We start from the raw sequence: 144,179 nt of genomic DNA on the forward strand, positions 1-144,179 counted from the left end.
GTGATAAAGCCTTGGTTGGTGAAACATGTTGTGGAGTTTATTTTAACTATATTTTTAATAATAAAGTATTTTTGGCCACCGTTTATCTTTTGTAGCAATATACTTTTATTATTTTATTGTTTTAACTTGTATTTCTAACTGGCATCCTGACTGCTAACTGCAGAGATTGGACAAAGAATCCTAGGTTAGGATTATACCACCCACACTGTACATTGTGAGTATTTTTTTTATCTTTTTACTTATACCTATACTTACCTACAGAGAGCACTGTTGTGTTTCTTTTCTCTTTCGGATGATCTACACGGGTAATATTCTGCAGCAGATGGGCAAGTGCGATACATCTGCATAACCTGCAAGCAGGGTTTCATTCCACTGTGTGTTGTTTATACTACAGCTGGTCCTAGCTCTAAGAAATGTGAGTTGGCAATCACTTCTGGGCTGTCTGTGTTCCATTTAAGTTGGCATACCACACTATTGGAAATTTCCTGTGTCTCTTTTTTATTTAACATGTTTATATGACTTCATACTCTGATAAGAAGCATTACCTGTTATTACTAACAAGAAAAGAACACACTCTGTGTGCTTATTGCCACCCTTGTTATATTTCTCTACCATATTTCATTACTGTTCAGTTTTACTCCATCTCTACAATAACCTTTGTGGTCACTTATACTGTTTGGTTGCTACCTGTCATTTGTTTGTTACGTCACTTTTTAAGGGTTTGAAGGAACCCCCTACTCTCAGGTTAGCTGCATACTTTTGATCTTGGTTTAGTAACTCCCCTTGAAGAGCCCAGTGGTGTGGCGAAACGCGCATCGCGATATCTTAAATCTGTCTATATGTGGGCAGTAATCACTACGGAGATATCCCGGGATAATTTATATTACATGTTGACTCAGAGATTCCATCACACACAGAAACATATCTACTTATTAACTTTCAATTTATTATTACTTATCCTTTGGATTGCTGACAGCATCTATTACAGCTTTAGGGTATAGTCAGTTAAGGGGAAGACGGATACAGGTGCCCTCGAAAGCACAGAACAGGGACAAGTGTTCCCTCCTATCTTCTTTTCCTCTCCCTTTCCCTCTCAACTTCCAATTTCTTTCCACAATTGTATTCTCTATCTGTCTTTAAACCTAAATCTCTCAAATGTACCTGTTTATTTGAATTATCTTTAAATATGAGCGATATGTATAAAGTGGAAGCAATATGTCTTTCCCTAAAACTTTGAAATTGGTTTAATTGACAGAACGTGATCTACACACTAGATTATATCAGAGTAACTGATTATATTTTCTGATATCCTTACCCTATAGCTGTTTTTATTTAATCTATATAAATTGTTCTATTATTTGCTTGCACTTTACATAAGTGTCCTTTTATTGAATTTATATTAAAGGTTACGTTTTAAACAGAATCGTGGGCTAGATTTTCTGTGCTTTTTTGAAGTTCTTGTATTAAATAATCTGGGTTCATGCCCACTTTTTCTCTAGCCCTATATGTATTTGACTCCTCAAAATTATATCTTAAAACGTATCCATCTCTACCTTTAGTTTGTGTTTCCTTCATGACCACAGTTCTTATAGGAGCTGTGAGCCTTTTTCAGGTCTGTTAAGCCCCTTAACATTCTAAGATAAGTTGTGCAGAGTGGGTGTATGCATGGCATTCCATTAAGAAACCATTTTTGGCTAACAAGACTACCATGGTAGGACAATCAGGAGAGAGGAAAGGAAGTAAAGAATGAGAGGACATGAAAGAGAGAAAAAAATATATATATTTTTATCTACTAGCAACAGAAGAGAAGAGTGGAGGTAGAACTGGGAGTGGGTGGATAGAATAGAGAGAAGAGGAAGGGTGGGCAAAGAAAGGTGAGGTACGTTCAGGAAATCAGGTGAGGCTCAGTGGGATATTGAGCCCTTTGGGTACTCCCACAACGAAAACCCGAGTAGTCTACAGCACCCAAGCCCTGGGGCAAGTATTGACCAGTCAATCATAACCAGTGCAGCAATGACAACGAACAGTAAATCAACAATAGGTAATAAACCATAAACAATATACAATGAGAGCACTCATAGAACTTTTCCCCATGGCCAGACCCCACGGAAAACGGAGTACCCAGAGATGGCGACACAGGTTTTTTTTGCTCCTGTACGGAGCTATTGAAATGAAAGGTCCAGTAAACCTACCCTTAGTGAGAATCAGCCCCCAGAAACTTGATACTGTTTGTGACCCGTATAAAATGGAGGTTCTGTGTGTAGTTCCCACATCCACAGGCAAGCTAAACAAAAGCACTGCTTTCTGATGCTAAGTAGGTAAACTCTATTTTAGGGTAGGATTGGGGAGAAGGAAAGAAACCAAAAAAATAAACAAAAATCTCTCCCCACTATCCCCTCCACTGCATACCTTCTCCCCTCACACACACCCTCCCCTCATTCAAAATGAGACATACGGTAAGTTGAATCTTATCACAATAATGGAGTAGTCTTGATACAGAAAAATGATATAGCATTATAAACATTAGTGGAAAGATCGAGAGCTGCAGTGGATCATGTGGTCCGAGGTCCCTGCAGGGGAGCTCCAGAACCACACATACATGAATGCCTGTGTATCTGTCTGTGTGTCAGTGTGGCTATTTGTGTGTTTATCTGTGTGTGTAACAATACGTCATTGTGTGTGTCTGTGTGTGTAACATGTGTCCTTGTGTCTGGGTGTCTGTGTATCTGCACCTCTGTATGTGTATTGGTGTGTCAATGTGTGTATATGTGCGCCAGCGTGTGTAACTATGTGTATATCTGTGTGTGGAAGTGTATACATATTTATTTATTTATTTATTTATTTATACAATATACATACACTGCTTCCACTATGCACATGCACATATCCACTTTACACACACAATGCATCTACTTTTCACACACTGCATCCAATACACAAACACATATACTGCCTCCACAATGCACGCACCCGGTATCCATGCTACCCACACGGTATCCTTGAAGATGGACTTGAATTGGGGCCCTGAGAACTGACTAGGAGGTGGGCCCCTTGGGGACCCAGACCTTTAAGAGGCCCCACAAGTTTGATTGCAGCCCTGTCTGGATTATTTGCTGTAGAAGCAGAAATATTGGATCCTCTCACAAGGAATTCAAGAGTTAAGCAACCATGTTGCTCAGTGGCCAAACCACGTCCCTGTCACAGCTCACGGCATCTCTGCCGGCATGGCTGCACTCAAACTAAGCAGCCACGCCATCAGAATTGCTTCAAACTTACCTTGGACTCAGCGGGCAGCTACCTCTCCCTCCGTTCAAGTCCCCAGTGGGTGTGACATTCTTAGGAATGCCGGCCACTGCAGATTGGGCTTTTATAAGGAACTTACCTTCGCCCACATCAAAGATGGCGCCGACGCGCGTGTGGCATCACGTAATAGACGCGCACGCACGTTTTGGGTTCAGAGGTCAGGGACAGTCAATTACAGTCTAAATAACTCCAATTAACTTTTTTCAGTGCCCTGTTGTGGTTTCCACTAGCTGGTTATCTGAGAGTGTGTTTCTGATTGCGTTTTTCTGTTTTTCCCATCATTCCTGGGTGGCAGCAATGACTACAAGCTTCTGGCAAAGATATCTCAAAATTATTGGGGCTGATGTGTATTGTAGTTGTTGCTGCCACCCAGGAATGATGGGAGTGAGCGCAGGACTCATCTTTCTGTATTTGTATTCACTTTTTGTATCACACAGCTTTGTTACAATGCTGCCGCCCATCCCATGTGTTCCCTATTAAGGGTTAATAAATATATAGGGGTGTATATAAAAAAATACCCCTCTCTGTCTCATTAGAGATATCTTTGCCAGAAGCTCAAGGAAGCAAGCTGAAGGATCAGGACCCACTTAGGTGGGTCTGCCTTGACGTTGGCAGGTGGGCATTCCCTCCAATGGCCATTGGAGTAACTAAATGACCTCCATTTGTTTAAATATACATAGGGATTAAGGAGAGAGCCCAGGTAACTTGTTTTTCTTCAGTTATCTTAACTTTCTAATAAAGTTAAACAATGCCCAGGAGTTCTCATCTTCTGCCCGTGGACATAGGCTTCTGTGACGAAAGCACCTTCATCACAGGGATTTGTAGAGGCCTTCTTGCCAGCCTCTTATCCTGTGACTATGGCCCTTGGGATGTATGGCCCTTTAAAACACTATTTGGGCATATTGGGTTTTTAAGGCACTGGTTCTGCCTCTTTAAATTATATAGGAACAGTTCTAGACCTTTGAAGTGGCACTTCGGATACAGCCGAAGTGCCAAAGTAATCAAAATGGCCACCATTCGACATTTGAACATGTGGCGGCGGCCATTTTAATTCAGTCGAACGAGTTCAGCTGTGTTTTGTCATCGAGTTCATGTAACTCAAATTGGACACGCAACGGCTCGAACACCGCTGGAACTTTACCTTCTCTGGACTTCAACTCTTCGACTGGAGTCGAACACTGTTCGACAATTCGAACGGCACTTTAAAATTGACTATTTGCGTGAGCGGTTCCCATGCGTCTATTTCAACTGAACTTAGCATTGGAAATAGACCGGCCGCACAGCCAAATTCTCTGGAACTGTTTTGGGCATGATATCATGCGTGCTGTTGGCCAAAAGAGACCTCCATAAAACTTTTTAACCCCTGCTCTGATCTGGGTTATTTTTGGATATGTTGCTCACTCAGATCAGGGCTATCCAGTGATTTAATATTTAGGAATTGTATAATTGTGAGTGCTGGCTTGCATTAAAGAGACTTGTTCTACCCTTCATGAAGTTTCGGCTCATGTTTGGGGAATTGGAGAACTACCTACACTCTGGGGATTGCTATAATCACTATACTCCCCAGAGTATAATCACTAAGCTCTTGTAAGAGCTTGCTCCCGTTTCTTCTCTCTGGATTAAGAGAGGTCTACCTACTGGAAGCTGGATCCTGGTCTTGGGTCCAGAGTAAGTGGAAGATGGCGAGACCTCAACCAAGCTGCGGTGGATTGTGGGGTCTGCGGTGGTTATGGTGTCTAGTGGAGTGCTTGGAGCCCTCGGAAAGCACTAGGAGCATCCGTCAACAGCTTCCATAAATTAAACGTGTTTATATCAGTAACAGTCCCTCAGAGCAACACATTTCTAAAGCCATAATTTTAACTCTCATGACAGATTTTTCGTTAACGCGCATATTTGAGTTTAATGTATAGTCTACTTTTTCAGGAAACAAACTGTTAATAACATTTTTTTAGGAACTTCACATACATTGGATATTTTATAGAACACTGTACATTTCAAAGACAAACTGAAAGAACACACTGTATTCTTTTTTCTTTTGTTACCAAGGCTGAATTTCCAGATCAGCATATAATGTTGGCTGTAAGATCTCCGAGGTTGAAAAGAAAATATCTCAACTGACTCTGTCAGTGACCTTGGTATGCCCTTGTATATATATATTTTTTTTTTTTGCTCCTGCAGGTTCTATCAATCGTTAAAAGATCCACTGGCAGAATGAAAAAAGGCTGCTGCTGGGAGGCTGCACCATTCCTCTTTTTAGAGAACTTTGTAACTTCAAAGAGCAACATTTTAAACATTGAAAAAATAGCCCTTTATTCAGCTCTAGATAATGATGAATGTATGTATTTTGCTATCATAAAAATGTTATTTCTGTATGTTGAAAGCATTGCGTTATGGATAGGTCTCATTTTGAGTCCTGTTTCTTTTTTGAAGCAATAAATGTAATTTTTTCAAGCAAAAATTAAGTGGTTATTAAGAGTTTCTATGAGAGTCTATAAGAACAGTTACTGCATTGCAGTGATTTAAAAAAAAAAAAAAAAAGTGTATGAGAATCACTTTAGGTTTCATCTAACAGATTCTAGCTTTCAACTAATCCTCTGATTTAAATTGAATTTTTTTCCAGAAAAATCTGGCTTTCAAGAAGCAGCGGATCAGTATCAAGCATGCTATGAAAAAATAAAATTGCAAAAAAAAAAAATTTAAAAAAAATTCTTACGGGTAACATAGAACAGCCAACAAGCAGCCTTATATTCTTATAAATAATTAATTCAGTAAAAAAGCAAAATAAAAAGAAGTGAGCTTAAGTCCCATGGTAAACTGGAAACTGATGATTGGCGGCGTGCTAGGAAAAACTGTTTGGAGATCAACCACATTTTAAAAAGTGAGAAATTGATGTGCAGTGAAATATGAATAAAACATAGGAGAGGCACCTTGGTTCCCCACTCCCCTGTCCCCATTCATGAGAAGGGGCAGTACAAGGACCAGTCTCCCTGATCCTCTATTAGCCAAGACGGAGACTGTCAGGATAGTCTGATACCCAACACGGAGAACATAGTAACCTAAATACAAGAAATTCTAAAACATATTATCCAACCTTAGAGTGGCTGGATTTAATGTAAAATCTAGAATAAAAAGGACAAGCCAAGGTCAGGAGAGCAGAGAAGCGGTAAACAGAAAGACAAGCCGAAAGGTCAAAGAGAATAGAAGTCAGAATAGTCAAAAGCAACGTAGAATCAATAGAACAAACACACTCTGGGATTACAGGAATGGAAACCAAGACAGGACACTGAACAAATGCCAAACTGAGTTTAAATAGCCCTAAAAGGACTGTGATTTGCCAGTAGAGGTGATGTGACGTTGAAACGTGCGTGTGCGATGTATGTGCGATGACGCATGCATGTCCGCACCACTCTCATAGGTGGAGCCTTTAAATGGCTCTGATGCGCAGCAGCCGGCATCAATTAACACACTGGATGCGAGTGCCAATGCCTGAGATGGAGTCTGCTGTGGCATTGCCAGGACCTCAACCAGCCAATGGTTAGCGTGACCCATGGCTGCTGTGAAAAAATTACAGTATTTCAAATTTGTGTTGGCGCTTGAAATGCCTCTTTACATGAACACTCCAAACACTACAACTACTACAGCACACTGTAGTGGTTATAGTGCCAGCAGTGCCTGGTCGCCCCCTCAGCATAAGTAGCCAGGCCAATTTAGAATGGATTGACTTCTTACCCTGCTCTGCCAGATGCAACTTCCTGCTCCTACTCTATCTCTCCTGAAGAGCTCCTGCTAGGAGCTCCCGTCAGCTCTCTTGAGCTGAGCCCTGTAATAGGCTTGGCTCAGGCAGAGATCTTCCAGCTCTTAATAGTGTTGAAAGCTGCGCCCAGCCGACCCCGTGAAGAACGTCACACCATTCTAGTGCTGTATTTTAATGTTGTAGCTGTCATGGTGCTTGGAATGTGCCTTTAAGTATCTGGGCTAAAATATTGTTTACAGTCTCTATGCAAGGGTGATGGGGATCTGCTGAGCTTCTTTTCTGATTTTGAACCCATGAAAATATTATTGTAGAATGATAGGAACCAGAAGTTAAATGACAATGCTGAAGGTATGTGAATGGCAGTGGTTTCCTTCCCGGCCAACACCATGATTCGCATCGTCACAGGTGGTCATGCATTGTTAAAAAATCTTTGTGAATTATAGCAAGATAAGTGGTCTTTATACAAACATGGTAAAACGTGATCAATTAATGGAGTTGTTTTTTTTTATTTATGTATCTATTTATTGTTAACTAAAGGCTATTCTTGTTTCGTATAGTTGTATATTTCGAAAGGATAATGTGCAAATTGATATTCCAGGAGGATTCCTGTTTTTGACCTCCCTGTGAACATTGATGATATTGAGAGGTTGCTTTCAGAACCTTTTTAAAGATACAGGCACATTTTGGCATTCAAGCCCAGTGAAATGCATCTTCCATCACGCGGTATCCCTTCATTCTGGTACACGGCATGCAGTGTACCAGAATGAATTTATCTGTGACAAAAACTGTGAAGCCATTCGAGAATTTTTTTTTTATGTTTTTCACCTATATTTTATGTATAGTTTGTATACTGCATATGTCACATATACACACACCATGCCTATTTTGTCCACATATAATGTATATTCAAGATTGCACATGATGTTTTACGCCCTTGTGGGATTTACATGCAGTGTTCCCTCACAGCATTTACGTGAATTGACGCATGATGAAATAAGAAAGAATCTTTGTTATAATCTACGACTGTGGTTAATATTCATTATCTCATTTTAGATATTGGCTTCATGTCTTAATAATTTCACTAATGGGCCCTTCACAAATCATTCTTAGATGGAACACTGCTTATAGAATTAGCAGATATCCTCAACCCCGTCACCTTGTTCAATTATTTATGAAGACCCTCAGAAGACATCCTGTCATTTCAGACCATGACATAACAAGGCTTTGCTAAAGGCCAAAAACATTATATATCCAGAAAATCAGATCCCCCCCATCAAATGATGAACATGGCGCTGAACCATTTGTGTGCCAAAATCTAAAATTCAAATCTAATCTATTTTAGATTCTGAAAATAACCTGGGACATCCTGGAGGCATTCACAACATGTATCAATCAACAAATCAATTGTAAATAGACAGCTTCCAATAGATCAAATCACCACATTGCAGCCCTCTGTATACTAATGGATAGTTGAAATTCACAACTGGTTTAAATCCAGTTGTTCAAATTGTGCTGGGGTCAGATTTGAATTAGGTCCAACAGAAGCTATTATAAACCTAAAATGATCACCTGGGTCAATTAATATCTATAAGATTTATTTAGCCAATGTGCAGCTGTAATTTGGCAATTTTCATAGATAATTGCTGAGGGACTAAAAAGGACAATCCGACTTACCCAAATAGTAAAAAAAAAATTAAGAAAACCTTCATGCCACTAGCTATATTGTGAAGGAATATGAGGGACCATGCTTCCTGGTTAAATGGGGCTTTGAGGACAACAGTTTGTTGTATTAGATTAATTTGATTTTATTTAACTATTTGGCAGCTGGTTCTTGTAAAATTAGGTGAATTTATGTAATGGAATTTCCTTCTACTTGAAAAGCTCAGAGTGAGTCCAGCAGTTTGTATGGGATACACATCTGTGAATAACCAATTTTACATGGTATATTGTACTGAATCACTAACAAGGCGGTTCACTACAGTGAGAATTGTCAGAAATTTTAAGTAAATTCAAACTAAATTTGAAATGTAAGACCAAAATAGCCAAACTGGAAGCGTGGCGAATTTATTCAGTGGACTTAAATTAGAAATTCACTTTAAAGTCACTTTGAATTCATGACCTTCCTCACTAAAATAAGTAACTGTAACGGACCGTTTTGCACACAAGAGGTTAAAAACCGTTTAGGTGATATTCCCCTTTCAGATGCACAGGCAGCTACTGCAATCACCAATCTCCCAAACTGCAAACACACAAATTCTCCAACTCCCGAATTGGAACCATACGAATCCTCAAATTCCCGAACAGGAAACACACAAATGCTGTTAAACAGTCGAACAGGAAAAACCATACGAACAGCTTACACTCCTGGCAGTCGCACTACAATCCAATTCCCCCCAAGAACGAGACGACACTTCATTTGAGGATCAAGGAGAACTGATTTACTGGGGCTACCTGCCTGGCTTTTATGCAGGTCTCCCACCTGGTGGACACTCCCCTAGGGGACCAGATGGGAAACTGGGACACAAAGGGTAAAAGGACCAATCACAAAAGGACAGATCCCACAATGCATTGCAATCCCTCCTTTCTGTTCTGGAGATAATTGGGAAGTAATCCAATTATCTCCAAGGACAGAGGCAAAACTCCATTAGCCACATGTTAGTAAAAATACATAAAATTACACAGTGTTACAATTACTACATAAAACATATACATTCAACATATCCCCAGATAGCTTAGATCTGAGCGCACATTATTACCGAATGGTGCTCAGATCACATACAGTTCAATCGCCATGGAGCCAAAGCGGCAAGAGGTGGGCAACCAGGCTCCTCCAGTGGCCAATGGCGAGGTTGGTTCCGCCACAGTAATCCTATAAATTTTCACAAGTTTTGTCTTCAGTAAATATCCAAATAGAAAATTCTGTGGAAATACAGTGATTTTCAAAGAATTTTGACAACCCAGGCTTTATTTAGACTTTAGAGAGTAACCTTGGGTGTTGCCTTCTTCTGGTCTAGTATTTTGCATGGGAAAGGAATTTAACAAAAATATCATCTATGCCCCTCACCTTATACTGCCCATTGATGCCAGTAACTAAACATTCATGCGTGCCCAAATTTTAAACCAAAATTGAAGCATTAGAAAAAAAAATGGTCCAACGTGCATGTATTGACCTTTGTTTTGTAATTTGTATTTCTTTATACTACAATTTGGTATTTAATAAATACACCCCACAGGGAATTTACAAGTAAATTATAAATTTAAAGGGACAAATAGTAATAAAATATAATTTCACTGTTTAGTAGATATACCCCCAATGAAAACATACATGCGTTTAATTGTGCTTTTTTTTTCCCATTGCAATTATATCTAAAAACAGCTTGCAAAGTGACAAATCTCTTGTCTGTAACCTTTGCAAGCCCTCCCATTTTTCCCAGCCTAGACTTTCTGTGGCTGTCCAATCACAGATTTCCCAGTGCAGCTCAGTGAGAAGTCTTTGCACGGCAGGAGCTTTTGGCAATTGCTGCCTTTTGAGTTTAGCTCAACTGAGCTAACCAAACCAGGATAACAAATCCTGATGCCCAATTGACGGGGTGTAAGAAGGTTAATTTATAAAAGTGACCGTTTCTATTGAAATTTACACTTTTTGTAAAATGAAATAGAGAGGACACACTTCACACATAAAACATTTCAGCAAGCTAAAGTACTTTAGGGTAAAAACCAAAGAAAAAAGTTACCTGCGCTCTCTCCTTAATCCCTATGTATGGGGGTCATTTAGTTACTCCAATGGCCGACGATACATAAAAAATACCCCTCTCTGTCTCATTAGAGATATCTTTGCCAGAAGCTCAAGGAAGCAGGATGAAGGGTCAGTGTAGGACCCATTTAGACTCTAAGACTCTAAATGGGTCCTACACTGACCCTTCATCCTGCTTCCTTGAGCTTCTGGCAAAGATATCTCTAATGAGACAGAGAGGGGTATTTTTTATACACCCCTACATACTTATTAACCCTTAATAGGGAATAGTGATGTACCTTACTGTTCGCTGGCGTATAGTTCCCAGTGAACATAGCGTGTTCGCGTTCGCCACGGCGGGCGAACACATGCACGGTTCGATCCGCCCCCTATTCGTCATCATTGAGTAAACTTTGACCCTGTGCCTCACGGTCAGCAGACACATTCCAGAAAATTAGCAGCAGACCCTCCCTTCCAGACCCTCCCACCTCCTGTACAGCATCCATTTTAGATTCATTCTGAAGCTGCATTCTTAGATAGAGGAGGAAAAGTGTAGCTGCTGCTCATTTGATAGGGAAATTGATAGCTAGGCTATGGTATTCAGTGTCCACTAAAGTCCTGAAGGACTCATCTGATCTATGCTGTAAGGACAGCACCCCAAAAAGCCCTTTTTAGGGCTAGAACATCAGTCTGCTTTTTTTTTCTGTGTAATGTAATTGCAGTTGCCTGCCTGCCAGCTTCTGTGTCAGGCTCACAGTGGATACTGTGCCCACTTGCCCAGTGCCACCACTCATATCCGGTGTCACAATAGCTTGCATTTAAAAACCCAAAAAATATTTTCACTGTAATAGATTGAATAGCAGTTAGTTGTCTGCAAGCGTCTGGGTGTCAGGCCTTCAGCGTGTACTCTGCCACCTTCTGCCAGTCCACTTTGCCACTCATATCTGGTGTCACAATAGCGTGCCTTTAAAAAGAAAAAAAGTTTTTCACTGTAAGCTAATAGCAGTCAGTGCCCTTCAAGCGGGTGTCAGGCCTTCAGCCTGTACTCTGCCAACTTCTGCCAGTCCACTTTGCCACTCATATCTGGTGTCACAATAGCGTGCCTTTAAAAAGAAAAAAAGTTTTTCACTCTAAGCTAATAGCAGTCAGTGTCCTTCAAGCGGGTGTGTCAGGCCTTCAGCGTGTACTCTGCCAACCTCTGCCAGTGTACTTTGTCACTCATATCTTTTGTCACAATAGCGTGCCTTTAAAAAGAAAAAAAGTTTTTCACTGTAAGCTAATAGCAGTCAGTGTCCTTCAAGCGGGTGTCAGGCCTTCAGCGTGTACTCTGCCAACCTCTGCCAGTGTACTTTGCCACTCATATCTGGTGTCACAATAGCGTGCCTTTAAAAAGAAAAACAGTTTTTCACTGTAAGCTAATAGCAGTCAGTGTCCTTCAAGCGGGTGTCAGGCCTTCAGCCTGTACTCTGCCAACTTCTGCCAGTCCACTTTGCCACTCATATCTGGTGTCACAATAGCGTGCCTTTAAAAAGAAAAAAAAAGTTTTTCACTGTAAGCTAATAGCAGTCAGTGTCCTTCAAGCGGGTGTGTCAGGCCTTCAGCGTGTACTCTGCCAACCTCTGCCAGTGTACTTTGCCACTCATATCTGGTGTCACAATAGCGTGCCTTTAAAAAGAAAAAAAGTTTTTCACTGTAAGTTAATAGCAGTCAGTGTCGTTCAAGCGGGTGTAAGGCCTACAGCGTGTACTCTGCCAACCTCTGCCAGTGCACATTGCCACTCATATCTGGTCTCACAGTAGCTTGCACGCATAGTACCACTAATCCAAAAAAAAATGACAGGCAGAGGCAGGCCACCCCGCAGGGGCCGTCGTGGTCGTGGTGCTGTGATTCCCTTTTGCCCTAGAATAATGCCCAATTTTCAGAGGCCACGTACCCTGAACTTGAAAAGTTCTGAGGACATAGTTGACTGGCTAACACAGGACACCCAATCTTCAACAGCTTCCGTTCGGAACCTTGACGCACCATCCTCTGCCAGCTTAGCTTCGGGCACCTCTCAAGATACCACTCACCTGCCTGCTGCCACCACCAACACTAGAACCACAGCCGCTTCACTTTATCTGTCAGAGGAGTTACTTACACAACCGTTTGAAGAAATTAGTGATGCGCAACCATTATTGCCAGAGGATGTAGATAACAGGGATATGTCTCAGTCAGGCAGCATTACACACATGGACGTACGGTGTGATGATGATGATGTTGTACCCGCTGCTGCTTCCTTTGCTGAGTTGTCAGATACAAGTGAAGCGGTTGATGATGACGATGCGTGCATGGCACGTGGGTGCCCGCTCGGCAAGAAGAAGAACAGGGCGAAAGTTCAGATGGGGAGACAGAGAGGAGGAGGAGACAAGTTGGAAGCAGGGGGAGGTCGTCGCAAGGAGCTAGTGGCACAGTCAGACAGCATACATCGGCATCCGGGGTCAGCCCGACAGCACGCCAATCAACGCATGCTGTGTCCACCACCAGAATGCCGTAATTGCAGAGCTAAGCAGTGTGGCATTTTTTTTGTGTGTCTGCCTCTGACAACAGCGATGCCAATTGCAACCTGTGCCAAAAGAAACTGAGTCATGGGAAGTCCAACACCTACCTAGGTACAACTGCTTTGCGTAGGCACATGATCGCACATCACAAGCGCCTATGGGATCAACACATGAGTACAAGCAGCACACAAACGCAAAGCCGCCATCCTCCTCCTGGTCCAGCATCTTCAGCCACGTCAACCACTGCTGTCCTCCTTGCCCCCTCTCAACCATCCGCCACTCCGTCTCTCGCCTTGAGCAGTTCCCGCTCATCTGCCCACAGTCAGGTGTCTGTCAAGGACATGTTTGAGCGTAAGAAGCAAATATCAGAAAGTCACCCCCTTGCCCAGCGTCTGATAGCTGGCTTGTCTGAACTATTAGCCCGCCAGCTTTTACCATACAAGCTGGTGGAGTCTGAGGCGTTCAAAAAATTTGTGGCTATCGGGACACCGCAGTGGAAGGTACCCGGACAAAATTTGTTTTCACAAAAGGCAATCCCCAACCTGTACTCGATTGTGCAAAAGGAAGTAATGGCATGTCTGGCACACAGTGTTGGGGCAAGGGTCCATCTGACCACTGATACCTGGTCTGCAAAGCATGGTCAGGGCAGGTATATCACCTACACTGCGCATTGGGTAAACCTGCTGACGGCTGCCAAGCATGGAATGCGTGGCTCTGCAGAGGAGTTGGTGACACCGCCACGACTTGCAGGCAGGCCTGCTGCCACCTCCTCTACTCCTCCTACTCCATCCTCTTCCATAACCTCCTCGGCTGAGTCCTCTTCTGCTGCTGCATCTTGCTCCACATCAACGGCACCCCCCCAGCTCCCCAGGTATTATTCCACATCCCGGATATGGCAGTGTCACGCCATCTTGGGTTTGACTTGCTTGAAAGCAGAGAGTCACACCGGACAAGCACTCCTGTCCGCCCTGAACGCACAGGTGGAAAAGTGGCTGACTCCGCAGCAACTGGATATCGGCAAAGGGGTTTGTGACAACGGAACAAATTTGTTGGCGGCATTGAAGTTGGGCAAGTTGACACATGTGCCGTGCATGGCACATGTGTGTAATCTGATCGTACAACGCTTTGTGCATAAGTACACAGGCTTACAGGACGTTCTGAAGCAGGCCAGGAAGGTGTGTGGCCATTTCAGGCGTTCCTACATGGCCATGGCGCACTTTGCAGATATCCAGCGGCGAAACAACAGGCCAGTGAGGTGCTTGATTTGCGACAGCCCGACACGTTGGAATTCAACACTCCTAATGTTCGACCGCCTGCTCCAACAAGAAAAAGCCGTTAATGAATATTTGTATGACCGGGGTGCTAAGACAGCCTCTGGGGAGCTGGGAATTTTTTTGCCACGTTACTGGACGCTCATGTGCAATGCCTGTAGGCTCTTGCGTCCTTTTGAGGAGGTGACAAACCTAGTCAGTCGCACCGAAGGCACCATCAGCAACATCATACCATTTGTTTTCTTCCTGGAGTGTGCCCTGCAAAGAGTGCTGGATCAGGACGTAGATGAGCGTGAAGAAGAAGAGGAAGAGTTGTGCTCACCATCACCACCAGAAACAGCCTTATCAGCATCGCTTGCTGGACTTGCGGCAATGCTGGAAGAGGATTGTGAGGAAGAGGAGTCAGAGGAGGAATGTAGCTTTGAGGAGGAGGAGGAAGACCAAACACAACAGGCATCCCAGGGTGCTCATTGTCACCTGCCTGGTACCCGTGGTGTTGTACGTGGCTGGGAGGAAGAACATACCTTCCTTGAGATCACTGAGGAGAAGGAACGGGAAATGAGTAGCTCGGCATCCAACCTTGTGCAAATGGGGTGTTTCATGCTGTCGTGCCTGTTGAGGGACCCTCGTATAAAAAGGCTGAAGGAGAATGACCTGTACTGGGTGTCCACGCTACTAGACCCCCTGTATAAGCAGAAAGTGGCTGAAATGTTACCAAATTACAACAAGTCGGAAAGGATTCAGCATTTGCTAAATAAATTAAAAAGTATACTTTACACAGCGTATAAGGGTGATGTCACAGCACAACGGGAATCTAACAGGGGAAGAGGTGAAAGTTATCCTCCCATGACCACGCAAGGACAGGACGCTTTAAAGACGTGTTGTTGATGGAGGACATGCGGAGCTTTTTAAGTCCTACGCATCGCCACAGCCCTTTGTGATCCACCCTCAGAGAACGACTCGACTGACAGGTAGCAGACTACCTCGCCTTGACTGCAGATATCGACACTCTGAGGAGCGATGAACCCCTTGACTACTGGGTGTGCAGGCTTGACCTGTGGCCTGAGCTATCCCAATTTGCGATAGAACTTCTGGCCTGCCCCGCTTCAAGTGTCCTGTCAGAAAGGACCTTCAGTGCAGCAGGAGGTATTGTCACTGAGAAGAGAAGTCGCCTAGGTCAAAAAAGTCTAGATTACCTCACCTTTATTAAGATGAATGAGGGATGGATCCCGAAGGGACTGACAGTGGGCGATACATTCGACTGAAAAAGGCCTGATGAGATGAGCCGCCTTGGGCTAAAAATGGTCCACACGCTGCTGTATTTTAGCTCTGAATGCCGGTTGACTTGCGTGACTTATCCGCCACCAACTAGGGTTCAAGCCGCAATGTTTTAGGGCACTTTCTGCCTGGGAAACAAACATCAATTTTTATGGCCGCTGCTACAGCAGCGGCTGCAACAATACCTAATTTTTCAGGCATATGTACATGCCTAATTTTTTAGGCCTCTGGTGCTGCACTGTGGCTTCAAAAACCAAACCAAAAAAAAGGCACATAACAGGGATTAAACTGATAGGAATAGTACTACTTAACACACCACTCCTATCTAGTGGCACATTAGATTGCACGCGCAGTGCCCCAAATTTGAAGTAGGAGGACCAAGCATCTTTTTCCATCTCCCGGTTCCTAAAATCGATGCCATATACACGTCCCCTGATAGGGCGACAGCTCGTTATTCTCTTGGGCACCAGCTCGTTATTCTCTTTTTCACTTCACTAGGGACACTTTACTGCACTATGGGCACTTAGACCCACTCTTTGTCTTGCACAGTGTTATTCCTAGCCAGCATCTGTGATGGGAAATCAGGCAGTCATTTAAACGTTTAGATTGAGCTTTAGCTTAGAACACCCTTGAAGGTTTTTAAAGAGATAAGGGCTAGTTTAGAGTATTCTTCTTAGACCTCTCTGAGTCTTTATAGCCCTTCTACCTATCCAGCATTTCTGGAAACTAGCTAAGAGAAAGGGTGGCTGTGTGTCTGTGATACATTTAACTTTATATCACCTTATTGACACTTTATCACTCCGGTCTCCATACTCTCTGCCTATACCCATCTATTTAGAGGGAATTTCCTTGCCCCTGCCAATATTATATAATAGGTAATAGTAGTACCATTATTACACAATTAGCCACTATAGGGCAATGAGTATAGTATCCCTTTGTTATTTATAAATGATACAATAAAGACTTTTGTCCATTACTCAATTTACTTTAACAAAGGTACTAACCACGGTATTAGGAAGCATTACTCTGCTTTCCCTTTCTCCCTCTATTATACACCTATGCTCACTAGGATTTGTAGGTATCACTTTATTATAGTTGTCTAACCTTTTCCTATGCCAGTTTTAGATCTCCTTCTTGGGAGATTTTTTCTTTTTTCAGTTTATTAGCATACTTTCAGGGACCCTTGGTGTTGTACGTGGCTGGGTGGAGGAAGAGACCTTCAATGACATCAGTGAGGACAAGGAACGGACATGGCTAGCTTGGTATCCAACCTTGTGCAAATGGGGAGTTTGCGGTTGTGCAAATGGACTGTTTGCGGTTGTTTGCGGTGCGTTAAATGGGGAGTTTGGTCTGTCACTGTGAAGCGGGTGTAACCCTTACACTACCTGATCGATACAACATCATACAGTAGGTCCCCCCTCATTATTTTTATGGCCCCCACTGACCGTTCACGTGTGGGGGCGGGCGGGAGGACAGTAGGTTCCCCCCATTGTGATTTATGGCCCCCACCCACCGCGCAGGGGTGGGGGCCAGGGGGGAGGACAGTAGGTCCCCCCCTTATCCTTATTTACTGAATATTCCCCTGTATAACAATTTTGGCATTTAATGAATATTCCCTATTCTGCTCTGTGTCAGTGTGTATCGGGGTCTCTGAGGACAGGTGTCAATACATATCTGCCAAGTAACCCTATGTAGGGGGAACAGTCCCTATTCTGCTCTGTGTCAGTGTGTATCAGAGTCCCTGAGGACAGGTGTCAATCCATATCTGTCAAGGGACCCTATGTAGGGGTAACAGTCCCTATTCTGCTCTGTGTCAGTGTGTATCAGGGTCCCTGAGGACAGGTGTCAATCCATATCTGTCAAGGGACCCTATGTAGGGGTAACAGTCCCTATTCTGCTCTGTGTCAGTGTGTATCAGGGTCCCTGAGGACAGGTGTCAATCCATTTCTGCCAAGTGACCCTATGTAGGGGGAACAGTCCCTATTCTGCTCTGTGTCAGTGTGTATCAGGGTCTCTGAGGACAGGTGTCAATCCATATCTGCCAAGTGACCCTATGTAGGGGGAACAGTCCCTATTCTGCTCTGTGTCAGTGTGTATCAGGGTTCCTTAGGATAGGTGTCAATCCATATCTGCCAAGTGACCCTATGTAGGGGGAACAGTCCCTATTCTGCTCTGTGTCAGTGTGTATCAGGGATCCTTAGGATAGGTGTCAATCCATATCTGCCAAGTGACCCTATGTAGGGGGAACAGTCCCTATTCTGCTCTGTGTCAGTGTGTATCAGGGATCCTTAGGATAGGTGTCAATCCATACCTGCCAAGTGACCCTATGTAGGGGGAACAGTCCCTATTCTGCTCTGTGTCAGTGTGTATCAGGGTCTCTGAGGACAGGTGTCAATCCATATGTCAATGTGTCAATATGTCATATGTCAGGTGTCAATCCATATCCATTGTGATTTAGGAATGTTAGGTGATTTATGCCCTTTATGGATTAAAACCAGACTCTGTGGGTTTTAAAATTCGCCTGCACATTGAAGTCAATGGCGGTTAGCCCGGTTCGCCGGTTCGCGAAGGTTTGCGGAAGTTTGCGTCCGCCGTTCGCGAACCGAAAATTTTGTGTTCGCGACATCACAAATAGGGAACACATGGGATGGACGGCATCATTGTAACAAAGCTGTGTGATACAAAAAGTGAATACTAATTTGGAAAGTACTTTAGGGGTCTGGAGTTTAAAGCTGCAAATTAATGTATTCATGCTAGAAGAATACCTGAACTTGAAATGGTTTTAAGTTTGTCTATTTTGCCTACGTTTTAGAACTCCTTAAATTCCTGATAGTTCACAATTTAGCAAATATTCCAGCATGTCAATAAATCCCAGTATGCTGTGATCATTGGAGCAAAATACATTTTCCTTAAAGTTCTTTGAAAAAAAAAAATAATTTATTTTCTTTATTTGATTTGTTCTTTTAACACTTTACATACTTCATATCTGATAATAATATTGTTGAATTAAAATACAGGATCTAAAAAAAAGGTATCAAAAAATGTGTTAAACTGATCAATATTACCCTGTAACCAATAAATCCACGCGTTGCCCTGTCCCTGTGACCCACATCAATATCATGGTCTTACCTTATTAATGTGACAAATTATAGGGGGCACAGTGCAAACATTGTATCAATCATGTACAAGACTATTCCTTTTAGAACGCATTTGTATTAACACTTTGGATCCCAGAGTTTGTTTTAACATTTTATGCAGTATTTTGTTAAAAAAAAAACAAACAAAAAAAACCTTTTAAGATGAGGAACTGCCAGGGTCTTCTCTCATATACATATGTTCATACAACAACTGTGCTAATCCCACTTAAAGGGTTAAATACAAATAGGTTAAGAGGAAGTAAGTTGTGGTATTTTCCAGTCACACTCATTTAATGCCCAAAGAGAGCCACATTGTACACCAAGAATAACCTTTGTGCATCCCAGTTGTAAATTTAATCAGCCAATTGTGTGTCAGACACTGCTGTCTTCATTAAGCAATCTGTGCTGCTTCATAAAATGTCCTGTATTGGACTGACAATAAATCACGGCTACACAAATTAGTTACACACAGTTTGTTACACTAATTGAATGTTTTCCAATGTAAAACACCAGTAGATAGATGATAGATAGATAGATAGATAGATAGATAGATAGATAGATAGATAGATAGATAGATAGATAGATAGATAGATAGATAGATAGATATTATATTATAATAAAGATGCAAACAGAAAAATTGACAGAGAGAGAGATAGATGGATAGATAGATAGATAGATAGATAGATAGATAGATAGATAGACAGACAGACAGATAGATAGATAGATAGATAGATAGATAGATAGATAGATAGATAGATAGATAGATAGATAGATAGATCGACATATAAATAGATAGATAGAGAGAGAGAGAGAGAGAGAGAGAGAGATAGAGATAGCTAGATAGATAGATATATAAATAGATAGAGAGAGAGAGAGAGAGAGAGAGAGAGATAGATAGAGAGAGAGATAGATAGATAGATAGATAGATAGATAGATAGATAGATAGATAGATAGACATATAAATAGAGAGAGATAGATAGATAGATAGATAGATAGATAGATAGATAGATAGATAGACAGATAGAGATAGATAGAGATATATATATATAGAGAGAGAGAGAGAGAGAGAGATAGATAGATAGATAGATAGATAGATAGATAGATAGATAGATAGATAGATAGACAGATAGATAGAGATAGAGAGAGAGAGAGAGAGATAGATATAGATAGATAGATAGATAGATAGATAGATAGATAGATAGATAGATAGATAGATAAATAGATAGATAGATGAATGGATGTTGGCCATAGATTTGCAGCCATTTTGTAGCATCTGTGTGTAGTAAATGTCCCTGATCCTCACATTAATTAACCATCACAATCACCAAATATAGTTACCATCCCCAATTAAAAATTATTGGTGAAATGCCAGCCCCCCACCCTCCCCAACCTTTTACTGTGATCGGGCTGAATTACAATAACATGAAGTTGACAAATCTCATTAAATAATGCTGGCAGAGCTAACACAATCTGGGAAACCTTGGACCAGGAGTGTCTGAGAGGGAGTTGATGTGTAATGGCTGATAATTTGGGAGGGGGGGAGGGGGGGTAGTGTATCCCTGTTTATAATGATGTGATAACATTATGAAAATCCCACAGTGGGGTTTATCCCCTTAATATCAAATTGTAGTGAATTAAAACCCCAATGCCAAAATAGGCATTAACTGAATTTATCCAACAAAAATCTCAATTTTGTCTATAATCACAGTTTGGATATTTTAAGCCTTAATTTTGCAATGCAGTTTTCAATTCATTCCAGTTCGGTGTTTGATAAATAAACCATGCAGATCTCTAAGAAGACGTTGAAGTAATCCCGAGATGTAATCGAGGAACTACAGGCCAAACCGATTTATTGTATAGGTAATAGTGGGTGGTGAGCCAGGTGTAACACCTATTGCACAAGCAGCTATATCACTCTATGGAATGCTGAAAGGGTCAGGTATAAAGAGGAATTGTCAGTCAAGTTCTAAAAGTGACGCAGTTACTATGCCAATTGAATGTTACTGTTGACTGCAGCATATTTAGCACTTTATTCCAATAGTTCTTTGTACATTTACATGTTTTAAATGCTTTCTAAGATATTGGGTCATGATCCCCATTAAACAGTTTAGGTTTGCTGTTGGTTAATACATTTACACAAATAAACCTCAGAGTAATTGTTGACATGGATGTATTTTGGATTAAATGTGGTGCATATCTATTAATTATCTATTATTATTATTATTATGACTATCATGCATCCATTATTCATTCTATATCTCTCTCTATCATTCTATCAATGTACCATCTATCTATTATTTTATTATTGTACTATATATATCTATTATTCTATATTTTATGTATGTGTGTCTGTGTGTGTGTATCTCTATTCTATGTATGTATTATCTATCTATCTATCTATCTATCTATCTATCTATCCATCCATCATCTATCTATCTATCAATTATCTATTATTCTTTCTTTCTTTCTCTGTCTAAGAGTGTTGGATCTATTTGCTATCTCTTCTCAGTGGCATATTAGACATCACATGCAGCAGAACAATCCTCTACCGATGTGATAATTGGATTGAACAGTGCTCACGTGTCTTATGAACTAATCTGTTTTCAGAAGGGTTAACACATCATTCATACTTGTAATATAGATCTTAGTTTCCTGGAGTGCACGAGCATCCCCCCCCCCCCCCCCCCCCGCCCCCTCACCATCACCTATATCTCCCCAAACACCACCTTGCACCACTCCCCTTCTTCTTCACATCTCGCTAAGTACCTTTTGCAGATTATTCTAAGCATTGTCTCTCATAAATCTGCCCCCCCCCCCCCCCTTCCTCACACTTTTTCTCTCCAGCCCTCCCTCCCTCAGTGAAAATCAGCTGGGACCTGCAGGAAATGTCGTCTAATCCACATCCAAATATAGTAATTTGAGTGGATCTGTCCATGGTGCTGAAGGTTGGACAGCAGACGGTAGGGGAGATGGACAGAAGATAGCTCATCACAGATCACAGGCTCCTAGCTTTACCCACACTTTACTCATTATGGGAGATCTATAGGTGATTAAACGGTGAAGACAGATTTTGGAATAAACACCTTGAAATTGAGAGCAGATGACCTGGACTGATGTTTTAGAAGCTGAAACGGATGGAACCTTCAGATGGAATGTTGACAAATCACTGAGTTTGTAATAACCTCAGATTGTCCTAGACTGATAATCAAAACCTATCATCTCCAGCCTACTGGTATATGCTGATCTTCCACATAGCAGTGACTGGAGAGATTTTTTTCTCCTCTCTCTTTTTTCTATGGCCATCCCACGCAAGAAGGAGGGATAATATCCTTTAGTGCAAAGTCCTATCTCCCCCATTATCAATCCTATGGCTTCCCCCATTACTACTTAAGCTGATGTGTAGTGATACCTGCCTCTCACAAGGCCAGACCTCAGCAACCGTATTTTTATTTATTTTTTCTTTTAGTTAAAAAAAAAGACTTTATATAATCCAACATTCCTATTGCTTCCTTAGTTAGACAGCACTTTCAAATCTAGCACAAAAGTCGTAATGAGAACTTTTTCATTCCAAGCACAAATCTGATCTTTGGAAATTTTCAAAGGAAGAACATAAAAAAATGGAGTTTAAAAAAGAAGAATTCAAGAAATTTGCGGGGAGTACCCTGGGCCACTTACACAGGTATTTTATTCGTTGATGTCAATCCTTATTCCATCATGTATTAAATAAATCTTGTCTATTTCTTTATTATATTATTGTAGGAATATTTGTGTTTGTTATATTTGTATACCTATCGTATTAATTACTAAATAAATATAGCAGATATCTGATAACAATATTCTTACTAAAAAATCTTCTTCCTTATTTGAGTTTTAACCTGTGAGTGCCAGTAAGGGGTGGGGTTAAAAATGACTGGCACTCAATGGGTTAAAACCTATAGCTGTTTTGTGTCCAGTCGAATGTTAAAAAGAATGTTTGCAATATATCTTCAAATCATTTCTCAGCGTGATTGTGAAAATATATATATACTGCAAAACCAAGGCATCTTTCGATTTATGGATATTGTAGCCAATTTTTTATTTAGGCAATAAACGTGCTGATTTTAAATGTGTTGCTGTGTATACTATGCACACATTTGTATGCAATATGTTACATATATGATGTATTATTTATATTAGAATAATTCAAGTAGACCCAATTGCTTCTGGCAAAGATCTAATGGGATTTACACATTCTAGAACCTCTGATTTATGTCGGTTACACAGAATTTAATTAAAATCTCATTCACTCATTCATCTTTGCATTTTTTTTTTTTTAAATTCATTGGCACGTGCTTTATTGTAAGCTCTATGGGGTACAGGCAACAGAAGCAGTCAGTAATATTCACAGATATCCATTCATTCATTTCCTTCAAAAAATAGTAATCCAGAGAAAATAAAAGCCGATTTTCCATTGACAAGGCCATACATTTTAATCTCTCGTTGATTAATTTATGTCCACTGCTTGTCCTGGGAGTGGGTACAGAGTATCTTAATGTGCTTATAGGTTTATGAGGGTGAAATAGTAAAATTGATTACGGTGATGGCCTGCAAAGTATATTATCCTATAATCCCACTGTGAGGTTAGGGATAATTTGATGGAAGGGGACTTTTAAATCCTTAATTCAAGACCTCACTTCAGAATGGGCACATAGATGATCGGATCTGTTATTTAAGGAGAGGGGAAACAAAGAATTCATATTAATTTCTACTAAAATGTATCCAACACGCCTTGACAGTTTCTTTTAGTTATATTGTAAAAATGTAAGTGTTAGAAGGACATTTTAATGTAATCCCCCCCCCCACACCTGTAGTGAAGGGGTTAATGCCCCTATGTGACTGCCCCCTTGCAGTGTGAAGTGGCATAGCCTTGACGTCATAACACTAGGTCAGTAAAGAACACACTGCAGCAATTTTACCTCCCAAAGTCACCTTGTACTAACCCCCCCCCTCCCCCCCCTTCCTCCCCCCACCCTTACCGTCCCCATTGATGATAACACCATGGGGTGGGCTCTATAAACAACTTCAAATAAACACCTTGTAGGCAGGTAACTAATTTTACCATTTTAATCGGTTTATAGATTTTTTGTTTTTTGCAGTGTGGCCAACTTCTGTAAAATTTACTAATAGATAATGCCAGGGACTAATGAAAGTATTCTATATATATATTTAAATCGAATTATTCCCTATAATATGGGAACAACATAGATATACATATGGGGGTCACACAAATTAAAACATAAAAGAATGGAGTATATCCATGCAATAAATAAATTAAAAAAAAATACAAAATACAAAAACTGAGCCAAAACGTTGACTTTATTACTTTATCTTGAACACTTCTGCAAAACCAAAAAGGTATATAATAATAATTGCAAGATACACAGATCTATCTATCTATCTATCTATCTATCTATCTATCTATCTATCTACCTATCTATCCTCTATCTATCTCTCTCTCTCTCTCTCTCTCTATCTATCTATCTATCTATCCTCTATCTATCTACCTATCTATCTATTTCTATAGATATATATGTATGTATGAATTAGGAAATAGTCACGTTTTATTGTCATTTGAGTACCAGTTGTGAATGCAAAAAAGAATGATTAATTCAGTAGATGACATTAAGTGACTTCTTGCAGAGAACACGTTTAATAATTAATATGTTTGGCAAATAAATGCAGGGCTATCAGCTATAGTTTATGCAATTAAATATTGAGTACGCCTTTAATTGGAATTCGCTGCAAATCAGTGACATAAAATCGTTTTTTTTTTTCTAGTTTTATCGGTTTGTAAAAATAAAAAAAATAAAAAAAATGTTGATGACACAAGGTCTATCCCGTTAATATTTCAGATTGGTGCAGTATGAACTCATTTTAACATTCCATAGCCTTTTTAATTCACGAGCTGGCGCCTCGTGAATGGCAATGAACTGGTGAAATTCATAGTGAAAAATATAGTATTAAAAAAAGATGTGGCTCAGAAAAAAAATATATAGCATATTTTCAATGGAAAACATAATGCTAAAATGAAAAAAATATATATTTTTATGCGCTAGCTTTTATTAATATAAAAGATGTTTATCAACATTTTTAATTTTTTATTAGCGAGTTTTCTTAAATGCCCATTTGATGGTTTTTATTGGCATCCCAGGTGGCAATAGGCTGGGCGACCTTAGTGCCAATATTAGCCATTAATGGGTTAAAACATAACTGCAAAAAAAAAAAAAAAAAAAACAACGAAGCAAGGATTTTATCTAATATTTGTAACAATGAAAATGTTTTGATATATTTTTTATTTGACACTTTTTTTATTTGTGAATTACAACTTTTCGATCTTCTGGTAATTCTATGTCTGACATTAGCAGAACGATATATCCTTATTCAATGTATCTTTGTATATGGTACAGACAGAGATACAACAGAAGTAGCCCCGTTTTATTATTTTGGTACAAAAAATGCAAATAATGGCTATACTAATAAGGTGTTTAACTCCTTACATAATGGAAGAAATGAGCGCAATTGTTGAGAAAATAATGTTACAAGATAACCTTCCCTTGTGTCTGTGCTTGTTATTAAAGTCACTAGGATTTCATCATTTTTTTTAAAATAGTGGCTATCACAGTGTCGGTATTTAACCCCCTCCCCCCCAAAATAAAATAATATATATATATATATATATTAAATTACTTATAAACACACACATAGAAATATATGTGTGTGTGTATATGTATACACAGAAACACACACATTATACGATATACAATTTTTAAAGATGTTACAAATGTAGACTACAGTATAATTTTTCCAAGACCATTTTTTCGTGATTGTGTATATATACGAAAAAATTGTATTGGAAAAATTATACTGTAGTCTACATTTGTAACATCTTTAAAAATTGTATATCGTATAATGTGTGTTTCTGTGTGTGTTTCTGTGTATACATATGCATGCACACACACACACATATGCGTGTGTGTTTAAGTATTTTAATATATATATATATATATATGTATATAAAAATTTATATATATGTTTTTTTTTTCCCAAGACATTTTTTCTGAAGCTCTGTTTATTAACATCTTGTTTTTTTCATCAGCTTTCAGTTAGCTTTACGTTGTGTAAATCATTTGACATTTTGTTAGGGAGATGGTGAAATTAAATATTGGATTTAAGGAGATTACATACACAATCTCAAACTGTTTTTTAAATGCCAGTGAAAAAAAAATTAATAATAATAAACAAAATAAGATATATAAGGATCTATGGGAAAACAGTTGCTTAGGTATACAACAGCACTGCATACATACAGTAAATCAGATGAAATTCTCAATTTAACATTTTGAATGCAGTTATTTAAATGTAACTTAATGGTCAGGTGCTCTAGATATTTAGTAAGGTAAGAACGACATAATGAATACCGGAAATACACACAAACACATATATTCGCAAACAAATACATACACTCACATACATAATTCATGCACACATACACACAAACTATGTATCTATGTAGGGATGTACACAGGTATAGATAGGTAGGTAGACAGACAGATCGATTGAGACAGAGACAGAGAGACAGAGAGAGAGAGAGAGAGAGAGAGAGAGAGAGAGACGAACCCAAAATATGATTTATGTCTAAATACCAAACACAGATAAGCTAAATGGCAGAATAGATGCAGAATTTATTTTCTGTTTTATAACCACTGTTTGCTCAATACTCGCTGCAATGTTTTGTTTTGTGTGTGTTTTTTTTTTGTTGTTGTTGTTTTATTTTTTTTCATTTGGAAATATAACACATTTAAAAAATAAAATGATATCGGTGAATCAGGTGTGACCCATCTGTCTAAGTGCCCCAAATCCTATTAGCAGTAACCTTTCCCTGCATGCAGTGTATTCTCTAGAAACTCAGAGCTCAGCCTTGAATCTGTCAGAATTCTTTAGTCCTATCCCCCCTCCCTCCCACCAGCAGGGTGTAGGTAAAACACTGAAGGTGAGGGTGAGAGGGCACTTCCAGACTCAGTATTCTTTCATTTACATGTAATAATTAAGACAGAAGAAAGGGATGTATTGTTTGATGTATCACTGGCATTAGCCAATCCTCTCCACATAGCCTTGAGCTACAGTCCTTAGTGTAAAGGCTTGATCGACGATTCAAATGATTAATGCTGCAAAATATTTCAAGGCAACTGCATGCATTGTACCAAGCAAACATAAAATAGAGACTTGTTTTTCACAGCTCTTTCATTAACCCATGCACATCCATAGCCCACATAAAAAAATTAAATCTTATGGAAAAATGTATCATAAGATTGCAATCTAATACACATTTGTTGCAACCCATTTTTAAAGAAATAATATCCCCATGAAAATATTTTGTTTGTCATTGTTTGTGTGTATGCATTGTTTGTGTGTGTGTCTTTCTGTGTGTAGTCATACATATGCATATATAATGGCATAATTTTATTTTATTGCACCTATAAATGCCTAAAAAAAAGGTGATAATTCAATTTTGATTTATTTTCTGCTATGTTCTACCCATGCATTATGTATGAGCCAAATATTTCTTCATGTGGTGGTATGAATTCTATGAATTATAATATTTCACATGTCAGAAAAAATTGATCTCCCTTACCCAGACATAGAAAGGGGTTAATATATTCCCCCCTCTCCCTCCCCCCCTTACTTTCCTTGCAGTGTACATAGAAACGTTTCAAGGTAGTCTTTTCTATAGAGACATCACAACTGATTGCTATTCTGAGCCATGGGCTCAGCCTGGGCAGAGCATGCTGGGAATTATAATTAAAATCGTATTTCTCTGGGTTCCCCCAGGATTCTTGTATAAAGCAAACTACAACAGGGGCCTCACACTTTGCTTACATGTCTGTGGTGAGAGCAAGGTGTAGGAACACATTGCATTTTCTTAAGCCAATGTTAACCATTTCAATGCTGAGGGGTTAATGGAACTCTCTGAAGGTATATCTGCTAAACTCCGAATTGAAGAGAACTGGTATAGGATTGGGAAGATGAAGGCTAAACTAACCAAACTGTATGGTTTAATCATTAACAACTGACAGGGTTAATCACTAAAGTGAGAATTCAAAGTGATTTTCAAATTTAAGGTCAAAATAGTTGAACATTTCTATGAAAAAAAGTCACTTAAGCCTTTATTTCCTTTACTCAGGCCTTACATTTGAAATCCACATTTAATTCTTACTTTGGTAAAAAAAAAAAAAAAAAAAAACTGAATTACAGCAAAGATTGGAAAATTGCTTGATAAAATTGTTTGAAATAAAATATCCGTCTTGCTAAAGGCAAATCCCAGCTATTTAAGCCTGTTTTGCCATTTGGATTTAATTCCATGCGATTTAAATTTTGCTGAATATCCCTGTCTGCTTATAGATGGGCCAGGAGATTTTTACAGATCAGTTGCGCCATTTGGTTTTTAGTTTGCTACAATTCAGAGTTTAGAGAATAAATAAAAAAAAGGTTTGTTAGAGCAAATGTTTAGTCTTTGAATCAATACTTAGAACCTACTCTGCAGTACTGAAGGAAAAAAATGGCTCCACACAATCATCTGACATTGAGAAGGTTAATAACTGATATAGTAGTGTGAATCTTTGAATATCAGAATGGAAGAATGATATATATATATATATATTTTCATATTTAATCTTTTTTCTTTTATTATTTTAAGAACATAACATATTACATGACATCGGACATACACACATAAAATATTACAATATTGTTATTTTATTCAACTTTATTAGTTACCTATTTTACATAACCATTTCAGTGACAGGACACACATATATACACAGAGATTTGCTCTCTCACGTTTGCGTTTTCTGTCTCAAAAAACCTTTAATTTTATAATTCTCATTCATAACATATCAAGAATTCTAAGACCAATTTATTCTGAATAGATACGTGATTAAAATACTACTTGTGGTTAATTAGCATTTTTAGAAACTCAGCAATATCCATTGGAAGCATGTCTGTAATTTTTTTTCTTTTTGGTAGAGATATTTATAGTACTCATTGTGTATTAGAAAAAAGAAAAAAATATGATCGCTTTCAGAAAATGAAATATTTTCATAATTTCTGTCACATGCACAGATATTGTGTGCAAATAAAAAAAAACACATTATAATTTGTATATAACAGTATACGAAATGTAATCTCTTCTGTGGTTTATGTGATAAACAAAATAATAACTTCATTTATTTTAAATGTTTATATAAAAAAAAAGGCACATCGCGTAGGTCATTCTGGTTTGATTTATTTATTTATTGATTGATTACTGGGTAATACCATAAATAATGCATTTCAAACATCTAAATTTGATTTCCCTGTGACCTATAAAATGGATAGGTTTTGGGAATTGTAATTCAAACAGAGCCCTATGCATCGCTGTTTACATTCAATTGTTTGTAATGCAATTTTGTATTTGATACCCCTATTGTAAAATTGTACAGCACTTTGGTATATATTGGTGCTGTTTGAAGAAGGAATGTTGTTTTCAAGGATTTATAATAACATTTTTACATATACACTATGATTAAAAACATGGATTCTCAGTATAGTCTAGTTGTACCTATAGCCTGGAACTGATAAATTCAAAATAAATTAGAAGTGAATTTCAAATTTGAACTGGAAAAATTCTCCTGGTCAGCTAGGTGTTACGTTTGGCTACTCTGATCTTCTCTATTTAGTGTAGGGATGTAGATCCTCATGTTTTAGAACTACTCCCATGATGCATTGCATGCAGTTAGAATGCCTTTACAGTGATAAAGCATCATGGGAGCTGTAGTTTTAAAACATTTGGGGATCTACCTATTGGGCACTACTGCTTTGTGAATAACCTTGTAATTGTCTCCATTTTGTTACCCTGTAAATTTTTGTACAATCTTTGCCCTTTTTGTCATTGAGCATACTAAGTGAAGGGAGAGTTTCCCTCCTCCAATGTATGCCCCGCATGTGCAAGAACTAAGCTGCAATGTGATGTCACATGCTATCTCTCTTCCCCTCTCTTTCCCCCCAACCGTCTCACCTTAAGATATTCTGGAAAGGCACGGGGAAACATTTGAATTATTCTTTCAGGTGGATCCATTCATTGACTTTCTTAGGTTAGTATAGAGACACAAATTATGGCTCGACTAATAATAAAAATAATATTAATACTGGTAAATTATAAAGGGTGCATGTGAATCATCAATCACTCGTTTCCCCTGGTGTGGCTTGCTTCAGGGGGTTTAATTAAACATGTTGGAGTTTTCCCATACCATTTAGAACCAGTAAGTAACCTCATACTCCTGTCGGTATTCTCTGTAATCATAATGATTAGTGATGTCGCAAACATAAAATTTTCGGTTCGCGAACTGGGCGAACTGGGCAAACCGCCATAGACTTCAATAGGCAGGCACATTTTAAAACCCACAGGGACTCTTTCTTGCCACAATAGTGATTGAAGGGGGGAGGACCTACTCTCCTTCCCCCCCGGCCCCCACCCCTGGGCGGCGGGTGGGGGCCATAAAGATAATGAGGGGGGACCTACTGTCTTCCCCCCGGCCCCCACCCCTGGGCGGTGGGTGGGGCCATAAAGATAATGAGGGGGGTACCTACTGTCCTCCCCCTCTCCGGCCCCCACCCCTGGGCGGCGGGTGGGGGCCATAAAGATAATGAGGGGGGGGACCTACTGTCCTCCCCCTCTCCGTCCCCACCACTGGGTGGCAGGTGGGGGCCATAATAATAATGAGGGGGGGACCTACTGTCTTCCCCCCCAGCCCCCACCCCTGGGCGGTGGGTGGGGGCCATAAAGATAATGAGGGGGGACCTACTGTCCTCCCCCTCTCCGGCCCCCACACCTGTGCGGCGGGTGGGGGCCCTAAAAAAAACAATAAGGGGAACCTACTGTCCCCCCCCGGCCCCCACCCCTGACAGGTTCTTAGTTAAAGGTCTTCTTCCCCTCATTATTTTTAGGGTGAGGGGGGTAGGTAAGGGGATAATTTTTTTTTTGGGGGGGGAGGGGGTGACTAGGGTCCCCCCATTTGTATTTAGGGCCCCCACCCGCCGCTCAGGGGTGGGGGCTAGGGAGGAGGACATTAGGTCCCCCCCTTATTAGTATTTAGGGCCCCCACCCACCGCTCAGGGGTGGGGGCCGGGGGGGACAATAGGTTCCCCCTAATTGTTTTTTAGGGCCCCCACCCACCGCTCAGGGGTGGGGGCCGGGGGGGACAGTAGGTCCCCCCCTTATTGTTTTTTTTAGGGCCCCCACCCACCGCTCAGGGGTGGGGGCCGGGGGGGACAATAGGTTCCCCCTAATTGTTTTTTAGGGCCCCCACCCACCGCTCAGGGGTGGGGGCCGGGGGGGACAGTAGGTCCCCCCCTTATTGTTTTTTTTAGGGCCCCCACCCACCGCTCAGGGGTGGGGGCCGGGGGGGACAGTAGGTCCCCCCATTGTGATTTATGGCCCCCACCCACCGCGCAGGGGTGGGGACCAGGGGGGGACAGTAGGTCCCCCGCCATTGTGATTTATGGCCCCCACCCACCGCGCAGGGGTGGGGGTCTGGGGGGACAGTAGGTCTCTCCCATTATTGTTTTTTCTAGGGCCCCCACCCACTGCTCAGAGGTGAGGGCCGGGGGGGACAGTAGGTCCGCACCCATTTGATTTATGGCCCCCACCCACCACGCAGGGGTGGGACCAGGGGGGGACAGTAGGTCCACCCCTCATTAATTTTTATGACTCCCACCCACCGTGCAGGGGTGGGGGCGGGGGGGGGGAGGACAGTAGGTTCCCCCCTCATTATTTTATGGCCCCCACCCAACGCTCACGGTTGGGGCGGGGGGAGGACAGTAGGTCCAACCCCATTGTGATTTATGGCCCCCACCCACCGCGCAGGGGTGGGGGCCGGGAGGGAGGACAGTAGGTCCCCCCCTTATTGTTTTTTGATGATGAATAGGGGGCGGATCGAACATTGCATGTGTTCCCCCGAGGTGGCAAACGCGAACATGCTATGTTCGCCAGGAACTATTCGCCAGCGAATAGTTAGGGACATCACTAATAATGATGCTTTTCTTAAAGGAGAATTGTGACTTCCCATGATTTTTAATACTGTGCTTATCCCCTATACTAAGTAAATATATATTTGTGAGTTTTTAAATGTAGAAATACACACTTCTTTGTCTTGCAGTTGGGTGCCTCCATCTTGACAGCTCCTTGTCAATCATTGTTCTAAGTTCTGTCCTTTGCACCAGCCAGTTATAGCATTGTAGGAACATATTAATGAAGGTTGAAAAAGAGTCTCAAGTCAATATCAGGTTCCACAATCCACACTTCTGTTGATCCTAGGCAAAAATACATGTTTAAAACCATTTCCAATTGTGCCAGAAGCAAAATGTCAAAAGTATACAGAGAAGAGGATGTTTCTATTACTCCACCTCATTTGCATTGTGTGCCCTGCCTGTGCCTGGAATGAACTGGATTTCGAGGCCATTTGCTACATCTTTAATATAAATTAAATAAATCAAAAGAATACAGAGCATCAGATGAATGGAAGGTTTAACTCAACTTATAGGTGATTTGCAATGGACTAGTTGTGTCAATTCTGCCCTCCTAGCATACAGTACCTAGGTGGTCCACAGTAACTTCTCTTCAATTGTGATACTAACTATGACTTATATTATATATTGAGACCTATGTGTTATGGAGAAACTTCCCTTTTCCTTTTTTCTGAAAAATAAAAAGATATTTTTTTTTAATATTAATCCAGCATTATGAGCCAAATTTACATAATTCTTACTTACTCTCTATTGAAATTGGTGTCCTTTGATATAAAAAATCATCTTCTCAGCTCCTGCAACTTGTAAATCAATCACCCAATAACTGTCTGCAAATATAACATAGACCTGTATGTGTAGCCAATCAATAGAAAATTCTTTTTTGGCTTCGATCTCCATCAATAGAGATTTGCATTTTTCTTTAATACCATTTTCTTTTTTATATGACCAAGATACGTTTGTAATTAAAGGATGCCTTTACAGGATGAGGGGGGTTGTATGGCATTGATGGACCAGGCGATTAGGCATGTGCTATGTGCTGGGGTAACTGTGGACAATGTTAGTGACAATGGTTCAGATTAATTGTGATATTGTATGTAGGAGGGCAGCATGGGGAGTTTAATGTGATTCTTGGCCAAAAACAAGGCTTCTGCCTAACTCAAGACTACACTGTCATCTCCCAGGACATATTGCATGTAGAAGCAAGGCAAGCAATTGTAAAATTGCTGCATAAATATAAATCTTGCTGCACTAGGTTGAAAGGCACGTTGATAGCATGTGGGATACATGTGAATAGAATGTAGGAAAAGGTGAGACTATTTCCCACAGGCCCACTTGGTTATTAGGGGTTCTGTGGACTCCATTGTATAATTTTCCTGAGCCTTTCCTTCCTGTATATGATTTGGCAGATTAAAAAGCGGCTACTAGGCTGCTTTCTAATTTAGCAGGTGTTATGAAGATCATCACTCATTTTGTTTAGTTATTATCTTATTGCTATCAGCAGGCCTTTTGTTCTGTACAACACCTTTGGTGCAGTTTAGCAGCTCTCAGATAGACTTGACGAGAAAGAAAAGCCCCAAATCCAATCTGCATAAAGAAAACTGTTTAAAGGATTGTTATTTTTAAAATATCTTTATGTTGCATTACAATTTAATCTTTATATAATTTAATCTATTTGTTATATACAATTTAGTCTGCATTGATCAGTTATTTTTCCATCATGCTATTTCGAAAAGCTGGTAGTTTTTGAGTTTCCCCCTCGAACCATCTTGGATGGTTTTTTTACAACTACTTTTCTAACAGCAATTTTTTTTTTTTTTAAATGAATAAAAAGAAGTCTGCCTTGCATAAAACAGTTAAATAGGTCTTTGGGACTCTGTTACACTCTCCTTCCATCTTCCACACCGTGCATGGTTGTTGACAGGTGGGATTGCTTAATTCCAGAAACACCTGGGGCTTGGGCCCAATGGAAAATTCAATGACCCCTACACCAACAGACAGTTGGGGATGTGTCATGACATATCGGTACCATTCTGTGTTATGTCCCCTTCTCTACCCACTGGCCACTGCCAGAATGAAGTAGGGTGCATAAAGTGCTCCCTGTGGTAATTTCGAACTTAGTATATTTCCGAATTGGCAATACATATAATAAATACCAGTTCTGAATGGGGGGTACCGCGTCTGGCTTGAGCATCCCGTTGACAGGCAGAACTCCATGGGATGGGTCACAATGGTGATCTTTGTGATCATGTTATATCTGCCACTCTCTCTCCCCATTAAAAGCATGTTGATCTCTGGGATCTCAAGGAAAACATAGCCAGAAACAAGCACATGCTGCACAGCCACGTATTCAATGCAATCCCACCACAGTATCTAACTGATAGTGGGTGTGCAGCAAAGATAATTTCCTCAGCACTTCCTGCCAACAGTTACCTGGGGCACCAACCTCCTCCTCTTAAGTAGCCTGGAAGAGGACTATGCCTCTAATTTGTATAACAGGTGGCTGCCATGTCCCTATGGGACATAAACAGCCCCTGTAGTCTCACTACATGTTAAATTCAGTTAATTGAGTGACAAGTATGTTTAGCCAGTGGTAATTGCAGTGGTATGATTGCTACAAAATTACTCTATTTTTATATGTAAATAATTTTTGTTTCTTGTATGCAGCCCTAGTCACACCTCCCCTGGCTGTGACTGACACAACCTGCTTGAAAACAAAATGGTTTAATTGTCTCAGATTTTACCTTACTTTAAAGTCAATTTTCTCTGCTCTGAACTTTAATCACAAATAGGAGGCCCCTGCAACATCTAGCAAGCTGTTACAGGAGCAGGAGATGATAAATTCTAAATTGAACAGAAATTGCATTTAAGGAAGTGTAAGCATTAGATGACTCATTACAGGAAGTGTTTAGGAAGGCTGGGTAAGTCACATGCAGGGAGGTGTGACTAGTGGTGGATAAACAAAATGATATAACTCCTAAATAGTAGAGAGATTGCATGGGGTATGATCTATAAACCAAAACTGCTTCATGAAACTAAAGTTGTTTTGGTTTCCTTTTAATTGTTTATTACAACAGTTGCTAAGGTTCTTTTTATTATTATTTTACATGATGTATATTTTGATGGGTAGAAGAAGGGCTCTGTAGCTTTTGTTAATAATGGAAGATTAATAAAAGCTATCTTACAGAGAGAAGGTAGGATAGTCACACACACCTGATCAATATTGGTTGACAATAACTCTAAGGCAGTGACGGCTAACCTTGACACCATAATTTTTTTATGGACAACATTTCTCATGATGCTCAGCTAGCTTTTAGACTCTGGCTGAGCTAGCTGAGCATCATGGGAAATGTAGTCCAGAAAAAAATTATGGTGCCAAGTTTAGCCGTCACTGCCTTAGAGTTATTGTCAACCAATATTGATAAGGGATGCACTGGGCACCAATACAATGTTAATGCATTTGATGTGTTTTGGCCTCATTAGTATGCTGTATTTTATTGCGTGCTCATATATATATATATAGTTTTTGCACAAAAAAAAACCCAAAATGTTTTGCTGAATGCTGCACCATAGGCTTGTCTCTTTAGCCACACACCCTTACTCCTGAAAAGCACTTCCTTATTACATGTATGTACACAGCTCAGCCACTGACAGTACTGAATGATCTGAACTACAAAGCAACTTGCATTAGAACATGGGTCCTCAACTCCGGCCCCCCAGATGTTGCTGAACTACAGCTCCCATGATTCTCTGGCTATCTATGTAATTCAAAGAATCATGTGAGTTGTAGTTCAGCAACATCTGGGGGACCGGAGTTTGAGGACCCATGCATTAGAAGGAGAGGACGTTCAGGTAGACATATAGTAAGGCTATCGCTACCTGTTTCTCTGATGTTCTGCAGCCAAGTTGTGAATTATAATAAACTCTCTCAGTGTTTTTGCTGTACATACACTGATAAGGAAGCCATTCTGGTGTGAGGGGATATGGCAAAGGAGAAAGGTGCTGCATTCTTCAAAACATAATTTTTCGTGCAAAAACTATGACGATTTCAACAAGCAAACAAATACAGCATATTACTGAGACTAAAACCTATCAAATGCATCAAAGTTGTATTGGTAACCGGAGAGTCCCTTTTAGTGACTTTTTACAGGTTGGCTTAAGTAAGACTTTTTTTTTTGTCATGATTTTATATTAGAAAAAAAGGTTGAGTATTGGTTGGCTTCAAGCAGCCATTTTGAACTTTCAAGAAAAAAGTATTTTCAACCGATTTTTCGTCAATGCCAGGTGAACAGTCAGACTTGAGCGGGTATATCACTTTGTATTGTGCTGTACCTGTATATTAATTAAAGAAAGATGATACAACTTTCCTTAATTAATTAAAATGCAGAGGTGCAACTGAAACAAATGTTGTTTTTTCACGCAAACAGTCAAATTGATAAAATAACACATTTATAATAGGGAGCAAGCAGTGAACAATATATGCAATTAGCCTCTTGTCACTTGAATGGTTTGGCTGTACACAGTATGCTAGGGGTTAATAGTTATTATTATTCTGTTGTCCTCTTGTAGGGATTACCATCTGATTCATGTAATCCACAGAGGAAAGCACATCTCATTGTTGGAGAATTACTCAGTGAAGCTGGAATAGCAGGAAAAGATTACGAAGGAAACACAGAGTCTATAATTCGGGGTCATTTTGGTTTTACATTGTAACATTTGTTAAAAAAAAAAGCTAAGAGGAATATTGTTTAACTTCAAAACAGGGGCTATTCTGCATAGATGTGCTAAGAAAAGGGCAGTCACCGTAGAAACCAATAGAATCTCTTGAAACATTCGGCAGGTATTCCCGAAGTAGCACCTGTTGTGCCTTGACAATTTTTTTTCCATAGGTGATCTACTATGCACTTTTCCAGGTACCCACCATTGCTACTACTTACATATTAAATATTGTACAGTTTTATTATGGATTGAATGCTATGTTGTTTCCCAGTTAGACTGCACAGTATACAATTTGAGCAGCTCTGGCAAAATGTAAAACAGGGAGCAATCAGCAGAAAAAAAAATCTATTGGTTTCCACAGTGATTGAATTTTATTTATAATTTTGCACAATCATTTATATATTTATTTATTCTCTAAAATATCCTCTAATAGTATATTATAAAGTATACACACTTATCAATCAGTCCCACCCTGTCAATAAAACAGGAAGCCAGCTGCCACGTTCACTTGTGGTATGTTCTGAATTCCAGCCACAAAATGGTGGAAATTGCAATCCGAGCTAATCCCTCTGTCTGAGACCAGCATTTTGACTTTCATTATCCTACACACTAAATCGATTCCGAAGTCTGTGCTCAGAATACCTCTCCTACAAAGCGTACGCCATATATTATCAGCCTATTATTATTTATAAGGTCTTTAAATATTTAATACCAGTGGCAGCACAGAGTACATCACTATGTAAAAGCAGCTAGCTAATTTTCACATTGACTGGTAGGCTAGAACAGCAGCTACAGAAATTGTTTTGGTCTATCTATCTATCTATCTATCTATCTATCTATCTATCTATCTATCTATCTATCTATCTGTCTATCTGTCTATCTGTCTATCTATCTATCTATCTATCTATCTATCTATCTTCTATCTGTCTATCTATCTATCTGTCTGTCTGTCTGTCTGTCTGTCTGTCTATCTTTCTTTCTTTTCTTTTTTCCTTCGTCAGAACCTCTCTCTTTTTAACACACACGCACATGCAGACACGTAAAACACTATAGAACATTCTTCCACCTATCTTTGGAATTACTCACCTCTTTATTTCCCAATCCCAATACCCCTTCATGAAAATACCTTTCATTATGAAATAACCAAATGATGTGCTAGTAACAAAGAATATAGCATGAGGACAAAGTGATTTCACATAAATATACTTTATATTGATTAATTCATCAAAACGTTTGCAGTGAAATTTCAGATAAGGATTTATTAAATATCAACACATTGTTCTACATTTATTTATTTGTCATTGCCCTCCTCCAGTGATTTCATAATTTAAAGGAACGTGCATCACTTCGACACAGCTGTCTCATAGCTTTTTTAATTTTAGATTTGAATGAGACAGTTAGCTCACTCTACAGGCTGAAAAAGCAAGTAAATATGTTTTTTTTTTTTTTTTTCATATTTACATGCTTCTTCATTTTTATGCTTTCCACACTCACTCCTGGAGTTACACTGATGTAACCAATCAGGGCCCTATCCCTAGGAATGCAGAAAAATGTAATTGGACATTCATGATTGCAGTTGGAAGATCTCTGTCAGGTTTCTCTCTCATGCTGCTGCACAATGATACCCCATTTCTGTCATTAATGGCCTGATCTGAAGCTGAGATGGGTGGTAGTTGGGAGGGAGATGAAAGGCATGCCCAACAATGCAATCTGACCAAGTTTATAGAACGTTTATAAATGCTTAGTACATACTTACACGTTTTCCTGGCTTTATTTTTGTCTGTATATTGGTATAAAAGTGTTTGATTGCTGTTTTTTTTTCTCATTCATAGTTTTTATTGAATTTTTAGAAAACAAAAAGAGGGGGATGCGGGATACAGAAACAAAAAAGGGGGGGGCAAAGGGTAACATCATAATACCATTTAACATTTCATACAGTAGCTTGACATCTTTCAAAATTTCTTATACATCTTTCAAAATTTCTTATACATAGTGTGTAACAGTACATATCGACAGCGGGGTCTCATGAGGGAGTAACTGGGTGGTCCCTCACTCCCCAATTAGGGAGTCCGGCATTAGAGGTTATATGTGTACCCGGGGGGAGGGGGATAGGGAGGGGTAACTAGGGGGGTTAGCAATATATCCCGTTAAACTATAACGTCATAAATGTAACAGTTTATGTGTGTCATCCTACATGATGTCTCCTAGTCCTCATGTATGTGCTGTATGGCCTGTATGTGGTATCTTATTTTTCTTCCTTCCTGAATATGCAAATACGCGTGTATGTGATTTGAAGTGATGGGCACTACTAGGGTTTCCCGTGTGTTCTTGTCCGACCTTCTCTAAGAGGCGTATATATCGGCCCACGTCTTCCATGCCTCTTGAAATTTGCGAGACTGTATAATGGAAGTGGTGGACAGTCGTTCATAGATATGATATTGGTGGATTTTGTCCATCAATTGTTGTTTGGTGGGGCAGGTGGTGAGTTTCCATCCGCTCACTATGAGGTTTCTAGCCGCCAGGATGATTAACATTGCCACTTGTTTAAGGGGTTTGGTCATGGCGTTGGGGAAGAAATAGACAGGTTGAGGGATCTAGAGTGACATTATCAATGTTCATTAACTTGAGGACGTCCCTAACATGTCCCCAGAGAGGCGTTAAGATGGGGCAGTCCCACCAGATGTGAAACATTGTGCCTTTTGCTTCCCTACATCTCCAGAACTCTGCGGGGACTGTTGGATATATCTTGTGTAATTTACTTGGTGTTAGGTACCATCTGTAGACCAGTTTCTTATGAGCTTCTATGTGAGAGTAGCAGTTGGTGATGCCTTTGAGCGCATTGAGAGATTGTAACCAGGTGTTGCCAGATGGCGAGGATGTGTATTCTGTCTGCCATTGTTGTTCATAAGTAGGTGCTCTTGTGTCAGTGTTATTCATCAACAGGTTATAGCATAGAGACAGTGACTTGGGTTTTGCGGGTGTGAGCCAGCAGCGGTCATATAAGAAGTCCAGGGGTTGTGGGCTGGAGGGTGACATATCATATTTAGTGAGTATTTTATAGATGGTAATGCTTTTAAGTTGGAGATATTGAAAGACGGAGGAGTTAGGTAGGTCGTATTTTCACTGGAGGTCTGGAAAAGACAAGAGCTGTTGGTTTTGGTACGTATGGGCTATGTGTTGAATGCCATGTTTTACCCAGGAGTTCAACGATAAACGTGAGGCTGGGGAGTTCAGGGCCGTTATTGGGGCTCGCGGGTGAAACTTGTTGAGTTTGTATTGTGCACGGTGTAATGAGTCCCATTGCTTAATAGTTCGAATCGAAGTGTTAAACAGGTGAGGTGCCTTAGCTTGTTCCATGTCTACCCATTGGAAGGTCCCCCTGGGGGCGTGAAGTTTAATCGCTGCCTCCACGCTTTATGATATCTAGATACATCGGGGAAACCCAATCCTCCCTGCTCTGAGCGCTTCTGGAGGAGAGACATAGATAGTCGTGGCTTGCGTGATTCCCAGATGAATGAGGAGAGAATGGCCTGAAGATGCTTGAAAAACGTTGGTTTGACGTAAATTTCTATAGAAGTTTTGGGAGGAGCATCATCTTTACCGAGTTTATTCCTCCCAGCCAGGAGAGCTTTACTGCTTTCCATTGTTGGGTATGCGTTGTGTATAGTGGTATAAGTGGTTTGAAGTTAAGTTTGAATGCATCTGTGGGGGAGGGGCCAAGTTTCACTCCTAGGTAGGTGATATCGGTTGTTCTCCAGTCAAAGGAGTGGGATTGCTTAAGCTGTGTTTTTAATGGATTTGGTAAGTTTATTGGAAGAGCTTGTGTCTTGCCTTGATTAAGCTTGTAGTAGCATAGTTGCCCATATTGGTGGAGTAAGTGTATTAGCGCCGGGACAGATTATTCGGGCTCTTTAACCGTGAGCAGAATGTCATCTGCGAACATAGAGAGGCAAAATGTGCGGTTCCCTATATCTACGCCTTTGATCTTGTCATGTTGCCTTATTAAAGCTGCTAAAGGTTCTAGGCATAGGATATACAGCAATGGTGACAGGGGGCACCCTTGTCTGGTGCTATTGGTTATATGAAAAGGTGTAGAGAGAAAGCCCGAATTGGATACTCTCACTTGTGGGTCATTATAAAGGGCCATGATGCCCGAGAAAAGGCCATCTGGGAAGCCGAATTTGTATAGGACTTGTCTCATGTATTCCCAGTTGTCCCTGTCAAAGGCCTTCTCCGCATCCAGGGCCAGGATTAGTCCCCGGGTGCGTGTGTCTTGCATGTGTGCCAATATATTCGGTACTTTCCGAGTGTTATCCGAACCCTGTCTGGCTTTGATAAATCCAGATTGATCATTATGGATCAGTGTGGGTAGAAATCGGGATAGTCTGTTAGCCAGGAGTTTGGCATACACTTTGACATCCGCATTGATAAGGGAAATCGGCCTAAAGTTTTGGCAGTGGGTTGGAGGCTTCCCTGGCTTGGGCAGAGTCGATATGTGAGCTACGAGCATATCTGAGGGTATACGTCCTGAGATGTAGCAGGAGTTATACAGGTTTGTCAGGTGGGGTGTGAGTATGTTTGTGTAAGTCTGGTAGTAGAGGTTGGTAAAACCGTCTGGTCCTGGAACTTTTTGTTTGGGTAGGTCCTGTGTTGTCTTTGTCACCTCCTCTATTGTGAACGGCGAGGTAAGGGTCGCAATATCTGAGTCTTGCAATTTGGGGACGTCAACAGATTGTAGGAAGTTTACAATGGAGTGTGGGGAGGGCGGAACCGTCTCAGTGCTATCTTTAAGATTGTAGAGTGAGCTGTAGTAGAGTGCGAACTCGTCCACAATTTCTTGTGGGTTGATCAGTTTTTTACCGTGTGGTGTTTGGATGTGTGCTATTTTTGTTTGTTGTGAACGGGTTTTGAGTTGTGCAGCCAATAATGCCCCTGCCTTGTTTCCCTTGGTGAAGAATTTGTGTTTACATCGCTGCAGGATGTGAGTGGTCTTTTCTAGTTCAAAGTGGTGTAAGTCCTTTTGTAACACGGATAACTGTTGTTGCGTGTCTCTTGAGGGCTGCTGTTTGTTTTTGTGTGTTAAGTCTGTGATGTCTTTTATGAGTTTCGTGTAGTACAGTTTGCGCTGTTTATGTTGATAGCTAGCTATTTTGCTAAGTGTGCCCCTTATGACAGCTTTGTGTGCTTGCCATACTGTTTCCACGCTTGTGTCTTCCAGGGCATTCTTTGTAAAATAGGTTTCTATGTCTTTCTGTATTGTCATTACTGTATCTTGGTTGGTGAGCAAGGAGTCATTTAGTCTCCATGTGCCTTTTCCTGTGGATGGGTATCGTTCATAAATATTTAGTGACATGGGCGCGTGATCAGACCACGTTATGGGGCCTATTACAGCCTGTTGGACTTTGTCCATGAGTATAGCCGGTATTAGGAACCTGTCAATTCTTGTGTATGTGTTGTGCACTGCTGAGTGGAAGGTATAATCTATGTCAGTGGGATGGAGTATCCTCCAGGGATCAACAAAATCGTGTGTGAGAACGGTGTGTGCTATTTTAGAGGTTAATGTCTTCCGTATGTTAGAGGTTTTGGTGCGTTCTAAGCGTTGGGAGGAGGTATCTGTGGAAGCATCTAGCAAGAAATTGGTGTCCCCACCTAGAATTACGTCTCCAAAGCGGTATAAGGAGATCAGCCCAAAAATTTTAACCATATACTCATGTTGATTTTCATTAGGTCCATATATATTCACTACTGTGTGAGGGTTATTATTTATATAGCATTGAATAATTAGATATCTACCATGTTTGTCTCCTATTTTCTTAACTAGCGTGAAGGGTACATCCTTGCTAATCAGGGTAGATACCCCTCGCTTTTTCGTTTTGTAGCACGAATGGAAGTCAATAGGGTAGTAAGTGGAGTTGAATTTTGGTCTATTGCCCCATTTAAAGTGAGTTTCTTGGTAAAAAACTACTAGGGCTTTATATTTCTTAGCCTCTGCTAGCGCTAGTCGTCTCTTATGAGGCGTGTTAAGACCCTTGGTGTTTAATGAGAGAATTGTGAGAGTCATGGTATAGATTTAGGCAGAGTTGCAGCTTGTGTGATAATGCGTCTCAGTTCAATTTTCGATCTCATTTCAGTCTGTAAAATAGGTATCATGGCAATGACTTTGTTTCGGACTATAAGGTTCTTCGAAAGAAACCGGAGTGGGGCATGGTCTTGCGTGTGCTTTCTTCTAGCAGCGTGTACCTTAGTGGAGAGTAAAATGGTGCAGGCTGATGCAATGCGCAGTACGGGAGGTTTGTGTGAATATTGCCCAATATGCGAGCTTTTTGACATTTCGGTAGGTGACACCAGAAAAACATTGTTCAAACATAAAAACAAAAACAACAGAACTATGTACATAGAGCCGTCTAGAACTATACTGAAGCGTACGGACGGCAGTATAGAGGCCAGTAGCGGCCTAATGGGGGATTGATGGCCGACCTGCGGGGGGACTCGGGACTTGAGCTATGAGGCCCTGTGGTAGGGTCTATTTATGTGTGCCTGTGTATGGGTTGTAAGCCCTGCAGTGTAAAGTATATCTTTACCTTACTTTATAATCTGCTGGAGCTCATTGTAGCCCAATAGTACAAACGGGTGATAGGGAAAATAAAGAAGCATAACATAAGAAATGCATACGATATGAGTTGGCTTAGCGTTGAGAGTGTGCAGTAACATTACCAGTCCTTGTCAGTGGGACGTGGGTAGGTGGGCCCAAGGGGTAGGGCCTAGTAGGTAGCACAGGTCAAAGTCACTTAGCTGTGGAAATGGTGTTCCAGTCTCTGGAGATCTGCGTCAAGGAACGTTGTGGCGGGTTCCGTGCTGTGTTGTCTGGAAGTACTCGTTGTGGGATATTCCATTCCTTGAGCATTCTTTGGCCTTCTTCTACTGAAGTGATATGTTTTTCGACCCCATTCTGTTGAATCATTAACCTTGCTGGAAATCCCCATCTGTAAAGAATGTCCGCATCTCTTAGGGCTGTTGTTATAGGCGCCAGCGCTTTCCTTTTGAGGAGCGTGGTAGCCGAGAGGTCGGTGTAGAGCTTTATGTTTGCAAACTTGCCCGGAAGTTCGGGGAGAAGTCTTGAGGCTCTCATGATCTTGTCTTTGGATGTGAAATAGTGAAATTTTGTGATGGTATCGCGTGGGAGAGATGGTGGTAGATTTCTCGGCCGTGGGAGACGATGGATCCTGTCCAGGAGGAGATCTGGCTGTGATAATTCTGGGGACAGTGCATGGAAAAGGTCCGCTGCATACGATACTAGGTCTTGTGGGGTTACGTCTTCAGGGATTCCCCGTATGCGTACATTGCTCCTTCTGTCCCTGTCTTCATGATCTGCCACTTTGTCGGTTAGTAGGTCCAGTCTGGCAGTGATATCTGCATGGGCATCTGCTAATGTATTATGTGCGCTTATAATTTCGTCAGTTTTGTCCTCTAAATGGGCGGTGCGCTCACCTATGGCCTGGATATCAGCCTTGATGCCTCTTGCCAGTTTTGAGAATTCTAACTGCATGGAGCTTTGGAGATCAGTTACCATCCTCTGTATAGAGGAATCTGTGGCTGGTGCAGAAGCTGGTACTGAAATGGATGTGCTGTCAATTCTGTCTGAGCAGGATGCTGGCGAGGACGGGCCTTCGGCGCCATCTTGGATTTTCGCGTGCGGTGAGGTACGGGCCTTTATTTGCAGGTCCGCTGCTTTGTGCCTCGTTTTTTTCAGCACGCGTTGTGCCATGGTTGTCAGGCACCAGGGTAGGGTAGTTATCGCTGTGTTATATGCTGGATTAGTCGCTGTGTGGGAATCCCTAGCGCAGGAGCTCGTGGCTTACGCGTCCATCTTGGATCGTTGCGTGGCCATGCCCCCCTGATTGCTGTTTTTAAAAAAAATTAAAAATATATATATATATTGTCAAGCAATGCATGTCCATTTAAGGGTTACCATATTATTTTTCTAGTTGTAAGTTTAATGACACCAAGGGCAGTAATATTTTCCAGAACTGTCTTTAAATATTTGTGAGCCTGCTTCATTTCGTAGAAAAATGTTTAGCAATTATGCTGACCACTTCTTCTTTGGGCACATTATACTATACTAATATACAGGGAGTGCAGAATTATTAGGCAAGTTGTATTTTTGAGGATTAATTTTATTATTGAACAACAACCATGTTCTCGATGAACCCAAAAAACTCATTAATATCAAAGCTGAATATTTTTGGAAGTAGTTTTTAGTTTGTTTTTAGTTATAGCTATTTTAGGGGGATATCTGTGTGTTCAGGTGACTATTACTGTGCATAATTATTAGGCAACTTAACAAAAAACAAATATATACCCATTTCAATTATTTATTTTTACCAGTGAAACCAATATAACATCTCAACATTCACAAATATACATTTCTGACATTCAAAAACATAACAAAAACAAATCAGTGACCAATATAGCCACCTTTCTTTGCAAGGACACTCAAAAGCCTGCCATCCATGGATTCTGTCAGTGTTTTGATCTGTTCACCATCAACATTGCGTGCAGCAGCAACCACAGCCTCCCAGACACTGTTCAGAGAGGTGTACTGTTTTCCCTCCTTGTAAATCTCACATTTGATGATGGACCACAGGTTCTCAATGGGGTTCAGATCAGGTGAACAAGGAGGCCATGTCATTAGATTTTCTTCTTTTATACCCTTTCTTGCCAGCCACGCTGTGGAGTACTTGGACGCGTGTGATGGAGCATTGTCCTGCATGAAAATCATGTTTTTCTTGAAGGATGCAGACTTCTTCCTGTACCACTGCTTGAAGAAGGTGTCTTCCAGAAACTGGAAGTTGAGCTTGACTCCATCCTCAACCCGAAAAGGCCCCACAAGCTCATCTTTGATGATACCAGCCCAAACCAGTACTCCACCTCCACCTTGCTGGCGTCTGAGTCGGACTGGAGCTCTCTGCCCTTTACCAATCCATCCATCTGGCCCATCAAGACTCACTCTCATTTCATCAGTCCATAAAACCTTAGAAAAATCAGTCTTGAGATATTTCTTGGCCAAGTCTTGACGTTTCAGCTTGTGTGTCTTGTTCAGTGGTGGTCGTCTTTCAGCCTTTCTTACCTTGGCCATGTCTCTGAGTATTGCACACCTTGTGCTTTTGGGCACTCCAGTGATGTTGCAGCTCTGAAATATGGCCAAACTGGTGGCAAGTGGCATCTTGGCAGCTGCACGCTTGACTTTTCTCAGTTCATGGGCAGTTATTTTGCGCCTTGGTTTCTCCACACGCTTCTTGCGACCCTGTTGACTATTTTGAATGAAACGCTTGATTGTTCGATGATCACGCTTCAGAAGCTTTGCAATTTTAAGAGTGCTGCATCCCTCTGCAAGATATCTCACTATTTATAACTTTTCTGAGCCTGTCAAGTCCTTCTTTTGACCCATTTTGCCAAAGGAAAGGAGGTTGCCTAATAATTATGCACACCTGATATAGGGTGTTGATGTCATTAGACCACACCCCTTCTCATTACAGAGATGCACATCACCTAATATGCTTAATTGGTAGTAGGCTTTCGAGCCTATACAGCTTGGAGTAAGACAACATGCATAAAGAGGATGATGTGGTCAAAATACTCATTTGCCTAATAATTCTGCACGCAGTGTAGTTACTCATGTAATTAAGGCCCTCCATAAGGGGAACACCTGCTTTTGAACTATAAATTATTGGCTTGTCCATATCATATCTGTAAAAAGTGATGTAGAATTTTAAAGACAACAGTTTTTAATTTTAACAAAGATAAGGGGGGTCTAGGAGCACCTAACCTTTAATATTTTAAGGCAGCCCTGTTAGTGCAATCCTCTGTGGCATGGTAGAATGGATTAGAAAAGAGATGTCAAAGCACAAAATCGTTGGTCTTCTCTGTCCCACCTAGTAACCTTTTGTAGATACTAACAAAACACAAACCCACCAAAGTTCCCGCTTGTGGGAATACTTGGTGTTTGACTCTACGTTGTCTCCCTTAGACTACTCAAAAAGGTCAGAGATAATTGGCCTGAAGGACATTGGAGCAAATAAAGAGCTAGACAGGAATCTAGATACCCTTAATGGGTTAGAATTATGCCTTTTAGCTGAGCTATCTAGTTTATTATAGTCTCCAGGTTTTCATTATTTCTATTTTGATGGTGCAAGGAGGTCCCTGTCGCTGACTTACCTCTAGGTGTTAAACCATTCACAACTTAAATGTGTTCCTATAAAAGGCAATATTCATGTTGCATTCATACTGATATTTATTATCTAAACCCGATCGAGAATTAACGATTTGACCATGCAAATATATCCCCTGATCAATATAATTCTATCCTCTATTCAAAGGATACAAACACAGTACACTTAATGAAATAACGTATTTTCTCTGATATGGCTATGTTTTACATTGTCAAAAAAAGGGAAATGGTTTGTGCACTAAAAACACTTTTAGATGATTGTCCCTTAAAGATTTTGTTTAGATGCATTAAACTGTAGTTCAGAATTTAGATAGTCTAATGAATGGATAAGTGGTCTCAACTGCTAATGACTTTCTCATCTGGGTATTGATCCATATGATCCATATGACATACCATGGATACCACCATTTTGTGCCATGAACAGAGTTACTGTGCATATTTAGCTATTCCATGGTTATCTGCAGTTGTCTAGCAATACATGTCAATTATATGGACACTTAACTAACTGTGGAGCATGAATAGGAGGAGGCTAGAGCAATTTGCCTGACTAATGATGCAACATACATTTAGTAAGAATTCAATATTGAGAACAATCTTATTGTAGAACCGGGTTTGTTTATAAATAACTACTCTGGGACAAAGAGGATTTAGGAAATACATTCCGGCGGATCAAACCATTATTCCCTGTAATGCACAGTGAAGTGAGGGGCCCATAATCTCAAGGCAGTATTGGGACATGTGTGTCTCGGCTTGCACAAGGTTAGTGGGATTAGTGGAAGCCTTTTCCTGACATGAACTAAAGATAAGAGCTGCAAATAACTGTAACAGTATGTTCTGGTGCAGAACCTTGATTAAATTGAACCCTAGCACTAACCCTAACAGCAACAGTAACACTAATGGCCAATCCTGCCCAGAAAGAGGAGCAGCCCAAAGAAGCGACATGCATCAGTATGTGCTCACATTTTGATTGCTGGGGACAATTTCCTGGTGTCCAAAATGTGGGACACTAGGGAATCAACGAGAAGTGTGGGCCTAAATTCTGTAATTGTGAAAGCCTTGCCAGGTCCATGAGTTCTGGAAGGTTATTAATGGAAGTAAACAGTCCTCCGTATACATAACCAACTGATTCTCTGGGTCAAGCTGAAGCAGCCAGCTCACAGGTTGTGAGCTGCAATCTGAATTAACTCCTCTTGGTTATCTGCTTATTTCATGACAGCTGGAGATTACGATTCCTCATTTAGGTACAATGACATAAGAGCATCGACTGCAAGCAAAGTGAAGATAATAACCGAGTGTGAGGAAGTGGAACTGGTCTTGGATGTGTAAGAGCCAACTTGAACATGTGACTTGAGGACTGGATTATGAAGTCAGCCCCGACAGTATCCCACAGTTATAAATCAGTTTCTGGAAATGTTAAGGTTTCGTAGAAAATCTGGATGTGGCCATTTTTTTAAATGATTTTACACCGGATTGACACTCACATTTTTATGAATTTGCACTTTAGGAGATATTAGTTTGTTCCTTTGTAGTCAAAATGGCAGAAATGTTCAATGATTGATTGTTGAGTTTAATCTCATTAAACCACTTATTTCAAACTTATTATATAACTAAAGGACAATGTGATTGGATGTGACAGGAATAGACCAGTTAATCACATTTGGGTTACGGTACGGCCATGACACTAAGTGTAAATCCTTTGCATCAAATCTGTTGCTTATTCACCTCGATTCTGAGGGGGTTTTGCAAATGTTGAGTGAATATTCTCTGAAACCTTGCTTCTAAATTACTCAGGCAGACCCTGGCTCTGTATGTAATAGTGTCTATGTGTGTGGGGGTTTATAATAAAATTGTCAGTGGGTTTGGACATCTCCTGGCACACTACACAGAAGGTGGTGGGGCAGCAAGAGTTACCTTAACTCAATACATTTATCATATGGATTGTAGGATTAAAGCAGCCATTTTGAACTCTGATTAATCAGGAAATATTTTCCGTATATATTTAAATATTAGATTCTATTGATAATTTTGTATTGGCATTTTGTATTGTGGCTTGTCCTGCACTTAGCACTTAAATAGGATGTTTGCACTTTGTGCATTTTGTTAGATTGTTTATTATACTAATGGAAGCCTTGCTTGCTTGTGGTTCTAACCTTCTTGTATTAGCAAATCAATCTCAGTGCTTTTTATTTTTGTTTTATTTTGGTCTTAGTGAACAATTCTCATGTAAACACAAGAGCTTTTTTATTATTTTCGTCATGGATAAACTAAGGCCTGGTTTCTCAACCCATGGTATGCATACCCAAGGGGGTACGTGCCCCACATGCAGGAGGTATCCCAAGAGCTAACCATCTTAGCACCCACAGGAGGTGGCCAACTGAGGAAGAACAGAGGCAGAAGTGGTGAAGGAGCCGTAATATCTGTTCTCCCTAGTGCGCCCTGCACTGAAGTTGGGAGCCGGGTTCTGACGGCACTCCGGCCCCAGCATCACTAAACAGTGCTGAAAGAGCACAAACATTACACAAGCCCCTCACTGAACCCCAGGGAAAGGACCCACTACAGCTCCCCCAAATTTCTAATTCACTTAGGGTTTAATTCACTGTCTGAGAGCAATCAGCTGACAATGTAGTTGTTATGGTGCTTGGTGTTTTCCTTTAAATAAAAACAAAGTATTATCGCTTAGTTTATATATGCAGTACCCACATACAGGACCACCCTTGCCATTCACACAAATCCAGGTAAGAACATTTTTTGTCCCCCACATTCCCTGGATCTGAAATTACCCCTTAGATAAGTGTTTCTCAACCTTTAACCCCTTAAGGACACATGACATGTGTGATATGTCATGATTCCTTTTTATTCCAGAAGCTTGGTCCTTAAGGGGTTAAAGAAGAAGTACCCCTTCAGGTTTAAAAAAATTCCTAAGAACCCATACTTCGATAATGTAATTTCTATTGATTTAAATTCCAAATGAAATGTGTAGGCATGGATATTTAAGTTAATCCCTGATTGGAGAACAAGCCTAAATAAAGAATATATTTTAAAATAAATATGACATAATGATAATTGTGTATGTTATGATATGTGTATGAACTCTTATTTAAAGTAAAAAAGTCACAACATGAAAGTATAATACACACATAACAGTTACGCATACAGGACACTGATACACACACACATTTACACACAGAGGACACTGATACACACATTTATACACAGAGGACACTGACACATACACATACGTATGCACAGTAGACACTGACACACTTACATACAGAGAACACTGACACACACATATTTCCACAAAGAGGAAAACTGACAAATACTTACCCACAGAGGACACTGACACACACATATATACACACAGAGGAAACTGACACACTCACTGACAGACACACTCTCACTGATTGACACACTCTAACAGCCACAATTACTGACACACACATTCACTGTCAGGCACACGCTGACTGACACACACACTTACTGATTTGACACACACTGACAGACACACAATCTCACTGATTTGACATACACTTACAGAAACACACATGCAACAATTTGATACACACTGACACACACACACACACACACACACACACTCACTGATTTGACACACACTGCTAGACACACTTACTGACACACAAATTCACTGTCACACTCACTGGCAGAAACACTCGCTAACACACACACTGAAAAAAACACACTCACTTGTAAACACATACATATTCTCTCACACACACTCACAAATTATTATTATTATATTTTATTTTTGTATTTAAGTCTACATCTGGGGGGGAGTGCAGGCCAGCATTTGATGTACACATACCATCAGGCACACATACCATGGGTTAAGAAACTAGGGGATACACAGTGTGTGTATGCCAATGAGTGTGTGTCAGTATAAGTGAAAGTGTGTGTGTCAGTGAGTGAATGTCAGTGTGTGTCAGTGCAAATGTGTATGTTGGTTAAACAGTGTGTGTCAGTATCAGTGAGAATTTGTGTCTATCAGTGAGTATGTGTGTCAGTGTGTGTTTGTCAGTTTATGTGTATCAGTGATAGTGTGTGTCTGTCAGTGAGTGTGTTTATTACTGAGTGTATGTCGGTCTATGTGTATCAGTGACAGAGTGTCTGTGAATGAGAATGTGTGTCTGTCAGTGAAAATGTGAGTTGGTTAAACAGTGTGTGCAAACGAGTGTTGTGAAAGAGGATATGGACGTTTGACTATTTACATGATGTGGGACTAAGACACTCCTGACCCTAAAACCATTACTGCCTTTTGTAGTGATAATGCTGTTTGGAGTGATCCTTTAAGTGTCCATGGACCTACATGAGGGGTACATGAAAATAGTTTGGAGTAGGCAAAGATCAAGACTGATGATGTGGGGTGTGTGAATTTACACAGAAACATGCTCACACTTGGTCATTATCTTCTCATTGTTTAGTTTATTTAAAAGTTTTAATGTATTATCGATACAATTCATTAAAGATGTATGGGTCAGTTCAAGATTAGAGAACCCTTCAATGTTTCGTTTTTTCAAGTAAACATGTTCTGCAGCACAGTTCAGTGATAGAGGCAATCACAGTGACAGAATGATACAAGAGGATATTAATGCAAAAGGTACTCTTGCACCATAACATGTGGTGTCATACATAGCAGAGTATAATAGTAAATACACCTCATTCGTAATTTTTCCTTATCTTTCAGGACAATAAAGTTTCATAAAATGGAGTGTGGAAATGCAAGCACGTACAGTTTAAAATCTAACATTGCTCCTTAAAATCCCTTGTATTTATTTCTATGAATAAATGATACCGCAGTATCACTATTGATATGATATCCATATCCCCCCCCCCCTGCTTTTTATTTGTTCTCTGTAGTATGGAGTAAGGAATCACTGTTTATTCCAGGGGTAGTCAACCTTTTTATACCTACCCCCCACTGATGCATCTTTCTTGATGGAAACATTTCCTTACCGCCCACCAGTTTTCGATTTTTCTTTAGCGTAAGTGCAGAATATTTTTTAGTAAGGAGGGTTTTAAAAAACATGTACTTAGATTTATCTTTTATGTTATGTTTTTAACTTTATAAAGTTTAATGATAAAGCAATAAAGTTAATTGAAATTACCTTTACTAGTGATTAATGAGATTCTTGAGGCTGATGCTGCAAGACTAAATATTTGATATCTGGTTCAATTTTCGTAAGGAATAAACGAAGGTCTCCTCTTTCGGCGATGTTCAGACGGTTTCTCTTTTTGCTCATAATATGATTTCTCATCCGTGCATCAGCTCCCCCTCCTCAACCTCCTTAATTTCCCCCCCCCTTTTTCTCTATTTTTCCTTTATTTTTTTCTTTTACCTTCCTTATAGCAATGCCCAGCAGGAAGGGTGCGCTAGGTAGCCCACCTATTATTCTTAGCCAACAACAATTCTCTCCTTCCTATATTTTTTATTTTCCTTCTTTCTCTTATTTTACAAGTACTCTGCTCCTTCTTTCTTCTATTCTACAAGTACTCTGCTCCTTCTTTCTCCTTTTTAACAAGTATTCTGCTCCTTTTTCTCCTATTCTACAAGAACTGTTTGCTCATAATATGATTTCTCCTCCGTGCATCAGCTCCCCTCCTCAACCTTCTGAATCCCCCCCTTTTTTTTACCTTTTTTCTATTTTTTTTTCTTCCTTTTTTTCTCTTTTTCCTTTATTTTTTTAAATAAACAGGAAGGCTGCGCTAGGTAACCCACTTATTATTATTAGTCAACAACACTTCTCTCCTTCCTATATTTTTTATTTTCCTTCTTTCTCCTATTTTACAAGTACTCTGCTCCTTCTTTCTCTTATTCTACAAGTACTCTGCTCCTTCTTTCTCCTTTTTTTACAAGTACCCTGCTCATTCTTTCTCCTATTCTACAAGTACTCTGCTCATTCTTTCACCTATTCTACAAGTACTCTGCTCCTTCTTTTTCCTTTTTTACAAGTACTCTGCTCCTTCTTTCTACTATTCTACAAGTACTCTGCTCCTTCTTTAGCCCTTTTTACAAGTACTCTGCTCCTTCTTTCTCCTATTCTACACGTACTCTGCTCCTTCTTTCTCCTTTTTAACAAGTACTCTGCTCCTTCTTTCTCCTTTTCACAAGTACTCTGCTCCTTCTTTCTCCTATTCTACAAGAACTCTGCTCCTTCTTTCTCCTTTTTTTTTACAAGTACCCTGCTCATTCTTTCACCTATTCTACAAGTACTCTGCTCCTTCTTTTTCCTTTTTACAAGTACTCTGCTCCTTCTTTCTACTATTATACAAGTACTCTGCTCCTTCTTTAGCCCTTTTTACAAGTACTCTGCTCCTTCCTTCTCCTATTCTGCACGTACTCTGCTCCTTCTTTCTCCTTTTTAACAAGTACTCTGCTCCCTTTTCTCCTATTCTACAAGTACTCTGCTCTTTCTTTCTCCTATTCTACATGTACTCTGCTCCATCTTTCTCCTTTTTAACAAGTACTCTGCTCCCTTTTCTCCTATTCTACAAGTACTCTGCTCTTTCTTTCTCCTATTCTACAAGTACTCTGCTCCTTCTTTTTCCTTTTTTTACAAAGACTCTGCTCCTTCTTGCTCCTTTTTAACAAGTACTCTGTTCCTTTTTTCTCCTATTCTACATGTACTCTGCTCCTTCTTTCTCCTATTCTACAAATACTCCGCTCCTTCTTTCTCCTTTTTAACAAGTACTCTGCTCTTTCTCCTATTCTAAGGGTACTCGTCTCCTCCTTTCTCCTATTCTGCAAGTACTCTGCTCCTTCTTTCTCCTATTTTACAAGTACTCCACTCCCTGCTATCGTGTATCCCCCTACTCCAAATCCTCCCCTTCCTCTACCCATGCGTTGCACTTGTTTTGGTGCGCTCTCACTTACTGCTAACCACTGAGTGCGCCAAAGATGAATAGAGAGTTCATCTCTCTGGATGGAGGAAGGATTCTGCTTATGCCGTAGAACCCACTAGCGCCCACTTGGCATACTGAAACACCCACTAGTAGGCGGTGGGGACCAGGTTGATGACCCTTAGTTTATTCAGTACTGATAACAATAAATGATGACATCATAGCAAATCACTATTCATAAAGCCTGTGCAAGAAGAAATTTGGGATAACTTCACTAAATGTGTGAGTTATAGTGACTTGAAAGCAACATAGCAAGGTAAGTATCAAATAGTTCTCAAAGAGTGCAGCACCAATGGACTCCTGGCACAATAACCATTAGAGCATGCTGTAGTGGTTATGCTACTTAAAGTATCCCTATAAAAACAGAATGCCTCAGCGACAGCGTTTGGAGTCCTTTTAAGCCCATCTACTACTAAAAAAATTATTACTGGGTCCTAACCTAATTTTATACACAGAATTAAAGAAAGAGAAATATTTTAATATTTAATACTTACATAATAAACTCAGCAAATTATCTTGGAATTAAGTCAACAAAGTACTCACAAAATACTACCTATTTCCCACTGAATCTATCCGTCCATTTATAATCCTCTCTGGGATTTGAGAAGTGACACATATGTAATGGGTGAAATGCTAGTATAATCTTAATTGGAATGCTACTGTGTCTCAAATTACTATAGAATAGGTTAAAAAAAAAAACTTAAACAGGCACCTAGACACAAGCATATAGCTGAGTTGTACGATTTTTTTAATTTTCAGTTTTTTTGGCCTAAAATTTTTTATTCCCTTAGCCTCACTGCACAATACAGAGTTGCATATTGTTATATTGAGGCAATAAATGCAAACAAGAAAAGCATTTATGATGATCTATTTTTCACAAGATCAGGTTTAGAGAATGATGCACAAAGATCCTAGCTGCATGGGCATGGCTAATTTGAAAGATCTAGAAACATCTTATATAATATCTTGTGAATTATTCAATATTCCAAACAGCAATATTGTAGTATTGCAATATTTTCGGTTTTGTTATTTGAAAAAGCTCATTTGTTGTACTTGGACACAGCATCACCTCGTTTGATTATATGACTAATCTAATTTTGGTAACAGAAGGTGCGCGGTCTTACAAAAGTCTGTGATCTACAAAAAAGCAAATGAAACGGGTATGCTTTTCAGAAACCAAATAGCAGTTCTGAAAGAAAAGACACATTTATTCAGTGGTCCGCAATGTGGAGAAATCAGGATTTATTTGGCTGATCCAGGAATCATTCCAAAGGATCAGCTAGTTATTGATTTGGACATATTAAGTCATGTTGTCTTGATTTACAGAGAGAAGGAAGCACAGTATATACAATTATGAATTCAAGGAACACTATGGTCAAAAATAAATATATTTAATTTTGAGTTAGTTGTGTTCCTATTTTAATGTAGATTTTTACCCCTTTTGACTACAAAAATGCTCAGCTTAACATACCTGCAATCTTACTCAAAGTCAAACTCCTTTTTGCAGTTCACAGCACGACCATCAATCCCGATGATCTCATGCGCAACAATCAGCGTGATCTGCCACAAACACTATGTTCAAGCATTGTCTGTATTTGCCATCAACATGCTGTGTGTGATAATGCCAAACACAAAGACCTTTTAAGATTGAAGGTCTTCAATAAGAAACATGTGCAGATAGTCAGCCACTAGAGGTGTGTTTTGGCCAAATATTACTACTTCTCGGAAATGGCACTAGTTCATATTGTCCAAGAAAAAGAGCAGAGTCTTTGTATCGCAATCACTTTGTTAAGACAAAGTGCTTTTGGTGCTTACAGTGTCCCTTTAACAACAGACAGCATTTATAGAATTCTGATTGGTGGGAGAGATAGTACCGTTAGCTGTCAGTGAAGATTCTATTTTCTTTACCTTGTATTACCATAGAAAGATTTTTATATCTTATGGAACTAACATACACTCCACGAAAATGTAAACTGCAACTGATATGGCTACTGTATACTGAACTGGACTGTTTGTGAAAGTGACATTGTCTTTAGTGAAGTTACAGAAAGCACTAATATGAATGAAAAATAAGTGTTATATTATTTAAGATGCAATTTCAAGGTAAATAATAAGTATCTTTAGCCCTGGTGAAATGAAAGGGAGTGAATTGCATGGAAACAGGTAGATAGCATGTTAAGTTTAAATTGCTGTAACCATTTAATGGAATATGGAAAAGGTAAAGTACAACATACATGTTCTTATTTTTTGTTTTCAGGGAAATCTATACACTCAGTGCCACCAATCTATTTTGCTTTTGCTCACCTTTCTGGTCTTCATGTCCCAAAGCTGGTCCAATGGGGTGACTGCCAAAACTTCGACCATTCATATGTGTGATATCTGGCATCTAGGAACACCAGGGAAATGATCGTTGCAAATAAAACACAAGAACATGATTACATTTAACTATACTGTGTTGAGGGCACTAAGACCTAAGACTAAGCTTCTCTATGCATGGCCTGCTCTAAATCAAGATGGCCAGGGGGGCTGTCAGTCAGCCGGGTAGGCATTCACACCAAACTGACATGGCCCTTCCTCGGGTGTCATCTCCTCCTTTCTAGGTAGGGTCACCCATTTTTGGTGTCACCAGTGACTTAGATTGTCACTGACATGCCTCTTTAGACCAGCCCACCAACGTCCTAAGTTCATTCTTCACAATTTTGGGAGGCATGGGAAACTACATTGACACCTCTAGAGCTCCCATCCTCTTAGATCAGGGATAGGCAACCTTTGGCACTCCAGATGTTGTAGACTACATCTCCCTTGATGCTTTGTAAGCATCATGGCTGTAAGAGCATTATAGGAGATATAATCCACAACATCTGGAGTGTCGAAGGTTGACTACCCTTGTCTTAGCTCATGTTCACATTTAACATCTGTGTTCACCAACAATAGAATGAAGTGGAAGGAGAGAAAAGACAGATAATTGCTACAAAATGTTCAACAACAGAACCATCGACTGCTGGTTAATCTGTTTTCTTATTGTGACACCAAACCACGGTAGCAAATCAATTATAGTAGCAGCCCAAATTTGTGCTTCTTGATATAGTCTTTATTAACTATACGTCCAATTAATATCATCCCTTGGGTTAATATGGAGCTATGATGTCAGCTTTATTGCAAGACTTGTGGAAAATGTCATCATTTAAATTCTGACCAAGTTGCAGATGGGAGGCAAAGCATTAGAGCAAAATCTGCCTAACTACAGTTAAATCTAACAAATGGAGATCTTTGCTTCTACATGGTAAGAGCTGCCCCCCTGCAAGCATCTGAAATTATTTATTTATACCATGAAGAGGGAACACACTCCCTTCACTACTGCATATTTTATGAGATTGGGGGCTGCTATATCTCGGCTTCGCTTCCTGAAGATCTTGGTGCTAGCTCCATATGTTCACACTGCCTGCAAAGCAGGACCACAGCAGGGCGAGAATTAATGAAACACTCAATTAACAACTCTCTATCTGAGGGATACTGACTAGATAAGGCAAGAGAAACGTCAGGATCTGAAAAGAATGCTGTGAAAAAAATAGAATTGGTGCGGAAAAACATTTTCTTTTCTATGTATTACCTGTTTGTCTATCTATTTGTATGTCTATCTCTCTACCCATCTGTCACACCACATAGGTTATTCTGGTTTGACTTATTTATTGATTGATAACTGGGTAATACCAGTAATAATGCATTTCAAAGATCTAAATTTGATTTCCCTGTGACCTATAAAATGGATAGGTTTTTGGGAATTGTAATTCGAACCGAGCCCTATGCATCGTTGTTTACATTAAATTTTTTGTAATGCAATTTCTATTTTATACCCTATTGTAAAATTGTACAGCACTTTGGTATATATTGGTGCTGTTTGAAGAAGGAATGTTGTTTTCAAGGATTTATAATAACATTTTTACATATACACTATGATTAAGAACATGGACTCTCAATATAATCTGTTTGTACCTATAGCCTGGAACTAATACATTCAAAATAAATTAGAAGTGAATTTCAAATTTGAACTGGAAAAATTCTCCTAGTCTGTGTTAAGTTTGGCTACTCTGACCATCTACTCTGACCATCTACTCTGACCATCTATCTATCTATCCTGTTTTTTTTTGTGGAAGCTACATTCCTATAATGTCATTATGGTTGGCAAGATTTGTGTATAGAGGTGGGGATATGGCGTCTAGTGCGTATACTTAAAAGGGCATTCATCACTTTGAGACACCTGTCTCATTCTAACGCTTTAGTTTTTAATGAGACAGTAGTCTCATTCTGTGAGCAAAGAAAGCAGGAAAATATGATATTTTTTTATTGTTCAGATTTTCCAGATCCAGCCAATCAGTGTCCTATCCCTCGGTGGGGATTTGTAATTTATAAAAATTAACTCTATACAAATAGAGGAGCACTTCCCCAAAACAGCATCTCACGGTGGCATTTAAAGGATTTGCTTGTGGTCTCCAGTCCCCTGGATTTCCTGCTAGCCCCTGGAATGTAGGGAGGCCTGCTGGTAGATCTGCTGGTTTGTGAGCTGGTAGGGAGGTTGCAATATACAGTGTGTGTAAAAGTGTTTATGTGTTAAAGTATATGTGTATGTAGATAGATATATAGATAGATACATAGATAGATAGATAGACTGGTTTTCAAAAATTTGTGGTCTCTCAGAAATTTCCATATTTTCCCTAAAAATATGCATGAGCTGTGCTTTGGGTCATTGTCCTATTGGAGAAGGAAATTAAATTTAATTAAGTGCCATCCACAGTGTAGAGCTTGGCAATGCAAAACTTTATGATAGTATTCCTTCTTCAGGCCCTCCCCCTTTACCACCACCAAAGAGAGTAGTACACAACGTTGTATGAGATCTTCAGTTTCTTGGTAATTTCACGCATGGAATAGCCTTCATTTCTCAGAACAAGAGTAGACTGACAAGTTTCAGAAAAAGGTTCTTTGTTTCTGGACATCTTGACCCTGTAATGGAACCCACAATTGCTGATGCTCCAGATACTCATGTAGTCTAATGAAGGCCAGTTTTATTGCACACAGTTTTCAGCTGTGCTAACATAATTGTAAAAGGGTTTTCTAGTGATCAATTCGACTTTTAAATGATAAATTTGAATTAGCAAATACAACGTGCCATTGGAACATGGGACAGATGGTTGCTGATAATAAGTCTCGGTATGCCTTCTGTATATATTTCATTAAAAATCAGTCGTTTCAAGCCACAATAGTTATTTACAACATTAACATTAACAATGCCATGCTGTATTTATCGATTTGATGTAATTTTAATGGACAAAAAAAACCTTTTCATTCAAAAACAAGGAAATGTGTGTGTATATGTGTAAAATTATGTGCAGGTCTGATCCTAGGGTCACAGACGCTTGGGTGCAAAATTTGTTTTTGGTGCCTCATGAGAGCATGATCATCTTACTATCTCCTCCCCATTTGCAAATGTCCAGATATGCATGTCTCTATGCAAGATCAACACTTCCTCATCACCTCTGCCAGCTTGCTGCCTCCTCCACCACCGCCCGTCATATATCAGCAGAGTAGGCACCTGAAATCTAGGTAAGCAGGTGCCTACTCTGCCTTATTGAATTCTTGGGGTTCGCCCTAAGGTGACCCATGTACCAGGGTTCCTCTCGGCGCCCCCACCTTCAGGTGTCTGGGCGCAGTGCACTTTGTGCACCCGTCCGGGAATGGCCCTGTTTATGCGTGAGAAAAAGTATATATATATATATATTATTATTAGTGTTATTATTACCGGTATTTATATTGCGCCAGCATATTCCGTAGCTCTTTACAATATTATCAAAGGCGGAGATTTAACAATAAATGAGACAATTACAAAAACTTACAGGAACAAAAGGTTGAAGAGGGCCCTGCTCAAGAGCTTACAGTCTATAGGAGGTGGGGCATAAAACACAACAGGACAGGAGGTAGCAATCAAACAAGGTGGAGTGAAGCAGAGCTGGAGGAGAGAATAGAGTTCTGCCCTTTAGGAGAGAGCAAGAGACAGGTATGTGAGGTAGAGGTTACTCTGGGAGGCCATAAGCTTTCCTAAAGAGATGGGTTTTGAGGCACTTCTTAAATGATTGAAGACTAGGGGAGAGCTTGATGGTCATAGGCAGGCTATTCCAAAGGAAAGGAGCCACCCGCGAGAAGTCCTGCAAGTGTGAGTTGGCTTTACAAGTGCGAGCAGCAGACAGGAGAAGGTCATGGGCAGCGCGGAGAGACCAATAAGTGGATATATATACGCATACACAAACATATATATGTGTGTGTGTGCATACTACATACACAAACACACAAACACACAAACACATTCACTTATTACACTATTTTCTGTATGCAGAAACGCAGAGCATCAGTTTGGCATTATTGATTCCCTGACTTTCAGCATCCTTTGTTCTTTGTTTGGATGAGTGGTTTAGTGGGTGAGATGCAGGGAAGAGGTGGGGGGAAGTTTGAAGAAACTCCTCTAGCTGAGTTTTATGCCATAAAAAGCAAACTGACAAAGTTTATAGTAAGTTTATAATCATTTTATACACTTTTTAAACTTTTCTTGCATTACTTTAGTTTGTATAGTTGTACAAAAGTGTTTTCTTGCAGGTTTTAAAAATAAAGAATATTGTCAAATGATCCATGTCCTTTTAAGGTATGAGTCATTAAGTTTTGCTCTGGGCTAAAGCTCCAGGTGTTTTTTTTGGAAGCTAGCAAGGCCACTTGCCTTGTGTATGTAGATTATTATTATATAGTGAATTGTCCTGTTGCACCAGAACAGAAGTGATTGCTCATCTCCTGCAATTTATTTGAACCCTCATGTTGCTACATATGTTATATTTTTTCAAACGCCTGAAGTTTAGCCAGTAAAGTTTATAAATGGTGTTTGTCTTGACATGCCATCAGAGATGTGTAAAAAATGTGATTTTCTTTAAATTATGTTGAAATGGAAGAGTAGAATGATCACACGTGTCTCACGGTTGTTTTAAAGAATTTATTTATGTCAGAAGATAAAATGGATACGGTAAAACTCCCGTGTTGTAAGATAACATTTGGAGCAGTGATAAATATCGAAATAGATTGTAAAATATTCATCCTCTCAATAAAAGAAGGTACCTTTATATGGATATTATCTCATTCAAAAAACACAATATTAATGAACTGAAATAATAAACCACATGCATGGGCATAATACGCTTGTGCAGCAGGAAATTATGAAACTTAATGTGGCTTCAGCAGACACGTACCTGAAACATCACTTGGGTAGAGAGATGAGTGAGGCATCTAGCATTTATTAGGGCAGAATAAAAACTCCTATTGGATACTTTAACCCTGTATTGACCAATGATGGTTTGTGCTATCACAGGTCTTTCGAGGAGCACCTGTTTCCTGTGTGATTGCTATTCTTTAATGTAAAAAATACATACATTCTGTTTTAGTAAGGAAAAAACGATTCCGGTCTCGAAGAGGAGCCATATTTCTAAAAGAAGTACATATGGGAGTTATGCAGGGAAAAAAAGGTTTACATTTATTAGTACGGCAGACGTAATGCATATTCTGAGATATTTCACCATGACAAAAATGACATTACAGGATAAGGATTACTGTAAAAGTTCTACCTTCTTAAGTTTTAATATATATATTTTCAATATTTAATAATACTGATTTTGTAAAGTATTATCAATATAATCCTTTTAAAATGGTGGTATAATAGAAAATGCTGGAAATGGAAAAGCAATGTTTCTTCAATGATATTACGGAAGGTTTTGCACATTGACCAGGAGTCAGGTCTGCCAATTAGCCATTGATGTAAGGGTTGTTTGGGTACCAGACAACAACAGATCAGTACAAGTGGATACACAACTGATTAATGGCAACATTTTTTAATGATTAAAACACACATATAAAAAAAACTATCATCTATATATTTCTACATGTTTATTTTATTTTTACCAACTTTTGTATTATAAGAATAATTTGAGAGGGGATGTTTTGGAATTCCAGATGATTAGTCAATCGAAATACATTATAATACACATAAATGTATTATAATGAATTGCATATATTCTTCTTCTATTTTAGTTTTAGCTGCTAGGTATCCCTACGGTGTTACTCATTCAGTGACATTGAACAGTTTGTTCTGTGTATTTAAATGCTGGCACTGCATCTCATTATTTGATGCCTGTCACCCCCAAAAAACTCTTTGTGTATTAGCAAATCGTTAATTTTGAGCATTATTTTTTTTTTTTTGGCTATACAAATGATTGTACACGGGAATGTTGTTTGGGATGGAGTAGTTATATTTGGAATAGTATCTATTTTTTGTATTTATTATATTATATCTCACTTTTGGCCTGCTAGGTTAATAGCTGACATTTATTAGTGTTCCTTACATAATTTGCAATTTCATTTGAAAGATCAAACTTTATAACTATAGTTACGTGGTTGCAAAATATTTATACACAGATCAGTGATTAAGGGCCCCTGATTGAATCCCACTGACTATGCAACTGCCAAAAATATCCATCCTGTGGAAAATTCAGCTATTTACTAATGAAATATTGGTTGCAAAGTCCCCCTACTGAGTTTGGTTACAGTTGGCTACATCTTAAAACAATTACAAGTCTGCTATCGGCTATTTATTAAGTCCTGGCATGTACCTACCTCCTAAATTAAAGCTAGGTTAGTTGTTTAAAGGGAAAATCAAAATTCCCATAATCTTTTATATTATGTTTACTTATCTCAATGTTTAACATATATGTATTTGTGAGGTGTAAAAAAAAATATTTACATGTAATAATTCACATCTGTTTATCCTGCATCTTAGATCTCTGCCAATCATTCTTATAAACTCTGTCTTGTTCCTAGCAGTCAGCATAGAGAAATCATATAGAGAGGAGGAAAAATTGCTTGCAATGTTTGCAGGGCATCCCATATTCCCCAGGTGGTGAATAACACAGTAACAGGGATCAAGAAAAAAACCTGTAACTCAATCTATGACACTGTGTGTCAACTTTTAATATTGAGGATTTCATTGACAGGTGGGGGAAGGACTCTATTTTAAAGAGCTTTTATTTAAAATCTATAGATTTGCTAGAATTTCTACTAGCACAATGTATAGACTGAATTTAAACTGTGTAACATACCCCTATTTTACAAACACTAATATAATATACATTTATTAATAATACATACATGTGCATATATAGTGTGTATGTTTGTTTATGTATATATATATACACAATGAAAAATCCTTGCACTCAGGCTCAATTTTTTAGTTTGCCGGCTGCCAGCCCATAAGGCTTCTGTGACACAAAAATAGTCAAAATTTTGGCTGCACTCACGATCTTTCCATAAAAGGTATTTCTTTATTCCAAAATCATAATCTCCAGATAGATCGACGTTTCAGTCCACACAGGGACTTTCGTCAGGTTCAAGAACCACTATGTATACATTTTGTTGATACACACATTCTCACTGACAGAGACACACTCTCAGTGATACAGACACACACTAACACACAATCACTGACAGACACCCCATTTTACTCACTCTGGCACACACTGACATATACTCACATACATACACATTCTCTTACACACACTAATGAAGTCATTTTATTTATAGCTTTTTACTTTTTTGTGATCCCTCCCAGCCTCTACATTTGAAAGAGCTGGAGGATCCACTCCTCTCGCTGGCGTTTGGTGAGACTCCAATCTTCATGCTCGTCAGCACTGCTCTCTTGTGCGCCTTATAATGATGCTGGAGTCACTTCAAATCCTGGCTACTAGCATCACTGTAGGTCACGCGAGGGAGATTCCGCTTTGCTTTGGCAAAGTAGGCACCTTCCATATGGGTAGGCAGGTACCTACTCTGTCTTAGCGCATAGCCATCTGCCTAGTTGGGCGTACTAAGATGGACAGCCCTTGGGCTCCCTGTGACAGGTGGAACACAGAGGGCCTGGTTGCATGTGTGACCTTAATGACCCATGTAATGTTATAAACTTGTTCCGTAACGATAGCAGTAGTGTAGTAACATTATAAACCTGTCCAGGAATGATAGAAGTAGTGTAGTATTGTTAGAAATGTATAAATCTGTCCAGTAATGATAGGTGTAGTTTAGCAGTGATGTGAACCTATTAATTATGTAGTGTAATAATGTTAAAAACCTGAGCAGTAACTGTAGAGATTAGTTTAATTTATGAAGGGTACATGGCAACTGAGCTAGATGCAGCACTATTTCCATAATTGGTCAAGACTGGTCTCCTTTTTTTAAAAGACAAACCAGCTTATATATAATGGGTTCCATCATTTCTCATCAGTCTCCTAAATTGGGTACATTTTAAAGGATTACAAAACTGTATCCCTAAAACTACAGTGCCCCTCTGCCTACATGGCAGACTCCCAAGGTCACCTAAGGGTTAAATATCCCTTTAAACACTTACCTAATTCCAGCGCCGAGGTCCGTCAGTGATGGGTTGAGTTCCTCCTCTTCCGATGGCAGCCAATAGAACAACCTAAAGTGCATGCGAGGCAAGTGCTTTCGTATGGGGTTTTGCAAGACTCTGGACGTCCTCATGCAAAGGACATCCAGCTGTGTTTCATGGAGTTAAACAGCAGGAAGCCCCTCTAGTGGCTGTTTGATAGGCAGCCACTAGAGGCAGTCTTAACTCTGAAATATACACAGTGCATTTTCTCTGATATTGTAAAGTTTTACATTGCAGGGCTCAGGGACACGGACTGTGCACCCAGACCACTACAATGAGATGAAATGGTCTGGGTGCCTATAGTGTCCCTTTAACTATACTTTGACATAATTTACCAAGGACCTACATTTGAAATAAAGCATATTTGTCTTGGTGTTGATAACCATGTATGTGTTTGCATTATTTATGCCCAACTCCATGGAATGTTCTGTTAACATTATTACTACAGTGTGGATGTAGCTTCTGGCTCTCCTAAGGAAGATGACCAGCACCTAGTGGCCTCACGTAAGTCGCCATCCCTTTCCCAAACATTTTGCCTACTACTACTAGCCAGTGCGCTGTAGTGGTTATTGTGCCCGTAGTGCTCTTTTAACATTGCATACATTAAGTTCTGGGACAGGCTAATATTAATAATGCTGGTCTTTTGTAGAGAATACAATATAACCTTCAGTTCAGACAGCTTGCTAGTTGTAACAAGGTGAATCCTGCTTCACAGATTTAATAGAATGGTCTATTTGCAGTTGATGAAGCAGAGACATGACTGCAGTCCGTGTTCATCAATTAAGACGTGGTTGCCTCATTTGAAGGATATATTAACCCCAGCTCTCAGATGTGAAGTGTCTTCCGATCAAACTGGTCATAGGTTTAGAGCTGAGGCAGGAACATCTCTGCGTATCAAACGCTGTATTTTTCACCTGCTCAGCAAAGTATTTTTTCGTGAGCTGAGTAAAGCTTTTTTAAGTTGTTTGTTGGTGGCTTAAGCAATGTGTACAATATATGCTATGCCTGCTGTTTCAATGCGCAGATTATGTTTTCAAATCTACGTTTTCCCAGCGTGATGTCACACTGCAATAAAAAATGAATTGCTCATATAGTGATGTATGTAACGGATCACCTGGCACCCCGACTTGGTACCTCCGTTAATGGATGCTCCTAGTGCTTCCTGAGGACTCCAAGCACTCTGGCAGACACCACAATCACCGAATCCGAGAAACCTTTAAATTCTCCCAAGCGTATGAATGCCGTAGACCATTGAATAGGAACCATACGAATAGGCTTGTACTCCTAGCAGTCAACTGGAACAGCATACAATAAATCCTTCCCCCAATAATGAGACGACACATCACTTTGAGGGTAAAACAGGAACTCTGGACTGGCTCATCCAGCCTGGCTTTTATTTCCAACTCACACATACAGGCCACACCGAGGGGGAGGCATAAAAGAACCAATGACATAGATGTTACCTCCCACACATCCCCTCCCCTTAGTGTGACACATAATCCCATTATGCATACAGTGTAAAATATACTTTTACACAACTTTCATAACTTTAAAACCATACATCACATTCACACAAAAATACATATCCACAATCAATCCATTCAGGGGAACAACATATTAAAAAATGGCATGAATCCGAGCAGGGGTTCAAAAGTTACTAAAAGTATCTTTTGTTCCTTTCTGGCTGGCAGAAAAACATCCCCACAATGCACCCTGGTTTCCTCCCTTCTGCCCTGGAGTTAATTGGAGAAGTAATCCAATTACCCAGGACTAAAGGCAGACTCCATTAACCACATGGTTGCAAAACAACATAAAACACTTTAAAATACATAAAGTCACATTTACACATAACACACAGACATTTCACCTATCCCCAGATAGCTGGGATCTGCACGCACAAAACTACCGAATAGCGCGCAGATCCTACTCACACAGTACAATTGCCATGGAGCTAAAGTCTTTCCCATAGTCTTTCATTATATGAATAGGCTCCATGGTATGGCTATCTGGGGTATCACATTCCCATAAAGTCTGGTCCATAGTCCAAAGGCAAGAGGCGGGCAATCAGCCCCCTCCAAGGACACGTGGCGAGGTCGGTTTCGCCACAATGTAAAACTGTGAACTGGACCAGTCTATAGCACTCTCTTAAAAAATAACACTTTTATAATCTAAGGACAGGAACATTATATCTAAAGAACTTCAGCAAATTAAAGTAGTTTAGATGCCTGGAGCGTTTCCTTTAAACATTCCCCTTATGTTTTTTTTTTTGGTTTTTTTTTTAATTCTTTATTTTTGTGGGTATGCAGAGTATAAATCAGCTTTACATCAAGTGTAATACTTTTTCACATTGTTCAACACATATGAGATTAAAAAGAAAATTCTTATGGTATCTATTACACATTTGCTAGGCTACCCTTTTTTATTTATATAATCTAAGCGAGTACACCTCTTGCATGGGTGTAAGCCGGAATGCCGTTTGGTATGAGGGTGCGTGGAGCCGGCTGGGTGGGCCCTGCTCAAGGATGTCGGGGCTTAGTATTTACAAGGGCTCTCAGGTTTAGAGTTAAAAACTCGTGGGTATGTGGCCTTAGGCCGCCTGAACAACCAAGTGAAGGTGGGGAGGGAACGGCTTAAATGTCATCTCACACTGTTTGCTTATGGAGCCAGTGAGCATGTGTTAGCAACTACCACTGACGTATAATGCTAGAATTGTAGTGCAACATTGAGGGTATGGTATGAACTAAGGCTAAACATGCGCTTAAAGATTAAACAGAAAGTAATGTAAAATAAAACCAAACGAAACCGCTTTTGTAACACAGGTACTTAGGCTTTTACAGAGAGTCCAGGTCAATGTCCTGTATTAGCGACCCGTGTGGGTCAAAGTGGGTAGCAAGTCCGCTGGGCCTTGAGCTCAGGTCATACGGCCTGCCGCCTTCGGGATCAAGTCTCTGGGCGCAAACGGGGTTATGTCCTCTACGTTCCACATCGGCCGGGTAATCACAGATGCTGTAGGGAGTGTAAGTCCTAGCGGTCTGAGGAAGCTGGACGCCTCGGAGATATGGGAGAGGTAAGAGGTCTTTCCGGCCTGCTCTATGATGAGGCGGTGTAGCCCCCATTTATACGTGATGGAATTCTCTCGTAGCAGTGTAGTAACCTGTCGGAGGGATCTGCGCCATGTGAGGGTCTGCCTGGAGAGGTCCCTATAGAACATCAGGGTGTCCCCCTCAAAGGTCACCGTTGGGGAGCCTTTAGCGGCGCCCATCAGAGTCCCTCTGTCTGAGTCCCGGTTAAATTTGACTAGCACGTCCCTGGGTGCTTCCTCCGGCGCTTTGGCCGCTTTAGGCAATCGGAAGCAGGAGTCCAGTCCCACTTGCTTGGCCTGCTTTGGGATCAGCAGCGTAGCCACAAGCCTCCTGCAGTAGTGCGGCAATTCCAAGTTAGTGACCGATTCGGGCACCCCTCTGATTCGCAGGTTTCTGGCCTTTGCCTTGTCTTCCATGCCGGCCATCTGGGCCGTCAGCGTTGCGCATTGTTTTTGGAGGGACCCCAGCGATGCATCCGTGGCTGATTGTGCCACCCTGGTACTCTTGAGGGACTCCTCAGCCGTTGTCATGCGGCCAGATAGCGCGGAGATCTCACTGTGGACGAGCGCCATGTCGGCGTCGAACATTGCTTTAATATTCAGCATCAGGGTCTTTATATCTGCTTTTGTGGCTGGAGCTGCGTCTCCGAGATCGTGCGACTGTGGGGCTTTGTGTAGTGTCCTGCCGGGGACGCAAGCAGAGTCGGACAGGCTCTCCTCATCCGAGGATTGCGTGGTGTAGGCCTCATTCGGCGCCATCTTGGCGGGCTCTTTTCTTTGGGTCGGGTGTAGAAAATTGCCAATATCTTGTGATCCGGAGGTAGGATCAGCCCGGCTTTTTTTTGTCTTTTTCCCCATGTCTTAAGGAGTCCGGAGGTCCAAATAATTGGTCCCGGAATTCGCTTTAAAGGCTAAAACACCAAGTTTAACGGGTCCCGGTGTCAGAGCTGTTGAAAGCTGCGACTCTCTCGCTCAGGCGCTGGCTCCGCCCCCCATGTTTTATTTTTTTATACCTGTCTGTGCCTTGCAAGTGAATTTTTCCCCCCCAAAATGTGTTGTCTCTTTTTCTAACCAAGTTTTGTAAAGGTAATGCTCATAGCCCACTGTTATGCTACTAAGGTGCTGGTCCATTCCATCTGCTTCTTAGTGGTCTTATGTGCTCCCAGCTTGCGCCGTTTCAGTCCATAATGAATGCGGCGCATCTTCCTGTCCGCCCCCACCTCCCACACGTCACCCTTCTGTCAGTCCCTACATTGGCTTCCTGTAAGATATAGAGCTCAATTTAAAAATATGGTTCTTGCTTTCAAATCTCTACATAATGCTGCTCCCACCTATCTATCCCGTCTAGGCCCTTACGCTCTGCTGAAGACTTATGTCTATCTTCTGTCCGTACTCCCACCTCTGATGCTCGCCTTCAAGACTTCTCGAGGGCTGCACCGTTCCTGTGGCACTCACTTTCCTCCTCTGTTAGATGCTCACCTAGTCTCAACTCCTTCAAAAAAATCTGGTTACAACTACATGTTTGTCCGTCCACATTTTATTTTGATTTCCCTATATACTCTGTCATCTTAACTTTGTTATTTCCTACTGTTTTATAGCCCTTGGCATTGACATGAGGGTTATGCTTTCTCAAATGAATTTGGTCTCATATTTTACTTGCCCGTGTGCTACTAGACCCATATTTATTGTATGATTTCAGTTCTGTCTAGATAATTCTAGTGATCTAGTCCTTCTTCTAGAATAGTCTGATGCAGATGCAGATAAGTGTCCTCAGTAGACATCCAAATCTGCAAAGCTGTCAAATCATAGAATAAATGTTTCTGCCTGCAATGTTAACTCCATACTATTCACTGCCCAAAAGACTACCTAGTTCCCCTAAATACTAAGACGAATTATTGTTTATTCTTAGACAAAAAAAAAATAGACTGGAAATATAGATTTACTTAATCGCGCCATAGACGCTGCACTGTTCAATCATTTCAAGCTGTGGACATACCGTTTATTTATGCAGGAGAAGTGATAATTTTTTTTTTTCCTGATTTTTTTTTTACAGCTGTAATGTGGAGCTGTGAAAATTCACAGCTGTTAATTAACAATTTTTTTTAAAACACTATAAATGCTGCTGAAAAGTTATCTAACAGCTTAAAACTAAATTTAGAATTCAGTGTTAACATCTATGTGACCTGTGGGCACGGATATCTCTGTTTATAGTGGATCCATAGCGCAGGAAGAATCTCTTGTCAGTCCGTTCATAGTTTATAAATGGATTGCATTTTCTTTTTATTATTATATTACATTTCAAAAAGGGGGCTCTAGACCTGGAGGGAATCCATTTTTAATTCATGCTGAATTGCTGGTGACACAGTAAGCATCATTGGTGGCATGAATACAAATGAAGATGGCATTCTACCATTCAAAGTAGCTCGTACATAACTGAAATACTATGCATTCTAACCTGCTTTTATTGAATCCTGTGTTTTCACTATTCTTTTTTCTATTGTCCCATGATAACGGGGCAGAAGTCCACTTTTAGGACTGTCCTTTCAAACTGAGACTTGGCAAGCATCCAAACAACAGACAATAACATACAAACATACAAACATAGAATGCGACGGCAGATAAGAAACATCCGCCCCATCTACTCTGCCCAGTATTCTAAATACTTTAATTAGTCCCTGGCCTGATCTAATATCTAGGGTAGCCTCATGCCTATGCCGCATGCGTAAACTCCCTTGCAAGATAAATGTGCAGTGCACACACTCTAAATGCTATATTTATATTTCTCTCTTACGAGGTCCAGTGTCAATAATTTCACCTACCTTTCTCTTTCTAATACAGTCACCCTCTCTACTACACTCTGAAATTGCTTCTTTTCTGATCTCATTCTATCAGGCCTTTCACATTTTTACCTTCCCGCTGTTGCAAAAAAGTTAATGTACATATACTGTTTAAACATTCCAGATACACATTTAAAATCATGACTCGAAGCCTTTTACATTCACATCCTTTTTACAGTTTGGATTTAATGATAGATAGATAGATAGACAGATAGATAGATAGATAGATAGATAGATAGGTAGATAGATCGATAGATAGAGATAGATAGATAGATAGATAGATAGATAGATAGAGATATATAGATAGATAGATAGATAGATAGATAGATAGATAGATAGATAGATAGATAGATAGATAGGTAGATAGATCGATAGATAGAGATATATAGATAGATAGATAGATAGATATGCCATTTGAAGAAGAACATGTGTTGCTTTTTATATTCATGCACTTCAAATTTATGAAGAAGCCTTGTATTCAACATTTATTTGCAATAAAAATTAAATTACGTTTTTAAAAAAAAAATGTTTGTTGTAGACAGAGACCGATATTACAAAAGCAAGGTTTCCACATTGGAATTAAAAGGAGCCATCTAAGCATTACATGCAGAGCAACATGTGGTTACCCCTTCATTTGCTTTAAAGGAAGAGGCAATACTTCACCCATCATATTTAATGGGACACATGGGATTGGCAGAAATATCTAACACTTACTGGTGGACAAAAGTGGACATCAATGATTAGAGTCCAGGGATTTCTGAAGAACTTCTGAAAAGGACAATTGTCGCCTCAAAAGCCTTTTGACTCAAACACACATAATTCACACACATGTACATCTGCATTAAAAAGTGAACATTACATTCAGACACATCCCTGCAAACAAACTCAAACATTACATACAAACAGACCCCTGTATTAAAACACAAACTATATAGAAGCACCCCTTCAAACACCAACACGGTGCACTACAGCACCAATAAATGCCACAGTGCTGTACAGATATACAACCTAGAAATTTTGACTTGGGGTGCCTTAAAAATATTGAAATATTAAGGCGCCTTGAACCTAAAACGTTTGTGAACCACTGGCTTATATAATAAAATAAAAGCAATGCAAGTAGTGATGTAAAACCGCATCCTTTAATTTTCATCATTTTCAATCTTCATGGGGTAATTGAAGCTGAGCAGGAGGACTCATGCCAAGAACTTTCTTGTAGTCAGCCTGGTATTCACTGACCTTCCCTGAGCACTGAACTGTGTACTTATGGTTGGTCTTCTCTCACTTTCCAAAGTTGTTCAAACTTTCTAGTTAACCTGCTGTGATGCATAACTAAAAACATTTCATGCTTGTACAATTGGAAATATTGGAGTTCAAGGCTTCCGTTTTCTAAATATTGCTTCATCGAGTTGACACAGAGTTAACCAGTAATTGAGTGCAGTGAATTATTTGGTAAGGCCTTAATGTAGACCTGGGTAGTTGAAATAGTTCTTAGAGGTTCAGTCACTGGATTTTTTTAATGCCCTACTCTAACTAAAGGATCTACTACTTTCCCAGAAAACACGCTTTTGAATAAAACATTTGAAATCTGCTGTTATTTGCTTTACTTTTTTTGTAAAATTATGCTCTGTTTTCTTTTAAATGTTGCGCAAAGTTTGAACAAAAGACATCATAATCCTGCTCATGCCTAGCACAGCCAAGGCACACATTACATTGGAGGAGTAGAAACAGAAGAAGCATAAACATTCTATGATCTCTGTATGCATTTTTCATAATGAGATACAAGGACAGAGTTTCTATCAATGACTGACAGGTAGTCAACATGGAGGCACTTTTTTTTCCAGCATAGCAGTAAATACACAAGTGTAGATTTCTAAAAAGAAATGTTGTGTTAGACTTGAAAAACGCATATGTATTAAATATAGGGGATAAGTAAACATAATATAAAAAAATCATAGGAAGTGATGTTTTCCTAAAAATGGCTTGTTTATGGTATGACTAGGCCAATACTACTTAAAGACAGAGGAGCAGTTGAGTTTCTTAAATTAAGTGCCAACCTTGACTGTAGGTCTAGTATGCCAAAAGCCAAAAGGTGGGACTGCACTCAATCCATATTAAAGCCTTGGTGCAACCAAACCTGGTGTCATCAAGCTTGAAAAAGACCCTAGGGTCGAAACATTGCTGCTGGACACTGTAGTTCAATAAAATGCTGATCTAAGCCTTAGAGTGCCTGGACCTTTTTCTCCATTGACTGTAGCTCTAGTGCAAAATTAATAAAAACAAATCTAACATCTGTGAGTGTATCTGATCTAAAATGTTCATTGAGGGGCGGGCGGGGCCTAAACGCAGAAGTGAGCAGACTCAAGTCACAGTAGCTCCTGCATGATCTACTGATTTATACTAATTATCTACGGATATATGGCATAATCTGGCTTTCCTTGTTCACTACGTGCCAGAGGACATCGTGGTGCCCACAGGGATACCATTTTCTGTTGTCATTCATGCAGAACTGCTCAATTACCCTCTGCACCCTACAAGCATGGTCTGTGCGGGGGAGACACATGTCTGGGCCATCATCCCCTCCCCCCCCCCTCTGGACCGGTGGGTGTCATCCCATTCCCAGGAGACTGTCTCCGTGATCCGCGGCACCAATGCCAAGGAGGGCCCCCCATAACCAAAATGGCAGAGGTGGGGAACCTGCGATGGTAGCACAGCCAGAGACCACCATTACACAGCTGATCAGCATTCTTGCAGCTTTCCTGATGGCAGAAAGGCAGAAGGGCTCCTCAACACAGCTAAATTACTACTTACCGTTCAATGAACATGTGGGATTCCCAGCTCCTGCTGTAATGTGCAGTTGGGACATCCCTCATCACTCAACGCTGTTACCCCTGCCGACCTGCATTGCACTCCTACTTTACAGCTGACTCCAGTGGAAGATTGGGTACAGGCAAGGGATCACACACTAGGAGTGCACTCACCTCTCTCATCACACATAATGCTGGACTCACTCCTGTCATGCCAAAGGCCTTGCAGATCGGGGGTTGGCTGAGCCTGAGATGTCTGGGGGACTTTCTCATGGTCTGGGCTGCATTAAGTGGAGATGGCCCCTGTTAATCCTGTCATATTTTACCTGATTTAATCTCTATACACTCTAAGCAGTTGAAATTACTTGCAGTGCTTTAGCTTTTCTCACAACCTTCTCTCTTGTTAATTTAGCTCTGCTCTAAGGCTCTCTTGTCTTAAATTATTAAAATTGTGCTGTTTACCATTTCTACAAACCCAGTAATGGAACTCTTAACTCTTATGCCAACCTATATATGTTTGTACCATAGTTCTTTCTATAAACAAGCACATCAAAAATTAAGAATTCTGAAAAGGTCCATTGTAAAATAGAAAAGATAATTTTCTTCTTTTTATTCACTGTCTTTGTGCCAACATCATTTGCCCCTTCTTTGTGATGCTGTGCCCACTTTGGTGCCGGTTACTCTGTTTCTCACCACACTGTGCAACTTTGCTTTGGATGCGGCATACTCTGATGTGCATTACAGTAATGACGGAGTGCACCTTTGCAGTGTCAAAAATATTGAGATCTGTCTTGTTTCAATCCAGCACCACACCGATGACGTCATGCATCCTTTCAGCGTCAAGAATGACGTGGAACAATGCAGCTGTTCACCCTTAGATAGACAAAATGATGCAAGAATGGAGTCAATCTGGTGTCACACATCTTTGACATTCTGTCATCTTTCTGATGACATTAGATGCTAACCCTATATAAACGCAATGTTCAACAGGCCTGTGCGCTATTGTGGTCTGTTCTGGCCAGAGAGTGTGTTCAGTATTTTCTGATTATTTCATTTTTGACGTTGGCTTGTTTTGACTTTCCTGATCTCTCTAATCCTGACCTTGGCTTGCTTACCTGTATTGTTGCTTATCTGTACTACCTTGACTTTGGCTTGTTCTTGGTCTATTCTCTCTCTATACTACGTTAAACCTGTCAACCTCTAAAGACCGATGATACTTACTGTCCTTACTGTCCTTCGAACTGTTCTATATTTGCATGTTGGACATTTCTATTATCCTGACACTTTTGAGTATAATCCTATTAAATAAAAGGTGCAGCTACATGTATTCATATTATTTAGCATTTTAATAATGTCATCTGGTTGGCTAAAAACTGACATCATCATTTATCTTATCTCTTTTCATTTGCAGGATATTAGAGAAAAGGCAAGGAAATGGAGAAACCATTGAGCTCACCGAAGATGGACGACCTGTTACCAAAGATCAGAAACGCCAACCTATGGTTGATTGCACTTGTTTTGGACTCCCCCGTCGTTACATCATCGCTATCATGAGTGGTTTGGGTTTCTGTATCTCATTTGGCATCAGATGCAACCTTGGTGTGGCCATTGTCAGCATGGTGAACAACAACACAGTATTTAAGGAGGGCAAGGAAGAGGTGGAGGTGAGTGTCACTTTGTTCTATAGTAACTGTTTCGGACTACATTTCCCATTGGTCCTATACAGGCAAATGGCTTACCCCATAGGATCACAGCATTCACATAAATAATTTGTTTTCTATATGTCATATAATTAAACATATTAGAGGCGAACGTGGCTTGCATTTTACTGGCCAACTACAACATACAACATACAAAAAAAAACATCCAATCATCATTTATGTTATTGGGGTGATTCAGTGGTTAATGCAGTGTTTTAGTTGATATTTGTGTGAAACCACTTAGCTGACGGTGAAGGAGTGATATGCAACTGCACCCCTTTCTTTCTTTGCTCTATACCAAAGCTGAGAACTCAATTATAGACATAGGACCACCCCTTAAAGTAACATTGCCATTTTTTTTTTGTAATTCTCAATATCATCTGTATATTATGTTATACCAACTGATTATTTTATTTAATTTTACGTATATTACAATTCTTGAATAAATCATATACCTACCTTTCCCGCAATCCTTTCTGATAAACATCTTTATGCCCCTTTGGTCGTAATGTCAGTTATCTGACCCCAAACACACTATTTTGCAACCATCCATTTCTTTTTTAAAATTGTGCATTCTTTCTGCCTGCATCATTTTCTGTTGGGCGATAAGGGGATAAAGATACCATATAATAATTTGCTGACGAAAAGGACAGAATCACCTTGTTTTCAATCATGCACATATCTCTATTAGCCAAATGGTTTCAGGATATGTCATTTGCAACATAATACCATATGGGAGACAGTGTGTCCAATTATAAGCAGGAAATAGAGGTTTTGTGTTTCTCAGATAGATCATCAGGTATATAAAGGGTTACTTTGATTGCAACTACATCAGACACTAAAACATAATGGCTCAATCACAAATAGAACTCCCACTCTTTTGATTGCTCTGCCAATGAGTGACTGATATTTCAGTGTCAATGTCACGATTACCAGGGGAACCTAAACACGCAGACAGATCACAGACACACAGATATTGTAATGCCGGTCCTTAGAATGGCCGGGCTATGCAAAGAGATAGAGTAGTCAGAGTACAAGCCGAGGTCAAGGATCACAGAAAACAGAGTAAACGAGAAACGAGCCGAAGTCAGTAACCAGAGAATGAACCACAATACAAATGCGCTGCCGGGCTATGAAAGACCACAACAGGGCACTGAGGCAAGGGGGGAGGTAAACTTATATACACACAGGGAATGTCTGATTGGCTAACTTCCAATTAGTGTTAATTACAACACGTCGGAGATGTCTTTTCCCTCTCTTGTGATCAGTGAGGTCATCACTATGTGCCGGGTCACATGACCAGGTCTGACACACATATAAGGAAGCTGCCTTGGAGCGTGCAGCGTCAGAAACAATGTCAGGTTGGGGAGTGGCAGCAGGGACAGCTGCAAGCTGCGGACAGGAACCGGAAGACGCCGCGAGCGGCGCAGGGGCAGGGGACCTGACAGTCTTTATTGGCTAATTCTGGTATTGGTGAATTTGGAAAATGAAGACTCACCCAATCATATGATCATATCAATCATAAAAATATGTACTCAAAGAGTAGCCCTGCTCAGTATTATTTCCAGCTTCCCGTGCTCAGACGAAAATAAAGAAAAACAAAAATTCTGCTCATTGACATTGTCATGGTGACAGAGTAGTATCTTAATATGATCTTAATTACTTAATGAAAAAAGTAATTATAAGGGTGAATGTCGACATGTGTTACACTAAACAGTTGTGATTAATTACTAATCACGATCCTGTGAAGAACTCTATACAGGGAGTTTTTTTATTGCATTACTGTTAATTACAGGAATTCATGGCTGTAGAATAAAAACACCAATGGAATCATATGTTTGTTTGTTTGTATTTACTTTATTCTAAAGACAACAAAATTGATCTTACAGATGTAGTGCAGTCTTGAAATAGTGGTGGTTTAGGTCCCTTGTCTCTAACAATGTGAAACTTTGCAGTTTCTGAACATTTTGACAGTTCAGCCTTGTCGCCAATCCTCGTTGTTTTTGTTGTTCATAAAAAAGAAGATAATAAACCCAAATTGAAATGATCTCCAGCTTGCCTAAAGAAATTGGGAAGAAGTCCTTTCTTGGCATTAAAAGGCTATTTAATGAAATGCCAGCTGCTCTTCATAGTCCTGTATATCTTCTTTGGTACAGAAAGAATACAGACAGTTGTTTTATAGGCATTTGACACTACAGACGTGTCCATTGTTCTTACTGTGGATAGCTCTAATGCTGCAGAAGGTGAAATTGCTTTTTTCCAATTTCAAAGGATTTCTAGGGCTGTCTGGAGAGGTCTGTTAATGAACATGTTACTAGACAGATATTTGTATTTTCCTGATATAGATGAATGTTTCATCATATTCTCTTGGAGTTTTTTCAAGTGTAAACATGCTACTTTTATAGCCTTGTTTTTTCTTTATACTTTTTCTGTATTTGTATTTGTTTATATTATATAAATAATACCTTCCTTTTCACTGTGTATTTAAGGTAGGGTCTTACTATAGAATTCTAAAAAGGAAACGTTATATTGGTTTTAATTAAAACAAAACAAAAAAAAAAGATTTTTTTAAATTTTATTTCCAGAAATAGTCTGCATCCACATGTGACAGTACCTGCATTGAATTACTTTATTACTGCGTGTTAATAATCACAGGTTTGATTTATGTCCAAGGACATCAATGAATGAAACAAAACATCCTATATACACTAACGCGTTTCACCACTAAAAAGGTTTTGTGAAACCCCTCCGGCTTGAGTTGTTAAACTGCCTGTCTACTTCATCAATATTTCCAGTGCTAAATCTTTCCCATTTTTTTATGTTGTGTTAATATCTCTGCATGCATGGGTAAATGAATGTGTATCTGACTGTGTGCCTTTATGGGTAAATGAATGTGTATCTGACTGTGTGCCTGTATGGGTAAATGAATGTGTATCTGACTGTGTGCCTGTATGGGTAAATGAATGTGTATCTGACTGTGTGCCTTTATGGGTAAATGAATGTGTATCTGACTGTGTGCCTGTATGGGTAAATTAATGTGTATCTGACTGTGTGCCTGTATGGGTAAATGAATGTGTATCTGACTGTGTGCCTTTATGGGTAAATGAATGTGTATCTGACTGTGTGCCTGTATGGGTAAATGAATGTGTATCTGACTGTGTGCCTGTATGGGTAAATGAATGTGTATCTGACTGTGTGCCTGTATGGGTAAATTAATGTGTATCTGACTGTGTGCCTGTATGGGTAAATGAATGTGTATCTGACTGTGTGCCTGTATGGGTAAATGAATGTGTATCTGACTGTGTGCCTGTATGGGTAAATGAATGTGTATCTGACTGTGTGCCTGTGTGGGTAAATTAATGTGTATCTGACTGTGTGCCTTTATGGGTAAATGAATGTGTATCTGACTGTGTGCCTGTATGGGTAAATGAATGTGTTTCTGACTGTGTGCCTTTATGGGTAAATTAATGTGTATCTGACTGTGTGCCTGTATGGGTAAATGAATGTGTATCTGACTGTGTGCCTTTATGGGTAAATTAATGTGTATCTGACTGTGTGCCTTTATGGGTAAATGAATGTGTATCTGACTGTGTGCCTGTATGGGTAAATGAATGTGTATCTGACTGTGTGCCTTTATGGGTAAATGAATGTGTATCTGACTGTGTGCCTTTATGGGTAAATGAATGTGTATCTGACTGTGTGCCTGTGTGGGTAAATGAATGTGTATCTGACTGTGTGCCTTTATGGGTAAATGAATGTGTATCTGACTGTGTGCCTGTATGGGTAAATGAATGTGTTTCTGACTGTGTGCCTTTATGGGTAAATTAATGTGTATCTGACTGTGTGCCTGTATGGGTAAATGAATGTGTATCTGACTGTGTGCCTTTATGGGTAAATGAATGTGTATCTGACTGTGTGCCTTTATGGGTAAATGAATGTGTATATGACTGTGTGCCTGTGTGGGTAAATTAATGTGTATCTGACTGTGTGCCTTTATGGGTAAATGAATGTGTATCTGACTGTGTGACTGTACTGGTAAATGACTATATGACAGTGTGCATAAATTATCAAATGAGTTTGCACGCATAGGGTGTTAACTACAGAGTATATGGTAGTGTGCATAAATTATCAAATGAGTTTGCACGAATAGGGTGTTAACTACAGAGTATATGGTAGTGTGCACTTAAATAGCGCCCTCCTAAATAGGTCAAATCCACATAATGGTACCAAAATTAAAAGAGCTGTGTGCGCATTACACCTCCTCAAAGGAGAGTATTATTCAATGCTTTCCTATGGGGATTCTGGCGATGCTGGAGGTCCTCATGCATAGTGTGAGGACGTCCAGCATCATTTAGACGACCAAAAGTAATCTAAGAAGCCATAAGTCCCTCTAATGGCTGTCTACCAGAGAGGACTTATAAAAACTGCCATAATTACACTTGCAGGGTTAAGGGTGATGGGAGTTGGCACCCAAACCACTTCAATGAGCCGAAGTGGTCATGGTGCCTACAGTGTCCCTTTTAGAGTGACTGGGGATCCATTGAAGTATTAAGTAAAAAAAATAGGTATGTTATTTAAAATATTTATAATTGAAACAGCATAGCGCAATGCCCCACTATCAACTAGCTGACATAGGAAGCATAATACACTATCTTTATATAATACACTATCTTTATATGTTTTTACAGCCAGCAAAGTTCACTTGGAATTCCGAAACAGTTGGCATGATACATGGATCGTTCTTTTGGGGTTATATTGTCACGCAGATTCCGGGAGGATACATCTGTCAAAAATTTGCAGCCAACAGGTAGGAGAATTGTGGTTACATGGCTGGTGCTGTTCTATGTTTTCAAATTTCAGTTCATCGTGCACGTGATTTTACTTATAAAATCTGTCATTTTAGCATTTTGTAACAGTGTGCTTACAGAACATAAAATAAGATCTGGGTTTGTCTTAGCCCCATTCCTTTCAACCATTCAGTCATATTAAATTTACATTAATTAATTAATGTGTTTCGTCTCATTTACGTGATTATAATATCTGGTGTCCCCTGACACAGTCCTTACATGCAGTGTTAAACTGTGTTTAATGTTTTAATGCTAAGCTAAACTGTCCTACAGCCCATAGGCCCCTTGTTTCTTGGGCTAATGAGGAAGCAATGGCCTGAGAAGCAATGGGCAATTGACTGAGAGTAAAAACCAAAGAAAAAAAAAGTTACCTGCGCTCTCTCCTTAATCCCTATGTATATATAGACAAATGGAGGTCATTTAGTTACTCCAGTGGCCATTAGAGGGAATGCCTGCCAGCCAACGTCAAGGCAGACCCCCCTAAGTGGGCCCTACACTGACCCTTCACCTTGCTTCCTTGAGCTTCTGGCAATGATATCTCGAATGAGACAGAGAGGGGTATTTTTTATATACACCCCTATATACTTATTAACCCTTAATAGGGAACACATGGGATTGGCGGCAGCATTGTAACAAAGCTGTGTGATACAAAAAATGAATACAAATACAAAAAGATAAGTCCTGCGCTAATTCCCATCACTTCTGGGCGGCAGCAACGACCACAGTACACATCAGCCCCAATATATAGTAAAAGCCAAAGAAATAAAAGTTACCTGCACTCTCTCCTTAATCCCTATGTATATTTAGACAAATGGAGGTCATTTAGTTACTCCAATGGCCATTGGAGGGAATGCCCGTCTGTCAACGTCAAGGCATAACCCCTGACACAGTCCTTACATGCAGTGTTAAACTGTGTTTAATGTTTTAATGCTAAGCTAGACTGTCCTACAGCCCATAGGCCGCTTGCTTCTTGGGCTAATGGGGAAGCATTGGCCTGAGAAGCAATGGGCAATTGACTGAGAGTAAAAAACAAAGAAAAAAAGTTACCTGCGCTCTCTCCTTAATCCCTATGTATATTTAGACAAATGGAGGTCATTTAGTTACTCCAATGGCCAATGGAGGGAATGCCTGCCAGCCAACGTCAAGGCAGACCCCCCTAAGTGGGCCCTACACTGACCCTTCACCTTGCTTTGAGCTTCTGGCAAAGATATCTCTAATGAGACAGAGAGGGGTATTTTTTTATATACACCCCTATATACTTATTAACCCTTAATAGGGAACACATGGGATGGGCGGCAGCATTGTAACAAAGCTGTGTGATACAAAAAGTGAATACAAATACAAAAAGATAAGTCCTGCGCTAATTCCCATCACTTCTGGGCGGCAGCAACGACCACAGTACACATCAGCCCCAATATATAGTAAAAGCCAAAGAAATAAAAGTTACCTGCACTCTCTCCTTAATCCCTATGTATATTTAGACAAATGGAGGTCATTTAGTTACTCCAATGGCCATTGGAGGGAATGCCCGCCTGCCCACGTCAAGGCATACCCCCTGACACAGTCCTTACATGCAGTGTTAAACTGTGTTTAATGTTCTAATGCTAAGTTAGATTGTCCTACAGTCCATTGGCCCCTTGCTTCTTGGGCTAATGAGGAAGCATTGGCCTTAGAAGCAATGGGCAATTGACTGAGAGTGTCTGGTGATCACTGGCAGTCTATCACAGCCACCATTGCTGGTATGAATCGGTATGGCTAGAAAGAAGTGTATAATCTCTGCATTAGTCATACTTTCAGTGGGGGCTGGCCTGTGGGTAGCCAGAGAGCCTTATTCAGTGTCACATTAGTCAAAAAAATTTTAAACACTGAATGAAGGGACTGTGCCAGGAGACTCCAAGCACTATAACCAATTCACTGAGATGAAACGGCTATAGTGTTTACAGTATCCCTTTAATTAGTATTTAGGGAGCATCACCATGAAAATTATACAGCATCCTAAATCAGTGTGCCCATCAGTGTACCAAAAAGACCCACATGTGTTTGGCCATGCTAAGCTGAAAATCCAGGCTTGTCTTGTTTTCTAGAACATATTTGTTCTTACTCATTAGTCAGTGTCTGGTTTTCTGGCAATGCTTACGGTATATTATTCATATAGATATTTTCTAAAAGCACAAACATTTTGGTGAAATTAGACACAATTAGAAAGCTTAACTATAGATAAGATTGACCAAATTTACTATTGCACAAACTGAACTAAATTGAAGAGTCTCCAAATGTATCTAAATATATATTTTCTTAAACATTTTACTTGATCCTGGTGCATAGGGAGACAAAAATATGTTTTATCATAGTGCTTGCTGCAGACATACTGTAAATGTAACACCAATCTGGAAGCATTTAAGCAGAAACGAGTGACCTGATTTCATATGAACAGGTGTTCACATACAAAATAAAAATCTGGTAATTGAAAGGTCAGATGATGCAAACACCAGATAATAAGTACACAAACCATAGTGTATTTCTGCTATAAACTGCAAATGGAACCATATATGTATTATTATTTTTTTGTTCCAAATTTGCAACCTAGCAATCTGTAGTCCTAAAAAGTCCCAAAACTAATTGCCAGCCTTCAGTTGATGAAACACGGCATCTTGCGTTTTGGGACAGGTAACTAGTCATAAATAAGACTACAATCTTGAAAATGACATCACTTTACTAATGTTAGACATATACAGTATTGGATAAAGTAATCCTCCTTGCAATTTGTTTGTGCAGGAAATATTAATTTATATATTTTTCTGTCTGTCCTTTGTTATTTATATTTTTATTTTTTAACTCCTAGACACTAAAGTTTTACTTCTGAAATTCCTTGCTATCTATGAGAAATCACATCACCTTTATGTTCTATCACCAAATGTTCACATACACATTTCGAGCATTGGTTTAAAGCATAATGCACACTGAACCCCTTATTCTTTGTATGTGCTGTCGTCGATGTATCGTTGTTTGACCTAATATATGCCCGATTTAATATTTTTGGACAAGCTTTTCAAATAATTTAATATTTTTGGATACACTTGTAAAATATGTTTTCAAACTTTTAAAATATCAAAAAGCATAATATCTATAAAAAAAATACCATATTTACTGGAATTTTCTGCGCCATTGTATCTAATTCGCACCTAAATTTTTGAAACATGAAAGCTGAAAATTATTTTCACTGGCAAATGTAATGCACATTTGTAGAACTACTATAACAACATTGTACATTATTATTTTTTTATGATATTTTATCTAAAAAGAAAAAAATGAACTCAAGATCATGTTATTTAAATTATATCTGTTGCTAGGCAGCACTGGTCATGGTCATGCAATACCAATCATAATGATGAAGATACCATGCATTGCAGAATGGATCTACCATGAACACCAACTGATCTCATTTTCATGGAGACACAGTCTTGTAGAACATCTCTACAGCACACATGTGCTTAAACCAAAGGATGCCCACCTAGCTTAAAAACAAGAGAAAAGTGTTTATGAAAAAAAAAGATGGAAAATACAGGTGGTAGACGGATAGAGTTGCTGGCTCATCATAAGCCTGGGGCTGGAGGGGTACCCGACTTTGGTACCATTGTACAACTCATATGGAAGGACTGTACGCTCCCATAAGACATCTGCCTGGTCAGGGCACAGGCTGACTGTCACTAAAGTTTTCTTCTCTGTGCTAATCTTCTCTATGCAAATTGAAGATTTCCTCTGAAGATTCTTATCACGAATAGTACCGGTCCAGAATGCACCTAAGCAGTCTTACTTCTAATCTGTAACATGACTGAATATACCTTGCTCCCTCTAAGTTAGCGAATATCTAGAGCAGGCATCGACAACCTTTGGAACTCCAGATGTTTTGGACTACACCTCCCATGATGCTTTGCCAGCATTATGGGGGTAATAGTATTATGGGGGATGTTGTCCACAACATCTGGAGTGCCGAAGGTTGCCTATCCCTGATCTAGAGCGTAGTCATCTGTACCCAGCTTGTTTATATTAAAATGTAGAATTGTGCAGTTATATTGAATGACATGCAATTGTTTCAGTTTTTGACTGTGTTAATCGCAACACTTGCTATTGCTGTCATGGCATTGCAAGTCTAGTATTTCTATGCACAGCAAAAATTTGGATTGAAAAAAATAATAAAAATTCATAGTAATTTCAGAGACTTGTGGAAAATGAAACAATGCTTCTAGCATGCATGTGTGGTGGGGGCAGGGTGCAGAACAGTGTCAAACCCCCCCTCCCCCCCCCCCCCCCCGGAAACAAAGCCACTGTAGAGTCAGAGACTTTAAACTTTGTTGCGCTACATTCCATTTCTTTCATTATTTACATTTAGTAGGTAGTATGAGGAGGCAACTGACATAGACTGTTAAAAATATCAGAAGAACTTTATTACGGCTTCAATAAATTACATGTGTTGATTTTGTCTTGCTTATGTACAATTAGTATGTGTATCTTGTTTTCGTCAAGATATGTTTTCTAAACAGCAATATCGCAAGTACAGATAATAGCGTGAATAGGTGATTAGTCCACCTAAACAATCTAATAATGAGGGTTTAGAGGTTCTGAACAATATTCCGAAAAGTTGACAATCCTATGGGGCCCCTTTGCTCATGGGGCCACAGGGCAACTCACCAGCATGCCCATGCGTTAAGACGGCTCTGGATTAGATAGGTAGATAGTTAGGAGATAGATAGATAGATAGAGAGAGACAGACAGAAAAACATAGAGAGAGAGAGAGAGAGAGAGAGAGAGAGAGAGAGAGAGAGAGATCGATAGATAGACAGATAGATTGAGAGAGACAGACAGACATATAGATAGATAGATAGATAGATAGATAGAAAAATATGCTATTATTCACGAATTCCAGTAATTATAAGTGCACATAACTCTAATGCCAGTTCACCAGTTGTCCTTCGTTGGACAACTCTTGGTAGGTACTAACCACTGCATACCGGGAACACCCCACAAGACTTGCAGTTTTGGAAATGCTATTGGCTAGTCACCACTATTTGGTCTTTATCAAAGTCACTAATGATCTTTTCACTTGCCCATTTTTGACTTTTCACCTGTTACCTAATGTATCCCACCCCTTGACAGGTGCCATTGTAACAATATAATCAATGTTATTCACTTCACCTGTCAGTGGTTTTGATGTTGTGGCCCATCACTGTATAGGTTTACATATGCTTAATTTAAACTAATAAATCAAAATGGATCTGCTGAAATGTTTACAGCAGACGTACAAATAAATAAATAAATAAGCTGAACTGGAAACATACCCGACTTAAAGAACTTTTTTGGTTCCACTATTTTAACCTTACATTAAATTTTACTTAAATTCTGACTTTGGGAAATAAACCTGCAAAGTCATATATAGATAAAACAATATGAATCTTGTTCACTATTCACATATGTATACTTGTTAAACACCCAGTACGGGTACATGTTAAAAACACATTGCTATAATCTCTAGTATTTGTCTGCCACTTTCTCGTTATAACTGCAGAAAATGTTTAGTTGTTGAGTTTATACATATATTTTAATTTTGGATTTAATTTTCATTTTGATTTGTGAAAAATATATATAATAGATACTGCGCATAGAGTTATAGATATTATCTGAACTAATCCTTACTACGTTCCTTTATGATGGTACCTTGAGGGTTGGCTAGAATATGCTTTGTTCCTATCTAGCTTCAATGTAGACAAGCAATGATTTGATTTTGCTTGAAAAAAGGTCATGCTTTGATGGAAGCCAAGGGGAGATGTTTTACAGATTGTGAGTTCCACAATCTGTCAATGTTATAGATTCCAATGAATTATTCAAATAGCATTGAAAAGAATGCAGGGGTACATCATATTTTCCATTTTTGTAGTCTGAATTCCCATCCTCATGCTGATCAATTAACCTGTACATTGGTCATAACATTTATTTGGAGCCAGCTTATATTTAGAGCCAGTTTCTATTAGTATTATTTAATTCGAATTAGATTTATATATCAGCCATGACAAAACAGCACCTCTATGTAGTTAAAAGAAAACGGTCACTTACAACGATTTTTTTCTATTATGTTTACCCATCCCCTATATTTAACAAATATGTATTTGTCAGGTGTAAAAGATGTAATTAAATATAGAAATTCACATCTCTCAATCCTGCAGCTGGGAGCCTCTATTTTTGCTCCTTGTTAATCATTGTTGTACGCTCTATCCGTTGCACTTGGCTGTCAGCACAAAAAAGCATACCTCCCAAAAATTGGGAGGGGTGGAATCTGGACAGGGTCAGTGGGGTCCTGAGGAGTATCACCAGTGGTGGAAAAAGGGCAGACCCACCTTCTGATAGGTTTCTTAAACAGCTCTCCAGCCTTGAGGAACATGCAGGGAGCACTGCTGCGAGTGGTCATCATGCCTACTCTTCAGCACATCTATCTAATGATGCACCCACTCTGTGCTGCCTAGGGACAGTTCCCTGATGTCCTCAGATGTGGGACACCAGAGAACTAAATTGGGACGGTGGAACAAGACCCTGAAATTGGACTCTCACAGGACTGCAGGGAGCCCTGACGAAAGCATTCTGAGAAGAGGATAGATGAAACAATGTCTGTGTTTCTCCTCTTCATTTGCAATGTTTACTCTGATGTTGACTTGTCAGAACTGGATCGTGAAATCATATGGCAAGAGAAAGGTCAGCTTATGTAATGTCTCTATACCTATCAATCCTTTCTCCTGTTCGTTCAGAAAACCGGAAAGTGACACATGATGGCAGGATTTGAGTCACTTATGCAATGTAGGAGAGTGTGGGTGTCATCCTGCTGTCGGTGTCTGGTGACTCTCAAATGTGCCTGACAGATCCTTCAAATACACACAATTTCAGAACCTTCTTCAACTCCGTGACTAAATCTTTCCGGCATAATACTTTTTTTCCCCAAGACAGAAAAATATCAATAGTACATTTTGAAAATGTGTCTGATCTGCTGTTTTTTAAAAAAAAAAAAAAAAATCACATTTATAATTTTTCTCTGGAGCAAATAAATACTCAACATCATTTTTTTTTTTTTTTTTTTTAATTTCAACTTGATATTACTCAATAATTTCTGCATAATGGGGCATTTATGAAGCATGCTCAGATTTAAAAAAATACATATTAAAGTATTCAAGTTATATATTAACTACTTTAGTTAGAAAGTGGCAGAGATTTCACACATTGACAGATAGACATCCACATGTAGGATATATATAATACCAGGCAGATGGCAATCATGCATTCATTGCACTGAAAGAAGACACTCTCCATCTGCCTAAAGTGATTGTTAGCAAATTTCATACTGTCACGATTACTAAGTGACCCAACACGCAGAGTGTAAATGATAATAGAAGATAACTTATAGAGTGGCCGGGCTCTTCGTCTCAAGACAGAGAATAGTCAGGGAAAGCAGAAACCAGGGAAGTGAAGTACAAAAGAAAGAAAGGAGAATAGTCAGAATAGTCGAGATCAAATAACAAAAAATACACTGAGAATACGACGCACTATTGGGAACCAAAAATTAGAACAACGACAGGGCAATAATCCATGCCCATGGAGATCTTTTTATAGTGTTTGCCTTTAATTGTATAGCTACGCCCCCAAAACTTTGAATTTTACCGTTTTGGCAGGTTGTAAGGTCATCAGCATTATGATGTCAACACGCATGTGCCGTGTCATAGAAGGGCCAAAGCTAAGTGATAATTACTCTGACGCATGTACATAGAATGTTGACCTAGGAATCTGTTGAGTGTGAAATGCGTAAGGGTGATCTCATTCCTACTGTAATGTTTCAGATTGTGTGTTTCGGTCAGTTAATGTGTAATTTGTTTCTGCTGTCCTTGAACTAGTGAGTATTAACAGATGCACAAGAGTTAACATCACCAAAAAGATGCACCAAAGTAATCCCAGGCAATCAATTACTTTCCAACTTTCTACATGTCTGACCATCAAAACACATAGATTCTCTAACAATAAAACTACTTTAATTCATGTAATTTGTTACTTCAAGGTGAAATGACATCCAAGAATATCAACAAATAGCTAATTACATTTTAAATAGTAATATTGTTCACCAAAACAAAAGTATCAGCAATTCTTCTCTGCCTTCCAATGTCCATATTTCCATATGTCTGCAGGGCATTCTTTACATATGGTGGATAGAGAAACTGTCACCCTTCTCTTTGGTCTCTAGCACTGAAAACTTTAAATATGTCATTAATTCCATAATGCGGCACGAATACAATTATTCAGCCATCACGGACACTCTCACCACCATGCCTGACTGTAGGCAAGACACACTTGTCTTTGTACTCCTCACCTTGTTGCCGCCACACACACTTGACACCATCTGAACCAAATAAGTTTATCTTGGTCTCATCGGACCACAGGACATGGTTCCATTAATCCATGTCCTTAGTCTGCTTGTCTTCAGCAAACTGTTTGCAGGCTTTCTTGTGCATCATCTTTAGAAGAGGCTTCCTTCTGGGGCGACAGCCATGCAAACCAGTTTGATGCAGTGTGCGGCGTATGGTCTGAGCACTGACAGGCTGTCCCCCAACCCCTTCAACCTCTGAGTTATTTTGAGGGGGCAGCAAATTTACACTGTTATACAGGCTGTACACTTACTACTTTACATTGTAGCAGAGTGTCAATTCTTCAGTGTTGTCACACGAAAAGATATAATAAAATATTTACAAAAATGTAAGGAGAGTACTCACTTTTGTGAGATATTGTATATTGCTCCAATTTAAAAAAAAAACTAATTTCTCTTCTTACTTTTACATGGGTTGATTTACAAAATTTAAAATGTTTACTTTGGTTTGGCACATAAGGTAACTATCTGAATTGTGTGTGTGTGTGCATGTGAGTCTCACTTTTTAAATATCTCTAACTGGAGCACTGTATATGGGATAACATGTCAAAAGACAAGATGGACATGTGACAGCATGTAGGAAAAATATGACTATAGGGAAAGATGGTGGTGGGAGGTTGACACTTTGGGCCCAATTTGGACATTTCCACTTAGGGTTGTACTCACTTTTTTTTGCAACGGTTTAGAGGGGACAGCAAATTTACACTGTTATACATTGTAGCATAGTGTCTTTTCTTCAGTGTTGTCACATGAAAAGATATAATAAAATATTTACAAACACGTGAGGGGTGTTCTCACTTTTGTGAGATACTGTAAGCATGAAAGTATGTCTATATGTATGCATTGCTTGTTTTACTTATACATGCACTCCATCCGTTATGGTGAAAAGGTTCCTAATTTTGTGAAAAAAATATCAGGGTTTCCATATCTTTTTGCTCATTTTACTGTTTCATAAAGAAATGAAACAAGCCATCATACATTATCTAGAAACTACATTATTTACCTCCAGTATGGCCTGTGAACTAGCATTGGAGAGACATTTTTTCCTGATGCCCCATATTAAGATCACCAGGCACTGGAGTTTTTGGGGCTACAGAGCCTGCACTCCTCTTGTGATCCCCTATAGCCTCTATTGTCACACTTATGTCTTCTGCAAGTATCTATCAGTCACAGATTCTGTTATGCTGTGAACATTCTTGGAATTCTGGCAAGAGTTTCTGACGTTAGAATTGATGGTTCGTGTGCATAAAATAATGAAGAATACTGTGTCAAAGTAGACATGTCTTGAGGGTGCTTGCTGGAAAATACAGCAGCAGAGCTCCATCTCTTTCAAATGAATGCTTTATGTTGAGTTATTAATAGCAGATTGATTGGTGGTGAGTCATTACATTAAAACCCATCAGTAGAAACACGTGTCACAAGACTATCCTATTCCTGAACACCTCTAGCAGCAAAATGTTCCTCACACATTCCCTAATCAAAAAGACTGAGCAGAACACTTCTCACACTTTCTAATTTATTGTTTTTCACAGCGCTCGAGAGAAAGTGTTAGAAAAGGAGTGAAGGAGGTGAAAATCAGCACCTATATATTTAATTTTGAGATATCAGCAACATCTCAACCCTTTACTCACCATGACACTAACCTATAAAAAGATAAAAATACATTTTGCCAATCAGTCGAAAGTTGTTTTTTTTTTATAGATTTTTGTTTTGCTTTTTTTTAATGGTAAATTTATATTTCACAATTTCACGATTTCCTGATTATGTTCACTTTCTTTGCAAAGTATTTTATCTCTTCTTAAATCCAGTGTTCGTGATTTCTAATTGATAAAATAAAAATCTCATTTTATCTCACTCTATTCCTCAATAAGAGTGAGATAAAATGAATCTCACTCTTATTGAGGAATAGGTCACACACCATTCACAAACTACTGTGTAAAAGTAGAATGCATCTAAGAATGTCAGTCTACAGTAAATGGCAAGGCTTAAATAGCTTCTAGACACTTAAAGGAAAGACCTCACAATAAATTCTGTTGTGTGTGGCATGATAGTAAACACATCTCGGTATATACCAAAAGTAGACTGGAATGAAGAAGATGTTGAATGCGCGTTTGTGTATTTATTTGTGGTGTAAGTACTTAACAGCTAAAATACATGATCACTTATTCTATCATATTGAATCACTGTGAAAAGTTAAAAAAAAAATTGTATTTCCTCTGAACACTACACTACTACACACAAATGTTTATTCCTAAAGCCATAGTGTCCTAGTCACCGTTTAGGTAATCCCTGCGTAGACTAAAAAGGTAGTTTACTTGGCTATTATCTCAGGCCACACTGCTCTCTCTGCAACTGGCCCCGTATCCAATAGGAAAGCATTGAGAGACTAGTACACATACGCGGCAATATGCCATACTGCACCAATCAGATCATGCGACCATCGGTTTTAAATAGCGAAGTTTCCCATGACAGGGTTAAAAGGAGAAAGACATGACACCCAGTCCACTTCATTGAGATGCATCACGATCTCACATGGATTATAAATGTAGATGAGAACAAACTGACTCAGCTTAGACTTGTTTTGTAGGATTATTCCTTATTTAGCCCAGAGGAGCACCTATTTTTGCCTTGATAAATTAAACTTTTTTTTTTGGCAATAGTTAAGTATTTTTTCTGTTTTTGAATAAATAACTTTCCTTTTAGAAGGTTTTAGAAGGTTCATCTGAGGAATGTCCCGATCTGGGACTGAAATGTTGTCCTGTTTTTTCTTTTGTATTTGAAAACTTCTAATTTGATGAAATACAGTTGATTGATACAGCAAGCCGTGATTGCCGAACCCTCTTTTATATTGTTATATTATATGGCCTCATTCTGGCACCCTGCGAATGCTTTGTTTTGAAGATTATTTGGGCAAGTGTACAAGGATTTTCAATTGACTCTCTCTCTCTCTCTCTCTCTCCTTCTCTCTCCCCCTCTATATATATTTGTTTCATATATTAAAAGAGGACATTAATAATGTGATTTAATAATGTATAAATAATTGTATATATTTAATGTACTACATTCTACAGTAGTAGCAATGCCTACTTCCATCATTTTTGTTCTAAAAGCAAAGAAAAATATAAACACAATTCTATTGAAGAAATAGACCAATTCTTGTATTTGTTGCTGTATTGGCTTGAAGGCATGAGTTAATGAGACCCAACTGGGTACTTGTTCGTTGTACTAGTCACATGTAATGGCTCAGTCAAAAGATAACATTTTTTAATTAACCACTTAGAACGTGTTCCTGACTCGTACTCCTTTTAGTCAATTCCATAGCAGTGCATTAATGAGCCAAATGTATAAAGAAAATTCAGAAAAATCAATATTACTATCTCAGAGCAGTTTTCTTCTCCTCTCTCCTTATCTTTGGCTCGTTGACAATTCAGCATGAGGTCCAGTTCACAGTGGTATAAATACACATTTTTGTTAACTTTGATACCAGAGAGGCTATCAATACATTTTAGTGCAGCATGTTGTGAATGCGATGGGAGTGAAGGGCTTAGAGAAGATCTTAACTAGCATGGAAGGGATTAACTCAGTTATTGGAAGCAGTTCTTGGGAAACCTTAAATGATCTTGATTTAGGGACACCCCCTGCTTGATAAAAGGTGAGAATAAGAATCAAGTGAGGCAACAATCAGTTCACATATATCTAAGAAGTACATCATAAGAGAGCACACTCAGAGAATCGAAAGGACATTTGTCTTAAGATTTTCACTTCTTGCTTTTTAAAAGTTTATTACAACTTAATGAGTTTTTTTAAATTATGTATATTGTTTTTTTTACAGAAAAGTTCACTTTTTTATTTGTCTGAGCATCCACGTTGGACCAAATTCTACTGTCATCTAACTAAATTCTGCTCAGGCTAACTTGCTTGCGCCTGCTGATGTTATTGCTCTGTGTGAACCTGCAGCACCATTCAAGTTAGGTTAAACAGCAGTTGGTCAGGTAACAGTAGAATCTGACTGAAAGGGACATTGTACTCACTGTAACATTTCCTTTCTTTGAATTGGTTATAGAGCCTGGAATCTCCTGGCACTGTCCTTCCATTCAGTGTTAAACCGCAAGAGAGCAGTTTAACACTAAATAAGGGACCCTGGTCACCCACAGTCCGGCCCCTTCTGGAAGTGTGGCTAAGGCAGAAATTACACACTTCCTTGTAGTCATACCCATTCATACTTTCAGTTGGAGCTCTGATACGCTAAAAGCAGTCAACTGACACTCTCAGCCAATCACAGCTGCCCATTGCTGCTCTGGCTATTACTTCCTCATTAGCTTAAAGGGACACTCCAGGCACCCAGACCACTTTTGCTCATTGGAGTGGTCTGGGTGCAAACTCCCACTACTCTTAACCCTGCAAGTGTAATTATTGCAGTTTTTCATAAACTGCAATAATTACCTTGCAGGGTTAACTCCACCTCTAGTGGCTGTCTACTAGACAGCCACTAGAGGTCACTTCCTGGTCCATAGCACAGGAAACCTGTGCTAGAGCGTCGCTGGACGTCCTCACGCTGTGTGAGGACCTCCAGCGTCGCTCAAAACCCCATAGGAAAGCATTGAAATTATTTTTCAATGCTTTCCTATGGGGAGACGTAATGCGCATGCGCGGCATTGCCGCGCATGCGCATTAGGTCTCCTCGGCCGGTGGGTGGGATCAGTCTTGCCCACCGGCCGACGCAATGGACAGGAGGAGCGTCGCGGAGGAGGAGACAGCGGTGAGGGACATCGCCGCTGCCTCAGGTAAGTGACTGAAGGGGTTTTCACCCCTTCAGTAACCGGGGATTGGGGGGTGGGAGGGAGAGGGACCCTCCAGTGCCAGGAAAATGGATCGTTTTCCTGGCACTGGAGTTTCCCTTTAAGCAGCACAGAAGGAATGGTCAGCTGGGAACTCTCGCTAAGAAGTAAAACATAAAAACATTAAAAATTGTTTATTGCTAAATGAAATGACAGTACCAGGGAACTCCAGACAATATAACCCGTTTAATAAGATGAAGTAAACTCAATACCTACAGTGTCCCTTCAACTGAACTGCTCAGCTATATTAAAAAAAGTGAAATGTATTGTAAAAACTCAATATACATACTTCAGAAAAAAAAAATCATTACATTTAATAGACTGTAATTTGAAGCAAGCTTTGAAAAAATATAAAAAGTGCCATTTGATGACAGTCGTTCTTTGAATTGAAATTAAACTGGCTTTGAAATAAAACACCTTTGTAAAAGCATCCTCATATAAAATACACTGAAAGCCATTTTGATTTCAGGACACAGCCATTTTGCTTTGATATATGAAAACTTTAACAAAAGCTCTGCCATATCTCTGTGATACATTTTAGCTCAAATAAGTTATTCTGTACAGGTAAAAAAGGGGCTGTTTTTTTCTTTTTAAAAAGATGAACTTTAAAAAACAAACAAAAAAAAAAAACACTATAATGCAGCACATATTAATGCACTTCTCAGTTATTTGATTTAAAATTGCTAAACCTGCCACCCCCCACCCCCCACTCCCCGATAAGTGTTGTTACCCAAACGTGAAATTAATAATAATTTTGCTGATGTAAAAATTATTATATTTTTCTAAATACGTTATTAGCAGTCCTGTGTATCTAAATTGAAAGCTGGTGCAGTTATTGTGTAGTTTGAAACACAGAGCACTGTTTTATTACCTTTATTTACTCATCAGAGACAAATCTGTATCTTTACCTTACTTTATTTTTTCTTTCTCTTACAGAGTGTTTGGGTTTGCCATTGTGGCTACCTCTACATTGAACATGCTGATCCCGTCGGCTGCCAGAGTACACTTTGGCTGTGTAATTTTTGTCAGGATCCTACAAGGATTAGTAGAGGTGAGAGTCTATGTATGCTTTGTTTTTTTAGAAGTTGAATGCAAATTTTTTTTAAACTGTATAATCACAGCTGTTTTAAAATATTTACATACTTTTTAGCTGCCATGAGAGAGGGGGATTGATTTGCCCAGAAAACCATAAAGGGAGCCAACTTAGACCTATCTCAGTTATATCCAATGAGTGACAAGAGCAAATAAATGTGGTATACCCAATGGGGAGCAATATGTTCCGATCGGCCGTAGTGTCATAAAATGCCTTCACCTCTCCATACTGCCCAAGGTTCCCTATTTAGGAAGGATAGTCTCTATTTTGAACCAAAATCATTATTTCTGTCTTTTCTATCCTAATGTCCCTTATCTCTAGGTGCTCCATATTGCTTGTATGATAGTATTAGCTCAACAGCAATAACACTACCAGTAATTTACAAACATTAACGAATGTGTTTAGAAATAAGTCTGTGCAAATAAGATACATTGTTCTCGTTCTAAATTCCATTTTAGTTGTATTAATTGTTATTAGTAAGTCACCTAAAACCCCTTAGATCAGTCCTTGCCACATTCCCACTTGTGGTGTATTACCAAACTATATCAATTATGTACGCATACACATATAAACTCTGGTCCGTCTATTTTAACAAATATTTATTTAGAGACAAAACAACAACAGCATACAAATAAGGACACACAATCTAACTAAAAATAACAACTAACATTAAAAAGGTATTTTATTAGAAGGCAACAGCACAATACTATATATTTATCACAAACACACAGCCCAGTCCCAAAGAACAACAACCCATGTATCTCTCTCTTTCTCTCTCTCTCTCTCTCTCTCTCTCTCTATATATATATATATATATATATATATCATATAATAATCCCCTTCCCCACACATTTGATCTCGCCCACGGTTAGGCCTTCATATCAAGTCATGGCTCACTGCTGCAAGTTCAGCATCACATCTACCAAGGAAGAAAAGGAAGCAACAGCAGACTGATTTCCTGCCTGGCAATATCTTACCTACCCTTACTTGAGATGATGTGTTTTACATCACATACTGGTTTTCAATGTATTAATGCATCACTTCCTTTAAGTGATTGTGGGAGGTTAGAAAAGATTTTTAGCCCTCCTGCCTAGGCCTATTTTTTGTTTAGGGAGATGTAAAGAAGACAAGTTACCACACCATTCACACCCCCAAAATCAAAGTGTCCCTCTTTGTGTATCTTACTATCAGGTGAATTAGTCAGAAGGACTATAAATAATGTGATATCACTTTCCTCCATTGCTCACACCGATATATAATAATTGGCAACATTTTGACCCACTAAGATTGTTTGTCAAATGGGTCAAAACATTGCCAGGATAACACTCTGCTTGAATACATTTATCTTCTAGCAGCTTCACCTGGTGTTGTGGATTTGTTTATTATTTTTATTAATATTGGCATTTAAATAGAGTCAACCTATTTCATAGTTCTTTACAATACAGGACTTAACATCAAGTAAGACAAACTATTACAAATGTTGACCGGAACACAAGGTTAATGAGGAACCTGCTTGAACCTAGAGAAGGTGTGGTATAAAAACACGAGATAAAGGGCAGATAACATCAAATAGTGAGAAGGGGGGACAAGTCGAAATGGAAGGTGAGAGAGAGTTAATTGGAGTCTGGACCCACTTATTACTTTGAGAGAGTAAGAGATAGATTTAAGGAATGACAGTTTCCCATTGACACCAAAGGCTAGCCTGAAGAGATGGGTCTTCTTAAAGGATTGAAGACTAGGAAAATGTCTGATGGACAGAGGCAGAACAAGTTCTAGAATCAAAGGTAAAAAGTTCAATACGTAATAAGTGATAAGTTCAACAAAAGCTGAACGAGAAGCTAAGCTGACTTTGAGAATGTTTTCATTTTGGCTCTTATAGTGTGAATTCTGACATATGGGATAAATACTAGTATATGGGAAGAAGAATGACATTAGAGGTCAAATTACATTTAAAATGAATAAGAGTAGTTACAGTGAAAATATTTGATTGTTGGCATATTGTTTAATATGACATATAGATTATAGAAGTTTGAATAATGAATGGCAAGTGTGGTGATATTTAAGAAAACATCAAATGAATAGCTGTACAAGTTACTTAAACATAATGATGAAAAATCTATAGATTTATAGAAATGTAGAAATTCTCACCTGGTACACAAGAATGTAAAAACCAAAAAAACTTGCAAAGCTTCCCTGGCACTTAACAAAACTACCTACAACCTCACCAGAGTTTAGAACACCATTTTTGTCTATATAGAACCATATGGTTTGATTAATTCCATTGGTATGAAAGGACATTGGTAGAAGGTAGAGCTACATACTAAACTGTACCAAAACAATGTATCATTGTACCAGTTAAAATGCATTCCTTTATTATATCTGTATTTGAAAATGTAAAAAGGCATAAAAAATTCTCACGGTTTTCGTCTACCAAGAGAGACTTGATCAGACCACAAAATACTAGAAAAAAATTACCTAATTGTAGATCACAAAATACCAGACACTACAAAGTACTAAACTGTGAGTTGTAACGAATTGCCAACTGATTGCAAAAATGTGAATCAAACTACATGAAAAAACTAAATTACCCGCTAATGAGCTGGAGAACCGATATCCAAAATATCAAAATATAAGTAAAAAGAAAAGAGAAAAAAAAAAAGGGAAGAATTGAAAAGCAGAAAAGATAGAAAATATAGAAAAGAAAAAGAGGTGAAAGGGAGGAAAAGAAAAGGAAAAATAAAGAAAAAAAAGTATAAAGGGCATTGTTATATAAATGATAAATTGTTACCTGTAAATATTGTTTTGTGTTTTTGTGTCGTGGTATACAAGATAAATTTAATAGAGAGAAAAAAAAATCAGGTATATCATTTTTTTTGTGGATTTTTCCAGCTCTGGTTATACAAGTAGCACATTTCACTTGTTTAGTAATAAAGTCTATATTTTGTTTTACATTCACTGATGCTTATTCCAAACAATTCATATATAATATTTGTCTTTCCATTGTTTAAAGGGAGTTACGTATCCTGCGTGCCATGGGATCTGGAGTAAATGGGCCCCACCTCTCGAACGCAGCAGGCTTGCCACAACTGCCTTTTGCGGTAATGTAATTTTCACATAATTTACACATTTCTGCAGTGACTATTGCGCACAGAACACCATATGCCACGGGGGAGATGTGTGATGACATATAAAAGATATCTGACACATATGTGTACGTGCGTCAGAATTTATTTTGATGTCCTAGCTGTTAAAGACACAGTAAACTGTTTGACCGAGCAAGTACCATAACATTTAAAAATAGTATACCCTGTACACTTTTTAATACATTTAAAAAAAAAGAGTACCTTGCAGCAATTAAACATTAGTAAGTTATATCATATCACCTATATTTAAGTTTATTTTGAATTTTTAGGAATAAATACATGAAGATGCACAGCAAAATTATTAATCTAAAGTGATATATCAGAAAACATTTACCACATTTCCACAATTTTTTTTTTTTGGCCCAATACACCCAAATCAAAATAATTTCAATCCACGCCTGAGCAAATTGATTTGCAAATAATTGATTTGTTGAATTAGACCCCACAGGTAAATCCCAGATTAATCAGTTTGTGCGGCTGTGGAATAAAAGGAATGTGAATCAGACGAACCAGCTGAAACATATTTTTGCAGAAGTCTTATATTTGCAATAGAATTTTCTCTTTATTTATATAATTAAAACTGTAAAATTAATTATGTATCCTACATAGCATATGGGGGGGGGGGGGGGGGAGTTAGATTTAAAGTAATCTAAAGCAGTAATACTAAAGCAATTTTTCAAGGAACACCCTTATTAAAATATGTACAAACTACCAGTTCTGTACGAATGGGAATTTGAAAAAAATCTAAACTTGTTTTGGAGAAGTACTTTGAGAACCACATTAGGGGTATGTAGTAACATACGTTATTTACTAACCCTAGGATATTTTTAAGTTAAATTCCAAGTATGTATGTATGTATCCATACATACAATATATATAATGGTTGACCTCTTGTATGTTATCATTATTATTATTTTATTATTCATATAGATTCCGTAGCGCTGTACAATGGGTCGACTAAAAGACACGTAATTGTAACCAGACAACTGGACGTACAGGAACAGAGAGGTGGAGGGCCCTGCTCAATGAGCTTACATTCTAAAGGGACTGGGGTAGAGTGACACAAAGGGTAAAAGTAGGGGTACGAAGTAGGTTGTTAGAAAAGTATTCACTAAAGTATTCTTTCTTTAATACATTTAAAGAAAGAGCTCTGCTGTAAAGAAAGCCCAGAAGAATTTTTATTTTATTTTTGTGGCTAAATTGGCAGTTACAATCATATTGTTTTTTTTTTTCTTCTTTTTAATCAACAGCCTAAAAATGATGTGTTAAACTTGATGGACTTTGAAGGAGTCTTTTTTGTCAACCCAGATTACTAAATAACATTATTTATTGTTATTCTTGATAATAATTTCCTGGATTACTTCTGTTTTTCTTTATTATCTTATTTTCCATCCTCCCTCTCACTACTTCCCTTTGTGACTTTGGATTGCCATATCTTGCATAGAATTACAATAGCATCAGCAAAACTACGCATTACTCATATTACTAAATATAGCAAATTACTACTGTGTCTGCACCTGTCTGCAATCTGAATAGGCCCTGCATCCCTAGGGTACTATTTAAAATACGGGATGTAAGCAACGAGTACTTCTGCTGGCTCAGCTTGATATTACACTGTGATGTTTGCCAGGCAGGGAACTTGATTCATATTGAATTTTTAGGAAAAATTATCCAAACATAATATAAAAGGAGAACAGCTTGTGCTTAGACACTGTTATCATTTTTTTTTTATATATATATATATATATGTCATTTTTGGCCATTTTTTACAGTTCCATTTTTTTTTTTTAAGATTTTGTTTATTGTCTTTTTTTAAGATTTTCCAAAAATGGCATCTAGAAATAAAAAAATGAATAAGAGGTCAAACATTACTATTATTTTTTTTTTTTTTTTTACATATTTGAAGACTGTTGACACAAGAAAACATTTTCACATTTGCTTTGTTGATTGGTACTAAGGCACTAGGAACATGAAATAAGAATCTCAGCAGCGTTCTGTACATTGTCCTGAGTGGGGCCAACAATGGAGGCTACCCATTTTCACCACCACCTGCCCACTCTGATCCTAAATCCCCATTTCTTAGATCCCCATAGCACATGTTAATATAATTCCAGAAATGAACTGGGCATTAATTAGAGGTGATATTTGTTTTTTGTAGGTTCTTATGCAGGAGCTGTGGTGGCAATGCCATTAGCTGGGGTATTGGTACAGTATTCTGGGTGGAGCTCTGTGTTCTATGTGTACGGTAAGTAACAATGTGTGACTGGTTCCTTACGTACTGACATTAAATTTCTTGTTAGTAATGAGTAAAAGGTGGGATATGGAGGAAATTATATAGGGTGAAAAATGAAGGACTGGCATAATGGTATGTGAAGCATGGGGAGGAGGAGGTGTAAGCACAAAATAGATTGCATTGCAAGAAAGTAAGTCAAATTATTTTAATTTCTGTCCATTTTGTGTTACACTTTAATTCCAAAACTTGATTTTCCTTTTAGTTTTATATTGTTTTTTGTACTGTGCTAGGCCATCTCTTGAGCAGTGATTCCCAACCCGTTCCTCAGAAACACTAATAGTCCAGGATTAAGGGTGGGGTAGACAACCTTCAGCATTCCAGATGTTCTGCATTACATCTTCCCAGATTCATTACCAGCATTATGGCTGTAAGAGCATTAGGGGAGATGTGGTGCACAACATCTTGAGTGCCAAACATTGCCTACCTCTAATTAAGGGAAGTACCAATTCCATTTGTGGCGAAACCGACCTCGCCACGTGTCCTTGGAGGGGGCTGATTGCCCGCCTCTTGCCTTTGGACTATGGACCAGACTTTATGGGAATGTGATACCCCAGATAGCCATACCATGGAGCCTATTCATATAATGAAAGACTATGGAAAAGACTTTAGCTCCATGGCAATTGTACTGTGTGAGTAGGATCTGCGCGCTATTCGGTAGTTTTGTGCGTGCAGATCCCAGCTATCTGGGGATAGGTGAAATGTCTGTGTGTTATGTGTAAATGTGACTTTATGTATTTTAAAGTGTTTTATGTTGTTTTGCAACCATGTGGTTAATGGAGTCTGCCTTTAGTCCTGGGTAATTGGATTACTTCTCCAATTAACTCCAGGGCAGAAGGGAGGAAACCAGGATGCATTGTGGGGATGTTTTTCTGCCAGCTAGAAAGGAACAAAAGATACTTTTAGTAACTTTTGAACCCCTGGTCGGATTCATGCCATTTTTTAATATGTTGTTCCCCTGAATGGATTGATTGTGGATATGTATTTTTATGTGAATGTGATGTATGGTTTTAAAGTTATGAAAGTTGTGTAAAAGTATATTTTACTCTGTATGCATAATGGGATTATGTGTCACACTAAGGGGAGGGGATGTGTGGGAGGTAACATCTATGGCATTTGTTCTTTTATGCCTCCCCCTGGGTGTGGCCTGTATGTGTGAGTTGGAAATAAAAGCCAGGCTGGATGAGCCAGTCCAGAGTTCCTGTTTTACCCTCAAAGTGATGTGTCGTCTCATTATTGGGGGAAGGATTTATTGTATGCTGTTCCAGTTGACTGCTAGGAGTACAAGCCTATTCGTATGGTTCCTATTCAATGGTCTACAGCATTCATACGCTTGGGAGAATTTAAAGGTTTCTCGGATTCGGTGATTATGGTGTCTGCCAGAGTGCTTGGAGTCCTCAGGAAGCACTAGGAGCATCCATTAACGGAGGTACTCAGTCGGGGTGCCAGGTGATCCGTTACATTGGTGGCAAGCGGTGGGATGGCGTCCTAGTGCGAGGTAGAGCAGCTCAGAGACACTGTTTGGATTTACAAATTGAGGGCAACGCTAGCAGTCGTGCAGCGCCCCTGGGAGCAGACAAGTATGGAAGGTTCTGGCTCTGGAGATGATTGGCTGGCCGAGGTGAGGCAGCGAGTGGCCGAGTATGGGGATGATATACCCATGGAGACACGCCGGGTGATCTGGAACCAGGTCATGGCCGAGCGAAACACAAGGCTGGACCGAGAATTCCGGCTGGCGAAAGAGAGGAAGTATGCTCAGCAGCAGGAGCGTTACAGCAGCCGAGTAGAGGCTGCATCCGAGGAAGTTAGCCGTCTTTCCCTGAGGCGGCGGGAGGAACCCGAAGTGGGGGTCCTCATAGACTGGTCCTGTGAGGAACCACAACAGGCAGGTAGAGATGGGACCAAGGTCTCTCCACCGGGCCCACCGGGATGCTGGGCAGCCGGCCCAGATCCCCAGCAGCAGCCAGAGTTGCCAGGTGGGGAAGCAGGTGGCCCTTACTCACAAATGTTGAGGGGCCTCACGGATTGGTCCTGGGAAGACCCCCAGATGGCAGGTGGAGATGGGATTGCGGTCTCTCTACCGGCCCTACAGGGATGCTTGGCAGTCGGCCCAGATCCCCAGCGGCAGTGTGCGTTACAGGGAGCTGAAGGTGCCGTTCTTGCTCCCCAGCGGCAGTCTACGGTGCAGGGAGAGGAGCCTGTTATCCCCTCTCCCCAGCGGTTGAAGGTGTGTAAGGGAGAGGAGTTAGTTATTCCCTCTCCCCAGCGGCAGCACAGCTCACCAAGGGGAGACAGTAAGCCCCTCACCAGCGCAGATGGGACCGTGGTCTCTGCGCCCTGCCTACAGGGAGTACAGGGGGTCAGCCCTGCTCCCCAGCGGCTGAAAGTGTGTAAGGGAGAGGAGTTTGTTACCCCCTCTCCCCAGCGGCAGCTTAGCACACCAAGGGGAGACAGTAAGCCCCACACCAGCGCAGATGGGACCGTGGTCTCTGCGCCCAAGTTACAGGGAGCTGAAGGGGCCATCCTCCCTCCCCAGCGGCAGTGTGATTTGTTGGGAATTGGGAGCCCAGTCTCCATTCCCCAGCAGCAGAGTATCCAGCAGGGAATGGAGAGCCCAGCCCCCTTTCCCCCTCAGCAGGACTCTGTGCTGGGAGGAGAGACAGTCGGTCTCCCTCCGCAGAGACGGGAAGTATGTATGGGAGAGGAGATTGTTACCATCTCTCCCCAGCGGCGGATCATTAATGTACAGGGAATAGAGAGCCCAGTCTCCATTCCCCAGCAGCAGAGTGTTCTAATGGGAGAGGAGCTGGTTACCACCTCTCCCCAGCGGCAGCTTAATGTACCAGGGGGAGACTGTAAGCCCCACACCTGTGCAGATGGGACAGTGGTCTCTGCACTTCCAGCACAGGGGGTAGGGACGGTCGGTCCTGCCCCCCCACGACAGGGCTGTTTAGCCAAAGGGGAGACAGTCTGTCTCCAGCAGCAGAGCTGTGTACCCAGAGGGGAGACGGTCGGTCTCCCCCTCCCACAACCAGGCTCCAATCAGGCTACTTCAGTGGTAGCGCTGGCACCAGGGCAGAGTACCGCTGGTCTCTGCCCACTCAGCAACCCACCAAGGCAGACTACCAGTCCCCCACACAGCCGTGGTGAGGCACCTGGACCTGGACAAAGTTCTCCTCTACCCAGGTGTAGTAACCAGTTATTGTGGGTGGGAGGTACTGCTGTTTGTGCTTCATGGGTGGGTTGCTGGACTAACCAGGGCACTGACCGGCAGGAGGTCAGATACCCTGTTAGTCTGGGGGGTAAAGGGGAGAAGTGTGGCGAAACCGACCTCGCCACGTGTCCTTGGAGGGGGCTGATTGCCCGCCTCTTGCCTTTGGACTATGGACCAGACTTTATGGGAATGTGATACCCCAGATAGCCATACCATGGAGCCTATTCATATAATGAAAGACTATGGAAAAGACTTTAGCTCCATGGCAATTGTACTGTGTGAGTAGGATCTGCGCGCTATTCGGTAGTTTTGTGCGTGCAGATCCCAGCTATCTGGGGATAGGTGAAATGTCTGTGTGTTATGTGTAAATGTGACTTTATGTATTTTAAAGTGTTTTATGTTGTTTTGCAACCATGTGGTTAATGGAGTCTGCCTTTAGTCCTGGGTAATTGGATTACTTCTCCAATTAACTCCAGGGCAGAAGGGAGGAAACCAGGATGCATTGTGGGGATGTTTTTCTGCCAGCTAGAAAGGAACAAAAGATACTTTTAGTAACTTTTGAACCCCTGGTCGGATTCATGCCATTTTTTAATATGTTGTTCCCCTGAATGGATTGATTGTGGATATGTATTTTTATGTGAATGTGATGTATGGTTTTAAAGTTATGAAAGTTGTGTAAAAGTATATTTTACTCTGTATGCATAATGGGATTATGTGTCACACTAAGGGGAGGGGATGTGTGGGAGGTAACATCTATGGCATTGGTTCTTTTATGCCTCCCCCTGGGTGTGGCCTGTATGTGTGAGTTGGAAATAAAAGCCAGGCTGGATGAGCCAGTCCAGAGTTCCTGTTTTACCCTCAAAGTGATGTGTCGTCTCATTATTGGGGGAAGGATTTATTGTATGCTGTTCCAGTTGACTGCTAGGAGTACAAGCCTATTCGTATGGTTCCTATTCAATGGTCTACAGCATTCATACGCTTGGGAGAATTTAAAGGTTTCTCGGATTCGGTGATTATGGTGTCTGCCAGAGTGCTTGGAGTCCTCAGGAAGCACTAGGAGCATCCATTAACGGAGGTACTCAGTCGGGGTGCCAGGTGATCCGTTACACCATTCTAATGGGGATGCTGACAAAACTTAGGTCGTAAGATGCTTAGGTTGAAACCCAGTGGCTAAGTAGGAGCCACTGGCTAAGACATCTTCTTATATGAAAGTCTGTGTTCCCTACTCTCTAACGCCCTAGCACACTCCAAACACACATACAGATTCTTTCTTCCAGAAACACACACAGACCTGTATTTCCAAACACACACATAGATCAGTACTCTCAAGACCCAATCACAGATCTGCACCGACAGACACGTAGACCCGTACTGAGAAACACACACATAGATCCGTACTGACATACACATATACACACACACACACAGATACAGACAAGCATACTAAAACACAAATAATCAGTCAATTTTATACACACTGACAGATGCATACAGATACAAACATATACACAATCACAGATATGCACACTTTCCCAAATACAGTCACACAAACTCACTGATACACACAGGCACTCTTGGAAAATACCCCTAATGTAGCACGGTGGAGAGGGAATATCTAATAAATTTATACTTCAATTTTACAAACTAAAAAGGCTAATAAAGTGACATATTGTGTTCTATCTTTAGGGAGCTTTGGTCTAACATGGTACATGTTTTGGATCCTTGTTTCTTACGAAAGCCCTGCAGAGCATCCTACAATATCAGAGGAAGAAAAACAATACATCGAAGAGAGTATTGGAGAAAGTACAACTTTCATGAACCCATTGGTGGTCAGTAGAATTAGTTTGTTCTGGTTTTTTTTTTTGTTTTTTTTTTTGCTAAAGTGTCTGTACCCTTTGATGTGTGTTATGCATATATTTTGGTCTTTCAAGCAGCAACAAAACTTAGAAATGTGTTTTCTTGGTGTTACCCCAATTCCTTTTTTATTTTAAGTGAAATATCCAGGAAATGTAATGCATTCAGAATTAGCAAAATTCTAGTAGAAGATTGGCAAAATCAAAAACAACAGCTTGACACATTTCATAATTAATGTGCATTTTCATTCTGACTTTTATTTTTAATTAATAAAGCTGAAGGAAAGTTTTTTCCTTACCAAATATTTTTTAGGGCAATTTGTTTAAGTCATGCTTAAATGTTAAGTGTTAAATTATGCATTTCCTGTCCATATCTTGCTAAGTCACTAACCCAATATGGTCAATCAGACTGCTTTAATCTACAATATGGTAGTACCATCTACCAAGCTACAATTTGGTAGTACCACCCATTTCTAGTACTGGTACTTTGACTTATGCTTCACCCATTATTTGTCCATATTCTGTCTTGTCCACATTTGAAAAACTTTATTCTTCTCTTTATTTGGACATAAGAGGACAACAGTTTTTTTTTTAGAGGGCAACTGTATTTATGTTCTTCAAACAAATAATACCACTCCATCTATTACAGAAATTCAAGGCTCCATGGAGAAAGTTCTTCACCTCTATGCCAGTGTATGCCATTATCGTTGCAAATTTTTGCCGTAGTTGGACTTTCTACCTTCTGCTCATTAGCCAGCCTGCTTATTTTGAAGAAGTCTTTGGATTTGCAATTAGCAAGGTAAGTTTACTTTGTGAAAGCAATGTCAGTTTATTACATTGATCGGTTTGCCTTCCCTTTTGCTATCTCATTAAATGAATAATTTATTATGTTGTTTTTTTTTTTTCATTGCAAAACATTGCAAGAAAGCAAAAGGGATAGTTAATGTCACCGCAAAAGAGGTTGTCTTAGGAGACAATTGATTCTGCATTTTAGCCAACATTATTTCTATTTTTAACAATGGTTTTACTGAAGGGCAAAACAATGTAATCAATCCAGAAAATGATTACAAATCTATGAGAGGCATTGCATATATTTACCATTATTTTTCTGGTATAAATAGGAAAAACAACTACAGAGGAATGAGGAACAGACATAAAAGGATAGCAGAATGAAAAGTAGAAGAGAAGAGATAATACAGTTAGTCAAAGGCAGGTAACTGGCCTTGTCTTTCTTCATGTAGAGGATTAGATTATGTGGGTATAGGGAGTCAAGAGTTCTGGGTTTTTAAAAGTGTAACAGCCATGAATGCCTTAAAAAGTTTAGTGGATTCTTGTACGGGTACTTTGAGGCATTCAACCACCTCGAAGTGCCACATATTGTGTGAGAATATGATCTACAGAGAGTAGCCTAGTTTTCCAGTAGGCCAACATTAATTTCTAACTTAAATGAGAATAAGAAAGGTAAACATTTTGTTCATCCCAAAGACATAAAAAGAGTTAAAAAGAGACTCTACTGCCCCCCCCCCCCCCCCATCACCTGCAAAAAACACTGTTAAGTAGGTATACCCACAATGAAAAACATTAAATGCCTATTTACCCTACTAACAGGTTGGACTTCTGTCAGCTTTACCTCACTTGGTCATGACTATTATAGTGCCCATCGGAGGACAAATCGCTGATTTTCTACGTACCAAAAGGATAATGTCTACTACCAACGTGCGAAAAATGATGAACTGTGGTGGTAAGTCAAAAGGCACATTAAAGCTATTCTTCAACACTAAAATATAAATTTATATCCTTTTTGAAGGTACAATTATACAAATTTAAATTAAACCCATCTATCACAAAATGTATGGATGACACATTGCCTTTTTTGGAGATATACATTTAATCTGTGCTTTGGAGTTGTAGTAGCGACAATTGTATAGATTAAACAATATATGCATATAAAGCTAGCTCCACCTCCCAAGATGGCTGCCACAAAGGAAGAAATGGTTTAGCCTACAAATGACAGGACATTAATCCCATAATGCCCATGAATTAGTATGAATTAATTTTCATGCTTAGTTGATGGTCGGCCACCTGGTTTTTTAAATTTTTTTACAATATTGAATGTTGAATGTTGAATATTGAATGATATATTTTAACAGATGATGCACACTACAGCAGCTGTAAACATTAAAATGAATACACACTTTATCTTAAAGGGACTCTCCAGTGCCAGGAAAACAATCCATTTTCCTGGCAAGCGTGCCCCCCCTCTTCCCTTTCACACTCACACTGAAAGCAGACCATGTTATACTGTGAGACTGTCAGAACATGTTATCCTCTATTTGATGTCCTCCAAGCTAACTGAAGTGTTAGTTGCAGACTGAAGGGGGGGATGGAGAAAGGGGGGGAGGGGTAGAGGGTCACATGGGAGGGCAAGAAATAATCAGGGGAGGAGGGGGCATCGGGCCCCCTGTAGCAACACCTATGGCTAGGAAGCATATAGAAAAGTAATATTAGCAGCAAAACATGCAGAAATAGAGGAATATAATACAAACAAAATGGTCTCCAAACTTTTTTTAAAAGAATTCAAAAGTGCTTATACAAACATGAAAAATTAAACTGGCCATGTCCATAAAGCTTAACCAGAAAAACAAGGATCTGAGTGTGACATTTTATGTACTGCAGGTGTTGAAAGAAATTAAGTTATTTTGACATTTTATATTTTCTGTTTCTCTATAATGTGTAAAATACAAGCTCTTATTTATTTTCTGAAGGGTTTGGCATGGAGGCAACACTTCTATTAGTCGTAGGTTACTCCCATAGCAGAGGAGTGGCCATCTCCTTTCTTGTTCTGGCGGTGGGATTTAGTGGCTTCGCTATATCAGGTAAGTGTGTTCCTGCATGTCCAACTTATGTTGCTGCAACTACTTGTACAGAAAAAAAAAATGTACAGCGCTGTCGAAAGATTGGAGCTTTATAAATTATAATATTTGTATGCTTTGTGCAGGTTAGCTGGGTTGGCAATCTGGTTTAAAAGCAATTTGTTACTGTATGTGAATTTATTTGTTCATTTACACCTGGCTTTAGCAGTATCAGCTAATAATAAGCAATGGGTGCATTGCATTAAGATGCTGCATTAACATAATTATGTTGAAATAACCTATAGGCAGTTTGAGTGTAACAACAAAAAAAGAAAAAACCCAGGTTGCACCAAATAGAGAGAAGTGTAGTCCAAATGAGTATAGACCACATTTCCCTTGTGTCAAATAGCTTGTATCCAGTAGTATAAGGCTTAGACAGCAGGTGCACAAAATACAAAACAATAGAAACCAATAGTACAAATTGTTGTAAACAAAGAGCCAGCAAATAGTGTACACTTTGTGAATGTTTCTACTAGAATTACTGATTCTAGCAAGCATGTTACATCATATATTATTTTGTATGCATGTTGCAATGTTTCTATTTGTGCTGCTAGAACATGTGTGTTTCAGACAAGCGAGTTTCTTTACTTTCATTACATATGCAAATTAAATTCATGCATGTGATGTAAATGACATCAAGAGGAAAATTGAGACGTATGATTTGCTTAACACTCAGTCCATAGGTCCATACTAAACTGACAACTAAACCAAGACATTGATGCCCAAAGGACTGGCCTTAGAATTGCAGTCATTTACTTTGGTGAAATATTGCTATCCTCAGGCCAGCCCAGGTTAAACGTTTTTAGGTATTTGCAGTTACATTTTATGACTTTGTCTCAGAATTCCTTTTTTCTCCCTCTTTACATGTAGTTAATTTGGGAAACAACGACGTCTATTTCAAAAAGACGTCTATAGCAAAAGAATCAGAAGATGATTGTCTAGAACAGGGTTCTCCAAACTCTGTCACTCCAGATGTTGCTGAACTACAACTGCAAACACAGCAAAATCTGGAGGGACAGAGTTTGGAGGACCCTGGTCTAGAACATTAGTGCAATGATCTCAAAAGTTACGTGACAAAATGTTGTATAGATCACCAATATTCTACAATATACTTTCAGTATAAATTCCCAGTACAGGGAATATAAATCTATAGCTACAAGGAATTCACAGACGTACAACAAAGTTCAGATGAAAAAAAAAAGTATGACTTGATGTTTTAGAACAAGTAGAAAACGATCACATAGGTTTGGCCAAGATGTTCTCACATGTTTCACAGTACTGTGTTGAGATGCCTGCAACTGTGCCCTTTCAAGTCAATTTAATGAAAAAATAAATATTGGGAAATATCAGCAACTAAATTAATAGAGGATAGGGGGAAAAAAATATAATTTTGAATAACTTTTGTCACATATATAGCAATATACAGGCATTCCTCACTTACGGAATAGGTCATTAAGAGAGGATGCCTAAGTCCAGCGTGACAACCAAGTTTTGAATGCGTTAGAGAGCAGGTCTATGTTTGGGTAATACTTGAATATTGATCAGCTCACTAGCACCGGGTATCCCTTAAATCTATGTTCGGGGGAAATTCCCTTAAACATAGACCAGCTCTCTAGCACGGGAATCCCTCAAATCTATGTGCAGGGGAATTCCCAAGACTCAGATTTGGGGGATTCCCCGCACAAGAGAGCTGGTCGGATGTCCAAGCAGTTGTTATGCAGGTAAGTCGTCAAGTAAGGACTACCTGTATACAAGAACATGCTAGCTTTACATAATGCATCCAACTGCATGCTACATGTTTATTAAATTACATTGTTTTTGTCTTGTTTCTGCAATACTCTAGGTTTTAATGTTAATCATCTGGACATTGCACCTCGCTATGCTAGTATTCTTATGGGCATTTCCAATGGTGTGGGAACTTTATCAGGAATGGTCTGTCCCTTGATTGTGGGAGCCATGACGAAGCACAAGGTATCAGCTTTGATTAGTGAATTTCATTCTCTACTGTATAAATTATCCTTGATCTTACACTCCATTTGACAATGCAAGGCAAACCTATCAGAATAAGGTTATTTGACTCTGTTGCTTTAAGAAATGTAATTTGATTTTATGTTGTGTATTCAGTGAAATATAGCTGAAGGGTTATTTACTAAACTAAAATTAATTTCAAACATTGTGTCAAAATATTTTCCAATCAGCTGTATTTCCAGTTTTCCTAGCTTAAATTAAATTTGAAAATCACTTTGAATTCACTTAGAATTTTTGACATTTTATATACTATAAACTAATGGATACTTGAGTTAAATGCAATTATGGTTGTTCTAATCTTTCTTGTATTTCTTTTCCTCTTTTTTTTTTAACTCTACATCTCTACCTGCATCTATAGACTCGAGAAGAATGGCAATATGTTTTCCTTATCGCTTCCCTTGTTCACTATGGTGGGGTTATTTTCTATGGAATATTTGCTTCAGGAGAGAAGCAGCCATGGGCAGAACCAGAAGAAACTACGGATGAAAAGTGTGGTTTCATCCACGAAGATGAACTGGCTGAAGAGAGTGAGGACCAGCCTCAGGTTCATGGAGGGTACGGTAGCTATGGTGCCACCAAGAGCACAAGCTTTGCCAATGGTGGGTGGCCAGCAGAATGGGAGAAGAAAGAAGAATTTATACAGGATGAAGGGAAAGACCCCTATTTATATGGGACAGCTGCTGAAAGGGACTTGTCTTGAACATAAAAAACAAACAACAAAATATATAAATTTTAAAATAGCAATGTCTCAACTCCAACTTTGAGATGAGCATAAAAAATATGGAACGCGAGGTGACTGGTGTTGCCAAATCTCCCACTTTGAATCACATGATCACAGCAACTTCCTTTCAGTTAATTAAATACTGGTCAATGTATTATATGTTAGGGGAGTATAGGCAGTGCCTTTTCATGCTCCCAAGCCCTCTTACAAATACCCCCCAAAAATATTTATGGTGTCCAAGGGCCTTTTTTGTTTCTGGTATCAGTGGTTTGCTTGTTACATGTATAGATGCCACATATATGTTCTAAAGTCCATCACTTGTATAAGTGTGTAAGCAATAACAAATAAAAAAGGTGCATTTTATCATTGATGGTGAACATATCCTGTTCACATTTTCACTGGAAGCTCAAGATTGTTTTTAAAACAAAGAATATAATTTAGCATTCCAGTTGATCAAATAATTGTAAAATGTGAAGGGTCTACTGACCACTTCATAAATGTCAGGTTGATCCGCCCATTCATTTTTTTCTCAAGAGTGGTGCAGAAAATAATAAAATATGGATTTACAGATAGCATAACTCCCTACCACCTTTCACACCGTGGTGATAAATATGGTTCAACAACTTTTCATAACGCTATATACTATTGCAAGAGAGAATGAGGCTTAATGGCATCCAACATATCATACGGTGATACTATAACATGTGTTCTTCCATAGGAGATGGTTGGAATTTATCTCCCATTGTGGAGCGTGTTGTCGATGTCTAGTTTTTTTGGAGTCAGTTTGTGATTGGTGTAATTGGTGAGAACTTTTAGTGTATTGTTCAGCGAGTGAGAAATTGAGTGAATGAAGTCATCGCATGCAGCACTGTTCTTTGGACCAATGGAGTTTCAAAAATATCACCATCTTCTAAGTTTTCATTACTTCTCCACCTATTTTAATGTCCAAGAAAACAGAGAAAATTCAACATGCCCCATAGTCAGAGCCTGATAAGTGCATTACAGTTCCGTTTCCTTTGTGGCCTCATTGTACATTGCAGTAAACCTTGGTGTAGAGTGTGCCCCCATCACAACAATTGTTTCCATTATTATTGAATATTGAGCATTTAGAATTTTATGCCAAAGCCCTTTCTGGACTTTTCAAACCTTATCCAAAGAAGATAGCTGTGCAAAACTGTTAGTTTCTTCAGTTTTGGTGGAAGAAATTTAACTCCAGCATTGAAGGGGCTATACTGTATGTGTATAGAGTGTTTGAGTGCAATATTGATGAGTGGGTTTTTTTTTTTAGAAATTTATCACCTACTATTCCGGTGGATTTAGTTCTTCGGATATGGGTTGTAAGTTTGTGTTATCTAATTACCAGCCAAACCCAAGGCATTCTATACATTTAGCTTAAATAAATGAAAAAATCAGTACTGCGCATGGATAGGTTTTCTGAGAAGGGGAATGGCAGTGGAGATATAATGAATGAAATATGGAGATGTGCAGTAATTGTACATAAGAATAAAGTATATTACAATTCACAGTATCGGGATTTTTGTTTTAGAGTTGTGTCTGAATTTCATTCACTCACATGGCTTATTTCAATGTTCATACATATATGTAGAGCAAAATATTAAAAGTACATACATGACCTACAAAGCATATAAACTTAAAGGGGCACTATAGTGTTAGGAACACGTGTGTATTACTGACACTTTAGTTCTAAAACCACCTGACAATATAGATCTAATACCACCCTTACCTAGGGTTAGAAAGGTGATTTACTCATCTTTTTCCAGTGCCATACGGGACTCCGATCCACCTCCTTGGTTGACATCAGATTGATGATCTCAGCCAATCACAATGCTTTCCGATAGGAAATCATTGGATTGGCTGAGATTGTCAATTCTGATGATCTTAGCCAAGAAGGCGAGGTGGGTGGGCAGAGCCAAACGCTTCCCTGGCCAATCAACATCTTCTCATAGAGATGCATTGAATCAATTAATCTTTATGTGGAAATTTTAGCATGTCTATGCAAAGGAAGCACCACTTGTGGCCATCTGAGGAATGGCCACTAGAGGTGTTCTCTGCAGAGGCAGTGTTTACAGCACAAAGCCTGCAGGGACTGACTATACAAACCAGAACAACTACATTAACCCCTTAAGGACCAAACTTCTGGAATAAAAGGGAATCATGACATGTCACACATGTCATGTGTCCTTAAGGGGTTAAACTTTCCCTTTAAGGAAAAAATAGCCACTGTCCTGTCTTAGAAAAGCTTGTTGTCAAATTAAACTGACTCTTCACAGTGCATTTACTACTTATTATGTTAATGAATCTTGCACATAATCTAAACATATATGGATTTATAGTAGATATGTCTACTATACAAATTTGTAATATAATGTTTAGTTATGCTTATATTTAACAATGACTTATTTTTCAAGGTTTGAAAGAAAATTGAATGTTGAAATCCAAACTTCTTTACCCTTCGCAATGAGCGCCTCTACCTTAGCTCCCTGTTAAATATCGTTAAAAGCTCTTTCCTTTGCACTTGACAGTGAACATAGAGAGAGCATACAGAAAAGAGAAGTAATTAAATAATGTTTCCATTTGTTTCTATTTCTCTTGATTTGCAAAGACTGAAGGAACCTCGTCTAAACAGGATTATGATGCAATTTGCTAAATTTTAGTAATAAATGTAAAATAAAATGGAGAATCTCATGAAAAACGATTCACTTTACATGTTATTTATCTATTGAAAGAGGAAGAATATGGAGTGCAACGGAGCAAATGCGTTTTGCAGTTTCAGTAAAAATAACATCAGGCAAAAAAATGTGATTTATATCGTGGAAAGTCCTTTTAATTCATTTTGATTTCCTTGGCATCTGGTATATCCTACTAGATTGAGGAAGCTATATGTTCCGAAGTCTATCCTCAAGGCACCCCATATTAGTCCAGGATTGTGGAATTACGCAGTTGTCTAAAGTGATTTTCAAAGAAAAAGAAAACCCTTAGAAACATCTGGGTAATCCCTAAATCCTGGACTGGTAGGGGTGCCTTGAGGCTTGGGTTGAGAACCACTGGTGTATATTAAGTTTACAAATGAAAGATTTTAAAAATAGTTAATGGACGGTCTTGTATAAAAACAAAAAAAATCTAATTTGATCACCTTTACATTGTGAAAAAATATATAAACTTGCTGCACAAACTTGCTATATTCTATATGTTTTTTTTTTAATTGCCACACATAAAATTAACAATTACATACCAATGGTTTAAGCAAAACATTTCTTATCTTCGTGCTGTTTTTTCGTGCATGTTATGTTTTCATTTGAAATTCAATGTTTTTATTTGATTAGCCCTATTGTTATTCCTTTTCACTCATTTGTAAGAACCCAAAAAGTAATCTTCTTGGAATGGACCTTTTATTTGACAGTATGTTAAACTAAAGCGGCTCTGTTACTTATTTTCCAAATACTTTTGACACCCATACAGTGTCTCATAATATCAATAAATTGTGCTACTCAGACATGAAACATAGCAGGAGACATTTAACATTAGATAACATCTGCAAAATATACAATAGCATTTCCTTCCCATTGTTCGCACATGTCTAGGCATTGCAGATAAGTAAATTTATGTACAGGTGATACTCAAAAAATTAGAATATCGTGCAAAAGTTCATTTATTTCGGTAATGCAATGTAAAAGGGCAAACTAATATATGAGATAGATGCATTATATGCAAAGAAAGATAGTTCAAGCCGTGATTTCTCATAAGTACGATGATTATGGCTTACAGCTCATGAAAACCCCAAATCCACAATCTCAGTAAATTAGAATATTACATGCGATCAATAAAACAAGGAGTGTACATAGAACAATATCGGACCTCTGAAAAGTATAAGCATGCATATGAACTCAGTACTTGGTTTGGGCACCTTTTGCAGGAATTACTGCCTCAATGCGGCGTGGCATGGAAGCTATCAGCCTGTGGCACAGCTGAGGTATTATGGAAGACCAGGATGCTTCAATAGCAGCCTTCAGCTCTTCTGCATTGTTCAGTCTCATGTCTCATCTTTCTCTTGGCAATGCCCCATAGATTCTCTATGGGGTTCAGGTCAGGCGAGTTTGCTGGCCAATCAAGCACAGTAATCCCACAGTCATTGAACCAGGCTTTGGTGCTTTTGGCAGTGTGGGCAGGTGCCAAGTCCTGCTGGAAAATGAAGTCAGCATCCCCATAAAGCTCATCTGCGGAAGGAAGCATGGAGTGCTCCAAAATCTCCTGGTAGACGGCTGCGTTGACCCTAGACTTAATGAAGCACAGTGGACCAACACCAGCAGATGACATGGCTCCCCAAATCAAAACAGACTGTGGAAACTTCACACTGGATTTCAAGCGTCTTGCAGTGTGTGCCTCTCAATCCTTCCTCCAGACTCTGGGTCCTTGGTTTCCAAATGAGATGCAAAATTTGCTCTCATCAGAAAAGAGGACTTTGGACCACTGAGCAACAGACCAGGTCTGTTTTTCTTTAGCCCAGGTAAGACGCTTCTGACGTTGTTTGTTGTTCAGGAGAGGCTTGACAAGAGGAATACAGCATCTGTAGCCCATGTCCAGAATCCGCCTGTGTGCGGTGGCTCTTGATGCACTGACTCCAGCCTCAGTCCACTCCTTGTGAAAGTCCCCAAGCCTTTTGAATGGCCTTTTCCTGACAATCCTCTCCAGGCTGAGGTCATCCCTGCTGCTGGTGCACCTTTTTCTTTCACACTTTTCCCTTCCACATAACTTTCTATTAATGTGCTTTGATACAGCACTTTGGGAACATCCAACTTCCTTCGCAATTACCTTTTGAGGCTTTCCCTCCTTATGGAGGGTGTCAATGATGGCTTTCTGCACAACTGTAAGGTCAGCAGTCTTCCCCATGATTGTGATTTCAAGTGAACCAGACTGAGAGACCATTTAAGGGCTCAGAAACTCTTTGCAGGTGTTATGGCTTACTTAGCTGATTATAGTGGGACACTGTGAGCCTAGAATATTGCACCTTTTCACAATATTCTAATTTACTGAGATTGTGGATTTGGGTTTTTTATGAGCTATAAGCCATAACCATCGCACTTATGACAAATCACGGCTTGAACTATCTTGCTTTGCATGTAATGCGTCTATCTCATATATTAGTTTCCCCTTTTACATTGCATTACTGAAATAAATTAACTTTTGCTCGATATTCTAATTTTTCGAGTATCTCCTGTACATATTTAACATGATATTAATAAAAGGTGCATAAACATACTGTATACAATCGGTGAAAGACTTGTCAAAAAAAATCACAACATAAATTACCATCCATCCATGTACATTTTCTGGATTTAAACAAAGAAAACTCATAATCAATAAAAAATAATCTGTATTATTAATATGTAATTGCTTTGGAACTATAGAGGTTTTCTTCAAAAACATTAGAAGATATAACATTTAACATGGTCCTAGAAAATTTATTCAGCAGGGATAAATGAGAGAGCAGGACAACCATATGGTGAAATGGGTGCCTAATTCTCTAATGCATCGTGAGAACTAAGGTGAGAAGAAATCGTGGACAATTTATCAAGTATGGTGAAAATATAAATTAAGCCAGATTTGTAGAATGTGGAGGATTTGTGAGATAGGTTAAACGTTTTGGACCTGTCTATATTTATTACAGCTACCTAATCTCTATATCAATAAATGGAGAAGTCCATGAGATGAGTGTCTTCTGAATGTACTATCTGCATAATGTATATACATGAGATATATAACAATATGTACGAGGGCGATACAGTGATCAAGGGGAGGGATGAGAGCATAGGTTTTCAAGTTCAATTTACACATTAAAATCATGTCAACAGCAACATAACATTGATTTAATGTAGATTAAGTATGGTGTAGTTGGGAAGGGTGTTCATGACTACTGGACTTGGCCTTCATGATAATTGAGCTTCTATTGGTTTTAAGGCTGAGAGCACTAATCTATGGGATTGGAGAACAGGGTTAAAATTGCTAAATTTGGGGATTGGAGAACAGGGTTAAAATTGCTAAATTTGGGGGGTTTAAATTGCGATGAAAAGGGTGGGCTTACCTTCTTTGATTAGTCAGCAGGACTAGTCTCAGATACACACAACAACATAATCACCACCCTTATTATTTTGGTGCTTTGTTTTGTGCTGTTTTTGTTCTTTTTCTCTCATTTGTGGTTGTTACAGCAGAAAGTGCCTTGCCAGCGAAGGATGAATAAGATAAGCTTATTTAGGACTGGACATTGGGGAGACGTGTCTGTCCCCTAGGAAAAAGGGGGGCATGAGCTCATTATTGACTTATTGGGGAAATGCCTGCTGTTTTGGAGTCACAGCTGGCAGAGTTAATGGCATATGCTGGTACGATAAGTTTAATTTCATAAAGTTGTGGCCTATGCTTTTTGCCAAAATATTTGTTTATTAATTTTTTGGGGGGTTGGCCTTAAGCTTGTGTTTGTGGGTCTCAGCCATTAGCCGTCATGGTGATTGCATCAAAACGTAGACCTAAACATGTAGATAACATCACAACTACATAATAATTTCACTAATATATATTTCATAAATGAGGGTGTCATAATGTAGTACAATAACACAACCAAAATCCTAAACTAAAAGGTAATCATAAAGGTAATCTTAACACTTTAGCCATCAACCAAAAGCCTAAACTAATAAGGCAAGTGATCAAATTGACCTTAATTGTCGAGGTTGAAATTACTATAATTTGATACAAGTCAAAATGATAGTAAACTAACACCAGCAAAGGCACAGTTGAAATTATGAACGCAAGATAATGATGCTTGCTAAAATTATAAACTCAAATTAGTGATTTGAAATTATAAACTATAAAGATTGTGAAGTTGTGATAATGACCAGCATGATTTAAAATAATATATATATATTTTCCTCTTGTAAAAGGATACTGCTCATCATAGGGTCAGTGATGTGACAAAGAGGGCTTATTGAAAGTTATAATGGAAGACCAAAAACAAACATACCAAAAATAAGTAAATAAGTCTTAGTTTAATCTGAATTTTTGTTGTTGTTTCAGATGCACTCTAAAAAATATTGACCACAAGTAAGAGCTGTAGGATCTCTGGTAATGAAAGTTGAAGGAATTGGAGAAGGTAAAACAAGTGCATATTTATCTTCCTCTAAACTAAGAGAGGAGCAAGAGAACAAAGAACAACTCAAATAGCTTGTCCTATGGCAAGTCCCTCTTAGTTCTCAAACTGGCATTAGCTTAGTTGTTACATTACATTTTATAGTTTACAATAGGAACATTTTAGGTATTTGCACATGAAATCTAAACAGGTTGCAAAAGAACACTGTGAATGGATAATGCAAAAAGTTTTCCCTGTGATGAGTCCCCACTCAATTCTTCAACTATTTTCAGCACACGTGTGCCATTATAGAAAATTACCTTTACTGTCTGCATATTATACTGAGCCCACCCAAGTTCCCTCTGCACAAGGCATCTAGCAAACGAAGATGGTCGTTTTATCTAAGCATCTGTAAACGTAACTACAACAGGACAAAAGGTAAGAAAACCATGAATGGAGAACAACTCTAATAAATATCCCTTTGTTGGAACCCTACTCAGGTCTTCAGTAAGTTTAAAGCTAATATTTATCCTTCCCACCTATGTTTTGTTGAGGAAGGTCCTTTTACGTAAGTTGTAATGAATGCTGTCAATAATTGTGTAAATTGTCAGTGGTGATTATGAGTTGAGGGTTTGCAGTGATGTTCGATCTCAAGTAACTTATAGTTACATATTTACTTAGTTACATAGTAACATAGGCTGAAAAGAGACATGTGTTCCTCACATTTGTTTTTTGCTGTTGATCCAAAAGAAGGCAAAAAAAAACAACAGTTTTTGCAATAAACTAGGGAAAAAAATCCCTCTTGACCCCAGAATCGCATGCAGATTAATCCTTGGATCAAGCAGCATTTACCCTACATTGAAAAATTATATCCCTGAATATTCTGCTTTTTGCAAGTATGAGTATAGTTGCTGTTTAAACATCTGTACGGACTCTGATAGAACCACTTCTTCAGGCAAGAGAATCCCATTTCCTTATTGTTCTTATGCTAAAAAAAAAACCTTTCCTTTGCCTTAGATTAAATCTTCTTTCTTCCAGTCTAAACGCATGACCTCGTGTCCTATGTAAAGTCCTGTTTGCGAATAAATTTCCACACAATGGTTTGTATTGCCCCGAATATATTTGTATAATGTTTTCATATCCCCTCTGAGGCAACGGTTTTATAAACTAAAAAGGTTTCAATTTGTTAACCTTTCTTCATAGCTAAAATGTTCCATTCCTTTTATTAATTTTGTAGCCCACCTCTGCCATAATATCCTTCTTTAGAACAGGTTCCCAAAATTGCACAGCATATTCAAGATGTAGTTTTACCAGCGAATTATGAGACAAAATTATATTCTCATCCCGAGAATTAATGCCCATTTTCATGTATGACAATACCTTACCGACCTTAGCCATTGCTGGTTGTCATTGCACAGTTTGTTGTCTATTCCCAAGTCCTTCTCATGTGTGGTTATCTCCAATTCGCTTCCATTAAGGGTATAAGTTGCTTATAGAGTATGATCACAAGTGGACAGAAAATAGTTTTCTTGAAGTGGTTTTGTCACCTAAGCTCTTTGCATAATTGTAGATTATGCTAGCTTTAGTGTACCTATAATCTTAATTTTATTAATGACAAGAGGCGAATATTTGCTTAAGTCTCTCTTTACTAGAACTCCACAGCAGCAAAAAACACAGAGAGTAAACAACCAATCAGAAAACAGTAAGGAGACCATATAACTCCCTTCTCAACATTCCATTTCCTCTTTCAAGCTGCGATAACAAACACAGTCAGAAAAAAACTTAACACACCATAAAAATAACGGTCCATCTTGACAGAAATAACGTCTCTCATAGGATTCTTTCAACCGAATTGGAGACCTGAACTTGACCTCATCCTGAGAACTTTACACTGAAATGAGAGAAACAGAATTGAAAATTGTGATTAGCCAATTAAATGTACGCATAAAGTCATGTAGAGATTAGTAGAGAAAACCACCAAGTCTACAGATCCCCGCCCTAGGTAACTGAAAATACCGAAAATAAATAATCACCAGGGATACTGACCAGAGGCAAAAATCTTTATTCAAATTCAACATACAAGAAAATATTACAACAAGGGTCGGGAACAAAAGGGTGGGAAATATTAATTATTCAATATATGTCATTAATAAAATTAAGATCATAGGTACACTAAAGCTAGCACAATCTACAATTTTATAACATGACAGGAGGCTTCATATTTGCTGTTTCAACGCTCAGTGAGTAGAGCCAACGATGCATGTTCCGTCGGTCTGAAATAAAACTGTCAGAAGGTGTCCTCCCGAGACCAGTCTGCCGAACGTAGAATATCGGACAGGGAAGCACCCGCTATCAGGGCACCTGATGCCGCCGCACCCCTAACCGAGTGAGCACCGAATGAGGACTCCACGCCGGCCAACGATAATAGCCATCGGATCCAGCGAGCCAAAGTAACGGTCGAAACCGGTTTGTGCGGGCGTACGTAGGAAATCAACAGTTGTCCCGATTGGGAATTTCGAAGCGGTTTGGTAATTGCCACATAGCGAGACAGGGTAGAAACCACACAGAGTCTAGGAGCCTCTCGAAAAAATGGGTATTAAACGGCAGAAGAGTCGGATTTGGTACGTCTCGATACCGAAAAGGCCACCCCATCTGGGGAAATAGTGAAAGCGTTAACATCGAAAGCCCTAACGTCGGAGACCCAACAAAATGACACCAGGCACAAAAGAAGTGCAAATGTGGCAGACAGTTGTCGTAGAGAGAGTTCCTGATTCTCCGGCCATGTCTGAATGAAATCCAAAACCCGGTGTACGTCCCAGAGTGATGTATATTTAGGAGCCAGAGGACGTGATAGTCTAATCCCTCTCAACAATCTACAAACCAAGGGGTCTTGTCCAATTGGCGTCCCCTGAAGAGGAACATGAGTCGCTGCGTATAGCGAATGACCTTGCAATAATTTCCAGGCAGTTGATGTGATATCCTGCCTCTGTGTTCGACCAGGGGCCTCCCGTGGAGGCGGTTGTGCAAGTCGCCCCCCAACCCCATAGGCTCGCATCCGATTCTAGGACAAAATCCAGGGTCGGTCCGAAAACTGCCTTGCCGTTCCAGGCCGACATGTGTAACAGCCACCAGCGGAGTTCGGTCATGACTTCCTGAGTGAGAGGAATTCGTTGGTCGTACGAGGGTTTCCGGCATAGGACGCGTGCTTTCAGGCGCTGCATGGCCCTGTAGTGAAGGGGACCCGGGTAGATGGCTTGGATAGAAATGGACAAGAGGCCGAGTGGGATCATATCTTGGCGTAGGATCCACCGTATCTCTTTCCGAATGGCCGTGATCTTTGTCTGAGGGAGGCGTAGGATGCACTGAACCGCATCTATTTCGAATCCCAAAAACTGAACCACTTGCGTCGGCGTCAGGGCCGACTTCTCCTGGTTGACCACAAACCCCAGGGATTCGAACAAAGAGACCGTGTAGGCCGTCTGAGATTTCAGCCTGGAGGCGTCCTCGCAGAAAAGAAGCAAATCGTCCAGATATATCAGGCATCGAATGCCTCTGGAGTGCATGCATGCTGTCACCGGTTTCAATAGCTTGGTGAAACACCACGGTGCCGAGCTGAGGCCGAAGGGAAGGCAGGTGAATTGGCACGGCCTCCCTTTCCAAACAAAGCGTAGAAATCGATTACAATCGGGTGCCACCGGAACGGACAGGTACGCGTCCTTTAGGTCTAGGCGAGTGAACCAATCCCCTGGATGCAAGAGGTCTCTTAGGAGATGGATGCCTTCCATCTTGAAGTGATGATAAGAAATGAAGGCGTTCAGGTTCCTCAGGTTTATAACCGGACGGAAATCTCCCATCTTTTTCTTGACTAGAAAAATGGAGCTGAAGAAGCCTCCCTTGTTCGGCGCCCACTGAACTGCCCCTTTGTCGAAGAGGGCCTGTATCTCGGTATCCACCAGGGCCCTTAGTTCCCTCAACGATACCGGAGACCGGGGAGGAGTCTCCTGAACTGGTGGTGAATGGAAATCTATAACATAACCTCGGACCGTTTGGAGGATCCATGCGTCCGAAGAGATGTCCCTCCACCTGTCGAGACAAAAACGTAATCTGCCGGCATGCAAATGCCTTTGAAAAACATGTGGTGTCATGTGTCTCACCTGTGGGCAGCCTGCCTCGTCCACATGCCCGGTTTCCTCTGCAACGGTCTGACCTCCAGGAGGTGAAGGACCCAGAGCGGTAGCTGGGGAAGAGGGATGGTGTTCAGGATCCTCGTTGACTCAAAGGCCAGAAGCGGCTGGAGGCACGACGCCGCTGCCTTCCAGCCCTGCCAAAAACACGAGAAGACTGAGAGTGGAACACTCTTCTCATCGATGACTGCACTTTATTTAGAGTAGCATAGAGGTTAACGTGCCTCTGGAGCTCCTTGATGAAGGGCTCCCCGAATAGCAGGCCTTTGGCCAACGGGCCCAACTCCTTGGATCCCAACTCCGACAATTTAGCATCCATGCGCATGAGGACCGCCTTTCTCCGCTCCGTGCATAAAGCCGCGTTGGAGTTGCCCATCAGGCAAACGGAGCGTAGTCCCCAATCTCTGATGGCAGTAGCGTCCAGGGACGAGCCCTGTGTGACAGCCTCGTCCGCCATGGTAAGGATCCGTGCCAGCGGCCCCAGTATGTCAAGCACCTTATCTTGTGCAAGGCGGAGGTTGCGTTCGACCCCTTTCTTGGGATCGCGACCGGTCCGGGTCAAATAGGTGGAGACCATCGGGTCAAATTCAGGCGTCATAGCGACATTGTCTGGTAAGGTGGGTCTGGGGCATTCCGCCCTCAGCCTCTTTCGAACTGCCCAATCGAGGGGTCTGCGAACCCAATAATTGGCAAACTGGGCCAGGTGTTCGGGCAGAGACCACTCAGGAGACCAGGGATGTCGGATGGTGCGCGGGTCGAATAGGGGTTCACCCGTTGCGTCTAAGAACACGTCCTCCCCAAATGTTTTCCGAGGTGGTCTCGCCGGCGTCCTGTCGGTATGCCAATTCCTCCGGTTCTTCCCCACCCCACCCACCTTCGTCCTCTGAGGGGGACTGATCTGCCCACCATTCATCTAGGATGGACAGGGGCACGGGGAGGGTGAATTTTCCTCCTCTTCGGGGAAGTATCTTGGGCATGTCGGAGACGAAGCGGACGCCCGCTTGGGTCGCTTTGCAGGAGCCTTACCCTTCCGGGTAGTTGGCTCAGGGCCTTCACCCTTCCAGTAACGTTTAGATGCGCGCGACTGGCCTCTGTCCGGTGCTTCAGGGTCGGACTCAATCAGCGTGCGCCGAGCCTCTGATATATCCCTATCTTGGGATGACTGGGGCAGAGCGCGTAAGAGTGCTTTCTCTACAGAAGCGGCGATGGCCGCGTTGATCATCGCCTGCAGATTCTCTTGGGTCGTAGCGTCCATATCTTGGCAGTAGCGTGACCCTGGGGTAGAAATGACAGGTGACACCCAGTTAATATGAGAGCAATGTATGTGGACACAATTCCCAATGTCTACAGCATGGCCACAGTGGACCCCAGTATAAAACTCCCCAGCTAAATATCTTAGGCCAGCGCCCGCCAGGGGTTAGGCACGGCAAGTGCCGGCTCCGTAATGGGGTACTGACAGGGCAGTCCAATCAGCAGGCACAGGCAGAGCGGGCCGGTCAAATGGCACAGACAACGCAGGCCAATCTTATGGGCACAGAAACAGCAGGCCAATCTTATGGGCACAGACACAGCAGGCCAGTAATATGGACACAGACACAGCAGGCCAGTAATAGGGGCACAGATATAGCCGGACAGTAATAGGGGCACAGGTATAGTCGGTCAGTAATAGTGGCACAGATATAACATATCTCCCGGCATAGATATGGTAGGCCAGGACATGTATGTTCGTCGTATCACATATAGGAGCTCTCCTCCTTAATAAAATGGGCCTAAAGCAGGATACCCCAAACCCACAGAGGGGGGGCTTTAAATTAAATTTTTTATTATTATATATCCTTAAGGCATTAAGTAAATGAGGCCAAAAGTGCAACAATAACAAACACAACCTTACATCACAGTTACCTGCAAAGCATAAACAGTCCCACAGCAGTGTAAGGGTTAAGAGCAGGATGCAGCAAGGGGTGTTCCCAGACTATACACAGGCCTCCGGCCGCGGTCTTATTGGCGTGGGAACCCCCTTGCCGGCAGCACACACGTGAGCCAGGCGACGAAAGTCACTAAACGGACGGGGGAGGGGGCGATAGCGTTCAGCGCTCCCTTCACCGCCCGGCGGACACACGCGGTCCGCAGATCGAGCCGGCCGCAACTGGCGGCCACGTGGAGAAGCTCCAGTTGGCGGGCAGAGAGCTCAACTGCGAGCCCCCCACGACCGGAGCAGTAAGCACACACGGGACCGCTGGAGACGTACTCCGCGGTCTCGGGGCTCAGGGGGATCGGAGGAGGCAGAAATAGACCAGCCTCCAGAAACCCACGAGCAGGAGAAAACCCGTGCGATGAAAAAAAGGGTGAAGCAGAGGGGACAGTAAAAGGGGAGAGATCCCCAGAGGGAGGAAAAAGCAGACAGAAAGATGAACTCCCTAAAAACCTAGAGGGAGAAGGAAGGCAGAAAGCCTAAAGTGCAATCAAACGTCCCCAAAATTAATAAATCAACTTAAGAAATATGCATAAAATAGTATATACAGTAAAATACATAAAATCCCAAAGCCACCAACTAATAATAGCAGGAGGCAGTGATACTCTGACCTGTACTGATGCGGAGCAGCAAAGAAAGGGGGAATGGAATGTTGAGAAGGGAGTTATATGGTCTCCTTACTGTTTTCTGATTAGTTGTTTACTCTCTGTGTTTTTTGCTGCTGTGGAGTTCTAGTAAAGAGAGACTTGAGCAAATATGAAACATCCAGTCATGTTATAAAATTTGCATAGACCTCTGATGATACCTTCACAGCTTGGTGGCAGGGAAAGGCTCACCTGAACCTATCCTTTGTGGCAACCGCCATCATCTTCCTGCTGGTCCTCTTCAGTTCCTGACACTTCTCCACATGCACAAGAGCACAATACCGAGGTCTGTGGAATATCTCTGAAGACTGCAGGAGTCTCCATGGATATTGTCTCGGGATGGTAAAACGTGAGAAAGGCAACCCTGCCTTTTGTCAAGTTTTGTCAAGCGCAGGTAAAACACGTAATGCCTTATGTATTTCAGGAGAAAAAGATTTAAAAAGAAAAAAAGAAGAAGAGATTAGGAGGAAAAGAAGAGGAACATATTAAAGCAAGGTAAATATTGGGGAACAGAGCCACATTAAGAGTTCCAAATATTTGATGCATTACAGCAATCATGAGTGCAGTATTAACAATCAATATTATAAAACGACTTTGAATAGATACAATAATTTGTTCTGGTTTAGATGCACAGTTATATAAAAAGCTGCAGATACATACAAACAAACTGGGATACAAAATAAAAACTGTGGCTTCTGATGGTGCTCCAGCCATTTCCTCAATTGTCTTTCTCACCCTACTAAATGATGGGCGATGTTTACAATTGATACCATAATTTTGCTACACTTGAGTAATTTAGCTGCACAATGTCAGCAGTTGTTGCTGCTTACGAATTAGTTAACATCGTATTACATCTCCTGACAAGACACACTACAACGCACCCGTGCCTCAGGACTGTAGGGAAAAGCAATCAATCTATGGTCAATAATTAAGCAGTTAGTGTCATCGCATCTGGGTTTCCATCTAAGGGTCCCATTAACAAGTGATGCAATCGTTCCCCATTAATCATATCCTAATTGGTTGCTACCTCACCAGCTGTGCTTAGAAAAGAATAACGAAGAATAAATAAAGCACTTAGTTCAGATAAGGATTATATAGCAGTAGGTATGGTTAAAGATGTGGACCATGTAATTTGTTTTATTAATATTTATTGTTTTTGAATTGTGAATTTGATTTGTAGGGAAAATAAGCAGCAGTCTTCAAGCTCTTTGATGTAAGCTCTTTGATTTCAAACGCAACCCTTGAAGCATTGAAGCCTGCATCAGAACTGTACTGTTTCTTTCATTTCCATCTGCGCAAACCATTGAAGGAATCTGTCACAAATGTTTTATTTTTTTATAGAAAATAAAAGATCACATTTACTATAGCACCTTAGCTTATTAGTTGGCAATGTGAATGTATCTTCCAGACCAGGGGTGCCCAAAATGTAGATTCCCAGATGTTCCAGAACTACAACTCCCATGATGCATTGCATGTATGTAGAATGACAAAGCATGGCAAAGCATCATGGAAGCTGTAGTTTTAAAACATCTGGGATCTACCTTTCGGGCATCCCTGTCCTAGATGAGTTCTTTTCCTCTGCAGAATCAGCCACCTTTAAGACCTCTTTGGTGAAAAACAGTGTTATCCAACTAAAAACAGATTAAACTGTCTCAGACCATGTTTTTGAGATGTCCAGTGGTCCTGTAAAGTGTTTGGTTGATTATTTTGTCAATGGAGAATGTAAAGATGAGTTCTCCCACAGAGCAAGTGTAAGCTAGGATGTATTCTGAAAAGAATTATCTATTTACCTGTATGCTTTGCAAAATGAGATACGCAAATGCTTTAACACATTTTGGTTGTGCTTTTGAGCTGTAGACATGATGCAGGTGCTTCAAAATAAAAATATTAAAGGAGCACTCCAAACACCATGACATGAGTACAGCCTTTTTAGTGATTATGGGGCCAGGAGTGCCCAGGCACCCTACCAGGGTAATAGCCAAACTATATGCTAATGGTTTGACAAATTATCTGGGGTTCATCAGGTACCTGTTAGAGCCTCCAGAGAACCAGATGCTCCTGCACAGATCTTCCCGTGGTTCCTATATATTTGGTGAACCTATATGGAAAATACATGTGCGGTGTCAGGGTCGAGGCTATTAAGTTTTACCTGTTTAGTGTCTACAATGAGAGTTCAAGAGAGCAAATCTAAGGTCTCCAATAGCTATACGGAATGTGATGTTAATATGAAAAAATGAACATGCCAGGAGAGTCTACTCATAGATTCTGTGTGAGAAGATGGATTTGAGTGATGTGTGTAATGAATAATTATTGTGACACATATGCTGTGTGTTTATATGGAGCTTTGGTTAACTAGGCAAATCCTGTAACATAATATATGAGAAGCACTAACATAATTACACATATTGTGCAAGTTAGACCCAATCACACCTAGATGTTAAAATATATAGGATTCATTTATAATACAGGAGTGCATTTGTATAGACCCTCGGGTGCAATCCCTACTAAACTCTCAGGAGGAGCTGGATAGGTAACTCCAGGTGGTAGGAAACCATATTCCCTGTTTTGTTTTGCACATGCTGACCTAGAAAGACTGATATTACGAAGATATAATCTGCCATATTTCAGTCTATAATGCAGAGAACAATGAAGGGAAGTCTGTATTATTGTGGACACAGATCTCCTGCTATCTCAACAGATCATCATGAAAAGTGATATCATATGGGGTGCAGTCTGTGCCCATAACTGTACCAACTACAACTGATATTGCGATACCACTCCACAATGTACCCTAATTCTTTGTTCTAGATCGTCAGGGGTAAACAAACTGTTACCTTACACTGAATAACCCACAAGTGGCTGAACTAATGTACAGAGGACCCCAGTACAAGACATTTTTTGGGCTCTCACCCCTAAAATCATTTTTACCAGCCCTTTCATGAATTGCGTGCAGATTTTTATTATTTTAACCAGATATGTGCAACAGCATATAGACAACATTTCAGCCCTATTACCTCAATCTCTTAAAAAATAGTTTGATAATGTGACTAATACATTAACTGCGTTCTGTTGCACGATGATAGTTTACATACATGTTATGTCTTTATGTGATTTATGCAATCCTTATAATTATATACTTATGTGATTTTTCAGTGTATTATTTTGTTTTATTAAATGTGTATTTATTATATGCATAATACTATATGTAGCAAAGCTCCGGCACTCCGAATGAGTACCTTCACTAGGTCAGTTTCTGACTCTCTGGAGCCTTTCAGTCCCAGTCGCTGAAGCTTGACTGGTGTCTCTGAGGACCTCTTCTCTGGACCTGGCTGCAGCTCTCTTTTTACAGGCAGGTATTATCCCCTCTGCCTCTTCTTTTACCCTCCCAGGCAAGTATCGACACCTCTCCCCGCACTGCCTCCATCTTCTGCCTTTAACCCCTTAAGGACACATGACATGTCTGACACGTCATGATTCCCTTTTATTCCAGAAGTTTGGTCCTTAAGGGGTTAAAGAAGCACTTGTGGCTCTCAGGCCGAGCTTTTTCTTAAACACTCCCCAGAATCAAGACAAAGTGCAGCCAGTCAACAGGTCCAAACATTCTGTTACTGGAATCCAAAAACAAACCAGACAGGACACAAAGTTCCCAATGCAACTATCACACAACGCTTTATTTTCGCTCATGACTAGTCCTTATTCGCCTTACATTAAACTTATGGTGACACACTCAATCCAATACATGTCACAAAACCATAAAGGGAATCATATAGGCACTGATAATAATACAATATTTATAAATGGGTAGGGAAGACAATGACTAAAAAGAAATACGCCACCTGCCTGCATTAACCATAATATGTAAACTACCTGAATATGCAAATTAACTAGCCTTGCCAATCAGGTAGTGCACATATTTGTTGCAACCAACAGGTACACCAGCAGTACAGAAGAGGACACAAGACATTTAACAAATGGCATTACAATAGTGCTCATCCTGCACCTCTAATGGACATAGGGTGACATACATAGGTCATACATGAGTAATTCGGGGACCCAAAGGAAGTGTCAGTTTTATGCTCCCAGTGATTGTGACTACTGTCACACTATATATATACACACACACACAATAAACAAGATCCAGCACACTCACCTATCCACTAAACAGCTACTTCAATGTTGAAAGATTGTATTTGGTTTTTTAAAAACACCTAATCTAGGCAAAAATAATGGGGGTTTAGTTACATTATATGATCATACATTGCATAAGCCTGCCACAACGTCAATGTACCCCATCTTTGGCGGGTCCTACACTAACAGCCTAATGTCTGCTCTTTTGAGATATATATATTGAGAAATCTGGCACTCTATCTTACTGTAGTATAACTCCAAACGACCACGGTGCTGCACAGCGTGAAGATTATATAGAAGATGAAAGAATGAGAGCCCTCAATGGATTTTTCACAAAAAAATATATTATATTATGTCAAAATGAAAAAAATCGACGTTTCGACCCGCAGGTCTTTATGAAGATATACATATATTAATATAATACACATATACAAGACTATACATTTATATATTCTTACTAGATAACTCACATAAATTATGTAAAATTATTTGGTTTATTTAGTTAACAATTTTGGCCCTTTAATATACATGTATATATAGAAACATAGAATGTAACGGCTGATAAGAACCATTTGGCCCATCTAGTCTGCCCAATTTTTTAAATACTTTTATTAGTCCCTGGCTTTATCTTATAGCTAGGATAGTCTTATGCCTATCCCACGCATGCTTAAACTCCTTTACTGTGTTAACCTCTACCACTTTAGCTGGAAGGATATTCCATGCATCCACTAAATATGTCAATATATTCACACTCACACATACTAACACACCCACATTGTCACAGTCATGAATACTCTCATTAATTCATTAACACACAATGTGACATGCACACACTTTCAATAACACATAGAAACTCACAACAAAATACAGATTAAGGAACAGCACACCCAAAAAAATGCAGTTTTACATTTTGTAAGATTACTTAAAATCACCTATGTTAGCAAACAAACCATATTGTGTTAAGCCCATCACTACATCACATTACCTCAATATCAGTGGGTCCTACACAAATTTTAACATGGGAGATTAACATACGAAATGCAATACTTACTGCTTAAACTGTTCCAAGATACTCTCCTCAGTTTATGCTTCCCTGTGGTCACCTCCAAAGGGGCACCTATAGTGAATAGGTGGGGTGCTCAGCCCAGCAGGAATCTGGTCTGGATTCCAAATCTACAAAAGGAAAAACGGGGATTTGGGGCACAACCTGAACTTGCTTTTGTAAGTAGTGGTGCTGCCATAGAGACAGAAATATATACAAAATACAGATTAAGGAATAGCACATACAGCAAAAAAAATATTTTTACATTTTACAAGGCTACTGAAAATCAACTAATATGTCTCTTAAGATTTAACAGTTTACACCCAAATTAGCACCTGTCTTGCCTTGATAAAGAATTTCCTCCTGGATGGGTAAAAATATACGGAGTAAATAGGTGGAAGGCTGTGTCTATCGATAGATTAGTTTTTTTTTATGTAAAATGTACGTTTTTGCTACTGATATTCAGAAACAGAAACAACAGGTTAGTTTATTGGAAGATATTCAACTCTTTGAGATAGATGTATTAAGGTAAAACAGATTCTATTCTAGGCCCAAAGTGCAGAATGGTAAGATACATTCTATTGGTTACCAAGGTGATTCTATAGCACCTGTGTCTCGCCTTGGTTAGTCTCTCCCATTGAATGCACTTGGAGACAATAATCTGTCTCAATGAGTCATATGAGGAACTTTACCATATTACAGCAAAACTAACAAAAGAAACAAACAATACTACAAAAAGCAAGCTCATTTAAAAATAAAAATACTTGTTTTGTCTCAAAAATAATCTTTATAATTATTATATTATTATTTTTATTTTATTATTATTATTGTCAACATTAAAATATTAATTCTTCAGAATATTTCTGGACTTGTCCGTCTCATTATTAGAAATTTTGAGACACTATAAATAATGAGCAATTTTTTCTGGAGTCCTTAAAGGGATCAGCGAATGAGCTGGTAATGGGTATAAAAGCGTGCCCTGCTGACCTTTGATAAAATGCAGACGCATTTATATATAGATATAAATCACACAACAACAGAAACACAACATCACTTAAGATTTCACTGATGTGTGGCCAGCATGCATTTAGGGCCTGATCTGAAGGGATTTTCTTTTTCATCATCATTCCCGGTAGCTCTCCCAGCTGCTCCCCGTCAGAACTGTGTAATGAAGAATATTTCCATCACATCCTAGGTCCCTAGAGTAATTACTGAGGGATACAGAGGATCCACAAAAACATTGCCTGTGGGTGTTGGGCGACAGCCAGGCCTTGCAACACTCCATTGAGTGCTCAGTGATCCCCTCTGAGATGCGTGTACATACAAGCAATCCCTCCATCTGTCCAAAGGCACACATACTCCCCTCGAATAAGAAATCACTTAGACATTGCTAATTGCTCCTGGTACTGCAGCAGATCTATAGGATGTATCCTGGCCAACCTATAGATCCAGCAGAGATAAGAAATATCCCATTGGGGATTATTAACTAAAGCAGCATTAGAGAAGAACATTTTTCGTCAAAATAACCAAGATTCTTCAAATATGCTATTTTTTTCAGATTGACTATTTTTGCATACCATTTGCATTTTCTTTGTCAATTCACCACAATCTGAAGGTTTAGCTTAACCCCTATCAATGTCATTCACTAAACTGAGATGTTTTTGAGAATTTACTGTGAATATTACATTTTAACGTAAAATTGCAGAAATTAGACTTTTTTTCAGTTCAGCTATTTTAATCTTAAATGGGAATTTCTATGTTGAACTCCAGATAAAGCACAGTTTAGTGAATAAACCTTTTCATAATGTTTGTGGATCTGTCTGATGAAAGATCACTTAATGCCCAAGCTTTGGTAATTATCCAGCAAAGGGTCTGTGATGGGTATCATTTAAGTTGTACATATACTCCCAAAATTGTGTATATGTTTTTATTTTAGCTTTGCTTTGCAAGTGAATGGAAAAATTATAAGACTTCGTCCAACTTTTGGGTGATCTGCGGGTTGTCCAAATTCCTTACCTCCAAAGCTTCATATGGACATATCAGCCTGCCTACCCCTGTCAGACTCTCCCCTAGTCTTCCATCCTTTATGAAGTCCCTCAAAACCCATCTATCCAGGAATGCTTATGGCCTCCAAGAGTAACTTCTATCTCTCAAAACTTCCTCTCGCTCTCTCCTATAGGGTCACACTCTACTCTCACCTCCAGCTTTGCTACTTTACCACCATGTCTATTTGCTGTCTCTCTTAACACCCTTCCTATTGTGTATTTATACCCGACCTCCTCTAGACTGTAAGCTTGTTTGAGCAGGGTCCTCAACTACCTATTGTTCATGTTACATTTTGTTATTGTCTCATTTGGTAAATGCCCCTCTTATTGTAAAGCGCTGCGGAATAAGCTGGCGCTATATAAATTCTACTACTAACTACTACTACTACTACTAATAATAATATTATCATGAAACAAAAGACGTGACCAATTGATAAACAGTTTTGATTGATTTGTAATCCAGTTATCTAGCCATGACGTCTCAAAAAAAAAAAAAAAGATGATTGATGGGAAATAAGATGACTGATAGTTATGGGACGGCCACTAAATTTTGATTTTATTAACAGATCATGAGAAGTCACCAACAGAGAGAAAAAGAAGAAACAGTAGATAATCTACATTTCAATACTATATATTTAATAAATATATAATATATAAAGATTTTTTTTACTGTCCCTTTCCCCCTGCCCCCCGCCCCCCCTCCTCTATTATTTACTTCTTCTCACTTGATCTGTGAACCAAACGGCAGGAAAATCTACTTACCTGTGTACTGCTAAATTTATACATAATATTATATTTATTTATTTTTAATTTATACTTTACACTGATTGGCTCATTTTCGAACCCTTTTGTTTTGTCTGAAAATATTTGACCAAATTGTTTGGCTCAATCACATTTTTTTGACATGCACATGTCTAAAAATTATATTTAATACATTTTAACTTGTTTTATACTTAAGGAATAATTTTCACTCACAAATAAGGCTGGCACTTGACTCACACTTTTAACTACGCTTCTTTAGTGGTTTGCCACAGAGGTTCCTCAGATGTGGTCTCTTTGTTTACTATAGTAAGCCATAAAAGAGTTTTAGAAGATACAAAAAGATACACATCTACAATCCAGCAATCACCCTTATGCAAACACACACATTCAAACGCACATCCACAAAGACACACACAATCTCATTTCCTATGACTATCCATACTGGTGTAAGCAACATTGAAAATGGATCTGAATGTCTGAAATGAAGCAACTAGCAAACACTCAGGATGTGGGGATCCCTCTATCACCCCCAAAAAAGAGGAAAGGAGAGGTTGCACCAATGTTAAGATAAGATGTTATAAAATTGTCCTAAAAAAAAGTGGCAATCTTTAAATATCAACAGAATTAGGTAACTTAATATAAAATGTGGCAATATACACACAAAACAAGGATTAATGTCACCTTAATTTAAATAGTAGTAGCAATAAATGACAAAAACAGTCTTTATAATGAACTTGAAATATAGTCTTCGCCTTATCTTCTAGTGTTTTTTTTTAAGAAGTGGAGATCGTCAGTGCAATATGAAACAAAACACAAATTGGATCTACAGTGTAGTAAATAAAAAAACAAGGATCATCCTTCTGAGAACCAAATCTGGACAACTTCCTTTTTTACAAAATCCACTTCCTTTTAATGCCCCTTTCTACTCATCTCCTTGGAATAGCTACAGGAATCTGGTAATTCAGGTCCTCCTCAATCTTCTATCTTCAGCTTGTGTTTTCGATTTGATTTCTTATTACTGCTCAATTTTGTCTTATCAATTGGTTGACTCCTTATGGGTGGGTTTAGAACTGATATGTTTATACAATCATATGAAACCTTTATGGACTTACTTCTTTATTTCTTCAGTGCTGGATTACTTCATCAGAATCCCGAGTGTTTCCTGTAAGATACGTCAATTTAGATTTCCTCCTGTTTTTGAGTACTCATTGCTTTCCTGTTGATTACTTGTAGCCTTGGATTTCCTTTTGAGTATTGATTAGGTTCTATCAAATCTACTCTTACCAAGCTCAGATTGCTATTCAGCTTGTGTCTCTCTTATATCATATAGCCTTGCTATCTGAAAAAAATGCCTCAAAAGCATCTGCTTGTGCCTGAACAGAGGTCTCAACTCCTTTTACAGAGCTGGTGCAATACACTGTGCTGTTGCAATAACTCTACATATGGACTCCATGGTTACCAGGCACCCAACAAAAGACCATAAGAATAAGAGAATAAGGTCTCGACACCAATAGCAATTGCCTTAGACTTCATTTTATAATAATATTGAAATCACTGACAAGTAAGCTTTCCCTTTTGAGGACTATAAGATGCTCTATGCCATTGCACAAGTTTTGCTTTAACAACCCGATATGCCACTGGAACATTAGAAAGAACGTTCAGGCACACTTAGTCGTTTCTTTAAATGGCAGTCTATATTCAGGAACAACGATACAGTGACAACATTTCGGCTTTTACATGATCCAACAAAGGTGTGCCTGGAAGTTCTTTGTAATTTTTCAGTGGAGTTGTGGGGACGTGCCCTCCTTGTCTGGAGCACCCTAGTTAGAGTAATCCCTGGAAAAATGTGGGCACTGTCCAATTTTTGTTACAAACACTTTTATGCCAAAGGACATTATGCCAGAATCCCTGTCGGCATTGGAATGATTCAGGGGATAGCTAAACATATATATAAATTGATGCTCAGTTAGAGAGTGTCACTACAGAACAATATAAAAGATATGCTTGTATGAAGTGCAAATTTAATGAGGAACCAAGGAGCCTTTAACAATGTCAGTGTGGTCATAATCAGTCTGATTTTTATCTACAACCCTGACATTTTCAAATCAGCAAAACAAGATCATATACCTTATTTAAGCAGTCAGACAAACACCTAAAGTACTTTAGCTTGCTGACTTTATGCGTAAAGAATGTGTGGATTTTTATTCTTTTCAGATTTCAATATACATTGGCAATACAATTTATTGTTACAACCCCCCAAGCTGTCAATCAGAGAACTTGTCCTATTACTTCCTGGTTTGGTTAGCTCAGTGGAGCTAAACTCAAGAGGCAGAAATTGCTCAGAGCACCTGCCTTGCAAAGACTTCTCATTGAGATACATTGGGAAGTCTGTGATTGGACAGCCTCAGAAAGTCTGAGCGGGGTTAGAAGAGGATGGCTTGCAAAGGCTGTAGAAAAGCGATCTACAGGTTTTGCAAGCTGTTTTTAGATATACTCCTAAGAAAAATGCATAATTAAATTCATACATATATTGATTTGGTTTATATATAATAAACAGTGATTTTTACTTTTATTTAGGCACTAGAGTGTCCCTTTAAGTAACATGATCAACCTGGATAAGATTTGTTATCACATTTTCCCTTACTAAATTCTACAGCCAAAAGGACTTAACCCCTTAAGGACAGAGCTTCAGAAGCTTGTCTTTCACTTAATGACAACGGCATTTTTTGCATTTTTTGCTATTTGCGTTCAACTGCAATTTGCATTTTACTAATTTATTGCACCGACACATATTATATACCGTTTTTTAAAGGACAGAAAGGGCTTTAATTTGATGTAACACATATATATATAAATGCTTATTTATTATAAAAAAAATACAGAAATATGCAAAAAAAATAATTTTTGTGTGTTTTTTTTACAGTTTTTGCAATAATAATGTGTACATAATTAGTGCAGGTTAAGGAAAGTAATTAAAAATAAATTCATTTAGTTGTTCTGAATTACAGAATATATAATGTGTCTGGGATTTTAAGTTTTTTTTGGTAGTTACAGGTCACAAAGCACAAGGAGTAAAATAAACTTTTTATGTGGAGCGATTTTAGAATTTGGTATGTTTGTCTTGTAAGCCTAATAGCCATAAAAGAAAACAAAATTGCCACACAAAAGTATATATTTATATAAAGTAGACACCACAGGCTATTTACCTAAGGTTGTTTTGACACTTTCTACGTAGCCATTTTACCGCCAACCTCTGCTAAATATTGGAGTAAAATTGTGTTTTTTGGTGGTTTTCGCACACAAACTTATAACAAAGAACTTCTCATGTGTATTTTGTAAAGTTGGTGTTTGCTATTCCTGTACAAAGTTTTATTATGTGTTCAGTTACTTCTGCTGAGTACAACGGTACCCCCATTGTATGTCTTTGGCCCTATTTTGTGAAGCTACAGTGCCATATAGGAGACCTGTCCTTTTCAGTATTCACAGTAGAATTTTGAGAGACGGATTTAATGAGCCTATGCTTCCATTTGGGGTATTATAGTAGTTTGACTGTTCAAAAAAAACCCACAAAGGCCTACCATTTGTAAAAGTAGACACTCCAGGGTATCTCATAAGGTGCATATTGTGCCTTAACATGCCCCCATTTTTTTACCATTACATGCCAAAGTATGTGGTAAAAAATAATTTTGTGCATATTTTACATACGGATTGCATTTTTGCTGGGCATTTTGTATATTTCATGTGTGCCACTAAGTTCAAACCCCCCAAATTATGCTCAGCTAAGTCTTCCGAGTAAAAGGACACCCCCATTGTATGTCTATGGCACTATTTCGTGAAGCTACAGTGCCATACAGGAGACCTGTCCTTTTCAGTATTCACAGTAGAATTTTGAGAGACGGATTTAATGAGCCTATGCTTCCATTTGGGGTATTATAACAGTTTGACTGTTCAAAACACTCCACAAAGGCCTACCATTTGTAAAAGAAGACACTCCAGGGTATCTCATAAGGTGCATATTGTGCCTTAACATGCCCCCATTTTTTTACCATTACATGCCAAAGTATGTGGTAAAAAATAATTTTGTGCATTTTTTACATACGGATTGCATTTTTGCTGGGCATTTTGTATATTTCATGTGTGCCACTAAGTTCAAACCCCCCAAATTATGCTCAGCTAAGTCTTCTGAGTAAAAGGACACCCCCATTGTATGTCTATGGCACTATTTTGTGAAGCTACAGTGCCATATAGGAGACCAAGCCATATCAGTTTTGACCAAACTTTGAATTTTGACGCCGGGCCTATGTGCAATTTCCAAGCATCTTTGCAGGTTTTAAATTCAAACTACCCCACAAAGGCCTACCATTTCTTAAAGTAGACACCCCAGGGTATTTCAAAAGGCATATTTTGAACCTTAGCGTGGGATCATTTTTCCGCTAGCGTGTACCAGGTGTAGCGGTTATAAGCGTTTTTTTCTGCCTTTTTGACACACAAAGTGAGTTTGCACAGTATATTTTGCAAACCATATGTGTACTACCACTGTATAATACTTGATATTTTGCTCAGCTATGTCTGCTGAGTACAAAAATACCCCCGTATGTACCTTTGCCAGGTATATGTGGACATCGGAGGGGCACATTTGGGACACAGCCATTCCATTTTTTTTCAAATTTTGAATTTTTACGCTGTGCCCATGTCCCATTTTAGAGTATTTTACCAGGCTATATAATCCAAATACCCCATAAAGCCATACCATTTCTTAAAGAAGACATCCCAGGGTATTTCAAAAGGCATATTTTGAACCTTAGCGTGGGATCATTTTTCCGCTAGCTTGTACCAGGTGTAGTGGTAATAAGCGTTTTTTCTGCCTTTTTGGCACACAAAGTGAGTTTGCACAGTATATTTAGCAAACCTTATGTGTACTACCACTGTATAATACTTCATATGTTGCTCAGCTATGTCTGCTGAGTACAAAAATACCCCCGTATGTACCTTTGCCAGGTATATGTGGACATCGGAGGGGCACATTTGGGACACAGCCATTCCATTTTTTTTCAAATTTTGAATTTTTACGCTGTGCCCATGTCCCATTTTAGAGTATTTTACCAGGCTATATAAACCAAATACCCCATAAAGCCATACCATTTCTTAAAGAAGACATCCCAGGGTATTTCAAAAGGCATATTTTGAACCTTAGCGTGGGATCATTTTTCCGCTAGCTTGTACCAGGTGTAGTGGTAATGAGCGTTATTAAATGTATTTTTTTACTTTTTAAACCTTTTTTTACTTTTTAAAACTATTTTTTAAACTTTTGTTTTGATTATTCATTTTTTTAAAGTTTCCTAAACTTTCGTAAAACTTTTTTTTACAGATTTAACATTTTTCTAAGCTTTTTTTTTTACGTTAACCCCTAACTAGCAGTAAGCAGCACTAACAGTAAATTCCCCATTTTCCCATAACTCCCACCCACCCCAGCTAGCAAAATATTTAATTATACAATATTTAAATTAGTTAATTAAATACATTTAACCCCTGAGGGTTAAAAAATAAATAAAAGTTAATCGTCAGGGGTTAAAAAAAAAAATTAGAACAGTATAATACTGTGATCTGTATTTTGATCACTGTAGGCAGTGATCGACTGGCAGGGAAGGGGTTAATTTTTATTTGGACTGGGTAAAGGGTTTATTTTTTAAAAATTTTTACTTAAATGTTATTAAAACTTTTTTTTAACTTAATTTTTTAACTTTTTAAAGCTTATTTTTAAACTTTTTTTAACGTTAACCCCTAGTTAGCGTAATACTAAATCCCCCAATTCCCCACTAACTTCCACCCTCCCCAGCTAGCTAAATTTATAATTTTAAAATATTTAAATTAATTAATAAAATAAATTGAACCCCTGAGGGTTAAAAAAAAAAAGAATTAACCCTCAGGGGTTAAAAAAAAAATCAGATCTTAGTAAAATGTAATCCCTGCCAATTGATCACTGTAGTCAGTGATCAATTGGCAGGGAAGGGGTTAATTTTGTATTAAAATGGGTAAAGGGGGGGTAAAGGGGGGTGGGATTTTAATTTTACTATTTTTTTTTTCCACCAGGGGGCAGGATCACTGAAGATCCGTCCCCCTGCACTTCACACAGAACCAGGAAGTGCAGGGAGGCGGAGGTGAGTATAGAGAGCACATGTGCCCGCTCAGACATGCTGTCAGAGCGGGCACATGTACTGGGGCAGCCCGATCCGGTGCTCCCGGTCTGCCTCTAATGCAGAGGCAGACCGGAGCACCATTAACCCCACGATCGCCGCGATTGCGGCGATCTGGGGTTAATTTTAACGGGTGACGGACGAGGTCCGTCACGCGTCATTAACGCATTCCCCTGAGTGACGGACCTCGTCCGTCACTCGTCGTTAAGGGGTTAATAAACCTCTGATGACACTCTTCAACAAAATAATGAACACCGCAAAATGATCAAACTATTAACTTATAGGGTATCTTTCCCAGTTGCTAGCAAGTACGTATCTGAAATTACTTCATGTAGGTGGCAGTTTTAATAGTCCCATCTGCAGCTCCCAAGATACATGAGAGATCAGATTATCGGATTGGCTGTTGATAACCTTCAACATATGATGTAATTATATAACTTGCAAAATTATTGTTTTGTGTGTGATTAAAAGGCCACGTATAAGTTTACAATCATTTTTAACTTCAGCAGCATCACCAGACCAGCCAAAAATGTTGAAGTCATCACCCAAAATGATTATTAAACTAAATCAAACCATGCGTGAATTTGTGATTTAAGGGACACTATAGGCAACCAGACCACTTCAGCTCACTGAAGTGGTCTCGGTACAGTGTCCCTATTGCCCTTAGTCCTGCAATAAAAAAAGAAAATGCAGTTTTGGAGAAAATGCAATCCTTACATTGCAGAGCACAAAGACAGTCTTTATTGTCTGTCTACCAGAATATATAGCAAATAAATAAATAAATTGCTTTGGTACCTTTGGTGATACATACAATGGAACCTTGGTTAACGAACGCCTCGGTAAATGAAAAATTTGGTTTACGAATGAAAATCCATTAATAAAAAAGCCTCGGTTTACAATTTTTTTCGCAATCCAAAGCAAGTATCCTGGTTTTAAGCGCCGCCCCCCTGCATTCTGGAGTCTGGGTAGCACGTGAGTGTGGAGTGTGGAGGTATTGGAGAGGTTTTTAAGCCATTTGCAGCAAGTTTTTGGAGCCTTTTGGAGTCATTTGCAGCTAGTTTTGGAGCCTTTTTGGTGCATTTCTCAAGAGGTGGAAAGGTAAGGAGCTGAGCTTAGTTCTTTGCATGCCTTTTACTGTGTGTTCTGCATTGTGGAGTGATTTCTATATCAGCTCATGTGCTGTGCATGGCTTTTATTGTGGTTTCCATGCCAGCTCATGTGCTGTGCATGCCTGTTACAGCTCATGTGCTGTGCATGGCTTTTACTGTGGTTTTCATGCCAGCTCATGTGCTGTGCATGGCTTTTACTGTGGTTTCCATGCCACAGTAAAAAGCTGGGAAGAGGAAGAAGGAGATGATTCTGCTTGAGGACAAGAAATAAATCATCAGGAAGCATGAAGGAGGAATGCGATTGACTGACCTCGCCAAAAGAGTATGGAAGGAGTGCATCCACAATCGCTACAATCCTAAAGATGAAAGAGAAGATAACTGGGAGAGATGCAGCCAAGGGAGTCACCAGGGTCTCCAAGCAACGGCCACCTGTACTGGAGGAGGTCGAGAAGTTGCTCCTGCTCTCGATTGAACAGAAGCAGCATGCAGGGGACACAGTCACCAAGGCTATCATCTGCGAAAAAGTCAAGGCCTTGCATGCTGACCTCCTCAAGCAACAGCCAGGAACGTCAGCTGATGCAGAAGGCTTCAAGGCCAGCAGGGAGTGGTTCAAAAGGTTCAAGACCAGATCTGGCATCCACAGCATGGTCAGGCATGGAGAGGCTGCAAGTTCCAATGTTGCTGTAGCTGCGGAATTTGCTACGGAGCTCCTGGGGGTCATGGTTTCAAAGAGCTACCTTCCTCAGCAGGTCTTCAAATGCGACGAGACTGGACTCTTCTGGAAGAGGATGCCAAAGCGTACCTTCATCACGGAAGAGGAGACTTCATTGCCTGGCCACAAGCCGATGAAGGACCATCTCACCCTCCTGTTCCGCACCAACGCCAGTGGGGACCTTAAGATCAAGCCCCTGCTCGTCTACCATTCAGAGAACCCACGGGCCTCCAAGAAACACAAGGTGAACAAGGAGCAATTGAGCATTTTGTGGCAGTCTAATTGAAAGGCTTGGGTCACACACCCCTTATTTGTGAAGTGGGTCAATGTGGTTTTTGCTCCTGCTGTCAAGTCTAAAAATTAGGTACACATAAGATGTTATGTTGCTGCTGTTCAGGTTTTGAACATTTATACATTGGTTTACATTTGAACCAGAGACATACAGAACATGTCACTTCATAAAAGAAAGTGCCTCGTCCTTGATCCTTTAACCCCTTAAGGACCAACATTCTGGAATAAAAGGGAATCATGACATGTCACACATGTCATGTGTCCTTAAGGGGTTAAGGGAGACTGCCAAAATAAATAAATAAAACACTGTTTAGTAAATATTCCCCCAATGAAAACATGTATTTAATAATGTTTTTTTTTTCATTAGAGGTATATTTAAAAACAGCTTGATCCTTTTTTTCTGCATCCTTTGCAATCTTTCCCCTTCTAACCCACCCAGACTTTCTGTGGCTGTCCAATCACAGACTTCCCAATGCAGCTCAAGCCTTCTCATTAGTAAAATACTATACAAAATATAGTTTGCAAGGCACCTGCCAGGTGCTCTGATCATTACCTGCCTCTTGAGTTTAGCTCCACTGAGAAAAACAACCAGGAAGTAACAAGACCGGTTGTCTGATTGACAGCCAGGTGGGTGTAACATGGTTAATTTATAATAGTGCAAATTTCTCTTGAAATCTGCACTTTTTCTAAAATGAAAAAAGCATGCTAAAGTGCTTTACGGTCTCTTTAAGGTATTAACATACACTTCTGGCTTGTAAAGCACTCAGGAGAAGATGGGGGACTATTTCTGGCTTTGAATAACCGTTAATGGGGTTTTATTTAAATTATAAATGAATTTAAGTGTAAATTATGTCATTCTGTTCACTGCTTCTAAGCAGCCCTTTTCTTACAAAATACATATTCCACATTCACCCACTGGAAGATATCCTTGATATATATTTATGCATTTTCATACTCACAGTATATCATAAGTGAAATCAGTTTTGCTCACTTTTATTCTAAAACTATTGTCTGTGTGATACAACCATGAATCACATTTCTTTGCAATTAGCAGAGAGCAGATGGTGTGACTTCTAGGAGATGTTTCATTAATACATGTCAAGATGGCTAGAATCTGCTCCCCTAGAGTTAAGATGAGCTAATTTTAGCAGGATTTTGTCCAACTCTGCCTTTCTGTTTTTTTTATTCCTCTGTATCACTTGTTACAATCATTACGTAAAGTCAGATTGTCACCTTTTTAGGTCAGCTACTCTACAAATCACAGATCTGTTGTGTGCTTTAACCCGGTTATCCGGTATTGAGATAAAGTATGAACGGCCTGTTAATAGTTATGTTTTGTTGTGTCTTTCTATAAAATGGGCCGACCTGTGGGAAGTCGGCAATTCCCAAAGCATCTGTTTCTTTTGCAGTTAATGCAAAGCCACGTGGAACCTTGCGATGTTAACCTAGGGCTGGCTCCAGTGACAGACTCATGGAAACTGAGACGATGCTAAAAGCCTTTTGATGATCTAAAAGGAGTAAGGTTAGACTGGGACTCAAGTATCTGCATTGAAATTAGTAAGGAGATATGGCTGGTATTTGTTTAACCCATTCAGAATTGCTTTTTGAAAATCACATTGGCAAAGAAAGAGGCCTACACAGATTTGAGACAAAACGGGTTGATTTTTTTTCTCTCTCTCTAGAGAAAAAGGGTTTCTGGTTCCCTCTAGTAATGTCCATGGATCTGATACAGTTGCTGTTAGCCAGTACACGTATACACAGAGCACACACAAAAACACACTTAGAAAATACATATACAATACATGCAGAGGCACACGCAGACATAAAAAAAATTGGTTTTCTATTAGGACAGTCACACTCTCACACCTTTAATAATTAATCATTTTTTATATCCAGTTGAGTAGTGAAGGTTGAAATACTACTCTATTCATTTCTTTGATTGTCATTCACTTTTGTGCTCTATATTTTGTGTAGTATTTTACTAATGAGAAGGCTTGAAAGCGTAACTTCTAGCCACGCCTCTGTACCCAGATAGAGCAAAACACAATGTGTAGATTTCTACATTTAATTTTATTTTTCACACCTCATATCCTTGTTATGAATAGGTTATAAGTGAACATAATATTAAAAATCCTGTTAATTGACAGTTCCCCTTTAATAACTTCTGTTTAACTGCTATATCCCATATTTAAGGCAAAATAAAGTTTTACTAAATGAATGCATCCGTTAACTGGAGAACATATCATTTAATTGAAGAATTATTCAAAGTGCATGCCTACTTACAGGTATTAGCCCTCTATATTTCTTGCAAATATTTGCATTTTCTCTTTCTTAAAAAGGGGCTTCAATAACACCTCAGGGCAGAAACTTTTGATTTAGTTAAAGAGACACTATAGGCACCCAGAACACTTCAGCTCATTGAAGAGGTCTGGGTGCTGTGTCCCTGTCACACTAAGTCCTTCAATGTAAAAGATGCAGTTTTTGAGAAACTACAATATTTACATTGCAGCACTAAGACAGCCACCAGAGGCATTTCTGAGATTTTACCAGACTTTAGGTCGCCTAACTGACACGAGACATCCTCACATTTTGCATGAGGACACCCAACATCAGTAATGCTTTAGGAGAGCTCACCACACATGCACATTAGGTCCCCCCCATAGGATGACATCGGAGGAGGGGGCACGCTGAACCATAGCTGAGGGACATTGGCGATGGAATCTGTTAAGTAAATAAAGTTAATTTTAACCCTTTAGGTAACTGTGGTGGGGGCCGCTGGGGAGGGGAGGGAGGGGGGAGGCAGAGAGCACTTTAGTGCTAGTAATACATGTTTGTAGACCTAGTACTGTACTATCCCTTTAAAGTGGAGTTGTCACTTTGCAGGTTTTCTTTTTAAATGAATCCTTTTTTTATCCCTCCATTTCCCTCATTTTTATTGTTTTTTTTTTCATTTAACTTATTTTTTTAGTTATACAGAAAAAAGTAAGAACCACATTTTCTTATTGGGAGAATGATCTTTGACAATTATCATTAAATTGATTGTAGTGGATAGAATCCCCTGGTGCTATCCCTCCATTTACTAGACATGTGCAATTCATGTTGATCCGAATGTACATTCGTATGAATTTCATGCTATTCGGACATTTGGATGCTTACGAATGTCCGAAATGCCAAAATCCCGAAACGCAGAAGTGACGAAGTTCGGTAGTTCGGAAGTGCCGAAGCTCCGAAGTGATTTGGATTTCTGAAAAGTGGCAAAACAAGAGAGAGGGAGGGCTCATTAGGGCACACTGAGTCATTAATGTGGGATAATATATAAATCAGGCTGTCAGGGTGTTCATGTGACCAGTAGACATGTGCAATTCAGTTTGTTCCGAATGTACATTTGTATGAATTTAATGCCATTCAGACATTCGGATGCTTACGAATGTCTAAAGTGCCAATGTTCGGCAGTTCCGAAGTACCAAACTGAACCGAATGCCATTTGTTCGAATTGCCGAAGCAGACACATTTATTTACTTACCAGAATTTCAGAACCGAACCTAATTTTTTGCCCATGCACATCCCTACCATTCACTGTTAAAACATTTTCAATTAACACTAAACAAGAGTCCCCGGTAACCCACAACATAAAAACCCTTGGGCGAAATGACCA

The 144,179-nt window shown here is 39.6% G+C and overlaps 1 protein-coding gene across 1 annotated transcript; it reads left to right on the forward strand.

Annotated features, from left to right (window-relative positions):
* Window positions 1-21,848: 21,848 nt before the first annotated feature.
* Window positions 21,849-111,831, forward strand: SLC17A7 (solute carrier family 17 member 7). Its single transcript, XM_063436859.1, has 12 exons — window positions 21,849-22,692; window positions 74,627-74,879; window positions 79,604-79,722; window positions 93,989-94,103; window positions 97,156-97,243; window positions 99,447-99,533; window positions 104,479-104,621; window positions 105,295-105,444; window positions 106,254-106,386; window positions 107,411-107,521; window positions 109,401-109,528; window positions 109,944-111,831. Exons 1-12 carry the CDS (start codon window positions 22,631-22,633, stop codon window positions 110,283-110,285), a joined length of 1,731 nt encoding a protein of 576 aa, XP_063292929.1. The 5' UTR covers window positions 21,849-22,630; the 3' UTR covers window positions 110,286-111,831.
* Window positions 111,832-144,179: the final 32,348 nt, after the last annotated feature.

The sequence above is a fragment of the Pelobates fuscus genome, chromosome 11, assembly GCF_036172605.1.
Source record: "Pelobates fuscus isolate aPelFus1 chromosome 11, aPelFus1.pri, whole genome shotgun sequence".
NCBI classification, from domain to species: domain Eukaryota; kingdom Metazoa; phylum Chordata; class Amphibia; order Anura; family Pelobatidae; genus Pelobates; species Pelobates fuscus.

Bases quoted from the DNA above. Each gene is read 5' to 3' on its own strand.
- SLC17A7 (XM_063436859.1), top strand. From the start codon at position 22,631: ATGGAGTTTAAAAAAGAAGAATTCAAGAAATTTGCGGGGAGTACCCTG. The intron at 22,693-74,626 runs GTATTTTATTCG...TTTCATTTGCAG, and splicing joins ACCCTGGGCCACTTACACAG to GATATTAGAGAAAAGGCAAG. The intron at 104,622-105,294 runs GTCAGTAGAATT...CATCTATTACAG, and splicing joins CTTTCATGAACCCATTGGTG to AAATTCAAGGCTCCATGGAG.